General features: G+C 37.0%; 2 protein-coding genes across 2 annotated transcripts; one reads left to right on the plus strand and one right to left on the minus strand.

Moving 5' to 3' along the window:
• Positions 1–1662: 1662 nt before the first annotated feature.
• RBM11 (RNA binding motif protein 11) lies at positions 1663–13252 on the minus strand. Its single transcript, XM_058661760.1, has 5 exons — positions 13141–13252; positions 8385–8547; positions 6653–6725; positions 5652–5748; positions 1663–3008 (listed from the first exon to the last, which is right to left on the minus strand). The coding sequence occupies exons 1-5, from the start codon at positions 13234–13236 to the stop codon at positions 2724–2726; spliced, it is 714 nt and encodes a 237-aa protein (XP_058517743.1). The 5' UTR covers positions 13237–13252; the 3' UTR covers positions 1663–2723.
• Positions 13253–20381: 7129 nt separating this feature from the next.
• LIPI (lipase I) lies at positions 20382–67289 on the plus strand. The gene is made up of 10 exons (XM_004588654.3): positions 20382–20480; positions 31090–31140; positions 34123–34508; positions 36681–36789; positions 38685–38786; positions 42454–42543; positions 43468–43635; positions 45506–45610; positions 62094–62205; positions 67109–67289. The coding sequence occupies exons 1-10, from the start codon at positions 20435–20437 to the stop codon at positions 67287–67289; spliced, it is 1350 nt and encodes a 449-aa protein (XP_004588711.3). The 5' UTR covers positions 20382–20434.
• The last annotated feature ends 76890 nt before the right edge of the window (positions 67290–144179 follow it).

Genomic DNA, 144179 nt, shown 5'->3' on the forward strand with positions numbered 1-144179 from the left:
AGATAATCATATCCAGGATACCAAAACATGCAAAAGAGCATCTTGGACCATCATTGGAGAGACAGAGAAAGAGTTCCCCTCTGCTGATTCACTCCCCAAATGTCATCCCCAAGGTCTATCACTTCTCCCCTGGACTACTACAGATCCATATGCACAAACTTCTCAGGACCTTCTCCCAGACTTCTAGTATGCAAATCAAGACCAACATGTCCCACAATATAATCTGACGTGCCTCCAAAACCTGTTTCTGGATGCACTCAATAAAAATCTTAGAGTTACACAGACTCTATTTTCTTTCTCAATATTATTAGCTGGTGCAGTGGTGCAGCAAGCTAACTCTCTGCTGTAAGCGCCAGCATCCCATGTGGGTTCTGGTTGTGGTCCCCGCTGCTCCACTTCTGATCCAGCTCCCTGATTATGGCCTGGGAAAGCAGCAGAAGATGCCCCAAAGCCTTGGAACCATGCATCCACATGGGAGAAACAGAAGCAGCTCCTGGCCCCTTGGGTTCCGGTCAGTTCAATTCTGGCTATTTTAACCATTTGGGGTGTGAACCAGTAGATGAAGAGTTTCTCTCTCTCTCTTTCCAAATAATAATAAATAAATCTTTTAAAGCCTCAATGAGTAATCAGTATGAAGATAATTAGTTAGCTGACAGTTCTGCCTTCAAACTACATTCAGAACATGAAAGCTTCTTATACTTGCAGTTTTATTACTTACATCCAAGCAGCCACTTCCCTTGTCTGCAAAATTTCAATGATCTCACTACATGTTCAGCCTCACTACATGTTCCCATTCACAAAGCTCCCTAAGTGTATATACGTGTTAAAGTTTTCACAATGAAGTCTGATGTTGTCATTCTCTTAAAATGTCTTCTTTCCCTTAATCGATTCCATTAGTCACTCTGGTTTTCCTCATGGGAAACTGGCTTTTTTGATAACATCTGCTGATTCATCTGTTTACAGTGTTCTTGACCTCATACAGCCCCATGGATGACCTCTCCTAAGGCGGCTCTTCTATATATTTAGTTTTAATTTTACTTTAAAGTCAAAGAGACAGAGATTGGACCAGGTCAGAATTAACAGCCAGAAACCACATCAGAATCGCCAACCTTACAGGCCAACACCTGCTGCCTCTCATTGAGATGTTAGTTACACAACAGTAAACACTACTTTGCTTTTCTTCCTATATCCCAGGACCCTATATTGCTAAGGTGATGAAATTATACAGACTGGTCCCAGACCATTTTACTATGAGCTGAAATACCTTGAAATGAAAGGGAAAGAGCAGTACTGAAAACTGTTGAGAACAGCAGAGACTTAGCGCAAAAAGCTGTTGAACTTTCAGCTCTTCTCTGCTGCTCCAAGGCTTTACTTTCTTGAGAGATGGAGACTCACATTCACTCATATCACACTTTGTGCTTCCTGTCATCATTATGTTACAACAGTATGCTGAAATCATCTCTCTCTGTCTTTTCTTCTCTTTGTAAATCTGACTTTCCAATACAAATAAATACATCTTTAAAAAACACAAAAAACATTCTCCTCCAACTTAAATTCTTATACACAAAAGTTGCATAAAGTAGAATTTAACTTTCTATCATGATCAAATTAGAAGAAACTAATATTTGTTTCAATACAACTATGCTGTATTTTTATAAGAATTAAACTCATTTATTCCATTTGTTTAAAACGTCCCTTTAAATAATAAACACTTACAAAGTATTATGAAACATGAGAAGAAACACTTAACCATAGTTTTTCAACAGTACTTGGTTGTTAGCCTCATGACGCAATCAGCTTTAGTAAACATGATTTTCCTCATTTCAGTTTACAGTGAGTGTCAACAATAATTGTTAAATTTAGATGCATTTTGTTTATCTTTTAAAATAAACAAGCAGGAACTGAGAAATAATTTGGACAAATTATTAAATAATCACACATTAATGGAACAGCACTATTCCATTTACATATTCACTGTCAAGTTTTAAATCTTAAGTATATTTTGTTAAATTGTCCTTGCAGGACAAGTCAATATAAATATGACTCAGCTAATTTCAATGGTATACAATTATTAAGAAGAGACATATATGCCTGTCTATATAAAGCCATGTGAAAAGAGAATGATGTAAAAGCTAATCCTGTGCTAGTTATGTCTCCTGTGGTGTAATAGTTTGATGTCCCAGTTCAATGAAGAAAAAAGGCGAAAGGAAATGAAGGCTCAGAAACAACACACTTAAACTTAAAAATGAAGCATTTTTAGCAAAAGGAACAATCTGATTATTCTATCTCCATAAGAAACAACATGTGACTTTTAAATATATGCTTTTGTTTGGCAGAAAATCCACTGACCCACAGCTATTTTCAATAGATTTGTAGCTGAGTATTTTATATGACAATTTATGAAGGACAGTTCCATGTTTGCAAGTGTACTTTAAGCATCTTCTGGATAATAGTTCAGTAAATTTTTATCATCCACACTAAAAATGTTGCAAAGTATATTCCTTGTTGATAATAGGTCAAAAATCACATCAAATACAAAATGTAATCCATCACATTGTCTTCAGAAATCTTTAGACATTCAGGGAAAATGTTGAATAGTCTTTTGGATATGTCACATTGCTATTTATTTAAAAATAATGACAAAGACATCCATGAAATTGGTTATTTGGTAGAATATTGTGAGAACTAAGATGAGGGTTGATAAAGCTCATTTTATGGTAATACTAATATTTTTTCTTTTTCTTACACTTCCGGAACTTCTGGCTGAATTCACTTCCTCTATTTTCTGTGCTGCTGTCGCTATCACTCGTTTGCTTTTGCCTCTTTCGTTTATTCATCTGGTAAAGGTCAGAGTCACTTGGTTGCTGAGGGGTCCATTCGTAAGAGCTGGGGCCAGCCTCCAGGTCTGCGGCACGATCTGGACAGGGAGACACCGAGGCAGTACTAGGAAGCGGAGCTGTCATCTCACAGTAAGGAAGCGGAGGCACTGGGTTGTGCACATACCATTGCTGCGAAAAGAAGACATCCATCTACCAAAACAAATCCAAAAACAAACTCGACACATCACATAGGTTAGACAGCTACAAGTAAACCAGCATCTAATTTTGCACGGTAGTGATGTGGAAGTTTCCTTAAGTAGTTAACATAAAGATTCAACATAGTGAGCAGCTTAATCCAATATAGATTAGCCCTAGCAGAAATATTTGAAAAAATATATATCCATATCCATAGTTTGAAAAGTTCCATTAGCTATAAAACAACAGTAAAAGGAAGCATTAAACAGTCATTTTAATATGTAACCGATATGAAATTATAATATAATAATTATTTTTAAATTTTTCATTTACTTATTTTGTCTTCAAGTCTGGTATATATTTTAATATGTATAGCACATCACACTTTGGATGTTAAAAATTGGTTAAACATTAAATGAGAGTTGCAGCTGAGAATTATATAAATATGTCAAACTTGTTTTAAATTTACTTAAATAACTTCTAGCAACTGAACTGAAGATACGTTTTAAAAATTTTAATTTGAATGAACTAAAATTATGTAAGAATTAAAAACTCAACCTCGGGTCCGGCGGCGTGCCCTAACGGCTAAAGTCCTCGCCTTGAACGCCCCGGGATCCCACATGGGCGCCAGTTCTAATCCTGGCAGCTCCACTTCCCATCCAGCTCCCTGCTTGTGGCCTGGGAAAGCAGTTGAGGACAGCCCAATGCGTTGGGACCCTGCACCCACGTGGGAGACCCGGAAGGGGTTCCTGGTTCCCGGCTTCGGATTGGCGTGCACCGGCCCGTTGTGGCTCACTTGGGGCGTGAATCATCGGACGGAAGATCTTCCTCTCTGTCTCTCTTCCTCTGTGTATATCTGGCTGTAATAAAATGAATAAATCTTTCTTTTTCAAAAAAAACCCCTCAACCTCAAAAGTGTATACATGGTCCCATATCAGTACAACATTGTTATTGCCTGTTAAAGCGACAGGGGTACTTTCTTTTCCCAAAAATAAGCTCTTACATCAAATTTCTAACTATTCAAAGTAGACCAAAAGTTTAATTCCAGGAAAATTCCCTCTTTTCTACTGAAAAGTACAAAATGCTAGGAAGAAGTCAGTAACAAGTTTCAGGTCGAAAATGTCTATCTAAAAAATGTCTATCTAAAAATGTCTATCTAAAAAAAACTGTCTGCTTATTAGATTTTATTGTAATTCAAAATACCCAAAAGGTAAACTATTGTTTTACCAGGAAAATTGCTTAAAAACTGAAAACAGCATTAAAAATTTTAAAACTCTTATCTATAAAATGAAGAGCTGAAGCAAAAATAAAAAAGAAGAAAGTTCTTGCTTAACAAGAAACCTTATTATGACTTCATTCTCTGAAATAAGGCAACTTTCATATAAAATACAAGATAAATATATATACACACACACACATATATGTCTATATATATATATATATATATATATATAGACACATATACTCTCACAAATGAGCTGTATAATGGAGATTAGCATACTGGGAAGTGAAGATACATTGCATGTAACTCTATTCCCAATGAAACTGTTTAATATACCTTGACAGTAAAATCCCAGCTTTTACACCATTGTCTATACATACAATGCCATGATACACTTAAACAGCAGAAGGTTGTAATTGTGAGATTTGCCGAAGGACTATACTATAATTATAATATTAAGAGAAAACAGTGGAAGAGCAGGGTAAGAATGGAAGAGAGGAAGTGTGGAGAGGAATCCCTATATTGTATCATGGAAAATACTACAAATAAATAAATAAATAAAATTTCCTTAGGCAGGTACTATGATACACACATTCCTTTCCTGGTGGATGTTCTGAGTTCTGCCTACCGTATGCTTTCTGTCCAGGTTCCTGTTTAGTGTACCTTAGAACCCCCGAATTGAGTTCCTGGTTCCTGGCTTTGATCTAGCCAGGCTGTTGTGGCATTCGAGGAAGGAGCTGGCAGATGGAAGCTCTCCCCTTCTCTCTGGTGTGCTCTATTTTTCTTTCTCTTTCTCTGGTTGTCTCTCTTCCCCTATCTCTGGATCTCTCTCTCTCTTTCTCTCTCTTTGTCTCTCTCTGTCTGTCTCTGTCCCTCCCTCAGCTTTTTATATACACACGTATAAAATTTTAAAAATAAGTAAACTTGTTTTTGAATTGTTTTTTCAAACCACAACCAATTTTTGAGATTCTTTTTAAGTTCAATTGACAACTGGTGACACAATTTTGCCATTAGTTAAAATATATATATATTTGTTTTAAATAATTCATGTCCAATAGCAGTCCATTTTGGTTGATGGTAAAATGTAAAAAGATTTCAATAATATTGAATTATTAAATTCTAAAGCCATCTTTTAGAGCAGTCATTGAAATGAGAACTCTCAAGTATCACTTGCACTACAATGTAGAATCCCCACCATCTGCCCCGTTGCCACTGATGCACTGGCCGTCCGGTGAGGTATTGTGTCTTGGGAAGGAAGTGAGTGTGTAAAGCAGTGCACCACTGAAACACAGTGTTGGGGCATCATTCACGTTCGTGGTAGATGAAGATTTGAGTATCAGATGTTATAAATAGTGATGGTGTTCACCAGAGTTTGCACCACATTATGTACTAGATCAAAGGTATATCAAACTTACCATGTTTTGAAAGAAAACGGGCTCTTGAGGCACAGCAGCATTGCTGATCGGGAAGAATGGCACCGTAAAGGATGATCTGCCCAGCGTTTCTTCACTCCTTTACGCAAGTAAAAGAAGAAGCAACACAATCTTAAAACTCCTAAGTACAAGTATCATTTTCTCTGGAGAAAATAACCTTTCCTCTGTCCAAGTAGAGACAGTTTTTATTATATATAAAGAGTCTCTCCAAGAGCATTTATTTAAGATTAAATAACTTTGATGTAACATACAAACACATTACATTGATAAGATGCCAACATAACAATATTTGGATTATTTACCTAATTACTGGATACTGGAATCTTAATATTAACAGCCACATTTGATGGGGGAAATGTTAGACAGTACTGCATTTGTATTAAAATAATGAATACTAGCTATCAGTAGAGAAAAGTGAATCATTAAGAATCACTAAGGGGACACTGATCTTCTCTGGTTTACCAGACAGAATCCTTTGAAGTTAATATTGCTTCCAGAAATCAGGCTTTACAAATGTCTATAATATTCTGAAAATGCACAGAGGAGCTCTAAAAATAGTGAATAGTTTAACAGCCTAGTATCAGAAGGCTTAGTTTCAAGGCTAGCATGGCATCATCTCTGTGACCTTGAGAACTGATTAACATTTGCATCTGTATGGATGTACTCCAATGTAAGATATGGATAAAAGTATTTCTATAATCCATCACAGTAAGACCTTGTATGCTTAAGTGATTTGGTAGCTATGAAAAGCATATGAGAAACTATAAAGAACACAATGACTGTAAATCTCTCACACTTACTGCTGAAAATATTGAGGATGAACTTGAAACCCAGGTTTTTTCTGTCATTTTTCATGAGTTCAGAAAACAATGAATTCCTTAATCTTATCCAATATCTAAATAGTAAAGCTTTACAATAGCTCAGGATATATATCAATATATTAATTTGTTTTACCTTTATTAGAAAATGCATTTTTAAAGTACCTGTAGCTGTGTGAACTTATCTTAGCACAGTTCTCAAAACTTTGGTTAGCTGGTTCAGAAGAGCGTGAACTTCCTTTAAAAGACAAAAAAATAGGACATTTTGTGGTGAGATTTTTGGTATTATAACAGAAAACTAACTAACTAGGGCCCGGCGGCGTGGCCTAGCGGCTAAGGTCCTCGCCTTGAAAGCCCCGGGATCCCATATGGGTGCCGGTTCTGGTCCCGGCAGCTCCACTTCCCATCCAGCTCCCTGCTTGTGGCCTGGGAAAGCAGTTGAGGACGGCCCAATGCATTGGGACACTGCACCCGCGTGGGAGACCCGGAAGAGGTTCCAGGTTCCCGGCTTCGGATCGGCGCGCATCGGCCCGTTGCGGCTCACTTGGGGAGTGAATCATCGGATGGAAGATCTTCCTCTCTGTCTCTCCTCCTCTGTGTATATCTGGCTGTAATAAAATGAATAAATCTTTAAAAAAAAAAAAACTAACTAACTAAATGAAATCATTTAGGATATAGGATTGATTTAAAATTAACAAAAGATGCATGCATATTCGATTTCTCAACTAGTGCTTTCATATTGTTTCTATTTCTATAAATGAATTGATTATAATCAAATTTTATGCAAAATAGTGGACTATTATAAGAGTCCACAAGATTTATGATAATCTGGTCTATATGAATATGAGATACATGGAGTAGGCATGTTACCCATATGGCATAACGGTGGTGAAAACCTGTATTACTTGTCTATAGTGCAGGTCTGAATTCTCTACACTGCATGCGCAGAAACCAATTCCATTTTTAGAGGACGGATTAGAATATAGTATGTCCTGATTACTACCAGCCCATTTGAATTAACCAGTCAGTACCAGACAGCATGATGGAATCGGGTTTTTTTTTAGGCAAAGGAAAGCACTTTTTTTTTTTTTTGCAGAAAGCATTGTTTTTATTGTTCTCACATGTGCTTTGTTTTGTTGTAATATAGCACGAGTAATGATAAGTAAGTGAATGAAATATGTAAATAAGCCAGGACTGTTGAGGGTAGATGGCATAAGTATTACAAGGCACTAGAGGGACTGTTATCACTCTCCCCAGATGTTAAAGAGTCGGTTTCCCTATAACATGGTCAGGTCATGTGCTACAGATGATCAGGTCCTGCCATGTGTTCAGGAGCAGGTGTCTGAGACCACTCACGTCAGGCCATTCAGGCAACAGATGTTTTTACTGCTGCCTTTGGGTAACAGGTATAGGACTGCTTCCGCAGAAGATGGAATCATACATCTACCTTATTTTCCAGATACTAGACATTTCATATCATACATTAACAGACACAAACTATCAGCAGTCTTTTTATATAAACGCTAGAGTTGCAAATCCTAGATCATTTACATATGTTCAATTTATAGCAGCCAAGAGCAGCCATCAAAGCTACTTGCTGGCTGATACTAAAATACAACATTGTAAATTTTAATCTATAAGACATTATATAGTTGTAGAAAAGTATTTACAATATTAACTATGTAGTATTATGAAGTACATACATGAATTTATAATATGTCACACACCATTATAAAATTATGTAATAGTATGTATTCAGGGAAACTCTAACAGTGAATGACCACAGAATGATTTTTTTGTTGGGCGTTGGTATCTTATGGAAAGCAAAAATGCCCAACTTTTGAGAACAGCAGCAATCATTACACACCGTTGAAGATTCAGCATTGATAGTACCTACCAAATCGATACTGTACGTTAATTGGCCTTCCATATAAGCGAATTCCATTCAGCAATGCTATGGCATAAGACACTGATTCAGGGTGTTTAAAGCAGACAAATCCAAAAGACTTTGGCTTTCCTTCTCTGTCTTTGCATATAGTCACTTTGGTTAGTGGCCCAGCCTGTAAGAAACTTGAACATTATTTTCTCATAAAGCTAAAGATTTTTTTTTGTCTTACAGTCAGACAAATCAAGTGAATTCAACTTCATACCCAAAACAGTCCATTAGTAATAGTTTTATGAATTTTTGTCAATATGTATCTTCCTAGTAATAATCATCACACTTTCTTATACTTCATTGTATTTTCAGGTTCATCAAAGAAACATCTATGGTATTAAGAATGAAAGTCTAGGTGATCAATCAAAATTGTAAAAGGGAAGCCATGCTATACTATTATCAGGGTTAATCAAAATAATTTCAAGTACCTTTAAATCTGAGATTAAAATACTTCTCTGTCTCCAAATATGGTAGCATGTTTTTTTTTTTATTCATTGATTACATTGTATTATGTGATACAGTTTCGTTGGAACTGGGAATTACCCCACCCCTCCCCCGCCCTCCCCCCATGTGGAATATTCCAACTTGTTGCATATCCACTGATCAAGTACAGTTGAGGTTCCCTCTTTGCAAGCATAAACCAAACATAGAGCCCAACATCCCATAGTCCAATCTAGCTCCTCAGGTAGCATGTTTAATACAAAAATAAAATGGAATGATGAACCAATATTATTTATCCTTGAAAAACTCCTGGCAAAACTATATCATATTCCATTTAATTTTTTTGCCAGAAGATATAAAAACAACTTTATCAGAGAAGCTAAATCTATCATATATTTTGATGTAATAATCCTCTTTGGAAAATAATCTCAAAACAAAACTATTTTAATATGTTTAAGATTTCAAGCAGTTATGATTAAAAAGAGTGAAACATTTGACTTTAATTCGAATAAATGGATACAGTTCTTGGTGTACAATTACAATGGGTTAAAATATCATAATTTATCAATATTCAGCATGTATTGACAGAAAAGCCTAATACTGTAGAGAAGTGTTCATTTAACTGGGAAAAATATTACATCAGCAGCATAAGAGCAGAATCACTTACAAAGACCTAAACACAGCATGTAACAGTGTTTAAGTTGTAGAGGTGGATAAACGTTTTTAAACTAAAAAAAGAAATAATAATAACAGTCTCTATGCCTCTCCAGGGACTAACTCATCCATCTTTCTGACTTCAACAAGCAGATATTTCAGCTGGGTGTGCCAGTACTTCAAACTCAACATACTTGAAATGGAACAGTTATCTGTACCCTCTAAACCTGTACTCCAGGCTTAAAATTAAAATTACATTGATTGGGCCCGATGGCGTGGCCTAGCAGCTAAAAGTCCTCACCTTGAACGCCCCGGATCCCATATGGGCGCCGGTTCTAATCCTGGCAGCTCCACTTCCCATCCAGCTCCCTGCTTGTGGCCTGGGAAAGCAGTCAAGGACGGCCCAAGGCTTTGGGACCCTGCACCCACGTGGGAGACCCAGCTTCAGTTCCAGGTTCCAGGCATTGGATTGGTGCGCACCGGCCAGTTGTGGCTCACTTGGGGAGTGAAACATTGGATGGAAGATCTTCCTCTCTGTCTCTCCTCCTCTCTGTATATCCGGCTTTCCAATAATAACAAATGTTTAAAAAAAATTACATTGATTATAAATATGAGTTTCTCTCTTCAAACAGTATATCCACATTTGAAGGAAGCCAATAAAAGGCAGGTATAAAGGAACAATTATAAATTTTCTTTCATTGACAGGTGGGGTTGGGGGTGAGGGAGAGAAAGGCTGAAGCAGAATGAAAGGGAGAAAGAATGGGAAATGGAAGAGGAGGGAAAAGAGAGAGAAAAGGAGAGGAGAGGAGTAGAGAGAGCCTCCATTTGTTGGTTCACTGTCCAAATGCCTGTAAAAGGCAGGGGTCAGGCTGAGTTCCAGGAGTCAGGAATCAAACCGGACATGCCAGGTGGCTGCTAGGGTTCAAGCACTGGAACCATTCATTACTGCCTCCCAGGGTCTGTATTAATAGGAAGTGGGAATTGGAAGTAGAGCTGCAAACCCTGCTACTTCCCCTCAAACCCTACCACTGATATGAAGCATATTGATTTACAAAGGTAAATTACAGGGATAAATTATTTTAAATTGGTTATAAATCAGTTTGAATATCCCAAAATGGTAAAATTCAATGGGACCAGAATTGTGTCTCATTAGGTTAAGATGTGGCCTGCAACACAGGCATTCCATAGGAATGCTGATTCAGGTCTTGGCTGCTCCACTTCTGGACCAGCTCTCTTGCTAATGTATCTAGAAAAGAACTGGAAGGTGGCTCAAGTGCTTGGGCCCTTGTTTCTTACATGAGGGATCTATATGGAGTTCTAGGTGCCTAGGGTCGCAGCCATTTTGAAAGTGAACCTGTGGATGAAAGACCTCTGTCTCTTCCTGTCTCTCTCTGTAACTCTGCCTTTCAAATAGATGAACAATCTTTTTAAAATGACAAAATTCAGGAGGCCACTGGAAATGTGAAGCTCTCGTATTAGAGTTCTTGGGATTCAGTCCAGGCTGTACATCCAACTGCACCTTCCTGCTATTGTGCCCTTTGGGAGGCAGCAGGTGCCAGGTCCAAGTCTGCCGTGCCTGCACCCACACAGTAGACCTGGATTGAGTTCCTAGCTCCCATCTGCCACAGGGGCCAGCCCTGGCTGTTGTGGGAGTTTGGGGATATGAACCCGCTCATGGGAGATGTGTGGTCTCACTGCCTTGCAAATAAATACTAAATTTAAAAAGCCCATGTATATGTAAATATATAACTCAACAAGATTTGTTTACAGCAGCAATCATATTCACACAAAATGAAAAAAAAAAACTTTTGTGAGACAGCTGGGTTTTGCTAGTTTTAAACCTTTCTGTATGATACCTTACTTAAACAAATACTTCAACATGTAATTATTTCCTGATCCATTATATGTTATTTCCTTCCCTATTATATGTGATTTAAATTTTGTTTAGGTGGAGATTATAAGAAATGGGAAGGCAATACATAGGTAGGCTGTAGATCTACACAACTGATTGTATTTAACCTTTACTGACTACAAATATAGATTTGATATGAAACCACCAAATCAGCAGTATGACCTCTCTCCTTTTTTGGAGACCCAACATGAAAAGCCTTTTAGGAAAAAAAAAACTAAAAATTTTTACTTTGTTTACAGTAATAGGTTTCAACTGATGTTCAATTTTAAAAAAAGAACTTTAAGAGGTTTCTTTTTTTTCTTTTTTCATAAAAGTCAAGGTTAAAATGTTAGTATGTTAGAAGGATAAACATAAAGAGACTTAAACAATCTATTTTTAATAATAAAATGTCTTACATCCAGGAGAGGAAATATTACGTTCCTAGAGAATTCTCTCTATCAAATTGTATGCATTAGTCCAACTCATGTAATTCTTGTGTCGGTATGTGTTGGGAGGAATGTTACTAAAATTTCTAGAGGTCGTTTCAAAGCTAATGCAAAAACCTTTCCCTTTGGTACACAATCCTCTGGTACTCCAGAAAGTTAGAGCTGCAGCAAGCTCTACTGGAATTTTCCCTTATTCTGATCAGAGGAAATCAGAATCTTGATTCCCATTGATGTCTGTGTTATTATCAATGATACAAATTGAGCACCATTAATCTGTAAATCCAACATTCGCATTTCCAGAGTATTTCCAATTTCATATTTTTTGAATTGTGAAGCTCAATTTGTTAAGCAAAAGCACTCCTCCTCCCCTTTTGTAGAATCCGGGCTCAAAAACATCATAGGATCTCAAACATGTCAGATAAGGGAAACTCCACCTGCTCTTGTTGGTGGTGACAAAGGTGACAGGCTCAGAGTTCCTGGCTATTTCACTCAGACTGGCTCATGCATGCTCACCAGCAGCATATTTTCAATGTTAGTGCTCTCATTTGACATTGGAAGAAATTGGTCCAAAGTGACATTACTGACTTCAGAGCTCACAATCAAGCTAGAATTACGCACTCTTGATCGTCAACCAGGGTGATTAATGTTGATTCTCTTGTGAGGATGATCAGGAGTGTGTGCTGAATTTGTGTGTCCAGATCTGAATTTACTTTTTGCCCTGCAATTTTGGATCATTAACCTAAACCCTCCTTTTTTTGCGAGACCTGGGGGTATACAATAGGTAAGTGTGTCTACAGGACTCTGGGGGTCTAACCCTGCAACTAGGCGGTCTCCATATAAGTTTCCCCAGGCCTTTATGTATGAAACCGCCAGGGCCTTGGCCAAGGAATCCATTGCTCAGAGCCATGACAAATTGGCTGCCTCACCATCAAAAAACTCATTTATCAGGCTACAATAAAAATATGCCCCGATAAAAGGGCCTAGGCAATGACTAATGTATGAAACGCCTCCCGTTTTACGGAGGTGGGGAATACGGGTGCTTTTTACCTTGAAGGAAGACCATGTCAGAGCTGCTTTCTGTCTTGTCCCAGTGCAACTCGGGGGCCCAGGGCTGGGGGTTGGAGGCCCACCACCAGCGTTCCACAGCGGGGATGTGGTGAAGACAGGATGGGGGATCGCTCTAAGCTAAATCACAGCCAAGCACAGGAGGGGGCGGGTAGGAGTCGGTCTCCCGGTGGTGCAGGTGCGCCCCGCCCCTTCGGTGCCCACTTCCCGCGGACGGTACCTGGAGGAACAGCTCGTAAAGAATCTCTTCCCGCACTCGAGCCTCTAAATTGCCCACAAACACCGTCCTATCGGCCTCCTCCTGAGCAGGGAACATCGTCCGGTCAGGGCCCGGGGATGGATGAGGCGCCAAGACCCCGCCCCTCGGCCGGCGGAGGGGGCCGAGCCGGTGACGAGCGCGCCCTGGGCGGAGCGGCACGGCTGGGCACGCCTCCAGGGGCGCACGGCCGCTCACTCCTATGGCGGATCGGTGAGTCAGGGGAACGCGCCAAGCCTTGGACACTAATTGATTTTTAATTTATTTAACCAACGTTTTAAATCAAAACTGTACGGATAAGATTTAAGATACACTCGTGGCAACCTCACCAGAAAACCTCCTAGGCTGATGAGACAAGATTAGTTTTGTCTTCACAGCAAAGAAATAAATCATGAACATTTTATAATAGAATTATTGATAAAATACATTCTGGGGCCTGGCTACATTCTCGCGTTGCAACCGCCGGGATCCCATATTGGGGGGGCGATTCATTTCCCGGCTGCTCTACTGCTTGTGGCCTGGGGAAACAGTCAGGGACGACCCAAAGCCTTGGGATCCTGCATCCCAGCATGGGAGCCTAGAAAGAAACTCCAGGCTCCTGGCTTCGGATTGGCTCAGCTTCTGCTGTTGTGGCCACCTGGGTAGTGAACCAAAGGCCAGATCTGTCTCTTCTCTCTGTATATCTGCCTTTCCAATAAAAATAAATAAAAGTTTTTTAAAATCTGTAAAAATGAAATGATGTAGATTTAAGAGAGTAGTAGAAATAAAGTTTACACAGGAAGCTTTGACAATAACAGGAAGTTTTAGGTGGACTCCATAAGGCAGGCTAGGCCAAGGAATATCAGAAAAAGTGCAGCAGAGTTTTGTGACTGAAGCAAAAATGCCAGATTGTAACAGGATGTAACATTTTCCTGGCAATTAAGCTATGCATATTTGTACTGGAGTTAAACGTTGGTTTGGGGGACTGGCATGTGCAGCTTAGTCAGTAAAGCTGCTGCCTGAAACAATACATCCCATATGGGTACCTGTCCCTCAGCTCCTGCTAATGCGCTGAAAAAACCAACAGCTGGCCCCAGTGGGAGACCTGGACAAAGGCCCTGGCTTTGCCTTAGCCAAGCGCTGCATGCTCTCATCACCTGGGGGAGTGAAACAGCAGATGGAAGATCTCTTTCTAACTTTTTCTGTGAGACTGTCTCAAATAAATAGAGCTTTTAAAAAAAAAGTTCTTTCCTTTCTGGAGAGGATTTTTTGTTTTGATAAATCTTAAAATCAATAAAGATAATTAAATGAAACATCAAAGAAAACTTAGAATCTCAGTAATTTGATAGTAACTGTTAACTTAGTTTTCTATTGGAAATTTGAGATACTTGAAATACTCCTGTGTCATATGAGTACTAAGAACATCATGTGGCCTTCAGGTTGGTACACTGAGGATACTACTCAGCCACCAAAAAAATAAAAAATAAATAAATAAATATCCTGTCTTTCACAATAAAATGGACCAACTAGAAACCAGTATGCTTAGTGAAATAAGCTAATTTCAAAATTACAAATAAGATTTGTGCGGCTATCATAGAACACACCAAAAAGTGAAGGGGTGAAATGATCACTTGGGGATATGATTGTGTTTTAGGCTATGCTCCCACTTCAGTGGAAATTTGGTCCTGTGGTCTTTCTTTTGGTTGTTGACTCTCATGATTGGTGGAAAACCAAGCCTGTGACCAGCAAGTGGATTCTGTCTGTGCATGCATCACTGAGGAGAGGGAGAGCAGGAGACATGGGGGATGGGCAGCAGGCCACAAGGACAGTGTGACTGTCGTCCTGAAGGTTTAGCTATGCAATGCAAACAATCTGATCTTTTTATATTATTAAAAATGCAAAAAAGAAAATTAGTTTCAACTTGGTTGATGGACCAGAAAAGTACTGTTTTAGTCAAAAGGAACATGTGTTGGGAAGTCTAATTTCTGTTGAATTATGATATTACCTACTTTTATGACATTGAATAATTTCTCTTTGGAATTCTGGTTCTGTTTCTTCAGAATTGCTTGGGCTAAAAACAATTATTTCACTCAGCAGCTATTTTCTGGCTACTTATACTGTGATAGCCACAGCCATTAATCCTTGGGAAATAAAACTAAGTGTAAAACCCTACGTGGAAGAAAAGACAGAACATCTATACATACAAATAAGCAATTTGTCTGCGACCTCAGATGTTGTTTTTATTTGGTATGACCATGCAACTCCTTGTTCCTTTTCATTTCCAACCTCATTAGCGTAATTGCTGTAGCAGAACAAGGAGTTAAGGAAGCTAGAAAATTGTACACACACAAAAGTGTATGGTGATGCAATCAATGAATACATGCAAGTATCTCACATATGTAGAACTCTTGATACATTTGGTGTCATTTACCTCATCAGTCTAATGCAAACTAGCATATTTCCCACTAAACCATCCTTAAGAAACTGCTGAGCTGAGAAACTGTATCCTCAGGTTCATTGTAAAATATCAGTCCATATATATTACTGTGCTTGTGAAATACCTTTATTTTGTAAATAGTTACTTTTATATATGTATAATCATAATGCAATATTTAAAAGTTAATCATTCTTTTTCTAGGAATATGCATTATTATGGTCTCTTTTTGGTTGTGGATAAGTTTATGCTGATTGTAATTTTAAAGTATCCTTCAAAGTAATGAGTTCTGAAAGCTTATGCAGTTGGCTGTTTTGCTCAAACTTTGGCCTCAATACTTCATTTTCTAATGTGATTATAGTGTTTCTCCTAATGTATGCTGAATGCATGCATGATAATAAATTCAGAAGTAGCTAAAATGTTTAAACATTTATTGGAACGTATTTACCTGTAAGGTTTTATGAGTTATGTGGTCACCACACGATAAAAATAGGCTATTCTCTCCCTTCATGCCAGAATGTCTTATAAATTGTATGATCACCTAGGGCCTGGAACAAACACTTAGTGGCTAAAGTCCTCACCCTGCGTGTGCACTCTATATGGGTGCCGGTTTGCTCTACTTCCCATCCGGCTCCATGCTTGTGGCCTGGGAATGCAGTTGAGGACGGCCCAAAGCCTTGGGACCCTGAACCCAAAAGGGAGACCCAGAAGAGGCTCCTGGCTCCTGGTTTCAGATAAGCTTAGCTCCGTTCATTGTGCTGACTTGCGGAGTGAATCCATTGATGGAAGCTCATTTTCTTTGTCTCTCCTTTTCTCAGTATATTTGTTTTGCTAATAAAAAATAAATAAATCTTTAAAAAAACACATTGTATCAACACATTAAAATATCCCAATCTAAATCCTAACAGCATTCTTCTCAGAAACAGAAAAAATGATTCAAAAGTTCATCTGAAAACACAAGATACCACAAAGAGCAACAGCTATCCTAAAGAACAAAAATCAAACTTGAAGAATCGAAATGTAGATCATATGCATAATATCTGCATGAACACACATGCAAACGCACACACACACACACACACACACACACACACACACACACACTGAGAGCTGCTTCTCTCTCTGTTCAGCTGATACTTACTCCATATTGTTACTTATAAGGCAGCATACCTTGGAGTGCTTTCCTGAATTCCGCAGTCTACATGAGTTGGCTTCCTTACCTGCATGGTTCTCTAGCTCCTTATGTATATTTTTGTGAAGTCCTCCTCACTGAGAATTACAATAGGATAAATATATTTCAGGACCTAGCACACTCTTTGACTTGTCTGTATGTCTGTAATATTTAATGAGGTAATTGTAGGTACAACACAATTTGAGTAAATGCACATCTCTACATGGTATCCCCAATTCTATGCCTGTAATGTCATAGCTGCTTAGTAAACATTGGAACAATGAATAAACAAATGATGGATCTTGGACAGTTATTTTTAAAAGGCTGATGAATGCTTTTAAACAATTACCTCATTTTGCCACATTTTGACTTTCCTCATCATATTTTTCCTAAATAAACCCACTATTTCAGTATTATTTTAGACGTGTCCAATGTTTATTATAAACTATATTTAGAATGCAAGAAATTATCAAGAAAATAAAAATTAAAAATAAATCTACATCTATTATACAGAGATAAATATTTTGGAAGAAAGTCACCTAAACTTGAAATTACAGGTACAATATATTTTAGGATCTATTCTCAACCCTGACCTCCACCGGAACCAATGAGTATTGCAGTCCATCCCGGCTCTGCCCATCACACACTCGACCCTCACCTAAACCAGTGGGATGTGTGCTGGTTGGGTGCTGCGTTCCTAACAGGCACAGGCAGCCTCGCCTTGGCATTTTGTGTTGTGTACTGTGTTTATCGCAACCGAACCTGGCCAGACCCCCACACAGCTCCAGCGCTCAGACTTGCCAGTGGATGACGCGAACCGACTCAGCCAGGTCCGCCCTCAACCCGAGCCAGATGTATGCCAGTGGGACACTTTCCATAGCCTCTCCTGGGTTGTTTTCCTCCATGCTTCCTGCGCTTATTTGTAGGGTCAGTCCCAGCGGTTGCAACCACCAGCTGATGGGGTGACGGACTGAGTCGAGCACTGTGCTTGCTAATACATATAGGAAACTGATCTGGGAACACCTCAAAGTCTCTTTGGGGATCCCTTCAATCAAAATGGAGGAAACAGAACATTAACCAAGAAAAGATGGAAGATGGAGTAGATCAACCAACCACCTCAGCTATATGTTGACAGCGAACCACTGGGCAAGGGGAGACTCTGATGAACTATGTCAATCAGTGGACTCTGCACCTGCCTCATTGTACCTGGATTGCTGCTGATGGTATGTTGGAGCTTTTGAGAGAGCGGGATGATACTCTGCTGGCTCTGCCTTCAGACCAGAGGGGGTCTCCCTGAGAAGGTATTGAACTTGACTGGACAATGGGACGCTGGACTATATGTTTGTTATATGCTGGCAATGAGGGAATCCCAAATGAACTTGAGCTGTGGTTATGCAACAAGGTGGAGGAATCCACCATGGTGGGAGGGTTTGGGGAGGGGTGGGGAAAATCCCAGTACCTATGAAATACAATGTAATTAATGTATAAATTAATTTTAAAAATGCAATAAAAATATTTAAAAATATATATATATTTTAGGAAAACAACTATAATGTATATAGTATTATTTTTTGGCTTGCCCTTTCCTTACTAAAACTGTGATGGAGGCTACCTATACCAATGAATATCTATCTATGTAATTAAGTTTTATCTACATTATGTGTGTAATTAGCCTAATCATCCATTGTTTAACATCCATATTGATTTCATTTTCTGGATGTTATAAGAATGCTTGGAATAACATACTTGTATAGCTTTATGTATGTGTGAACTATGCCATAGCTAAGGCTTTTGCATGTGTAGAAAAGTACTTTCAATATTTCTGTAGAAAAATATATTAGATTTCTGTAGGAAAGCTTACATTGGTAATCGTTGAGTCATATCATAAGATTAGTAAACATTTTTTTCCATATTGTTAAAGATTGTGTTGAAATATGTTTTAATAAAAATGGCACACTTATGTTATTTTTAGCGTCTGGCGGTAGATTGGCAGAGATGAAGAACGCATGTGTGAGAGAGAAGTAGAGAAAGTCACACAGAGCCTAAATTTTCCATCTGTTGAGCCTCTCTTCAAATGTGGCAACAGCTGGGACTGGGCTGGTCCCAAGACAGGTACTGCGGATTCAAGGCAGGGCCTCGTGTGGGTTGCAGGGCTTAATGGCATGAGCCACCACCTGCCGCCTGTCATGGTGTGCAGTAGAAGGAGCTGGGATTATGATCACAGCCAGCACTTGAACCTAGGAACTGTCATGGGGATGGAGGTGTTCCAAGCTGCACCTTAGTCACTGCCCCCGAGGCTTGACGTATGTAATCTTTTATTATATGTATATTCAACCAAGACTAAATAAAAACATAAGTAAATAACATTTACTAAATTATTGGCATTTCTATAAAATTTTGTGATATCTATTTAGTGCAGTAGCAATTAAAACCTCATTTTTTTCATTTTGATAGTAAAATACATATTAAGGAAATATAATTTATGATTTTGAAACCATATATACATTATACTGTGAAATAGGATGTTCAAATTTTTCAATAAGAGCTCATTAAAACGGTTAAAATTAAAGTAATCTACAAGAACATAATGTCACAGAAAAAGCACAGATAAATTATATGTCAAATACCAAAGATTTATGATTTGATTTAGTAAGTATAAACTTAAGAACCTAGATTACTTGTGGTCTCTATGCAAATTATAACAATGACCCCCTCTTAAACGTGAAGTCTCATATAAAACCACAGATATCAAAGAAGGCAAAACAAAGATGTTTCACCATCAGTTACATTTTCATAATTTTAAGTCAGTATCTTGTTTTGTTTGTGGACATCTGAAATACCCCCAAGAATTGATATTAATTTCTGATGATCTATGATAGAAGTGAAACATTTCTGTTCTACCTGCATTTTGTAATGCTACTGAAACTTGACTCTTCTAAGAAAAACATCAATTTTTATACTTACAATCCATGTACTTGGCGCTATTTTAAAATTTTCCTTGCTTACTGAAATTGATTGCTGGAAGGGAAAAAAAAAAGAAGTAAGCATATCGATATGCTTTTAATAATTTTAAAAATGACATTAAGATTTTATTTCTATTGACAATTTCAGCCTTAGACTACAATTTTGAATCTCAAAATAGCCTCTGTGTTATGGATGCAAAGAGATATAAACATGAAAACCCCAAACCTTACCCTGGACAGCTGGATGCCATCGGATCCCATTATTGATTTGATGGTATATAAAGACAGTTTGTAATCAAAGTGAAACATTAACAACCACCTTTTTGACTCTTTCCATTTCTAGCATTTTTTAACGACATATCTTCTCCAAGCTTTCAACAAAGATATTTATGCTTCCTAACCACATCTGAAATTCTGAGGTTAGAAGGAATAAAGAGAGATATAATTAGCTTTTCCATTCCCTTAAATTCAACTCCTGCAACTGCAGGTTTGTGACTTATTCCTAAGTCTTCAACTTAAAAACCCTTCTAACAACCACAAGCCAAATGTTGAAACCACCTCACCTTTTTTGACAAAGAAGGAGGAGCAAAAGCCAGGCAGCTTTTATCCGGAAACTGCAAGACTCTTTCCAGCTTGCCCAAGAGGAAGCCCTGAGTTACAGAATTGCTTGTTGTAGTGAACCAGTGTCTGTTCCCTTCTACCAGATTCCAAATGAGAGTGTACGTTTTTCTCTGTTTGATGTGCTGGGTAAGATTTGGTAAGAGACTCATTAATGATTTACTTTTACAAATCTTGCATAATTCAGTTGGTATGGTTTAATGATATATAAAAAGCTGTAACATCGTGTAAGAAACAGATTCATGAAGTGTGTGTGTGTATGCATGTGTTTGGTCAATTGAAATTTTGTCTTTGTTTTTACTTTCCAGATAGTTAGTAAAGAGAAAATTAAAAAAAAAAAAAACAACAACACGTGACTTAAATAGAGATTAAATAGAAACACTCAAGAGAAAGAAAATTTAGAAAAATAAATTCATTCTATGTTTGGAAACCCTGACTTAAAGTGTTCTATTTCACTTTCATTTTTTCCAAATACGTTTTTCTTGAAGAAAATTCGTACATGGGTAAATGATCAACTGCAAATTCAAGAAAATTAGCACACACTACAAATTTTTTTCACATTTAGGATAACAAAAACACAAATGGCTTTATGGAAATAAGTAAACCCTTTTCCTGGTTTATAGTAATCAAGTTTACTAATTTTAGTAATATCATTCACTACTTGAGTAATAAAGGAGAACCACTTGTTCCTCTTTATTATACTAATAAAAGAAACAGTAGCAAGCTTAAAATTCAAGCTGAATAGTCATCTCTAGGGGGTTTGTGAATGTAGACTTTTTTATGTATTTCAAATTTTGACTTTTAAGACATTCTTTTTTGGGGGGCAGGTGTAAGATTCATTTACTTAAAAGACAAAGTACTGGAGAGTGAGATGGTGAGACACAGAGAGAAAGGATGTGAGAGAGATCTTCCATTCACTGCTCACCCCCCAAAACACCACTACGGTATGATGTGACCAGGTTGAAGCCGGTAGCCAAGGATGTCATTTGGGTTTGCCCTGCGGGTGACAAGAATTCAATTATTTGCACCATCACCCACTGCCTCCCAGACATGGTAGCCAAAAATGAGATTGTAATCACAGTGTAATTCAGGTTAAAACCACAAACTCCTATATGGGATGTAAGGTTTTCAAGTTGCAGGTTAACTCAGTGAGCCACAATGTCTGTTTCTGAAAACGTTCCTGAATGTACACTAGAGTAATCACAAAATGTCAAGTTGAAATGAAGGTTATATCTTCTGTTTTCATGTGAGTATTTGTGAAATCTCTGCAGAATGTGTTAGGACTCGTAAATTTAGTATCTCTTTTGGAGCCTCTCATTTCTTGATTGGGCCGGATTTGTCCCAATCCCTTCCCAAGCTGACTGAGGATGAAATTGTATCAAAGTGTATTAATGATAGCATGCGAGTATTTGTTTTTGCTCCTTGTATTTAAAGATGAGGAAAATGACTTTTGGAGATAAGAGGTGAATTTGTATCCCAGGCAGAAGTTATGTTTGAAAGGTGCCCCAGGTACTGCAGTCATTTCTGTCCATTTCGAGGGCACGGTTCATGTCCAAGCCGGTGGGCTGTTTTGAACTATCTGTTCTCATTTTAACAGCCATTAAAGCTATAAGGGAGAAACATGTGAGAGATAAAACTGGATTAAGAAGGGTTGTGCTTAATTTCCCCATAGTGTTTTTTGATAACGTCAATGCTTTTACTGCTTCTGTAAATTGAAACCTAACAAGACTTACAGCATTCTTGCCCAGTATACTTCTCTTTGGAGATAACTGTTGGCATCCTTATCTTCCTACATAGTTGGCAATGAAATCATGTATCAGGCCCTTACTGCTAAATTCGTAGTCAGGATGAATTTACCTGTCTAGTACAGACACTCAATCTGTTCTTTTTCCTACAGAATTAAACAACTACTTCTGATCTTTCTGTGCCAGATATATTCATCTTTTCTGATGGTAACATTACTTTGCCAGTTTTGTTTTTAACTAGGTGAAGTATATTTAAATTATATTTCCTGTTAATAAAACTATGAGAGGGATGTTTTACATCTTGAAAGCTAGGAAGATATTGAAATGCAGTATAGAAAACCAACAAATGGAAAAAAGATCTATTCTAATAACATTATACCCTCTAGCTATACCTAAGTTAGGTTCAGATCCTATCAATTCTATTAGAATAAATGTCTGTATGTGCACTATGAGGGCTTCAGAAAGTCTGTGGAACACATGCAACATATTTTATTCTAGGAAATATTAATATCATTCACTTGGAGCTCAGTGGACGTTTGCTTCAAATTATTTCGCATATATATATATATAATCCTCATAAATATTATTTTCTTTTATACTCTATAATGTAAACATTCAATGGTCTTTTTGTCTTCTGGCTAGTTCTATGGGGTTTTGATTTCTGTGGTATGAAATCAGCTTCATACTTAAATTATTTCCACCTTTTTTATGCTAAAATTCATTCCTTCATCTAAGGTTCAAGTTCATTGAATTTTACCCTTACATGAAATGTTCCAACATCACAAAAGGCAAATAATTTCCTAACATTGCTTATTTAAAAATTCTTGGGCATTGATTGCTTTTTATTGCTTTAGTTATGGTAAAAATATTGGTAACCATGTGTGTTTGGTTTCATGAAGATATTAATTCTTGATCCAGTATAATGAGACTCTTTTTTTAAAGATTTATTTATGTTTATTGCAAAGTCAGATATATAGAGATGAGGAGAGAGAGAGAGAGAAAGATCTTCCGTCTGATGATTCACTCCCCAAGTGAGTACAATGGCTGGTGCTGTGCTGATCCGGAGCCAGGAGTCAGGAACTTGCTGCAGGTCTCCCACACGGGTGCAGGATCCCAAAGCTTTGGGCTGTCCTCAACTGCTCTCCCAGGCCACAAGCAGGGAGTTGGATGGGAAGTGGAGCTGCCGGGAGTAGAACCGGCACCCATTGGGATCCCTGGTGCGTTGAAGGCGAGGACTTTAGCCGCTAGGCCACGCTGCTGGGTCCAATGAGATTCTGTTTAACTGATTTATATATATGCGAAATTTCAATCATGTTTCTTATTTTCTTCAAAACATCATTCATTTTTGTTGTATACTTTTATTCTTCAAGATGCTTCATTACGAACGATTTAGAACTGCATTGAAGCTATCAAATAGTCAGAATTTATTTCACAATATTAACTCATCCATTCTGAATCGTAGTATATCTCAGCGCTTGTTCAGTCTGCTCAATACCTCTGTAAATGTTTTCAGGTATTGGAAAGTGCTTATCTTTTATGGACTTTTTTCTTCTTATCTTTTTTACCATCTCCTCTCTTCTCCCTAGTGAATTTCCTCCTCCTGTTTTATCTTCCCCTCTTTTTGTTTTAAATATTTATTTTTACTTGAAAGGAGAGGACAGAAAGAAGGAGAGGACAAAGAAATATTTTTCATCTACTGTTTAATTCCCCAAATTGCCACAATAGCCAGAGCTGAGCTGATTTGAAGCCAGAAGCCAGGAACCTTCCACAGGGGTGCAGTAACCCGAGGACCTGCGCCATCCTCCACTGCTTTCCTAGGCCATAAACTTGGAGTTGGATCTGAAGTGAAGCAGTCAGATCACAAACCTGTGTGCATATGATGTTCTGGTGCTTGCAGGTGAGGATTAGCCAGTTGAGCGACCGTGTTGGCCCTTCTCTCCCCTTTTAAAAGTTTATCTTGTTTTTGAATAGGTTTTAAAATCCTAAAGTTGGTTTTTTTTTTCATTTTAGAGAGTTGGTTAACTTGAAAATTGCAGGAATATGATATAAGATGGCTTAAAAAACCACAGAAATTATTATGTCATGTAACTGAAAAGTTTGCATCAAATAATGCTATTTTTAAGTACTTAAAAGTGACTAGTTTCAGGATGTGCTTTGTAAAGAAAAGCTAGAGATCTCTAAAGGAGAAAGTTGTCCTCCCACCAAAGGTGAGGAGCCCAAAAGAATCCTTTAAGGATCTTTTTGAATCACATATCCTTCGGTAGTCCTATACTAGCAAGACTGGTTGAGAGTAGTCAGTTTGATCTGGGGTAGAAACGGCATATTGTTAAAAAATGCATATGTGTGTGTTTATACATTTATTTATTTTCACTTTATATTTGAAAGAGAAAGAGGGACAAATGGAGTGATATCCTTAGTCACTGCTTCACTCTCCAAATGTCTGCAACAGTTAAAGCCTGAAGCCAGGAGTCCAGAACTCAACATGGGTGTCACACACTAGCAGCAGGGGTACAAATAACTGAGACATCATCTACTGCCCCCCAGCATGCATGCTATCAGGAAGCTGAGTGTGAAGCGGACTTAACCACCTAACACACACGCCAGAAATACTGTACCTTTATGGTGACTTCAAAAAACAAAACAAAACAAAACAAAGCAAAACAAAACAAAACTTACTTAAGGTGGAGAGAAGTTCGTAAAAGGGAAGATTACGGGTCTTGAAAAGACATAAAATAAATTTTTAAAATATTGTATGATATTCATTTCCTGGTACTTTGAATACTTTCTTGTTATATTTTATGTTTATTTTGCTGATATGAAGCAAGTTGTTAATGTTTTCATATTTATATGAAAACCTCTGATTGGATTATTTTTCTGGTGCTTTCTTTGTTTTTAAGGTAGTTTTATACAAGATGCAAAATAATGTCTCCATTCTTATGATTGCATCGTATTGTATTTGTTTCTCAGTTGAAATGTTAAAAATAAAGCAGATACCTTACACTTTCTAATTTAATGAAGATATTTTAGCAAATTATGGATATCACTGGGGATTTCAGCATCCCCAAAAAGTGCCAATTTGTGTATTGACTGTTTGGCTTCTGATTCAGCTCCTTGCTAATGGTCTTGGAAAGCAGAAGATGAGCTTTGTATTTGGGTCTGTTTCATCATTATGGGAGACCTACTTGGAGCTCCTGTCTTCTGATTTTGGCCTGGCCCAGCGGTGGCCATTGCGGCCACCTGGGGAATTGACAAAGTGAGTGGAAGGTTTCTCTCCATCTCACCTTCTCTAACTCTGAATGTCAAAGTAAATAAATAATTTTTAAAAATACTGTTTATGCATTTTAGAATATTTTATTACTGTAAAGTGAACTGAGTTTGTGTATTTCTTTTTCATTAAAATTGTTATCTTTTTTAAAGGGCTAGGCCAGTACAAAACCAGTAGCCAGGAGCTACATTTCCCACATGAGTGGTAGGGGTCCATGCCCCCGGACTATCCTCTGACCCTTCTCCCAGCACACAAGTAGGGATCCAGTACAAGCCTTGAAGAGCTGAGGTGCTACAGCATGTTGGGCTAGTCTTTAATGCAGCTTAGTGGGATGGATCTGGATCTACAGAATAATCAGGGTGATGGACATATTAGGTTGACATGTGCTGGCTTGATTCCATGTTTTAAATCTTTGCATTCTTTGTCCATGGGAAGAGAGAGAGAGAGAGAGAGAGAGAGAGAGAGAGAGAGAGAGAGAGAGAGCACTCCTTCTAATTGCTAGGTGTTTATGAGTTTGGAACGGGGGGGGGGGTTACCTGATATTACTTCCAGGTCCCAGGAGAGAAGTATATCTTGGGGACGGGCTCATTTGACTGACAGAGAAGTGAAAAGGATTGCAATCAACTCCTGACCTTAAGATAGCCACTTACCTATTCCATTTCACTTCCCCGTCAGAAATTTCTGATCCTTAAACTGAACTGAGGTTTGTTGAAGGCTGCAGATTCCTGCCACTTTCTTTATCTACTTACAGCTGGTTAGGGACACAGCCTTGTATTCGTGTACAGAAATCTCTCCCTATCTCATCTAAAGGGTTCATCTCATGGGTTGGAGCATTTTGAGTTAGTACCAATGTCTCATTTTCCCACATGATGCAAATCATGCTGAGAAGTTGCTGGATTATTTTTGCCTTTTGAAGAGGTATGTGAGGTCTCTGATTGGCTCACTGGTGTAGGCAGACTTACCTTCCAAGTGCAACTGGGTAAATTCTTTCCTTTTTTTTCTAGAGCCTAAAACACAAGTTTACCTAACCTGCAAACATGTACATGTCAGGACTCACACACACACTGTCTGGTCCTTAAGATCACACATCACAATGTGTTAGAAACTAGCTGGACATGGAAATACTGGCCACCTACTATTAGTTCCCTGAGAACCAAATGCGCCTCCCAACTGAGTGGCTTCAGGGGCAGTCACTGGCAACAGCACACATATGTCTCATGGCCTTCCTAGCCTTGGGTTGATTATCCCGGTCACGCCAGTCATTGCCCAGACCACATTCAGCTCAGGCACCTAAGCCCCAAGGCTCTCCTCCAGCTGGGCCTAAGGACCCATGCTAATCCAGGCAGGGCTCTGAGGACCCCTACCCATGTGGCGCTTGGATTTCTTCCTGCCCACGGCACAGGCCATCTCTCCTGGGACAGGGAAAGAAAGGAAAGGGAAGGGGATGCAAAGAAAGTGAAGGAAATGCAAGGGAAGGGGATGGAAGGGGAGGAGAAAAGAAGGAAAAGAAGGGAAGGGAGAAAAGAGAGGGGAAGAGAACAGAAGGGAACAGATTTTATGCATTTCAAACATAAAATTTTCAGAACGTAAGGATCCTTTCTTTGATCCCTCCCACCTCCTTTTTTTTTCTGTTTTTTATTCTAAATTTTGTGACAGTATAATTTCAATTTACTTTATAACGACAATCTGAATACTCTGCTAAATATAGTGCTCAACAAGTAAATTAGAAATACCATTCATTGTTTTACAGAAATGTGGCCAAGAGCTATAGATGATTGTCAGGTTATAACATGTCAACATAACTCTCACACATTCAGTTTCTGCACTCCAAATCTTAGTTGCTCTAAATCAGAGAAAACATATGATATTTGCCCTTTTTTGCAGGGTCTGTCTTATGTCACCAGGAAAAATGGTCTCCAGTTCTTTTCCAATTTACCTAGGACCTGGCAATCACCATTCTATTTATTATCTCAAACTCTGATAGCATTATATCTATTATGTAAACAGAATCATGTGATATGTCTTTCAAATGCTCACAGAAAACACACCTTATGAATTCTGCATTTCAAATTTTTGCATAAAAATGAAAAGTTTTCACTCTACTTTTTATAACTTTAAAATTTACTTGATATGCATGACAGAGAGAGAGAGTAAGAGAAAAATCTTCCATCTACTGATTTGCTTCTCAAATGGCACAATAGCCACAGTTAGGGTAGGATGAAGCAAGGAACCTGAAATTCAATCTGGAGCTCTTAAGTGAGTACCAGGGCTGCAAATACTTGGGGCACCACATGCTCACATTAGCAGAAGGCAGGAATTGGAAGAAGAGCTGGAATTTAAACTTAGGAAGCCTGACCTAAGAAGTAGGCATCAAAGTCACATCATAATAGCTATACAAACCATTAATCCCTTTTAATTGTCTTTTTCCCCCAGACTTCTTATAGTTCAGTTTTGCCCTTCTGTGGCTGGTTTATTTTCATTTATCATAATGTTCTGAAGCCTTTCCAATGTTGTTGCATGTGTCAGAATGTTATTTTAAAACTTGAAGGATATTTCATTGTACACATTTTCTACAGATTTTTTTATCCATCCATATATTTAAATAATTTGCCCATTAAAAAAATTGGCTTCTGACTAAAACTCCCAAATTAGGGTATTTTACTGAGCAGTTAAATCAGTTGTGCCTGAGTTCCAACTAGGCTCTCAAATCTAGCTACTGTGTCTTCTGTTGGAGCAGCTGGTGTTGTTTACAGCAATTGGGGCCCTGCCTTCCACATAGAAGTGGTTAATTCCAGGTCACCAGCTTTGGCCTTGACCAACTTCAACCATATCAAGCATTTTGGGAGTGAATTGGTGGGTGATAATCTCATCTGCCTCTTTCTCTCTGTTTTGTATAATAGTAATCTTGTTTGTGCTTTCTTGTTCAGTTTCAGATCTTTATATATTGTGGATATTAACTTTATCAGATACATGAGTTGTAAATGTTTTTCCCCTTTATGTGGGTTGCATCTCTGCATGTGGATAGTATTCTTTGATGAACACATTTGAATATAATTTTTGAAGATTTTATTTATTTTTACTGGAAGAGTAGATTTACAGAGAGATGGAGATGCAGAGAGAAAGATCTTCTGTCTGCTGGCTCATTCCAGTTGGCTGCAATGGCTAGACCTGAACCTATACAAAGCCAGGAGCTGGGAGCTTCTTCTGGGTTCCCCCCATGAAAGCAGGATCCCAACATTTTGGGTCATCCTCTACTGCTTTCCCAGGCCACAAGCAGGGAGCAGGAAGGGAATAAGAGCGACCGAGACATGAGCTATCACCCATTTGGGAATCTCTGTGCTTGCAAAGTGAGAATTTAGCCACTGAGCCATTGGTTTGGGCCCCACATTTCAATATTTTGGTAAAATCCTGTTTCTATTATTTTCTCTCACTGCTTTTATTCTTGGGCATAATATAGAAATCATTACATTGTTGAATTTAATATGACACTTTTACCAAGTGTTTTCTTTAAATAAAGTGTTTTTATTTATTTAACTATATATTTCTTTGATTTCCTAAGTTTTTAACTTAAGATTATTGTTTTTGATATTGCTGTAGCATTTCTGTGCTTTTGATGACTTTTGCATAGCAAATCTTTCATTCATTGACTTTCAAAGTGTGAATGTTTTTGAAGTTAAGTAGTATCTCTGGAGAATAAAAGATGTGTTCCTTTCAATTAAGATGAAATAAACACTTTGTTAAGATATCCTATAATTTATTCATTTTACAAATCTATGTGTCCGTGTGTGTTTTCTTATTTAAAATGATTTCTAATTAACTTTTTTTCCCTGTCAGGCACTCTGTTTATCATGTTAATATATGCAAAAATTTTACTTCACAAAATTTGCTAGAACATGCAATAAACAAAGGGTAATGTCTTATGGCCCCCAATTTTTGAAATCTCCCTTGTGTTTCCATGCTGTGCATTTCTGTGATCTTGTTGAAGAGTTTTCATATGCATGAATTTGAAGAATCTTTCTCGCACAAATAAGTTTATCACTTAAAAATCACTTGTGAGCTATGGCATACTAATTGAATGCATGTATACACTGTGTATTGATCACCAGAGGGTAACTAATATTTCTCCTTCCTCGACATTGTTTGGTGGCCAGTGATTTGGAGTAGCTTCAAATAGAATGGCTATATGATCCAGAAATGCCACTTGAAATCATGGCAAGAATGAGATACTTGTTCCACCACATTTATTTCAGCATTGCTTGCAGCTGCCAAAATGTGGATCCACCAAGGTGTTTATCATTAGATGATTGGAGAAAGAAAATACAAATCCACCTTTGTAGCAAAACAGGTGGAAGCAGAAGAGATCATATTAGCTGATATAAACCCTCATATACGGAAAATAAAACAGCGGCAATAAATCTGGTCACAGAATGATAGTTATTTGAGATTGGAAGAGTTAGAAGAAGGGAGTTTAATAATAGGTACAAAGTTGCAAGCACATAGAAGTGCTTTGCATATGTGGAACAGTACAGTTCCTTAAAACTTAGTACACATATTTATGAAAAATCTATCTTTTGATTGTGGTCTTTAATTCACCTTGAAAGTCATTGCTGTTAGAGAAGCACTTACTTTACCAGCTCTGTATTAGTTTTCTGTGTGTCTCAAAGTTTTCTACATGTCTCATTTTCTTTATTATTTACCCGTTTCTTATTTAGTTCACTTGTTATAGCAACATTCTTTCAACTTCTCATTTCCTTTCTTAAGCAAATTAGATATTTTCTTTATGGTTAATATCCTAAAGTTATAACAATCTGACTTAAATGTATACTAACTTAGCTTTATAATTTCAAAAAGCTAAAAGTAGACTAAGTAATTTGTCAAGATATGGAATTCACTTACTTGCTCATTGGTGGTGAATGGATAAAGAAAATGGTGTATTTGCTTATATATCTAAATATTTTTACTTGGATACAAAAATGAATGGAATTCTAACATGCAGCAAAATGGATGAAGCTGCTGCAAGTCATTATTGCAAAGTGTATTAAGCCAGATGCTCGCAAATACTGCATGTTCTCTGTCTCATATAGAATTTTAAAAAGTTGTTCTTAATTTATAATAGTGATTTCTAGATGCTATGGACAGTGTTGGAGAAAGAGGGATGTTAAAGTTAATAGGTTAAAGTTTAGCAAAATAGAAACAATTTTAGGACATGAATATTAAAATTTATGTTATTCTACATTTTTTATTCTTTTAATCTGATATTAATATTGCCAAAGGCATCAATTATACAATGTCACAATAATGCTAAAATAGCATACACAACACAATAAAAATGTAAATTTTCCTTCTTGCTCTGTGTAACTTTAACTTTCAACTAAATCATTTTTTAAAAAGAATAACTTTTGATATTACATATATGTTTTGCAATAGTTAGACTTAAATCAGTATTTAACATGTTCCTGAGCTCACATTCAATATTTCTAAATAGGGAATTTCTATGGATCTTGTTTTCAACAGATCTAACATGACTTCACAGGGATGCTGTCAGAAGCCATATCATGTCACTTATAAGTGATGTGATTTAGAAAAAGAATGAAATTATTTGGTCCCAAACTTTTCCACTCACAATTTTCATAGATATCCTTTTATCTTTCTGATGTATTACTTAAGAAGAAAAATACAAAGTCATATTAACCTCATTGCTCTAATTACAACCTACATTTTCTACCTTCTATTTTTAGGATATGTTTCTCTTCCATCAAAATCCAAGCCAGTTTCTAGGAAATTCTTTGGTGAGTCTGATTAACTAATTTTTTTCGGCTAATAGTGAGTGTTCTCAGTTTGTAAACTATACTACACAATTATTTGCTTAAATACTGTGACTGTTACCATCTCCCCTAAAAAGCATTACTCTCCTTGGGGAAAAAATAGTGTTCAATTTTAATTTTAATTTATTGTTTTATTCTTCCTTTCATAATTTTGATTCCTTTGTTCATTTTCTGTTACAGGAAGAGCTTTTCATGTTTGTTATAGTATGCATATTAGAATTTTTAATTTACCAAAGTAAATTTATATTTTTATTTTCTAAATTATCTTATTTATTCTTTTCTCTACAAATTTTCTTTCACTGTGTCTCTGTTTCTACTTTTTAAAAAAATTGTTTATTTTATTGGGAAGGCAGATATATAGAGAGAAGGTGATACAGAGAGAAAGATCTTCCCTCTACTGGTTCACTTCCCAAATGCCCACAACGGCCAGGACTAAGTTGATCTGAAGCCAGGAGCCAAAAGATTCTTTCAAGTCTCCCATGTGGGTGCAGGGTCCCAAGGCTCTGGGCCATCCTCAAATGCTTTTCCGTGCCACAAAGCTGGAAGTGAAGTGGAGCAGCTGGGATAAGAACTGCTGTCCACATGTGATCCTGGCACAAGCCAGGCAAGGACTTTAACCACTAGGCAAGCATGCTGTGCTCTATCCCTACATTTGAGACAGAAATTTTCTTGCATTTTAAAGATGCTATTGAGTTTTCTTCAATCATTTCTGCATCTAATAAGAGATTTCTCTGGCAACAATTGAGGGTGATCATTTTTTTCCCCTTACTACTGGGACAGGGGTCTTTCGGATTTAACCCACGTAAGTCATTCTAGGACCAGGAGAAATTTGTCTTGGCTAAGAACGGACCAACTATTTGGACTGATTTTTGTGTTTGGTCCTTATTTTGGTTCCAGCTTTGGGAAAGAGGGGTGTGCATTGTTTCTTATGGTTTTCGCAGACTGCCCAGCAGGACTGCCCAGACTGCTCTGTGATTCCATTGATTCTGCCTCTCCATTTCCTCATCTCATGGTATTAAGGAACAAATGAAGTGCCAGGTGTTTAACTTGCCCAAGTAACCCTTTGGGGATTGAATACAAATCTTGCTTCTTCTTGGTCACCTTCCTCCTTTTTTCCTTCTTGCAAATAATAGCAACAATATCATTATATTTTCAAAACTAAATTTAGTATTACTATTATGAAAAGGAAATAAGATTTGATATTTGCTGTACTTTCCTTAGGATAGATCCTTAAAGGTGAATTCCTGGGAAAAAGTATGCCACCATTTTTTTATATAAATTTTTGATTTATAATAGTTGGTTTCTAAAGCAGTGTAATAATATCTTTTGATTTGCAAAATCCAGTTGAGTTTATGCTTATGATAAGAAAATTCAATTTTGAGAAGTCTTCAAAAAGAAAATTGAAACTAGCTTTGTGTCCTTCACAATTGTTATTGTTCCGGGTTAGTTGTTTCATTTGTTGTACCAGTTCTTTTTGTTTTTTTTTAATTTTTTTTATTCATTAATTACATTGCATTATGTGACACAGTTACATAGTTACTGGGATTCTCCCCACCCCTCCCCACACCCTGCCCTCATGGTGGATTACTCCACCTTGTTGCATAACCATAGGTCAAGTTCAGTTGAGATTCCCTCTTTGCAAGCCTATACTAAACATAGAGTCCAGCATCTTATAGACCAGTCAAGTTCCTCGGCTTCTTAGGGAGACCCTGTCTGGTATGAGGGCAGGACCAGCAGAGTACCATCCTGGTCACTTAAAATAGTGCAGGGCCTGGCACAATAGATTAGTGGCTAAAGTCCTCACCTTGAAAGCACCTGGATCCCATATGGGCGCTGGTTCTAGTCCCGGTGTCCCCACTTCCCATCCAGCTCCCTACTTGTGGCCTGGGAATGCAGTCGAGGACCACCCAGAGCTTTGGGATTCTGTACCTACGTGGGGGACCTGAAGAGGGTTCCTGGTTCCTATTGGCTCAGCTCCAGCCCGTTGCGGTCACTTTGGGAGTGAACCATCGGATGGAAGATCTTCCTCTCTGTCTCTCCTCCTCTCTGTATATCTGGCTTTCCAATAAATATAAATAAATCTTTAAAGAAAAAAAAAAGAAAGGATAGAGCAATAATTACTTAAGTGGCTATCGAATTAGATATACAGAGAGAAATCAGGCAAAATGACATGAATGAGAATGCCATCATCATGACATCTGAGCTGCTCAAATTTTTATGAAATTAGATGTAAACCTATGTAATCATAGGTATCATATGCACACATCATATGTACATCATATGTATCACACGTCGTACACATTACTTAATGTAAATGTTATTAAGAAAATGAAGAAAAGGAAGTGTATTAGCACCCCACCCTAAAACACATGTATACACTCAGTCTCAGGGGAGTATTATATATATTTTAATACTATCAGCATTCTTTTTATTTTTGTCATTGCCAATATTGACTGTTAGGCATTGTTCACCTTTTAAATATTTGAAATGGAAAAATGGTATTAATTGTTGTATATAATCATTTGATCACTAATCCTGCAAAATAATATTTTCAGCACTTCTTATCCATACATAAGTGCTTTTCTGTGAGACTTCTACTAAAATTCATAATTATCTTCTAATTTGTATCACTTTTCACTAACAATATTAGCGGCATTGGTTACATCTATGGCTATTATTGTTTTTTGTACAGATAGGAAATAAATTTGAACTTTTAACTCATTTTATTTATATTTTGTACTGCGTTTTTTCACTATTCCTAGTTAAGACAGTAACTTTATATAAACCATGAGTTATACTAAATGTGGTAGCTGCTCAGTGAATTATGCAGAAGTGTAACAAAGTGAAATCTTTCCTAGTAAGTTTCATTCTGTTCAGAGCAACAGCAACATGAATCAAATATCACCTCTCTACTTAGTCTGACCTTCTTCTTCTTTTTAATTGCAGATAGTAAAAGATCATGCCTTGAATTTTCCAAGCTAACTGTAAAGGATTCCTTTCAAGATCTGATTGTTCCCAGAATAAAGATAATTCTGATGCTATATACAAGAAACAATCTAAACTGTGCTGAGGCACTGTTTGAGCACAATAACTCACTTAATCTGAACTTCAACACCCAGAAGAAAACAGTCTGGCTTATTCATGGGTATAGGCCAATGGGCTCCACCCCATCGTGGCTTCGGAATTTTTTGAGGGTTTTGTTGAATGAAGAAGATATGAATGTCATTGTAGTAGACTGGAACCGGGGTGCAACAACATTTATTTATAATAGAGCGGTCAAAAACACAAGAAAAGTTGCAGAGAACTTGAGCGGACACATTCAGAATCTTTTGGTGAGTCTAGGAATTTTGTGAATTATACATAGTATGCACTCGTTAACATGTTGCTCAATACCATTAAGTAGTAATAGAATACATTTTTCCTGTTCTGCAGCATTGATTTCTGGAGCCATCTTCTTTGTCTTCTAGATTAGTATTTTAAAATCTAGATAACATACATTTGGTTTTATTTTTTAATATTTTTATTTATGTGTATTGGAAAGACAGATTTATATATATATATATATAGAGAGAGAGAGAGAAATATCTTTCATGTGCTAGTTCACTCCCCAAATGGCCACAATGGCTGGAGCTGAGCTGATATGAAACCAGGAGCCAGAGGCTTCTTCCAAATGTCCCGCATGAATGCAGGGCCCTAAGGCTTTTGCCTATCCTCTGCTATTTTCCCAGGGCACAACGGGAAGCTGGAAGTGGAGCAGCCTGGACAGAAACCAGCACTCATGTGGGATCCCAGTAGTTGAAGGCAGAGGATTAGCTAGTTGAACCATCACTCCAGGCCCTTCTTTGTTTTGTTTTCAAAAATTATTTTTAGTATTTAATTATTAAATTTTATTTGATAACATATGATACTTCATTTCTTTCTACTCTACCTATAGGGACCTCTGGATAAAGTAGTGAATGCTGTGTGAATAGAAGGAATAAACAATATAATCATAATCCTTAGCATTCATTTCTAAGGTATAGCTAATATCTTTGGAACTCAGTGTGACTGATAAATGAGGGAAAACAGCTTGATATAGCATAATTCTGCTAACTCTGAAAGCAGGTATCCATGCCTATCAGATCTGGTCAGGACTAAAGTGATTTAAGTAAGTTCAGCTCAGTTTAATATCACCTGTAGTTTGAATGTTTCTTTTTGAGTTAGTTAACCCTTTTAGAGATCCATGCCTGTCCTGAGAAAGGTGGTGGTGATGGGTACCTGAAGGAGGAGGCATGAATCGGGAGCAATACGAAGGAGCATCTTTGCACTGCGCCATGAACATCTAAGCTTTTGCTGAACCTGAAAAACCATGGCCAATCCAAGGATGTCACACGTGCAGTAACTACCAGTCGCTTCAGAGGGATTGAAAGTCAAATCTCTCTCCATCTGTGAAATTTGGAGAAATCCCTTTGCCCTGCTAGGCAGCATTATTTTATTTGTTGAGATAACCTAAATTTGTAACATTTATAAGAATACTGAATTAATATACAAGAGTTCGTCAAAAAGATTGTAGAAAATGAAACTAAAACGTTTATGTGAGTGCAAATCTATGTAGTTTCTCATAATGCAGTTTCCACACACTATTTGAGTATTGCTCATATCCTCAGATTTTTAACTTTTTGCGAAAGTATTAGCTTCATTTTCCATCAACTTTTTGAAGTACTGTTTTATGTAAATATGTGTGTATATTTATATATGTTTAACCAGTGTGTGATGTCTAGTAATCTCTAAATAAAATCTGTTTTCATTATTACACTTAAAAGGCCACATTTGGAAAAATTATGCCATCCCCCAAAAAAAGCAGGTTAAGCATTTTAGGTAACTATTTAGCCGTTTTTGCATAATTAATGAACTGTTTAGCCATTTTTGCATAATTAATTTTTCTTGATAATTGAGCTTTTTTTCAAACTAATAAGCAAGTGCTGCAAAATGTGGAATGTTCTGAATTAAGAAACTGAAATGCGGGAACTTCTGGTCTCCAAACAATAAGAAAAGATAAGGAAATGGAAAACAGATTGTCTGGGATGACCAACATATGTTGTGGATATATTGTGTCAGGGACAATTTTAGGAACTGCGATAGAAACAACTGAGTCATAGAGAAATTAAGAATATTAGGCACAAGGTTTATAAAGCACAGCTAAAGGTAGTTAGCACAAATTATCTAATAATGTTATTTATTAATGATATACAGTGCTTTCTTAATTCAATGAGTTATTTGAATATACTATTTTACGTAATTTAGGCTAAAGTTTAAAAAACGAAGTAAATATTAGCAAAAAACAGAGGAAAATGAGATGTTTCTTAGCAAAAGTGGAGCTATTTACAGTTGATTTCAAATTATAGTCTATACTTGTCTCCCAGAAATAGATTAAGCCATCAAATATTGATGTGTTGTAGATAAATACATGAGGATTATATGCGATTACCCAAATGAAAACCTTGATACTGAATTTCCAATTGCAGAAACATGGAGCATCGCTGCACAATTTTCATTTCATAGGTGTAAGCTTAGGGGCTCATATTAGTGGATTTGTTGGAAAGAAATTTCGTGGTCAGCTTGGAAGAATAACAGGTAACAACAAAACAAAACAAAAATAAAAAATCTTTTTTGAACTTACTTGTTCCAGAATGCTGTTAAGCACCAGAAATCACTGTATTTAAAATTTGATTGAGATAACATCGGAGCAAGAAAAATCATGCACATTTTTCTTGCATTAATTATAAAATATTAGCCATTGTCTCACTTATATTCCAAAGCTTTATGTTAGTTCTTTGCAAAACTTAAGGCTTCAAGATGAAAATGGGAGGGAATAGTATATTTCTGCAACTTCATATACATTTAGACACATTAATATGGTTGATCACGGTAAAGATTGTCCATTCATGTATTAGCATTAGCTGGTATAGTGCTAACTGTATCTACATATCTACATTCTTAATTTTCGCAAGCCTTGATAAATATCCATTCTTCTAAATGTTTTTCTGGAGTGCATAAAGGGAGAGTCATGGGTCAGCTCCTACTTTGAGGGTTTCTGGGTCCCATTCGGCCTCAGACTTTCATAATAAAATTGATGTAGCCTGAATACCCAGGGACTAACTAATGTTGGCAAGGATTTTTATTCCTGGAATGTTGATAATTTTAGATCTAGAAAGGTAATATTTCTCTCAAAGCAATTTACCTATTTAATGAACTATTATTAGTATCTATGTTTATGGGTAATTGGCAATATTTTTACTCACCAATAAAAGGTAATAGACTATAGTTAGATTTCAGGAAAGATGGAGAGAGAGGTGTTTACCTGTTTACATAGATTGGAGCTTACAATATCTTATACTTAACTCATTTAATCAGATCATGGTTAACATTATCCTCAGGGAAACATAAATGAGGGGATACAGGATCAGAACATAGCAGCTAAACCACGATTTACATAATCCCATTCTCCTTCAATAAATGCACTTATTCAGTGTAAAATAGTCCTACTTCATTCCAGTGTGTGTGTATTCATAGATAAGACTAGTTGGAAGGTCTTAAAAATCAAGAAATGATCAGAACTGCAAAGACTAGGAGATGTGGAAATTCTCAATTAGAATAAATTATATCAAAAGTGAATCTGGACATTCAAATCAGGGAAATACAGCTGAGTCAGACATTAGCAAAATTTTACTTTATTGATAAAATATCTTTTTAAAATTATTACTTCTCTACTGAGGCATTCTCTCAAGGAATTGAATTTTTAAATTTCATATCTCGCCCCACCCCCTGCTTTTTTTTTTACTATTCTTAAGAAAACTATTAACTTGTATTTTTAATCTCAAATTAAGATAACCCAGAAATAACACCGGTGTTCTTGATTGTTCCAACTTCATAAGGTGATCAGTTTTCCCCACCACTCCCCTACTCCTTATCTTCAAATATAATTCTGTTTCGTAAGAGTGTATGGAAATCTCTTGTGATAAATAAATAGTAAGAAAATAAAGAGAATATTTTTCTTCTGCATTACAGATTTCATTTTATAGCTAAAAGATATTCTAGACCAACACAGAAATGTAGGGTGAAATAGTAAGGTCAATCTGGTCATAAGAGGAGCAGATTATATTCCATAATTTCTGTTTTTCAGGAGAAATAGTTGTTACCAAAAATTAGGTTACTAACAGACTGCCCATTATTACTTTTTCAGTTAAAGTTATTTTTAACATCCCATAATATTTTCTTAAGGCACCTCTAGTAAATTTGGCTTCACTTGACAATGTTTGAATATAAGTAATAAGTATGTTGAAATAATAAATATACTTGATGTATCTAAGTTCATTTACTTTTCATTATATTTTGAACAAATTATGTTTTGAGCAAGTTTAAACCAGCACTATGAATATATCCTAGGTTTTTAGTTCAGTAACAATGCAACACCATAGTAATATGTAGTGATAATTGATTTTATTGGTAGTTTGTTTCTTGCATTTCAGGTCTTGACCCTGCTGGGCCAAAATTTTCTGGAAAACCGTCCTACACGAGGTTGCATCACACTGATGCGAAATTTGTGGACGTCATCCATTCTGATGCTAATGGTAACCGTGTGGGATATATTGCTTAATTATTTGAGAATGAAAAAGAGAAATTTAGCCCTGAGAAGGAGAAAATAACAAAATGGGAATAAAATGATTTTAAATCTGTGATCATAGATTGGTAACGTTTTACCAGCAGTGCAAGCATTGTCTGGCATTGGTGGTTTCCCATGCGATCGAAGGGTCTGCTCTTCACCGTCAGCTTGCCTCTCAGATTTTGCAAGGTGCAGTTTCATTGCACAAAATGGGAGCGTGCTAAGACAACTCATCCTGTTCACTTACTGCCAGGTTTATTGATCACATTGCATAGTGTTTTGATGTATCTAGCTTGTGGTGCAGCTTCGTTTTCTTTCAGTGCTGAATGTCAACTCCCATTGAAAACACTATTTCAATAGCAAAAAGAGGTTCCTACAAAAAATGCAGAAGTAATTTGTCATTGTAAATTATATTCTTAAAAAATGTCTAACATGTTAGTAGTTTAGATTACAGTACATTGAATGGATACATTTCATAAATGATGAGCCATTCTGAGGCCTTTCTCTTGGAGGTTGGTAAGATTAACATTTACGGAACACTGCATGTACTTCAGGCAGTGTTTTGTTTTGTGTAAATTAATTATTGCATTTCCCAAAGTGCACATGAGATTGATAATCATAATTGTTTGTCTTTTTATGTATGGAGTAACTAAGGGTCAGAGGGTCCATCAGTAAATGACCCAAAATATGAAACCCTGTATTTTGGTATCAGAGTTTTCGCTTCACCGCTATGTTGTCCTGAAGAACTGACAGTGTGCAGGAGTTGTGGAGAAGGACATGGGGATGGTAGGGCTTCTATCTTGTCTAAAACAGAGACAAAAGGAACGACAGTGAAACTGCAACTGAATCCCTGTTTCTTCTGGTTCCCTTTCTCTGAGTGATACAACTGCTCCCATGTTGTCCTTATTTCACCTTGTGTGACTCACGTCAGCTTCCTGTCTGTGCGCTGTAAATGTCATCCATGGCAGTATTTCAACTCTAAGACTCTCTGACAAGGGGCCGAAGTTTCCCGGAATATCTGTGCTGCTTATTCGGAATCTAGGCTTATCTTTTAGGAGTGAACACTGAATGATTTGCATTTAATATGTTACCCCCACCTGCTCGTTGCTGTTTTTATTTCCAGCCCTTACTGTAATACCCGTATCCACTGTCTGAACTCTTCCTCTGAAACTTCAACAATTACTTCTAATTCTCTTGAAATTAAGGAAATAGAAACAATAGTGCTTTTCAAAATATTTGAATCTATAAGACAAAATAAATTCTCATTAACATGCATGCAATTAAAGCTGCAGGAAAGAGTATAATTTTAAAAATTTAGTATAATTTAAAAAAATGGATGCCACTGAGTTTATGCAGGAGCAATAGGAACAATAGCATTTTCAGTATGATGAAAGGAAATAACTGCCAAAGCCATATCGCTGGCAGTTTCAAGAATCAAAATGGAACAAATATATTTTGCCTCAGACAAATTCATAAAAGGGAACAGTTATGAATAGAATGGTTGTTCTTCAGGCTCGAAAATCATTCTTACATTTTAGCTATTCAGGAAGGTAAACAGTAAAAATGGCAAAATATGAATGGACACTGCATGAAATATTATCTATAACATTCCATAGGCTTTAATTAGAGAATTAAAAAAAACTACCAAAATGCAGATATTTTCTGTTAAATTCATTGAAAGAAAAATGTAAAAGTGACTTTTCAGTACTTTATACATAAACTATTCCTGTTGAATCTCCAGAATATCCAAGAAAAGAAGAATGAGTGAGTATGCAATGCCAAACTGTTCCAGGACCAAATATTGAAATATTACAGTTGATATGGTCAACTAAAGTAGTAAAATATAACTGCACTAAAAATTTGAATTGTTTACTAGTCCTGCAACTGTGGACTATTATATGATGCAGTTTCACGTAAACACCTTCAAAAAATGAAAAAAAAATACAGGCCCGGTGTGGTAGCCTAGTGGTTAAAGCACTCACCTTTCACATGCAGAGATCCCATATGGGTGCTGGGATCTAATCCTGGCCAACCTGCTTCCCATGCAGCTCCCTGTTTGTGGCCTGGGAGAGCAGTCAAGGATGGCCCAAGGTCTTGGGACCCTGCACCTGCATGGGAGATTCAGAAGAGGCTCTGGGCTCCTGGCTTCGGATTGGCTTAACTCCAGCCTTTTGGCCACTGGTAAAGTGAATCAACAGATGGCAGACTTTCCTCTGTATCTCTCTGTGCCCTTCCTTGTTCATGTTGTGCCAACTAAGTAGATGGATAGCTGTATTTATTTATTTATTTGCTGCTGTCTTAATCAAATCACACCGGTGCTAACCCTAATCCTGGTGATTTCTTTTTCTTTTTTTTTTATAAGATTTATTTTATTTTTATTACAAAGTCAGATATACTGAGAGGAGGAGAGATAGAGAGGAAGTGGAGCAGCCGGGATTAGAACCAGCGGCCATATGGGATCAAGGCGAGGACCTTAGCCACTAGGCCACGCTGCCGAGCCCAATCCTGGTGATTTCTAATCAAGTTGTCCTAATTTGCTTTATCTATCCTAAATTGTGACCACTACTCTGCACCTTCTGTAATACACATGCCTAGAATCTGATATCCTTTACCTAGTTACATGTTACCATGCTGTGTTACATACTACAATTAGACCAAATTATCATCTTAATTCTTAATGTTTGGCCCAAATATTTATCTTTTTTTTTTTTTTTAACCAACTCTACTGCTGATTACTGTCAAGAATTCACTATGTTGTAGCAAATGTCTTGTGTCTCGGTATTTAACTCTTATGGCTCATTTTTGTTGAAGACCCACATTGCTAATTGATTTAAGATTTTAATCTTCACTGGATATATCTAAAATATACAAAACCTTCTGTGTTATGCATGCATTTTTCGTGCTACTCCGGCCCAGAATTCTAAGACAGAATGTTTTTTATTTATCCTTTTAATAGATCTAGCTCCAACAACTCATGGGCAATGTTATCCAATGTGAGAGTAAATGATCACCCAGGTCTGCAAGATCCTAATTGGCTTGGCTTCATTTCCTCTTTTTTTATATACACACGGTCTGTAGCCACTGTAGTTTCTTTGAATATACTGAGCACACCTATATAAATCCTTTTGGCTTACTGTTTCACATCCTTCAGTTCTTTGCCCAACTCCAACCTCATCAGTAGAAAATTCTCTAATCTGACTACAGTGAACTGAGTATGTTATTGGGAATCTCTGTTCTTTAATTTATCTACTTTCCCCATAGCACTGATTCTTACTTGCCATATTTCATGTTAACTTTTTTCATGTTTTTCTTTCTTTAGACGTTATCTTCCACTCAGAAAATAATTTTTTTGTGTAGTTTTTGTCTTGTTTTTTACTTATGCGATTTATGGCATAAAGTACTGTGGTCAAAAATAGATTGTTGATTTTTTTATATGTTAGATTGATTAAATGCATATTTCACAAATGATTACTATAATGGATTATTCCCAGAAAAACATAACTTAAAAGTCTAATTTTTTTAAATGTACAGTTATAGAGTCACTCTCAGTGGGTTTGATAACAGATTTTATTTTATGCAAATGTTGCTGGCCTGCTTCTGCACACTTAGTGAGCCTTGCGTTCTTCTATTCTCAGGTTTAGGCATTGGAGAGCCCTTGGGACATGTAGATTTTTATCCAAATGGAGGAAGAAAACAACCTGGCTGTCCTAAATCAATTTTTTCAGGTATAGAATCTGCTTTTTAGTGAAATACAGATGATTCAAGAGAAGCAAAAAAACATAATCTAGCTTTCGCCTCTTGACTTTGATTTAGTCACAATTGCCTGTGATCAAGAAGTTACTTACCCAGGGGGGATTGATTTTATATTGCTTAGCTTGTATGAGTAGACATTGCATAAGGTTCCTGATGAAGCCTGTAATGTTTTAGTATCAACCTTTTCTTTTGCTAGCATCATCTTTTAATTCCCTGTTTTAGAAGTCTAAATCATTGAGAGAACAGAAGTATTTAAAGTTCTAACACCAGTTTGATTTCGGTACCTCAGCTTGACTGTCACTACAGTACTGTACATATACATGCACTTGACAATGGCTGTCTTGTGAATAAACAAGTGATCATCAGTTTGGGGTGGATTTTGGCTCACATTGTAGTCATGGATAAAAATAGCTGGAGGTCACATTCCAGTTGGCTAAGTAATCACCTCTGTCCTAAAGTCACTGAAGTTAGACACCTCTAGTCAAACAAAAGATATATAATATTATGGAGAAGAAGAAAGAGATTTAGGATAGCTGTTTTCTTATTTATTCCTGACATTGATTGGACATATTGAGTGTATAAGATTCAAAAAGAAGTGCATACATTAGTTATGAAATATAAACTCTATGCTTGTAGGGTTTATTAGGCTGTTGAAATTAAGTATTATATTGTGTTACTATTTAAAAAATTAGAAATGTTATATAAAAAGCAGCTTTCAGGTTTGGCAATGCTATTTGTTTAGTGACTTTCTATGTAATTATATATTACAGTCAACCCTTTAATATTCATAAACAATATTTGATGGACCTTAATCTTTTGTTTTTCTTTAAATTACTCTACTTGATCTAAACTATCAGTTGTTGCTTCATTGTGTGGTTATTTTTGTAACCCAAAAGGAATTGATTTTATCAAGTGCAACCACCAAAGAGCAGTATACCTATTCATGGCAGCTTTGGAATCAAACTGCAATTTTGTTTCCTTTCCTTGTCAATCGTATCAAGATTTTAAAACCAGTTTATGTGTGGATTGTGACAAATTTAAGGAAACATCATGCCCTGTTCTAGGTAAAACTTCGATATCTTATTGTATGTACTTTTTGAAAATGAATAACAATTGTATTAATATTTTGTGCTGGAAGCTAAAATATGCTTACATGAACTTGTTGATATGTTGACATTTTAATAGAACTTTATCTGAGGAGATGTTACAGATACTTATTTACTAAATGTTTTAAGAACATGAAATTAGGGGCATATGGTTAAATGTCTTAAAATACTTTTATTTTCATTTTGTTTGACATGCAGAGAAGACAATGAGCAAGGCAGTTAGTGAGTGAGTGATTTATTCTCCAGATGCTGGTAACAGCCAGGGCTGGATCAGGCTGAAGTCAGGAACACCATCCAAGATATAGTTTGGGGAATAGGACCATTTTTATATATTTACTTTGGCAATCATCCATTGCCTCAGGATGCACATTAACACATAGAGAAGGAGTCAGAGCTTGAACAAGACACTCCAATATGTGGTGCTAGTACCCCAAGTTTAATTCAAAGTCTATGCCATCTACCCATCCCATCCATTTAAATGACTTTGTATGTTCTATTTACTGGGTAAAGTAGGTGGCATCATGATGACCCTTTTTACTGACATTTGAAATGATCTAACTGGCATTCCAGTTGTCTCCACTTGGAAACTGAGGCACTGAGCACCTTTGTCTTTTAATGGAGAATCTTAGTGAAGTATTAGTTGTAGATATCTATTTACTGTCAGTAGATAGACATGTAAGATTAAAGTATTGCAGCCTCTAATAACTTGCCTGCCAGTAGGAAGTATTAAAGATAAAAGAAGTTATGCTAAAACAGATTGCTAAGGGAAAAGTGTTTAGCTGAGTGGTTTGAAAGTCCATGTCCCACGTTGGAATGGCTGAGTTCAATTCTAAGCTTTGGCTCCTGATGCCATCTTCTTGATAATGTAGACCTTGGGAAATAGTGATGAACTTTATTCATTGGGCACCTACCACCCATCAGTGAGACCCCAATTAAATATTTGCATCCTAGTATTGGCCCTGCTCCAGCCATACCCAGTCAGGCCATTTGGGGGTGAACCAAACACTTAGGAGTTTTCTATAATTCTACAAACCCTTCTGCTTCTCAAATAGCAAAAACTGGAAGCAACCTAAGTAAGTTGTTTTTTGAGTGTTGTGCAAATAGGTCTTGAAAATACACACATCTGATTTGTCTATCATTAGAGTGTCATCCATATATATTTCCAAAGATAATAAGGCTCAAGAAATGAGTAATGATTATAAAGGCTGGAATGAAACCATATATATACATATATGGTTATATATATATAGTTATTCTTACTGAATTCATTCTAGAATAGGCATATGCTACACAAATTTATTGACATTATTTTTCAATGACTTCTACCTACAAGAGAGCAAATGAGATTCGTTTTCTTTGGATCTATGTTGAAGATTGATTTAATGGCCCTTTTGATTTTCCATACAATGAGGAAACATTTAACTCAATTGCCTACATAGGTTGCACATGTTTACACTTTATGCAATTAATTTACCTGCTAAATTTATTCAAAGTCGTGTTATAAATAAGGCTTGCATTTATGCCAGTACAAACTGTTGTAAGAAACTACATGGTGAATTCAAAGCTCTGATAGTACTTGAGCGAGTGGGTTTCCTGGTGAATCTTGAATTTGAGTTGTTACTCTTCTTAAAGTAAATCTGATGCTATTTGAAAAAATGCTTTATAAAAGTTTCAAAAATCTATGAGGATGATAAAAAATGAAAAAAGAAACAAACAATCCGTGAGGGTGATGATACACACAGATCCCTGAATTACTATGAGTGATTTGAAGTATTTTTATGTAATTTGATGGAAGCACACTTTTCAGTGTTGTTTTCTCAAATCTCAGGTTATCAAATGCAGCCATGGAAAGATATTTTCGAAGAAACAATGAATAGATGGCCTAACAGGAGCACTGTGTATTTGGATACTAGTGGCACAAATCCATTCTGTAGTAAGTCATTAATGTTTCAAAAATGAGCAAATTATTAGATTTTAAACAATCACTTTCACTTTATCCAAAATGTTCTTTACATCTATTTAAAAAAAAAGTCACCCACTTCAAGAAACTTTAGCACCAGTTAGACTTGATTAAATTAAAGACTTGATTATTTTGATACTTGGTAACAATTGCCCAAAGAAACAATCAAGGGTTATCTTCCCCAAATTTAAATAATTACATTTTAGAAACTAGTGTTTGTGAGATATTTGGCAGGCAAGTATTTTCACACATTTTGTAACATTACTTTTTAAAGAAATACACATAGTTTTTGTTTCTGTGATCACTCTCGCAACCAGCACCCAAATTCTGAAATATTAGTAGCTCAAGAATTCTTGCTATTAACCTCTCACCATTTTTTTCAATGTGTAAAGGATAGTATGTTGTCATTTACATGATATTTTTCAGATATATACCAAATGATATGACACCCAGATAATTTTTATAGTTTTTTAAAATATTAAGTATTATGAATGAGAAAGCATATAGTTGTCTTTTGGGGCTTTGCTTATTTCACTTAGCATAGTGATGTCCAACAGCACATATCTTGTTGTAATTGTTCATTCTTAAGGCTGAGTAATCTTTCACACTGATTATATATCACCTTTTCATCTATAATCAGGAGCTTATGGACTTCTACATTGATCCCAGATCCTAGCTATTGTGAATTGGGTTGCTAAACACAGGAAAACATAACTAACACCTTCATTTTCTGATTTCGTATCCTTCAAATGTGTTCCCATGAATGGGATGGCTGATCCAAATTGTTGGCTCATTTTTAATTTTCAGAGGAGTGTCAAGCTTGTTTTCCATAATGATTTTTACCAATTTTTACTCCTACCAACAAGTTTATTGATGTACCCTTTTCTCCGTTTCTCTACATTCTTGCCAACATCTATTATTTTTTTGATATTTTGAACAATAGACATTCAAATAGAAGAGAAGATGCCTCCTTATAATTTTCATTTGCTCATCACAGAAAGCTAATGATTCTGAGCATTATTTTCCTGTGTCAGTTGGTCATTTTTATTTCATACTTAGAAAAATACCTGTTCACATTCTTTTTTTTAATTAAATTTATTCATTAATTACATTGTGTTGTAATTACATAGAATCTGGGATTCTCCCCCCACCCTCCCCCCATGGTGGGTTCCTCCACCTTGTTGTGTTCACATACTTTTGTCATTTATTAATGGTCACTTATTACGATCATTCATAATCACATTCATGATTGTGTGTACTGACACTTTGTGGTTTTTTTTTGAGCTTACATATTTTGAAAATTGGCATCCATTTATTGGATAAATAGTTGGAAATATTTTCTCCCATTCCATCAATTAATTCTTCACTTTTAGTTGCCTCCTTTGCTGAACCGCAGCTTGTTAGCTTGAGTAATTCCATTGTCCATTTTTGCTTCATGTCTTACCTTTCTGAGATTTTACTCAAGAAGTAATGTCAAGGCCACTGTCTTACAGTGCTTTTCTCCTATTTTTTTCCTAGTAACTTGATGGTTTCAGATGTTAAGTTTAAATCCTTGCTCCATTGTGAATTGATTTTGCATGGGGTTTGTTTCAACTTCTACATCTAAAAATTCAAATTTACCAATACCATTTGTTGAAAATTCTTTCCCCCATGAAGTATTTTAGCTCATTATCAAAGATTGGTTGACTATAAATGCGTGGATTTATTTCTGGTGTTTCTATCCTGTTCCACTTGCCTACATGGTTATTTCTACACCAGTTCTAGATTGTTTTGATTACCTTTACAGTATGTGTTGAAATTTGGTGTTGTTATATTTCTAGCTTTGTGTTTATTGTGCAAAATTGCATTATTTTGAGTCTTTTGTGTTTCCATATGAGTTTTGAAATTATTCTTTATAGAAGAAATGGTCCAGTATTTGATCAGATTGCAATGAATCTGTAAATTGCTTTGGGCAGCATATTGTTGATAATGCTAAGCCTTCCAAACCATGAACTTGAAAACTTTAAATTTGTTTGTTTCATTCCTTAATGTTTTGTAATCTTTATTGTGAGACTTTTCACATCCTTCATTAAATTTATTTTAGCATATTTAAATTTGTTGCAGCTATTGTGAATGGGACTTATGGTATATGATCATTCTCAGCTAAAATATCATTGATATATAATTTTTGATGTATTTATTTATTTGCAAGTTACACTCAGACAGCCAGAAACAGAGAGAAAGAACTTAACATTTCCTTGGTTCACTGCCCAAAACACCAGAATGGCTAATGCTGGGTCAGGCTCAACCAGGAGTCAGGAGCTTCTTCCAGATGTCCCAAGTGGGTGCAGGCGCCCAAGCTCTTTGGCTTTCTTCTGTTACATTCTGGGGTGTATTAGCAGGGAGTTGGAAGAGAAGTGGAGCAGCTATATCTGGGATCAGCTCCCATATGGAATATTTGTGTCACAGGAGGCAGCTAAACATGTTATACTACAATGACATTTTTTTTTAAGAAAAAGAAATATCCCTTACAAAGAATCAAGACATCGATCAGCTGTGCTAATTTGATGTCCTCCTTTGCAGTCTGAGTGCCTTTGATTCATTTTTTTTTTTTTTGTCAATTGCTCTGGCCAAATATTCTAGAACTACATTGAATAATAATGATGAGTGGGCATCCTGTAATGATTTTATATCTTATTGGCAATAGTCCCAATACTTTTGCATTCAATTTGATCCTGCCTATTGGTTTCACATACTGCCTTGTGTTGAGGTGTTTTTTTTAATATCCAATTTTGTTATTTTTTAAATCAGGAAACAAGTTTAGAATTTATCAAATGCTTTCTCTGATTCTATTGGGTGACATCATTTTATCATGATTTTCGTTGTTGCTATGTGTTGTATTTATTGATTTACATATGTTGATACATCCCTATATTCTTGAGATAAACCCAGTTTGTCTAAATGAATGATTGTGGCATTTGATTCAATCTTCTAGTATTTTGCTAAAAAATTTGAGCCTATGATTATCGACAATATTGATTTGTAGCTTTCGTTTTCCATTGCACCTCTCTCTGATTTGTAAAAGGATAAATCTAACTTTATTGGGTGTGACTGGAAGGGTACTCTTCCTTTTGATATTTTGATTAGTTTGAGAAGAATTGGTATTAGTTCTTCTTAAAAGTTCAGTAGAATTCAGTTGTGAAACTGTCAAGTCCTGGAGTTTTCTTTGTTGGTCGACTCTTATTGATTAAATCTTAGTTTTTATTATTGCTGTATTTGGATTTTCTATGTGATTATTCCTCAATTTTGGTCACTTACATTTGTCCAGAATTCTAAGCATTTCTGCCAGCTTGCCATTTCATTTTGTTGACAAATTAGTGCAGTTAATTTAAATTATCTCACTGTTATTTTTGTTTAGTCTTCCAATGGTTTATCAATTTTTATTTTTTTCAAAAACAGCTCTTAATTACACTGATCACTTATTGTTTTAAAATTTTATTTTGTTTATTTCCTCTCTAATTTTAATTATTTCTTTCCTTTTAATTTTGGATTTGACTTATTCTTGTTTTTCCAGATTCATGATATGCATTTTTTGTTTCATTTAATACTTTCCCAATTTTTCATGGGATACTTGTTGCTATAAACTCTGCTCCTAACACTGTCTTGGCTATACTCCTTAAGATTTAATATGTTGTTTTCATTTGCATTCATTTCAAGACTGTTTCGCATCTCTTTTGATTTCATTTATAACCAAATGTTCTGTCAGGAACATTGTGCAGTCTCTGAATACTTGCATTTTTCTAGAGTTTATTTTGTTGTTAATATCCAACTGTATTCCATGGTGCTTAAAAAATGCATGTTTTAATTTCAAAATTTTTTAAACGTTTTGAGACTTACCTGTATGGTCTATACTATGGAATGCTTCATGTACTAATGTAAAGAAAGTATATTTTACAGCTGTGGGATAAATAGGTACCATTTGATCATTAGTGTTGATTAGCTTTATTGCATTTTTGTTGTTGTTGTCTTGTTGATCTGTCCACTAGTGCCAATGGAGTGCTGGAGTTGATCATCGTTATTGCACTGGAGCTTCTGTCTCACTTTAGACAGATTGGAACATCTGTTTAATTTGACAAAATGTCCTTGCATCTGGCATATATACATTTCCTGTTGAATTGATTCCTTAAACATTGAATAATAATTTCCTTTGCTTTAAAGTCTATTTTGAGGAGAATCAAGATGGCAGAATAGGGTAAGGACACATTTAAACAGATGGAAAAACATTTAATCAGGAAGAAGCAGAGAGGACATATTCCAGGAAATAGGAAAGGACAGAACAACAGCAGAGGGCTACCTAGAGACTGACAGACATGGGAAAGCAGTGAACACAACGGTGTGGTGTTGCAGTGACTGATACTCCAGCGGCATTCAGCTAACAACAATCTGAACTCCACCAGCAGCTGGAACTCCACCAGCAACCAGGTGGGAAGAGACTTTCACTGGAAGCTTGGGAGCTTGGGAGCTGAGCCCAAAGAACTGTCCGTCCTGCTGGTCCATTTGATTTGACCAGGAAAAGAGACAGAGCAGCAGATTCCAGACAAACAGTGCCAGAACAGGGTGGATTTCATTGCCGGTCAGCCCCTTAGAGCTGAATTGGGTGCCATTTTGCATAAGGAGGCAAAGGCAAGGGAAAGGACTGAGCATACACTGAGCTGGGAGTGAACTCATTTCTGACTCAGTGAACTGCAGCAATGTGGCATTCTACAGGTTCCACCCAAGACAGGTCTGGGTAGCCCTCAGACCTGAGAGCCAGCAGATCAAGAATTCTTGTAGTGATATGTCAGGCACCATTTTGTACACTGTGGCAATAGCTTTAGGACTGCAGGGAACAACAGTGAACTGCGCATGAGCTGAGCTCGCAAGAACTCACTGAGGTCCATGGATTGCACTGGTCCCGCAGGAAAATAATACCAACTGTGGCATCGTACGGGTCAAAATAGGTCCGTGTGGCACCCAGACCTAACGTCCAACAGTCTCCGACAAGATCAGTGCCACCAACAACCTAACTATATAGGACAACTTGTGTCTCTCTAATCCTGGGACATGCTCCAACTGGAAGTGGGAGAAAGGTTGCACAGACAACGGTGCAGCCTCAGCACGGTATCACAGGAGGTGGAGAGCAGTGAGACAGAAGCTGGGGCTGTGGAGATCATGGTGGAAATCTAACATAAGAACCCAAACCTGGAACTTGCTGGAGGTTGTGGCACAAGTGGCTGCAAGGAAAGAGTTGTGTACCAATGGCAATAAGTAAAATCAAACTGTAGACCTGTGGGTGACACAGCTTAGAAACCTGCCCCAAGGAGAAGACTGCTAACCAGGAGTGCAATGATCAAGAGCAAAAGAGACAAAAGCACAATGAATATTACTGAAAACTCCCCTGCAAAGGAGCAAAACCCTGTGCCAACCTCAGAGTTAACTGAGGAAGACATCGAGAAAATGGGGCACACAAAATTCAGAAAACTCATTTTAGAGTTTCTGATCAACAATGAGAAGCACATATAAGAGTTCAAAGAATTTAAGGAAGCAATGAAGCAAATCAAGGCTGATATGTCAGAAATTAAGAACACAGTAGAGCAAATTAAAAGTACAATGGAGAATCTCCAAAATAGAATGAAGCAAGCAGAAGAAAGAATCTCAGAATTGGAAGATATTTCCTGTTATCAGGGGGAAGCAAACAAAAAGCTGGAAGCAGAGCTGGATCAGGCCAAAAAAGTACTCAAGAATTGAAAGACACTATTAAGAGGTCAAATATAAGGAGGCCAAATATGAGAGTCCCAGAAGGTACAGAAAGAGAAGCTGAGTTTGCAAATGTATTTAATGAAATAATAAAGGAAAATTTCCCTAATCTGTATAAAGAATTGGGAAACAAGACCCAGGAGGGGCACAGAACTCCCAACAGGCTTGATCAAAAGCAATCTTCACCAAGACACATGATCTTCAAGTTCTCTTCAATTAAATATAAGGAAAAGATTCTTAAATGTGCACGTTAAAAAAAGCAGTTGACATATAAAAGAATGCCAATTAAACTCACAGGAGACCTCTCACAGGAAACTCCACAGGCAAGAAGAGAGTGGAGTGACATATTCCAGATTCTAAAAGAAAAAAATTGTTGGCCTAGGATAACATATCCAGCAAAGCTTTCTTTTGTCTTTGAAAATGAAATAAAATTCTTCCACAGTAAAGAAAAGTTAAAAGAATTTGCCTCTTTCAAACCTGCCCTATGAAGGATACTTCAAGATGTTCTCTTGACAGGGAAGAGGAATAACACCTACCAAAACCAAGGGCAAATGGGAAGAATATCCCAGTAAAATGACAATAGAAGACTCAACCAATGAACAACCCATTCCTAAAATGACAGGACCAAAGTACCATCCATACATGTTAAACTCTGAATGTAAATGGCTTAAGCTCAATCAAACGTCATAGATTACTAGACTGGATTAAAAAACAAAACCCATCTATTTATTGTCTAGAATAGACACACTTCACCAACAAAAATCAGTGGAAATTATATCACATGGGATTTGTTGTTTTCTGTTAGTTTCATCTCTTCAAAATACTTTCTTCTGATTAAATCATTCAATGACTCCTAGATCATACAGTGGCATCATTTTCTTCAAGAAGGTTCTTGATTTACATTTCTTCAGCTATATGTTATTTAGTGGCATGTTATTTAACTTCATAGTGTGTTAATTTCTTTCTTCTCCCTGATGTTGATTTTGTTTTGTGGCTTTTCATTTAAGGGGATATATAGTAGCTGTGTAATGGAGACTGTAATATCTAGTAACATGTCATTTAACTTCATGGCATTGTAAATTTCTATTTTTCTTTCTATTGTTGATTTTGTATTATGCCTTTTCATTTGAGGAGATGTACAGTAGCCGTGAAATGGAGACTAACATCCATTGGTGAGGACATAATGTAGTATGCATTTCTACTTCCAGACAAAGATGGACTTAAAATGAAACTGTTCACTATATCTTGACAATAGGATGCTGGACTCTCTGCCATTGTCCATGCCCGCTAAGATGGACATATGACTGTGTATGAAGAACTATATTTTAGTAATGATATAGAGGAACTAGGTGGGTAGGGAGGGAATTGGGGAAGGGATAAGGAAAATGCCAGGAGCCTATGGAATTGTATCATAAGATGATAATAATAATAATAAAATGTATAAAAAGTCTATTTTATCTTGTATCAGTATAACTATTCCTCCTGGCTTTTGGTTTTTCTTCGACCAGAATATATTTTTCCATCCTTTCTCTATAAATCCATGTGTATCTTTATTGGTAAAGAGTATTTCTTTTAGGTAGAGTATATAAGAGTCTTATATTTTTAAATACATTAAGTCAGTCTATATTTTTTATTGTAAGAATTTAATCTACCTATGCTCAGTGAAATTATTGCTAAGAAATTTCTTACACTTAAGTGTAACTTGTAGTTCTTGTCAGATGGTGACAAATTGTGTAAATTTTTGCTTGTACTATAAGCTCTTTATTGCATCGTCATATGTACAAGAACATTTGGTAAAGTGATCTGGTGTGCAAGGAATTTTTTTTCTCTTAAGACTTGTATTATACCTCTTTATTTTCTCCTTGTCTGTAGGTTTTACATTAGAAAAAACCCTACTGTCAATATGATGAGAATCCTGTTAAACATGGAACATTCTTCCATTACTTGGTGTCTTCTGTTATTTCTCTCTTAAGTGTTTTATAATTATATTGTAGATATCTTTCACCACCTTGGTTAAATTTATTCCAAATTATTCAAATGTTTTGTAACTTTTGTGAATGGTAATGACCTTACACATTGTTTCTCAATCAAGGCATTGTCTGTGTATACATAAAAGCTTGTATCCAGGAAAAGTGGACTGTGATGATCTTCAATACGCTATGAAATACAACCACCCAATAACATTATAACATTCTTGCATCTATCTGAGAATGTGGAAGTGCACAATTAAAATTTACATGATTTCAGGCCTGGCACAGTAGCCTAGTGGCTAAAGTCCTCTCCTTGCAAGCACCAGGATCCCATTTTGGGCATTGGTTCTAATCATGGCAGCCCAGCTTCCCACCCAGCTCCCTGCTTGTGGCCTAGAACAGTCAAGGATGGACCAGGGCCTTGGGACTCTGCACCCACATGGGACCCCCCAAGAAGAGGCTCCTGACTCCTGGCTTCAAATCAACTCTGCTCTGGCTGTTGAGGCTCCATGCCGAGTGAAGCTGTGCATGGATGATCTTCTTCTCTGTCTCTCCTCCTCTCTGCATATCTGACTTTACAATAAAAATCAATCTAAAAGTCTAAAAAAAAAAAAAAGAAGTTCTGATGTGTCTCTCTTGAGAACTTTTCGGTATTCTTTTGTGTTTCAATATGGAAGTTGAAGTATCAGGTGATCTTTTATGATCATGTCAATTTGGGATTATATATGCTTACTGTATTAAGATGTCTATGTTTTTCTTTAAGTTAAGGAAATTTTCTGCAATGATTTCAGTGAATATATTTTGTAAGCCATTCTTACGTCAATTTCATTAGGGATTCCTGAGATATTTGGGGTGTGTGTGTGTGTGTGTGTGGTGATTTTCTCCCATAGATTTGAGCATTGATTTTGGTTCTTCTCATTTTTTTGTTCTTTTTCTGATCTGATATTTTTATTTAAAAATCTGCATTCTAGATCAAATATTTTTTCATGTTCATCATTATGTCTATCACTAAGGGTTGGCACTGGATTATTAAATTTATCAATTGAATACTTATTTTTTAATCTTTCTGTTATTGCTTCTTTTCAATACCTCTTTGTAGAATTTCCAGTCCATGGCAAGTACTCATTTACTTATTTCATTTAACTCCTTTTCCATGTTTTTGATTAAATTTATGAACATTTCTTTGAATTCCTTTTTAAACATCTAGCTCATCTCCCCTTATTCACAGTCCCATAGTAATGTATTATTATTATTTTTGTTACGCCAGTTTTCCTCTTTCTTCATGTTTCTTGTGCATCAGTGTTGATGTTTGTGATCCATGGAGTTTCTTGTAACTCTCTGTCTACAACATGAGTTTATTTTTTTTATTTTTGAAGGTTTTTTTCCCCCTGGTAATGTAACTCTAGGTCTTTGAGGAATGTACATTTGAGCCTCAGAGGTGTGTGCTGGGTGAGATCAGGGACTGTGGTCTGCTGTTTTTGTGTAAGGCAAGATTTCAGAGTGACACCACAGATGGTGTGGTGACCTGTCTCAGGCTATAGTCAGTGAGGATTGGGATGTTTGGGCTGGCTAGTTTGCAGGACACCTCACCCAAGCAGTTGAGCTCACCAACAAAGCCCCCACCTACTCCTCAAAATACCTCCCAAATATTCCACAAGATCTGTCTTGCATGGAGCTCAATGTCCTTGCATTCATACCAGGCAGTTGTTCTGGAACAGTTACAACATAAACCGTTTTGGTCCCATGGCTTATACCCCAAATTCAGTTGCAGAGTACCAACGTACCACTATGCACCCTGCAGGGTAAACCATTCCTGGCCCCAGTGTGCTTCAACTGCAAAAAGCTGCCCATTCCCCCATTTTAGTTATGGCCCCACAGCAGACAGAATAGTGCTTTGTGGAGCGAGGCAACATGAACTCCCTTCCTGAAGAAAAGTAATTACTCAATTCCCATCAGCTCTCTATGACAGATTAAAGTCAGCACGGAGTTCTTCCCAAGCCAAAGCCATCACTGGCAGAGCTGCAAGCAACAGCCTCTCAACCATTCTTGGCAAGATGGTATTTCCAGCCAGGAACTGGCCTTAATGATGCAAAAGGGATTGTATGCTGACACCAAATGGTGGTTCTGTCCTCTCGTATTGTTGTCTCACTGAATCTCAATAGTCTTCTGTCAGTTCGTCACTGAAATTTATTCTAAATCAATCCTCTGGAAATGGGTCCTTCCTCATTTTCTGGTATTGTTCTGTGGCCAGCGTCAGTGGCGGGGCTTCTTGCAATTCAGGCATCTTGGATTTCCAGCTATATGTTGATCACTCTTTAATTTTAGCAATATAATGCAAGCATCAAGTGAAGGAACCCTTTGCTGAATCTTAGGTCCTAAATATGTTCTCTTATTTTTTTCCAGGCATTTTATAGTGTTATGTGTTGTATTTGTGTGTGAATTCCATTTTGGTTCATTGTTACATAAGATAATTGCGTTAATTTTGTTTCAAGTTTTTTTCTCAAGGAAATTTAATTTCTCCATCCTTTGCTGAAGAACTTTGGCAACTTATCAACAGTTAAACATGTTGAATCTCTACCTGTTTGGCCTATATTCCATTCTCTATTTAATTAGGTTTATTTATATGCTAAGCCATTTCCCAATATCACACAATATTGATTATATAACTATATAGTGGGTCTTAATACTATTTAGAGTAATATTTTTCTTTTAAAAACATTTTATTATTTTAGATATGTTTGTGCAGATCTATGTCCATATAAGTTTAAATTGTATATAATTATCCATGACTACTAACACTTGTTTGGGATTTTGATGAGCATTAAATTAACTCTAGATAAATTTGAGTTAGAACCAATATCTACAGTGTTGAGTTTTCTAATTGATATTTATGGTAGATCTTTCTGTTTTCTTTGATTTCTGTCATCAGTATAATGTAACTTTCAGTATATACTGCTATATTTGCTGCATGAATACTAAATCCTTTTTTTAATTAAAATGCATTATGTAACACAGTTTTATAGGTACTGGGATTCCCCCCACCCCTTCCCCAAACCCTCCCCCCATGGTGGATTTCTCCACCTTGCTGTATTGCCACAGTTCAAGTTCAGTTGAGATTCTTTCATTGCAAGCATATAACAAGCATAAAGTCCAGTATCTCATTGTCCAGATAAGTTAAATGGCTTCTTGGGGAGACCATCTCTGGTCTGAAGGTAGAGCCGGCCGTGTATCATCCCAATCAATTAAAAGCCCCAACATAACATTAGCAACAATTTATAACATTATGGAATTAGTGGACATAGTATTGAGTAACCAATATGTTAAAAAAAATGCAAGTTCTTTAACACATCCTGTGACTTATTCATTGACATTTGGGTTCACACCTTCTCTAGCAATGATCATCAGGATCGCTCTGGAAACCCCTCAAAACAAACAAATAACCAACCAAACAAACAAACAAAAAATCTAGAATAGATAGAGAACAATAAGGAAAGCCTAAAATCAGACAGGAAGCAGTCAGCATGGACTTTTATATCTTACTAGGTAGGATACAAAGATTAGTTACTCCTCACTAGGGCATTGAAGATTTCCCTGCATACCCCTCCTATAACTGTTGTGCACCTAAACTGTTGACATATGTCTTGTTAGAGTTATAAGCCAGTCTAGACTTACCGAAAAAAAAAGAAGCCAGGTTCAGCAAAAGTACACTTCGACACTATAAAATGCTAAATACTACACTGAAAATAAACACGAGCCAACTGAATAGTAATCTATAGCCATTTTAAGGTGTATAGAACCCAGTTGTATATAAACTAAATTCTTTTTTTAAACTGATGCCAGGGGCCTGGCGTGGTACCTTAGTGGCTAAAGTCCTCTTCTTGCACATTCTGGGATCCCATGTGGGTTCCAGTTCTAATCCTGGCACCCCACTTCCCATCCAGGTCCCTGACTGTGGCCTGGGAAAGCAGTGGAGGATGGCCCAAAGCCTTAGGACCCTGCACCCATGTTGGAGACCTGGAAGAAACTCCCAGCTCCTGGCTTTGCATCAGCTCAGCTCTAGCCAGGCAGCTTCGGGAGTGAATCAACAGAAGAGGATCTTCCTCTCTGTCTCTCCTCCTCTCCATATATCTGACTTTGCAATTAAAATGAATAATTCTTTAAAAAAAACAACTGATGCCAAAGTTGATTGTAAAAACTTAGATTTACCATGTTCATTATAAACATATAGGAATAGTATTGAGTCATTTTTAATCAGCTTGTTTTCTGAAATCTAAATGACCTATTTTTTCTAAGATGTTAAAATTACACTGGAATATCCTATGTAAACTGATTTCATATATAAGTATAAATGCTTTTCTTAATTTTGTTCTAATCTTTACATGTGTTTTCCAGTTTACTGCTTTATTATAATGGCTAGAGCACCAGGATTAAGTTAGAGAGTGATGGGAGCAGTCTTTTACTTTCCAGTTAATACTGGAAAGTAACCTATAGGCTGTACAACCTCATTAGTGAATTGGTTGATTTTCTCTGTACTACTGTATTTTCTGGAGTGGCTCGTACAATAGTGATGTTAATTCATGTTCAAATATTTGCTATAATTTTTCAGTGAAACTGTTTAGGTCTGAAGAGTACTGTTTGAGAATGTTTTTATGATGAAGAAGGATGCATCAAGAATTGACCAGCAGGACTTAGACGGTCTCAGCTTTATTGCTAGTATCCATAGCATCATAGTCAGGATTCAGTTATGCCCTCTTGTTTGCATCAGATCTGATCATGACATTGACCTTGACTGCATCAATGTGATAAGGCTTCTCCATTGCCCACTCAATCTTTTGATTATTTGTCATGGCATCCACAATGAAAACAAATATATTATTGTGTCTTCCATATTCTTCATGGAAGATTCCGTGCTCAACGGGGCACTTCATGACGGCAATGTAATTGGGATTTTCTTCTAGGGTGCTCCTTTAACAATTATTGGATAGTCATTAGAATGAACCACAGGGCCTTACAGTGTCCCAAAATGAGTAATACATGATTCTTCTCTTCTTCCTCTTCCTTCTTCATGGCTATGAACACCATTCAGCGTTACTTCATTGCACTTTGCGGTCTTCGCTTTTGTTTCCTCTTTAGAAGCAAACAAAGCCACTTCACCTTTATGTACTACCTTAATACAAAAGACTTTCTGGAGAATTAAAATTAAAAATTTAAGTTTTGTAAATAGTCTTAGGGATACTTAGAATCTCCATCTCATCTTGGTTGAAATTTTGTAATTTGTGATTTTCAAGAAATTTATTTGCTTTGTCAAAGCTGAATTAGAAGAATTAAAATTCCTTTTTTAATGCTTTCTAAGTATGGACTAATATGTTCTACTTAATCAGTTAGGAGATGTTTGTGTCTTTTTAAGTTTTATATGTAAATATAGACAAAATTGTTCCGCAACTTTATTAGTTTTTATTCCAAGGACTCATTGCTTAATTGACTTTCTTTTTACTGTTTTCCTTCAGCAAATTTTAATGACTTTTGTCCTTTTCCATTTATTATTTTCTTTTCTTCTTCAATCTTTGGGTACTTTATTTATTATTTATTTATTTATTTATTTATTTATTTATTAGTTTTTTTTTTAAAGATTTATTCATTTTATTACAGCCAGATATACAGAGAGGAGGAGAGACAGAGAGGAAGATCTTCCATCCCATGATTCACTCCCCAAGTGAGCCACAACGGGCCGATGCGCGCCGGTCTGATGCCGGGAACCTGGAACCTCTTCCGGGTCTCCCACGCGGGTGCAGTGTCCCAAAGCATTGGGCCGTCCTCAACTGCTTTCCCAGGCCACAAGCAGGGAGCTGGATGGGAAGTGGAGCCGCCGGGATTAGAAGCGGCACCCATATGGGATCCCGGGGCTTTCAAGGCGAGGACTTTAGCCGCTAGACCACGCCTCCGGGCCCTATTTATTAATTTTTAAAATAATGATTACGTGGTTGATCAGGTTGGGAAGAATCAAGGTTTAGGGAAAATCGGTTGAACTCATTGCTTCCAAATTTGCTATTTCTTCTTGTTGTTCCTGAGGGAAGGGGCGACACAAAGCAGGGAACCATTCATGACTTTGCACATGTCCCAGTACCCAGGGATGAGGAACTGCCACATCATATCAACCCAGAGTCTCAATGTGTACATACTCCGAGGGTTCTGTCCAAGCTATTTTGTTGTGTTTTTCTTTTGGCTGTTTTTAACAATCAATATTTAGTCTTGATAATACCATTACAATAAATATTCAGTCACATTTCACAACTTCTGTTTTTGTTATTGTTGTTGTTGTTATTTCTTGTCTCTTCCCCCTCCCCTATTCTTTAATTGGGGTGTAGTTCCTTTCTTGTAAATATGTATCTTCCCAATGACTTTTCAGCAGTAATCACTCTCAGGCCTTTTTCTCTTCTGAAAATGTCATCTTCCCCTTACTTAAACATGAAAATATAATTCAGGATACATTGCTAAATTAGAAGTTATTTTTGTTCAGCACATTGAAAATATTCTTTTGTTTTATGATTATTTTTTCATTGTTTACCACTGTAATTCTTTCCTTTTTGAAGTGTTTACCTCTCAGAAATATTGACTTATTTTGCTGTAGTTTTGTTTTCCGGGGTCATTGTCTTTTTCTGTGTAGATTAAAAATTATCGAATAAAACCTGTGCTATTTAATCATAAAGACTTGTGTCTTCCTATATTACACAAAGTTCTCACAAACCAACACTTCGATGTCTTCCTTTCAGAAAAAGTTGTTCCTGAGACAAATAGCCATAATTCTGGAGAATTTTTCTGTATATTTTGGAGATTCTTCACCAAGTGACTAGTCCAACTTTAATTTTATTTAGTTTCAGTTAACTTTATTTTTTATTATTTATTTATTCATTTATTACAAAGGCAGATACACAGTGTGGAGGAGAGACAGAGAGGACGATCTTCTATCTGATGATTCACTCCCCAAGTGACCATAATGGCCAGAGCTGAGCCGGTCCAAAGCCAGGAGCCAGGAGCTGCTTATAGGATGCCATGTGGGTGCAGGGTCCCAAGGCTTTGGGCTGTCTTCCACTGCTTTCCCAGGTCACAAGCAAGGAGCTGAATGGGAAGTGGGGCTGTCAGAATTAAAATTGATGCCCATATGGGATTTTGGCGCATGCAAGGGAGGACTTTAGCCACTAGACCATGGTGCTGGGACCAGTTAACTTTTTTTTTTTAGTATATCTGCTGCCGAATTAAGCACAACTTTTTTTTTCTTAATCTAAAATTCACATAGAACAAGAACAAGTTGGAGGAATTTTTCTCATTCCCCATTCAGTGATTAGTCAGAGAGCTAAAGTCCCTGACTTTGTACAGGAACTTTTAGTCTGTCACTTCGACTGTCACTTGGCATCATGTTTCTTGTTTCTGAGCAGACACTGGCACTTTATCCTCTGTTTCCATGTTATAGCTAGTTTTCAAATTCCTAGTAGGATAGGATCTTATTGTGTAGTATCACAGTATGTCATGCAGCCAAAAACCATCTAAGCAAGTTCACATGCCCATTTTATGTACAACATAGACTAAAGTATTTCATCTGAACCTAGGCAGTCTTTTCAAAATAAGAAATGTTCTTTGGGGCCAGCTCAACAGGCTCATCCTCCACCTGCAACTGCTGGCATCCCACATGGGCACAATTCTAGTCTTGGTTACTCCACTTCCTGTCTAGCTCTCTGTTTATGGCCTGGAAAAGCAGCAGATGATGTCAGCTCTGGCTGTTACAGCTAAGTGGGGAGTGAATCAGAAGATAGAAGATCACTTGAGCTCTCAATAAATAAGCCTTTCAAATAAAAATAAATACAACTTAGAAAAAGAAGTGTTCCTTTATATCTCTTGTGTAAAATTGATGAAGTCAAAATTTAAATCTATTACCTTAGTTGAGGCAGTAATGAATATGGACTACAGGCATTACATCACTCTTGACTATTTCATGACAGCATTTATCAGCATGAAACATTTTATCTATTTCTCTTGGAAAATGTCATGCATTCTGCTTTCTGTTCTGTAATGTATGTATTCGTAAAAACTCTCTCACACACATTGTCTTCTACAGGAGTGTGCAAATAACTTGGGATAATGCAGAGTTGAGACTTCCCATATACCCTAACTGTATGAATACCAGCATGAATTCTGTATCCTTGTCTCTGAAATCTGTACTGCATCAAGTTTTATTGAGGACTTTTTAAGTGAGAATTACTTTTATGTATTCAATGTAATTTTATTTAAGTCTCCAATGGTTCTTGAGCAGCCAGTATAATGGAGGATTATTTTTTTCAAACAAATTAAGTTGGGATTATTAACCCAATAATTAAGGAATCTTACTATAATTATGTTAGGTTATTAAAAAACAAAAAAAATCACTTGATTAAGTCTAATTCTAAAACTTTCTGATTTGAGAATAGTTAATATTTAAAATCTATTTGGTCAAATCTTCACAAAGTCCGTATCTGGCATTTTTTCATTTGTTTTTAGGTCTACTCAAAACATGACAAAAAGGAAATACAACATAGTGCCGATTGACCAAATGAATGATTCTAAGTAACACTATTTGCGTATGTAATATAAACCTGGACTACATAATATGTGTGTTTGTTTCATGTAATAAAAAATGTTTAAAATTAATATGAACTCTATTTTCTATTTTTATTTTGTAGCCTATTATTTTGTTCTTAGTATAGTTTCTCTGGATAACACTATGAATGCTGGTAATCTTTCACTTAAATTATTAAACCATCTTGGAGTGGCTGAAGAGTCAAAGCTCTATGAGTAAGTCAAGTTCAATGTATTTTCTTTCATGAATTAAATGTCTGTTTTCCTGAGAATACAGTCCAGTGAATAATCCAAATAATGCAGATCAGATATCCAAAAATATAAAAATGTTAAATATTAATAGGACTTCATATGCTTAATATAATTTATTTTACAGAGAAAAATGCAAAGAATAAAAGAGATTATGTAATTTTTGTTATATCATTAGCTCACAACAAAACTGAAATTAGTAGAAAAACAAAACATTTTCTTTCCTTTTCATCATTTCATTGCTAGTTCAGTATTATTCCCACCCATTTAATTTGTTACTTTTCATGTTTTCCAAACCATTGTATTCACAATAGTGTAAATACACATTTATTAATTTTGCCAATAACAAGGTGATATAATTTTGGCATTTGATCAAACCACCCTCAGGCATAAAATCCTCAAATACTTTGGGTGAATTGTGATTTTTTTCAATCTTTCATCTAATTTTTATGTGTTATGTACAAGTATGTATTAATTAAAATGTATATATTGATTGATTTGAAACACAGAGAGAAGTGAAGAGTTAGAAAGTGCAGTTACAGGTGGTGCACAACACCCCAAAGTGGTTTTGCTTTTTAATCTGTGTAGTTGAGAGAGATGCAGATATAAAGGAGGAAAAAGAAGAGAGAGCTAACTAATAGGATCAGTTTTATTCTCTGGTACCAATGTTCACAGTAATTATGGCAAGCCTGGAGCTAGAGCCATCATCTTGAAGCTCAGTTCTGGTCTCCTAGGTGAGGGATAGGGACCCAGTTGCTTGAGCATCTTTGTTGCCTGTCAGAGTTCACGTTAGCAAGAAGCTAGAATGAGAAACTAGAACTCAGAATTGAACTCTGAAGTGGGATGGAGTTGTGGTAACTGGTACTTTCAATCATTGGACCATTCTCTTTTCTCTGTTTTACTTATTTTTAATGGTATCTACTCTTTTGAAAAGCTTTCTTAGCTTTTGAATTTCTTGAATGCATATTTTTTGTGTTTAATAGATTCTAAAACTAAGAAATTAATTTGCTCTTAAGTGAAAATGATATGAAGAAATGTTACTGTTGATATCATGGTTACCAAACAGTTATGTTAGACTGCTAGAAAGTCAGTAAGTACTGGAGTTGCTTTCACAAGGCTTACAGGAACATGAATAGAATATAAACTTTTTTTGTTATGGATAGCCTTACCACAACTCAATTTAAATTCTAAATTATTAATGGCATTGAAATTTCAAAAGGCACAGTTGGTATCTCAATCTTTACAACTGTCATGGTGCCTGAATTGATTAGATCTTACATGTGCTGGACCTGCTTAGAAAACTTATTAGAAAACTTATTAGAAAACTTATTCAACCAATATATGTCATCCAGGGACAAAATTCCTTCCCATTTATTTATTTGTGTATTAATATTCAAGCAATGGTAGTATTACTTCACTCTACAGTTAAAGTATTAATGCTGAAGTATTAGCAGTGCTTAGAAAAATTGAAACAATATGAAAATCCATAGCTAATAGTAAATACTGCTTGGTTAGCAGATACAAGTTTTTAAAGCTTGGAATCTAGAGGTAATTATTTTTAAACATATAAGGTCGAAAAAATGTTGAGGATCTCTACACTTGGCAAGAATACCATCACTCATAGATCATCATGTTCACCTTTAGAAATGATATCCTGTGTTAAAAAAATCATACTCAGTTGTTTTAAACTTCATAGATAAATATTTTAATATTAGATCATATAAGTTTAATTTTCTTAAAGTCCATACAGGTATCACAGTAAAAATTTAGTGGTTGGAAATGAAAATTGAAGAAAAGCAAGTATTCGTGTTCTTTCTCTTCTTTGTTTCGTTAGAGTTATTTCAGTTCACTGGAAAAGGGGGAGGAAAGGAAAGAGGTGCATATACCTTATTATTAATACATGTTCACTTGATTTTTATTTATTATTGTCAGAAATGTACTGTATTAGGTTTGAATAAATCTAACAATATAAATAAGAAAGAAGCAGAAAGGAGAGAGAAACACTCCATCTGTTAATTCATGACCCTCATATCCACAATGGTTGCAATTCACCCAACCTGTAGTCATGAGCCAGAAACTTGCTCTGCAAGAACCAAAGCACTTGGACCATCTTCTGTTGCCTTCCCAGGTTTGTTAGCAGAGGACTGGATCGGAAGTGGAACAGTCGATACACAAACCTGAACCCTACTATTGCACTGACACCAATCTCTCTCCTTTCCTAAAGAATAAGCAGAATTTCAATAGAAGCCTTTTACTTTCATCAAGCCCTCTTGCCTATTTTTTGAAAATTATGAGAAACTGTTATTGTAGCAAGTAATACTATTCTCCTATAATTTGTGACTTTAAGTCACTAAAAATTGTGCATATATCTTATTATTAATACACAGTTGACTTTTATCCATTATTTTCAGAAATGTACTTGATTAGATTTGAATAAATCTAACAACGTATCTCACCAAATTTATTCAGGTGTTTTACAAAATAATGGTAATCCAAAGTGAAATAGATAGGGTGATTATTCTCAAGGATGTCAGAGACAAATGAGGGAGACTCATGCATAACCACAGTTGTGATAAATGTGTCCACTTATTGGGTTGCCAGAGCCCAGAGGGGGAAAAAAGCAGTGTTTGAAAGTAAGTCAATATAATCAGAAAACAAGAAGATACTTTCAAAGGCATGGGTATCAGAACCTACTTCAGTTTAGGAATGGTGTATTTAATATAGGTCCTAGAGCCATTGTTTCAGATTGTTCAGGAGGCAAAGAAACTACGAGCTTTGGTTTCTTTGTAAACCTTATATCCTCTGTAGAACATTATGAAATAATGGGTCATTCAATTCAAATGCTACTTCCTCATCTTTTCAATTCTTTCCAATTTTTAAGTTTTGCTAATAACAAAGAGTGCTGGCCGGCATATTTTACACATATAGTTCCACGAAGATAACATCCTTCGTTTCTTTTTTCCTTTCAAAGTTTACAATGAAGAAACATAAAATATGGAAGTGAATACACACATGTTATAATCTATCCGCCTAAACCAGTTGAAAGTATTTATTTTTTTTTTAGTCAAAATATTTGTTAATGAATGGGCTGGCACTATGGTACAGTAGGCTAAACTTTCTCCTCAGGTGCCAGTATTTCATAGGTTCACTGGTTTCAGTCCCAACTGCTGCACTTATGATCCAGTTCCCTATTTGTCACCTTGGAAAACAGCAGGGGATAGCCTAAGTGCTTGGGCCTCTGTACCCACATGTGCCTCCCGGAGGCAGCTCCTGGATCCTGGCTTCATATTGGACCAACTCCAGTCATTGCAGCTATTTGGGGAGTGAAACAGTGGATAGAAGACTTTCTCTCTCTCTCTCTTTCTCTCTCTCTCTCTCTCTCCCCCGAGTTCTTGAAGGAACCTGGTGAAGCTCCTGGCTTTGTCCTGGCCCAGCTGTCACACTCTGGCAATTTTGGAAGTGATCTCTGTCTCTCCCCCTCTTTGCAAGTCTGTCTTTCACTTAAATGATAAATAAAAAATAATAAGTAAAATAATAATACGTATTTTAAAATGTTTCATTTTCCGTTTGCTCTTTTTTTGATGAAAGGAGAATTTGGGGGTTGATTACTTATTTATATTTGAGCTGTTGAGTTTTAGGCAGCTGTGAGATATGCACATTGATTGATGAGTAGCAGTGGATGTATTTATATCAAACTGATTTTATCAGCCTCAATCAGAGGTAAAGATTTGGTTGCCTTGAGCAAACTGTTTGAAAGCTCGGTTTAAATTTGTGGGTGAAAATCAGTTACATATTTTCATCTGGCATGCTGACCTTGAAATATTCCTGAGAAATGACAAAAAGTTCTTAGGATGACAATTATAAAATGACAATTATAAAATAAAAGACAATTGCTCAATGACACTGTCATCTGTGAGCAGAGATGGACTCTTAGAGGGATGATGATGTCGTTTGGGTTTAGCTGCTGAGAGGACCCAGAGCAGGGACAGGTTAGAGATGGCGGGGAGAGTTGGGGCCCACTGGTCTTGCCCCAATTTCTGTGTGTGGTTGCCATCTGTACTCAGGCAAGTCCTCTCCATTCTTTCCTACCTTCTCTCCTGTACCTTTCACTCCTTTGCCATAGCCCTCCATCCGTTTTCGTGTTTCCTTCCCACCCCCCATGCCCTGCCTTCTTTTTATCCTTTACGCTAAGTTTTATATACATGAAGAAAGTGTAGCAGGGTATGTACAGTTGCCCATATTGCAATAAAAGACTGCAGACTCACAGCGGTGGGGAATGAATGGAATACAGAACTGGTTCATGGCTTTGTTTCTATTTTGGCTGAGTACTTCCTGAAAGGACCTTTGGGATAGTTCAATATGGCCAAGTACAGAAAGCTTTGCTACAACTCTATGTACATGATCTGGCCCCTGGAATTTATACTGCTAAAATAGTGCCTATAATTTTTGCTTTGGAAATTCAGTCTTTCATAAGTTACTCAAATAATTAGAAAATTCTCTATGAAGTAGTGCAAGAAAAGGAGCTATCTCATCTCTGAGGAAATCAAAATTATTAAAGAACATGAAAAAAAATAAATATAAGACTGTTTTTCTCATTTTACATAGATATTCAACCTAAATGCCTATTCTCAAAAGACATGGTATCTCATTTTTTTTTCCCCCAGGAAGAATTTTCAAAAAGTTTCCATGTGGAGACACACACATTTTTATCACTATAATTATTATTATATTGCAATTTACAATCTAAGTTATGATAACAAATATTATGCTTGCCTTTTTCCCCTCTTTGGTTGTTTTCTGTATCCCAAGAACATCACATTGATTTGAGCAATTTTTACCATGTAAATATATGAACCATTTTTTTTTTTAGGAAAAGCCAACCATTTCATGAATTTCAAGAAGTCAAGATTCTTGTGCAATTTTTCAGAGATGTTGTAAATATCTCCAGCATTGTTTTGACATATTTCCAGAATTCAAAATTACAGTGTTCCTCATGCAAATACAGGATTCGGAGTCTCATGTTAAAATCACTGACATATCCAGAACGGTAAGAAAATGAAACTTTAATTTCAACACGTTACCTTTCAAACCCCAGAAAATTGCTATGTAGAGTAACTACTTCAGAACTTTTGCTTACTTGTATTTCAGAATCCATTTCCATCAAAATTGGAATATCAGAAAAGCAAAGAAACATTTTCAAATTTTTGGCTTGCATGGACTTTATATTCAAATCACATAATCCAAGCAAAGAAAAATGATGTCATCATTTCATATGAAAGCAAAATGATCAAAATAGTAAGACAAATGCCAGTCCTGCAAACTTATCAATAATGTGCTCAATCAATAAGGTACAGGGCAAATATATAGGCAATGCATATCGAAAAATATAGATGCAACAAATCCTCCAAAACTTATGGAAAGGCATATTATGAATTTTTTTGTACCATAATAAACATATATTCCACTACCAACTTTCACAGATGTTCTCAGATATCCTTAACTGTTGCCAGATGCTTGAAAATTCTTTCATGCACTCTTTAGATGAGAATCAATGGCTGAAAATCTTACAGTGAAATATGTGGATATAGATATAAATATATGTATATAGATGGTAAAACTCATTGTGACTTTTAATGACTTCTTTTTCTAGTTTCATTACTTTTTAGCTAGAAAAAGAAAAAGGTTCACTTTTCAAGCTCTTTACATAAGGTGCTATGAGTGACTACATATACAATTCCAAGAACATAAGGGAAAGAGGGCCTGGCGCGATAGCCTAGCAGTTAAAGTCCTCGCCTTGAACGTGCTAAAATCCCATATTGGCGCTGGTTCTAATCCCGGTAGCCCCACTTCCCATACAGCTCCCTGCCTGTGGCCTGGGAAAGCAGTTGAGAACAGCCCTAAGCCGTGGGACCCTGCACCTGCGTGGGAGACCTGGAAGATCTCCTGGCTCCTGGATTCAGTTTGGCTCAGCTCCAGCCATTGCGGCCGCTTGTGGTGGGGATTGTGAACCATCAGACGGAAGATCTTCCTCTCTGCCTCTCCTCCTCTCTGTATTTCTGCCTTTCCAATTAAAAAAAAAGAATATAAGGGAAGGAATAAGGATCTTGGATATAAACTATAGCGTCCTGAAGAAAAATGGTTTTATCAACACCTGCCTTGATTGGTCAATTAAAACGCAGATTACTCCATTTAATGATAATGTTATAGGAACTCAGGCACTGTGGTATTATGGGTATCATTTCAAGTCCTGGCTACTCCATTTCTGTTCTATCTCCCTGCTAACGTTCCTGGGAAAGCAACAGAATTTGGCACAGGTGTTCATGTCCTGTTTCCATATGGGAGACCTGGAAAAACTCCTGGTCCCTGGATTTGGCCTGGTCCAGCCCAGGACATTGTGGCCATTTTAAGAAGTGAAGCAGTGAATGGACGATCTCTCTTTCTCTCTCTGTCTCTGTTTATTTCTCTCTGTCCCTCCACCTCTCTTTTTGTAACTTTGCTTTTAAAAAAGTTGAAAAATATTTTAATAATAGTAATAATGTGACACCATCCCGTGTAACAAATTTTGAAGATAATAGAATCAGGCAGTTCTTTTCCTTAGTTCGTCTTTTCACAATCACACATATTTCTCACTGTCCTTGTGCTCTTTATGTGAGTACACATGTTTGCCATAGAACAACTTGTAATACCAAAAATAAAATACCTGGGAAATGCTAAGAACACTAAGAATTCCTCACAAGTTGATACGTTTTTGAATATGTGAATTGTGTTAACAACCTATACCAGCTGAGAGTGAGCAGAAATAGATTAGTGTATGGCCAGAAATCTCTCCCTCATTGACTACCATGGTTTCCCTTTATGTTCATGCACGCATCTATTTGGCTTGTAAACTATATTCCAACATTTTTTTAATATAAGAGTAAAAAATTTTGAAATGTAAAATGGGCATAATAGATGAAACTGTTCTGTATTATATAATCTATATTCACTAGGAAGAAAGGGAGCAAGATTTTGAAATAAAAGATATTTCATAATGCTCACTATTAGGAAATTCATTCAGTGAGAAGCAATAAGTAGGATGCCATTATAATCACATCCTGGGGAATCATCTTATCGTTTTTTACTTTTCATCAAATATTGATGAATTCTTCAAGAAGTTTCAAGATGTGCAGGATATTTCAGAAGAAAATCAGTATCATCATTTCAGTATCATCATTTCCTAGGAAAGCACACAGCAATCAGGACCCTTGTCTTTATGGTCTATTAATGTAAAATTTTCAGTCTCTAAATGATCTCTGTATCTGTCAGATTAAGAGGCAATTTCCACTAAACATAGAATAGAAATTATGTTTCTTGTCCTGTAAGCTTGAACTCTAAGGAGGCCAGAGATATTGCACTTTTATGTCGCCATGAATATGAGGGTTCTTCAAAAAATTGGTGGAAAATGTGCATTTTTTTATCCTTTAGTCATTTTAACGTTGTATATGTTAATTCATTTTTCAACAACCTTTTTGAAGCCCATTCACAGACTAAGCTATCAAATGAGAACGAGTGTTTTTGAGACAAGTGTAAGTGCACTTTGGTATGTTGTTGGAGCCATTACTTAGCACAAAAGAATATATCTAAGTAGTTGTAGAAACAACACAGGATTATATTGAGATAAAAGGTACTTTAATTCTAATTTCATTGTTAGAATTATTTGCTTTAAGTTATCTGTGTAGTTGTATGAATAAAGTTGTATAAAATATTAATGTTTAAAAATAAAAATTCTGTCTTTAGTGTGCCTGAAAGTTGTTATAATTCCAGGTAGTAATTATTTAGTTATACACAATAATTTCCACATTTTATATCAATAGTTTCTGCATTTTAAAATCAAGAAAACCATAGCATATTTATTTCACTGTTATGAATGCATTATAATTATTATATAAACATCCAGTAATTAATACAAATTTCAACAAGGTATGACTGCAAGTAATTACAAGTGTGTATAATTGTACTTAACAATCCATTTTGTTTCCTCATAAAATGGTTTGTTTTCTTTTTATCTTCGTCTTTTAATTCATTGTACATATTTTGAGTGACACAGGAGATTATATGTTTAATTTGTGGTGGGCACTGAATGTTTCTATTCTTTCCTTTTCTGATTGGTTCATCATTTCAATTTCTTATTCCTTTTATTCTGAAATACACAGCTCAAGCAACAGACTTACCAAATCAGAAATTATTTAATTCAGATTTATCTATTTTGCTGAAATAATTAATCAAAAATACCTTATCCCTTATACTTCCCACTGTGCCAACTGCATAAGCAGAATCCTCACCTGTAACAGTCATTGCACATGTAAGGAGCCTCTGAGCATTAGTAACTAAGAAATGCAGGAAAATAAATATGCACTCATGGGAAATTCCTATCATAGTGGGGACTTTATCTTCTGGGTTATTTGCGCTCAAATTAACTTTTCATTTTAGGCAACTAGTGAACTGGTGTAGAAAGATAAAGTTTAGTTTTCCAATATTTATATCCTAAAATTATCTAACATCTCTCTCTCTCTCTCTCTCTCTCTCTCTCTCTCTCTCTCTCTATCTATCATCTATCTATCTATCTATCTATCTATCTATCTATCATCTATCTATCTATCTAAAATTTAAGTTAGAAGTGTTTATGTCAAATACTGACTTTTTAAAAGATTTGTGCACTTGTGGTTGGTATTGTGGAGTAACAGTTAAGTTGCCGCCTGCAATGCCAGCATCCTCAACTGAACAATTTCCGATTTCAACTCCTTGCTAATGTGTTTTAAAAATCGGCGAAATATAAACTGAGTGTTTGCACCACTGCATCCCGTTGGGAAATGCAGAAAGTTTCATGACCCAGGCTTTGAACTGACCCACCCCCCTGCCAATGTAGACAATTGAGGAATAAGCCAGTGGATTAAAGATCTTACTGTATCTCTCATGCTCTCTCTCCCTCTGTCTCTCTCTATTTCTCTTTCCCCCTCTCTCTCTTTCCCTCACTCTCTCCCCCTGAAACTCTTCCTTTAGAATAAAAACAAAATAAAATCTTAAAGTGACAATAGTAATAAATATTTATACACCTAAGAGATATTCTTAAGCTTTCTTTTTAAATTAGTAAATGCTTCCCAGAGGAATCATAGTAAATACATTTATCATCCACTACATCCCAAGTATTATTGCAATCCTTACCACAATATCATGAAATAGTTTCTTTCACTTCATTTGTAAGGAAAGAAATTCAAGTGATAAATAAAATTTCTAAAGTTTTGCAAATAAAATGTGTATTTGCAATTATTTGAAACTAAACCTCTCTTGGAAGTTTAAAAATTGCTTTGTTGTTCAATTATTATTATTATTACAAAATCAAAAAATCCACTAATTGTTATAGTTAACTATTATTATAGAACATTTAGGAAAATTAATTTACATATACTCCAAAGACTGAGCAGTAGTTATTAATAGTTTGTCAACTGCTGGTAGCAGTTGAATAATGCACTTAATTATTCACATCGTGTTAGAAACAGTCTGTTATCATAACTTTTAATCAAAGTAAAAAAAAAGAATCACTTATTTTGAACCTTGTTAATAGCATTAAACTTCCCTTTTCACATAGAGAGTACCTAGATTTCTGCTGCATCGTAAGCAGCATTTTAAACATTTCCCCCAACTACAAGTTTAAAATTCTATTACAATCCATTTTGTGAAATATTTAACTTATTTTTCCTTTTGTTGTTTGATCCTTTCCTGTTTACTTGCTTCCAATAGTGCATTTCTGTGCCTATTTGCATTTTAAGCAGTTCTGTTAGTATATATTCTAGAAGCTACATCAAACATGAGAAGCATTTTCTAATCTTCCACCACCTTCTGATGTTCACACACTGATATTTACTATTGATGAGCCCACAATCACTGCCTTCATGTATGCCTCTAAGTTTATTATAGATAAAGTGAAAGATGAAACAAACACAGATGTGTCTATTCTTATACTCATGGCACAATCTTCTTATTCATGTTTTGCACAGATAAATGCCACATACAAGTCATTCATATATTGAGTCAGAAAAGCAAGAAATAAAATGAGGTTACTTGGATACACTCAGTAGCAAAAGTAATTATCAGTATTGGATATATCATTAGTGAAATATCAAGAGTGGATAGATTACCAAATATCAGTATTGGATAGATAATTGCCATAATAATCTGGTTGTTTTCCTATCTGGATATGTTCATACAGATTTTTGCATGATTAATGAGAATTAGTACTGCTAACTTATTTTGAACGTTTGTTATAAAAACATGATGTGTACTGGTCCAGCTAACACTGTGCATGAACTCAGCAAGTAATTGTTCCCCTGTAACAAATTGACAGGGTTCATCCCAGAGCTGCTGTTCCAGGGTCTTTCAATAGAATACAATACAGGAAGTAGAACCTGAGAGTAATGTGCCCTGCAGAGGTGACCGGGAAAAAAATCAGACTAAAGATTCTTTTATAAAAGTAAACTTACAATACATAAATTTTATTCACAATCAATGAATTTTTTTAACTCATGTTGGTGTTCAGCTTATAAAATTTCGTAAAGATTTTTGTTTAAGAATCTATATTGGGGTGCCCGGCGGCGTGGCCTAGCGGCTAAAGTCCTCGCTTTGAACACACTGGGATCCCATATGGGCGCCGGTTCTAATCCCAGCAGCTCCACTTCCCATCCAGCTCCCTGCTTGTGGCCTGGGAAAGCAGTCGAGGACGGCCCAATGCATTTGGGACCCTGCACCCAAGTGGGAGACCCGGAAGAGGTTCCTGGCTCCTGGCTTCGGATCGGCGCGCATCGGCCCGTTGCGGCTCACTTGGGGAGTGAATCATCGGATGGAAGATCTTCCTCTCTGTCTCTCCTCCTCTCTGTATATCTGACTGTAATAAAACAAATAAATCTTAAAAAAAAAAAAAAAGAATCTATATTGGGCCAAATGTGGTGGCCTGGCAGCTAAAGTCCTCACCTTGAATGCGCTAGGATCCCATATGGGTGCTGGTTTTAATCCTGGCGGTCCTGCTTCCCATCCAGCTCCCTGCCTGTGGCCTGGGAAAGCAGTGGAGGATGGCCCAAAACCTTGGGATCCTGCACCCATGTGGGAAACCTGGAGGAAGCTCCTGGCTCCTGGCTTCAGATTGGGTCACCTCCGGCTGTTGGCGGTCACTTGGGGAGTAAATCATCGGATAGGAGACCTTCTTCTCTGTCTCGCCTCTTCTCTGTATATCTGACTTTCCAATAAAAATAAATAAATCTTTTAAAAAATAATCAGAACAATAGCCAGGAGCCCTGAGCTGTCCGCAGGAACAGAACAGCAAACTTACTTCGGGACTAGGGAGGGGAACTTTCTCGGGTCCTCGTTTGGTTCCTACTTTGGGTCCCCAACCTCTCTGGCAATGACCATCAGGATCGCTCTGGAAACCCCTCAAAACAAACACACAAGCAAACAAAAACTCAAGAATAGAGAACAACAAGGAAAGCTTAGAATTAGGAAATGGCCAGAATGGATTCACTTATACCTTACTAGGTGGGACACAAGGATTAGTTACTCCTCACTAGGGTACTGAGGATTTCTCTGCATACCTCTCCTAAATCTGTTCTGCACCTAAACTGTTGACATATGTCCTGTTGGAGTTTTAAGCCAGTCTAGACTTCCCGAAAAAAAAAAGCCAGGTTCAGCAAAATTATGCTTCAACGCTGTAAAATGCTAAATACTATAATGAAAATAGACAAGAGACAGCTGAATAGTAATCTATAGCGATTTTAAGGTGTATAGAACCCGGTTGTATATAAACTAAAATTGAAATGTCAATGAAGGAGTCGCAGGATGTGTTAAAGAACTTTCATTTTTTTTTCAACATGCTGGTTACTCAATGTTATGCCAATTAATGCCATAACGTTATAAATTGTTGCTAATGTTATGTTGGGGCTTTTAATTGATCGGGATGATACTCTGCTGGCTCTACTTTCAGACCAGAGATGGTCTCCCCAACAAGCTGTTGAACTTATCTGGACAATAAGATGCTGGACTCTATGCTTGGTACATGCTTGCAATGAAAGAATCTCATGTGAACTTGAACTGTGGCAATGCAACAAGGTGGAGGAACCCACCATGGGGGGAGGGTTTGGAGAGGGATAGGGGGAATCCCAGTACCTATAAAACTGTGTCACATAATGCAATGTAATTAATCATAATCATAATAATTTAAAAATTTTAAAAAAATCTGTATTATTTAGAATCCTATAGCCACTACCATAAACAGGTATTGGAACATTTTCATCCGTCATGAAAAGTCCCTGGTGCTACTTCTTGGTTTTAATCCAACTTGCCACTTGCATCCGATAGTAACTATTGTGTTTGTGTTTGTTTTTCCTAAACATATGTTTTTTTTTTTAATGGATTGAGTTACATGGTATGTGGCTACGTAGGTATGGTTTCTTTCACTGAGCCATATTACTTAAAATTCATCCATGTTGCTCAATTGACTGCATTCCATTATACAATGATAGTTTTTTCATCTATTCATCAGTTGGTGAACTTATATTTGCTTGCAGTTTTATTGTCTATGAAGGAAGCTCTCATAAGTACTTTCATACAAATTTTTATTGAACCTAAGTTTTCATTCTTTTTGGTTAGACAGATAGAAGTAGTAAGATTAGCGTATATGGTGAGCATGCAGTTATCTGATAAGAAACTGTCAAACTGGTTTCCAAAGTATGTATACATTTGCATTTCAGCTAGCAATCTGTGTGAGTTCATTGCTATCCTGCATCCAGACACATCCTTCATCAACATTTGCTTGCTTGATTTTCAGGTTAGTTTTTTTTTTGTAGGTTTGTAGAGGTGTGTAGTAGGTTTGCAGAGGTTATCTCACTGGGATTTTAACTTGTATTTCTTAAATGACAAATGATATGAATTACTGCTAGCATGAATTGTGTGTTTACACCTCCTAATTCAACGGAAATATTGATAGGATTGAATTTACATTAACCACTTTGTGTCTTGCTGCTTTGCTTTTTGTTTACCCCATCCATTCTTTGTCCCAATTTTCCTTATCATTTGTTTTCTTTTGGATAAAGTGAATAATTTTATGAGTGCACATTATCTCCTTTGTGGATGTGTTAATTCTCTTTTTAATTCCTTTATTGTTTATTTGGAGATATATATTCTAATTTTTGATTTACTGCAATGTAACTTAAATGTGAACTTTAGCACTTCACATATACCATGGAACATGAGAAACATGCAGTAGTATAGTTCTACTTCTCCCATTCCAGCTTTGCTATTACTTTAGCATAGATTTTGCTTGTGTGCATGCTCACAATTCCATTATATGTCGTATCTCTTTGTTTAGACAGTAAGTTGAAAGATTAGTCACTTACGAAAATACTGTGTGTTTATCTGGTGTTACTACTCATGGTGCTCCCCACACCACTGCCAAGGCGCATGTTTTCATCTGGTGTGATTTACCCTCTGACTGAAGGGCTACTTAGTAGTAGTTTATGTCTTCTGGTGCTGAACTATTTTCACTTCTGTGTGTCTGAAAGAGTCTTAATGTCACCTTCATTTTTAAAGGTTTTTTTTTTTTTCAGAAATAAATATCTAGCTTGGAAATGTTTTGTTTCAATACTTTAAAGATATGGCTGTAATGTCTTTCAACACGATTTATCCTATTGCAGAATCTGATGCTATACTTTGCTTCTCTGATGATAACACACATTTTTTCCTCTACCTGATTTTGGTGATTTTCTTTTTGTCACTGATTTTTTTGTTGTTGTTGAAAACATGCCTTGTAATCTCCTTTACACTTCTTGTATTCTCACTAGGATGGATGTGCGGTGGAAGACAATACATCTACATCTTTCGTGTGTTGAAAGTGAAAAATGGTTAAAATTCTTGTATGAGTATAAATGGGTTTTTGTTTTTGAAATTTATTGATCCTCATGGATCTCTGGGTTTATGGTTTTTATCAGACTTCTAATTTTAAACTATTTCTTGAGGATTTTGTGTTTGTTTATGCTTCATCTCTCTGCCTTTCAGGATTCTGATTTCAGAATCCTGTGTAAATTTGACACATATCTCATTGATGCTCTGTTCATTTTTAATTCTACTTTCAGCATTTCGTTTTGGATATTTTCTCTTACTGTATCTTTAAACTCATTACCTTTTTTCCTTCTATCATTCCTAATGTGTGATTTTTTCTTATATATTACTTTTACTTTTTTTTAATGATACAGTTCCATAGGCTCTGACAGTTCACATATTCTTCCCCAACCTCCTTTTTACCCGCCCCCAATGATTTCCCCTCTAGTATTGCAATGGGTAATCATTCATTAATGACAGTGCTAAGTTCATCCTCTCTTGAAATGTTTCCCAACATTGTAGGCATGAGCAATGTCAGAGAGTTCAGCATCCTACTGTCAGGCTTTATTCAACAGTTTTACTGGGAGTCCATCTTTCGTCTGGATGCAGAGATGCCTACTGCACTGTCTCCACATCTGGGCATGTCAGTCTCCACTATGCTTCTATTATACATCCCTTAAATACAGAGCCAGAAAACACAATTCACAACAGGGATAAAAACAGAAAATTCACATCAACATCCTACAGAATGACCATTGTGTCACTAAAGTGATGAAAAAGAAAATCAAATTGATGCTATTGCATGACCCATGAAGCACTGAAGAAATGGCAATAGAAATGAAAATATAAATGCTCATAAGATGTAGCCAAAACAGTTTTGAAAGGAACATTTACAAAACTCAGGTACTTACAAACAGCCAAATTATCTTATCTGAGTGCTCTATGATGAATCACAAGAACCTGCTGAAAAAGACACAAATGAATAGGAAGTGCAGAAAGGTAAAAGTCACAGCAAAAATAATTGCATTTGAAACAAAAGCACTACAAATTGAAACAAGAGTCATTCCTTAAGAAGATGAGCAAAACAACTCCTAAGCCATATTAACAGTACATCACAAGAAGACAATCCCTTAAAATTAGAGAAAAGAGATTCAACTTTCTACTCTTTACATGGGTCATAGCACTGTTGGAATGGGTAAAAGTAGATTCTAATTTTTTGTTGACTGGGTATATTTAGAGTATACCTTTTTTGGAGTCTACCCTCATTGTTTAGTAGAGAGGCATTCTGTTGATTATATTTTTTTAATTCTTTGTACTCTGGTCTCCATTATATCTTTCATTTGTGGGGTTACACATGTATTTTTATTCTCCTTTATTATTATCTTTTGTTTTGTATTTTCAAATGGAGTTGTCTTATAATAGAGTGAGCATATATCTGTTCTTTTGGGTTTGGCTCATTTCACTTAGCGTGATGGTCTCCAGTTGGGCCCATTTGGACTTAAATAATATAATTTCATCCTTTTTGAGAACTGAAGTATTTTATAGAGTAGATGTACCACAGTTTCTTTATCCAGTCCTCTTTCAATGGGCATTTGTGTTGTTTCCATGTTTTTGTGATTGCTTGTGCTACAATGAATACAGAGGTTCAAGCTGCTTTCTTATGTATGTGTGTTAAATCTTTTGATATATTCCTAGGAGTGGGATGGTTGGATCAGAGGGTGGGTGGGTGAATTTTCATTGTTTGTATTCTCCACATTGAGTGCCATACTGGCTGTACAAGCCTGCCCATCCCACTAGCACTGGAGTAGGGTTCCTTTTTCCCGCATCCTCGTCAGCAGATGTTGTTGGTGGTTTTCTGTATGTGGGGCATTCTCACTGGAGTTAACTGAAACATCAGTGTTGTTTTTAGTTGAATTTTCCTTATTGCTAGGGAACTTGAGCATTTTTTTTTTCATGTCTGTTAGCCATTTGGATTTGTTGCTTTAAAAAGTGTCTGTTCATTTCCTTCACCATTTCTTAGCTGGTTTATTTGTTTTGTTTTTATGCTCCAACTGTTCCCATCCCAAAGTTCTCTGCATTCTCAATTACACCTGTCTTTCCTGGTCCACTATCTTGTCATCAGGACCCTAATGTATTATTGACCTTATGCAATGTGTTTTACATGCTAGACAAAATCATTTGAACATTTTGTTGATCTTTACTTTTCTTTCATCTCTCATGTCTCTAATTGAATTTTTGAACTCATGAATTGCAAGTATGATAACTGTTGTAATGCATATGTGCATTAATTCATGCATTTGTGTACATTTAGTTTGGTTTCGATTACTTGTAGTATAGTTTTAATTTTTGCCTCAAATGAGTTTTTTTTCCTATTTATTTGCCTTTCAGTTATATTAGTCAGTTTTTGATTTCTGTAACACAACACCATAAGTAAACTAACTTTATAAAGGAGATATATCTTGAAGAAAAAGAATTAATTACCAAAATTATTTGGCAATTCGGATGAGATCCAAGAAGCTTTGCATACTGTTACGTTGGGCACAATATATTTTCTGGCATTCTTGTGAACATATGTGAGACATATTTGCAGGATATTTTCATTTATAAATAGGTGCTTGAGAACAGATATCCAGTGTGGCAGTTAGTCACCTGCATCTTGCACTGGAGTGCTTGCACTTGACTCCTGATTTGATCCCTGATTCCAGCTTATTACTAATGCAACCCCAAGAGGCAGTAGTGATGACTCTAGCAATTCCATGTTTGTTACTCACAGTGGGGAATCTGGGTTGAGTCTCAGGCTTACAACCTTTGGCCAGTCCAGTCGTGGGTACAGTCATTTGGAAAGTGAACCAAGCAATAGGAAAAAAGTGTATTCCTTTCAGGGTCTGTGTACAAGCCTGGAGAATTGCTCATTCTAGGTTTCATCATCCTCATTCCTTAAGCAAGATTTCTTTGTGTGCTACACTTGGTGGCCTGTTAATCATTGACTCAATCAATCTGATGGGTGGAAATAGATTTTTTTTCTTGTCCTGCATTAGTATGTGAACTCTTAACCTAAGTAAAGTTTTTTTTTTTTTTTTAAGAGCATTAGGTGGGTAGTTGTGATAATGTTTAGCAAAAGCCTTAGGGAGCTTTTGAAATGAAGAAACATATGAATTTCTTATAATTTGCTGCATTAATATGGATCTTTAAAATGTAGATTGTATTTAAATTTCACGGAAACTTTTTTCAACAGTTGTCTTCCATTGTCTTATTAAATTTTGCATTTTTAATTTTATGAACGAATGTGTTCATTTCTGTGAATTTGTGGTAAATAAAAAGCATCAGATATTTAATGTTCACTGTGCCCTTTGAGATTAAAAAAGATAATCCATACTTTTCTTTTCATGGTAGTTGCACTATTATATTAAATATTTTATTCTAAATTATTGTATTTTTGTTCTTGATACCTAGAACAAAGGCTATCAGCAAAATAGAATAAAAATCAAAATTAATGTCGTAATGTGTAAAGGGAAAATAAATTTTCCATACATGTTCTGAAAAAATTTGTAGGCAATATGACCATGGTAAACTGTTTCATAACACATATAAAGAATTATTACATGAATATTTAAATATTTATTATTGTGTTACCAATAATTATATTTCAGAAGAAATATAATTGTGAGCTTTACTGTATTTTGAAAAAGAAACAAAAACACAATATTATGAGCATGTGAACAGGGCAATTAACGAATGAGATAAGTTATCCATTTCCAGGGCTTATGACATACATCACTTACCAAGAATAGATAAACCGGGTAGAGCAAGGAAATTCAATTCACTGGGGGAATATTCAGTGATAAGGAATGTAGACAGATAGATAAGCAATTAGAATATGTTTAGGGGAAAATCAGTTGTTCACCTATTTCTTAATAATGAAGAAAGATGACGTCTGGTTTTAAATTTTGTATTCTAAATATAAGCACCTATTTTCTACTCTTTAATAATTTAATCAAAAATCACTCTGACTACGTGTAAAAAGCTTATAATATTGAGGTATTATCAGTCTAAATTAACTGCTATAGCACCAAAATAAATCCCAAACAGCCTCTTTTTTTTATGTCAAGTGGAAAATAGTGTAGCATTCCGTCACTGTCTTCATGTAATTGTTTTCAAACATTAACAGAGGTATAAACAAAAGTGATTCTGCATGTCTTTACAGAAGTTTTCAATGGTGTTTAGACAAAGCTCATAAAGCTTAGCTAAGGCATACACAATCTTTCTGAGAGATAGATTATTCTAGGTTTTATAGTTTTTATTTTATTAAGTAAACAAGAATTGATTAAATCATTTGGCAAGATTTGTCAGTACCCAGCTATACATCCCACACAATGTCAGTTTTCCAATGAGACAGGAAATACAGTAGAATTTCTTATTCCAGTAGGCAAATAGCCAATGACATGGAAGGTTTGTTCGTACTCTCTGAACTTGGAGATTTATACAGCTAGTGATAGGTATATCAGATGAATTAAAGAAGGAAGTAAACTTTTATGTCCACTAATAGTTATATTTCTGTTTTCTGTTTCACAGACCACCAATTTGCAGCTATAATTTTGTGCTTACAGAAAGAAAAGAAATGTTTCTGGAGCCAGATGTGTGTGTCATAAAGAAAATATAAAATACTTTCTTCTATCAAAAGTAATAACTTAGCAGTGAATTAAAGAATCTTCAAATGGGAGCAGTTCAGTGTTTCAGAATGCACCATTAAACTGTGATTCAGATATTTCTCTGTCTTGACCAAATTCTTTAAAGCAAAAATATAGATAATAAAATACATGACATAAAGCATTCTGAATTCATTTTAAAATTTTTATTTCTGCTTACTGTGTCTGCTTATTACTTCCAATATTTAGCGCTGAGTATTTGCTTCAACTTATTAGTAATAATTACAACTTCAAAAGCAGAGAATCCCACTGCTTCAGTACATGGCCTAACTGGTACCGTTCCATATAAAACTGCAGTAGTAAAAGATGTGAGTGAATTGCTTCATTTCTAAATTTGTCACTTGGAAATACCATTTTAATTTATGTGAATTTTGTAAACATGAATATACTTTCTGCTCAATGATATTCATGGCATTTTAAATAATGCTTTGTCAATAAGATTTTGCTTCTTTATAGCACAATAAACAGCTCAAGGGTCTGGCAAGATTAGGTCCTAGATTGATTATTTACTAACAGTGTGGTCTTGAGTAAGTTTATTCACCTCAACATGCCTGAGTCACCTCAAGAATTTTGTTAAGGCTGAGTCAATAAGACTTTAAACAGTTTGTCTCCATTACACTAACACTTATGATGATGTTAGTTATGGTAATATATGTCACTGTGTTCCTGGAACATATTAATTCTTTTTAAAATGACTAGAAATGTGATATCCACTGAAACAAAGATTTTCTTATTCATACAAGATTGTACAGAGTCAGAATTGAAACCTATGAAATTAGAACCCATGTTCTTAATCATGTGTTTCTCCAAATTTCAATATGAGTCAGATGACAAGTATGTTAGTAAAATGGTTCACATTCAAAAATAACCATGGAGAGGTCTTTGCCTGTTAAATCCTGATTTTCTTGGCTTTGTCTCTGTCGTTTTCAGGTCTGATTCCTCCCAAGATTTATTCTCTGTAAGTTTCTAAATCACTTTGTCAGCTGCAGCCAGGCTCTGGGCTCTTCATTGTCTAAAATGGTCATTTTGTTGGCTGGTCTAACGAAGTGTCATCTTTTCGTAGTTTGAAGATGGCAGCCTCCTTGTTGCATCTTCACCTGCTCTTTCTGTTGTCCTTGAGCATCTCTGCAATCTCTTCTGACTCCAAATTTTTGCCTGTGTTCAGATCACCAGCCTGACTAGAAGAAGGTCCATGCTTATCATTTATCTTTAAAGATCCTTTCTCCAAATACACATTCCAAGCTATTAGGGACTAGGGTTTCAACTTGTGACTTAAGAGGTAAGTCAACAGGCAGCCCATAACTTGTGCTGTGAACCCATTATTCCCAGTAGAATTCTTAGCCAAATAATCCACTGGAAGGTTATGGATTCTTTTCTTTTCTTTTCTTTTTTTCTTTTCTTTTCTTCTCTTCTCTTTTCCTTTTGTTTTCTTTTCTTTTTTTTCTTTTTTTCTTTTTTTTTTGTGCCCACCTGGGAAACACTAATATGTGAAAGCTCCTGAGAGCTTAGATTTAGATTTCAGGTAGAAATAAACGCTTTACTCTTTCTGTAGCCATTTTATCAGACTGACTTCATGTCTATTGTGTGACGACCATTCCTGAAATAAGCTCCTTGAGTTTCTACACAGCTCTGCACACTGCCGGCCTTCCACTGCAGTCCATCGTGACGCCTTCTCACCGCTGCCACATGAGCATCTGCTCACAGGCTTCTCGTATTCTTAAGAGAAACACAAACATCTACTGTGATTTCATGTTTCCAATGCACTCCATTAGATTGCCTATTATCACGTTAGTTTTTGAGCCTCAACTTGAGATTGATGATATTTAAAATTAAAGTGTACTGTAACTCTGGTATCAGAGGTAGAAATTTTCCTGAAATATTCTGATTGCTTAGGGCTTCTGGATAACATAAAAACAGCAACTGACTTGTCCCATAGTGTGATGGACACCATTATCCAGTTAATGAATCATCCCTGCTACAGGTGACACAGTATTCTATTCATAACTCAAATATATAAGCTCAAGGTTTTCCTATTGCAACAGCCTCTCTAGCATTCTAACTCCTTCCTTCTTTTCGCAGGATCAAGATTGATATGGGCCAGGAAGCTTCCAGAGCTTTCCATGGTAATAAAATAAATAGATTTTTCGTATTCCCTAAGTTCAGTCTCTTACCAACATTTTCAATTGTCGCTGTTGTCTAAGTGTGTGGGAACTATTTCAGAAAAAATGTAATAAGAACAGAAGTGAATGTTTGTGGGGACAATAGTTAAGTAGCTATTCTGTGGTAGGTTATGTCTGAAGTCAGAGGAAGAACAAGCAGTCATTGTGAACAGAGGATATTCTGCCAGACTGCCTCCTAGAGCTGATGTTCTGGATCAGACACAGAAGGTGCGAGGATAAGGAGCTTCAATTGTTACGGGTGCCTGCTTGGCACAGATCAGGTTCTGACTGGACATTGCATTGTGAAGTTTCTTCAACAAGATCTTCTGATCACAATTAGGCTAATGTTTATAACCTGAGATAATACATTTATGTAATTTATAAGTACATTACTTATTTTATTAAGATCTATTTTGGTGAGGTACTTTGGTTTTGAATCCTTACTGAATTTTATCTTGTTTTTTTAAAAACCACAAAGAAAATGAATCGTAATTTTGCTAACCAAAATGATCAGCTGAAATGGCATGTAGACACAACACAGATCCCTTGATTTCACTTTTTTTCTAAAACATGACACTTCAAATTAATAGATTGTAATATTCAGATTGGCTAAAATACCACCACCATTCACTGCATAATGTTTGAGATATGTGTCTTATCAACATAGGCAAAACATGGCTGTATAAACTTATTTATAACAAAATTTACAATAAAAAATTTACAATAAATATAATCTGGGCCATCATTGTATATATTCTTATGTATTAATTTCACATTGTTGCAATAATGGCATGCACATATTCAACACTTAATATGTGCCAATGTGAATTTTAATTCTTTTACTTGCAGTATTTTGTTTTTCTTTATACATGCAGTATAAATTATATATTTTTGTACAGCTGAAAATGCAGGGAAGACATTTTTGCTGTGTTTTAATTGTTACCTATTAAGCGAATACAGATCTTTCTGTGAATATTTGTAAATAAATAAATGGATAAATGAATGAACAGGAAGTCAAATCTCATGGAAAGAAACATACAACAGTATTGGGAGGTTGGCTCTGAAAATCTATGATGCCAATGGTAAGTGCCTGCCAAGAGACATGGAGCTTGCTAACGGTTGTGACCATCTTGGCAAGTGTGCAGACACACGTGTGGTTTGTATGGCATGTGCTATTTGGTATATATGGATGAAAACATTGCTGAAAATGACCAAATCCTTGAGACCTAGCCCAAGACAAATATAACCTGCGTTCCCAGGTGGCATACATAACATTGTCTCATTGTCGGAGAACATCACAGAATGGTTTCTGTAGTTATGAAATGTAGGACTTTAAAACACAGATAACATTTTCATTCATAATTTTTCTCACTGTGAACATGTGGTGCTTGAAAAAAAAGAGAAAATCTTTGAGGTGAACAGCAGATTGAACAGATGGTGTTGATGGATTTGGATTTTGGAATCATGGAATCAGTTTCTGGAATGTGAAGTTCTTGGCTCAAGGTAGAATCGTATCTCCCAGGGACTTGGGAAAACGTGTCTGCGTGCTAGCTAGCAGTCTGCATGAAGGCTGGCAGCCATGATTAAAGTGCCTTAGATAGAATACAATATTGCAGAGCAGTTTGAAAATTCACTGGGACCTTGTTGAAACACCTTCCAGGTTTCCCCTGTGGTTTTCATCAGCACCTTTCCATTCCCAGCTCGCTTGTGGCCTTTTCCTGACCTTTTCCTTGTATAATTTGTTTAATTTCTTTCAATCCCCAGCACACACTCTGTTTCCTAGAAAAGTCCTTTCATGTCTTGATGTAGCATGGTGGATTGTGCAATTCTTCATTTTGCTATTTGTATCCATCAATAGAATGTGAGCTTTTTACTGACAGATTTTTTTTTTGTACTTGGTATTTCCAGGGTCTCAATGAATGTATAAGTCTGCTTCAGGGTATCCATAAATATCTATTCAGGAAATGTGTTGATACGTGTAAAAAAGTGCAAAATTAAATAAGTGAAGCAGTAAGTTTTTTTTTTTTTTTTCAGCTCAGTGGATGGAAGAGTGGGCAGAGATCAGTGGGTACAGGCTATTGAGAAGAACAAAGCGTTACAATCCGTTCAGGTCAGAGATCAGGGTGCCTTCACAGTAAAGCAAATCTAAAATTACTAAAGTTAGGCCCCTTTCCAAGTGTATATCAAAGTAAGATTTTGTTATTAGATTATTTTAGTCAGAGCAAAGATCACATTTAATACTAATTTGTAGAAGTGAATGTTTAAAAGTGATATCACACATATTGATAAAATAGTAAGGCACTTGCTACTACCTGGACTTAATGTAATACGTTAATTGTAAGGAATAATTGTCAATAATTGTTTAAGAAAAAAACAACATTTGAAGACAAGCAACCATCATTCACTGCCTATATATTTTCTGAAATCACTGGACTTTTTGCCGTATCAACCTGTCATGTTTTTCAAAAATATTTTTTTAACTCTCATATATGTTAGTGTTGTGTTATCCTTCAAATTTTGATACATGGAAATGTTATAGAAAATACTTTCAACAGTGAATTCAAAATGAATGTAGAGCTGGAAAGTTGGTTTAGGCTTTCCAAGGAGTATTTATTTATCTGAAAGTCAGAATTACACAAAGAAAGGCAGATACAGAGATCTTCAATACACTGATTTGTTCCCCAGATGGCCACACAAGCCAGGATTGGATCAGACACACTTGGGAAAACTGGAGCTTCATCTGGGCCTCCCACATAGGCCCTAGGAGCCCAAACACTTGGGAAATCTATTGCTTTTCCTAGGTCACTAGGCAGTGCCGTATCAGAAGTGAAGCAGTAGAGACAGGAACCAGTGCCCACCTGCTATGCTGGCATGCAGATGACGGGTTAATTAGCTATATCACAATTCAGACCAAGATGGATTTTTGTTGTTGTCTTTTTTAAAAAATAGAACTTTATGTAAGTGGGGCAGAGAAAGTAAGAATAATAGAAATAAACTGATAAAATTTATTAGCTATACATTTTGTTTGAAGGATCAGAAATGCATTCTCAAAACTACATGACAAAATTCACAAGATAATTTGGCTATAAAAGACAAGATGTAGTTTCTATTAAATGATGAATTACTGAAGAAAGAGTCTACTATTTCTGTCTAATTTTCCTGTACCAAAAGCAACATTTCATCTATGTTTATGGATTGGGATGTAGATTGGGATGAAGATGCAGCAACTAAAGTAAAAAAATTATTCGGCAACCAGTTAAGAGCAATAATAATACAAACCAGCAGCACTTATCTTTCCAGGAGATTAGAGAATACAAAGTCCAGATCTGAAGATCTCCCCAGAACACTAGAAATACCAAAAGCTTCTAAGCTCTGGGAAGAATGGAAATAGTCAATGCAAATAGAATGTTGACACAGATAATATAGCCAGGACTAGGGGAAGAAGTTGACGTACCATTCTGTGATTCCATTTTAACTTGCCATGCAAATAAATATAGTCATTTTTCTTCTGGGTAGCAACTACTTTCTGAGATCAATATACTGTTCGTTCTCCCTATTTATTTACATTTTTGTTGTAAAAACTATGTATTTTATTATTTCATGATACAGTTTTATAGACTCTGGGATTTCCTTTTCTGCCTTCCAAATTCTGTTACCCTCCCCCACTGATTTTCACTATATTATTACAATAGTCCTTCAGGAACAGTCATAAGCCCATCGTTTGGCTATTTTAACATCTCAATATTTTAGTCTCTATTGCAGTTATTATACATTCCTTTTAAATGAAAATCCATAAAACAAAATCAACAACAGGAAGAAAAAATAGAAAATTTACAAGAACATGAAGTTAAATAACATGCTTTTGAATGGCCAATGTGTCGCTGAAAAAATGAAAAGGAAAATGAAAAACCTTCTTGAAGAAGATGATGCTATTGAGCAACTTATTCAGTGAGGAAATCAAGAAGAAAACAAACTTTATCAATGAATGAAAACAAAAACAAAAATATCAAACAGCTTGAGATGTAGCAAAGAAACATTGGAAGGGCTATTGATCTTGTATTTGCACAAATATTACCTCATATCAGAGAGAACACTTCATAGTCATCAGGAACTCACCAGCTCTGTTCAGTTAATACAGAAGAAACATTCACAGCCAATGTCAACTTATTTCCTATTGTGCGTTCCTTGAGTAATGGGTCCAATATTGTCAAATCTCTCTGTAGCCATTCCAATGGGTACTTCACTTTAAATCTTTTCTCTGAACTTGCACATGTGTCTCACTTGAGTGACTGGGGGACAAGAACAAGCAGGCACAAGACAGACTTGAAAAAGTACTTCTTATCCTTGATCTAAGAGGCATCCCCAAAGCACCAAACCAGGCTTCTAGGAGGGTAAGACATGAGGTGGAGGAAAACCTAACTGCTATAGGGAGAGGCTATCACTGCCCAGAATGATCATAGACAATGATGAGCAGAGAGAGCCAAGTCTTGCAACATCATGCCTCTTACCAACAAAATTCTGAGCTTAATAATGTATCTAACCTGTTTTGGTATGTAGTAAAAGGTAAGAAATACAGTTTCTGGGAAAAGAATACAGCTAGGAAACAGATGATGGCAAGTGAAAAGATACAACTAGGAAACAGATAATGGCAAGTGAAAAAATACAGCTAGGAAACAGATAATGGCAAGTGAAAAAATACAGCTAGAAAACAGATAATGGCAAGTGCTTCTAGAGGGATGTACTGTATAATGTGTAAATTGAGCATATATTTATAGCAATTCTTTCATAAAATGTGCATTGAATGTGGTTATATGCATGATATTATGTTGTAAAAAAAAACATGCAAGATATGACCAGCTTCCTGAACTCACATAGTTTAGTGTTTGGAGTAAATAGAAACATAATTTAAAATTGATAAGGTCACAAAAAACATAAGTTAACAAATATAACTTGTGGTAATAGAAAATTGGTTTACTAGAGATATTCAGAGAAGATTTTCTAATCAGACAATATGAATATCAGGCAGAGGAATAAAGACTGGGGTATTTGAGTAAGAAATCTACAGGGTTGTATTCCAAGAAGAGATACAGCAAATGCGAGGACAGGGAGTAGAAAAATGATACTGGAGGACAAGGAATACAGTCAGAGGGGCTGCAGTCAGAGTGATCCAGAGACAGAGCTGGAGCAGAGGAGGTTGGTGACATTGGAAGAAATTTAGATATTTGCTATTAAGATTTACTTCTCAAAAAATCTTTAGTGTTGATTTCATTCACACACCCAAGGAAGACAAAGGCCACATATCACATAAGATAAAACTCCACATTACAAACAGATGAAATGTTTTGCAATTCATGAGATAAATCTAGGATCACTCATATCAGAAGCTAACAAAGGAAAAAACTGGTTTCTATTGTGCTACAAAATTTGTAATGAATACAGAAAACTAAACGATCGTTTCATTTTGCTCCACAATGAAAAAAATTTAAGTTAAATTTGTATAACTATGCAAGTACTGTTGTACAAGCTGGGAGGCTTGATAAAAATACTAACATTTTTTTTACAGTTGTAGAAACTGGAAGCCTCAGCTTTGGGTCTATAGTTTGTGCCTTCCAGAGGCTCATAGAGAAACTTTTCCATGTTCTTCTACTAGATTTTGTTGCTTTTCAGAATATATACATCGCTTGCTTTACAGAAGCACCATCCTAATTTCTATGCCAATACATCAGACAGATCATTTACCCATATCATGTGGGGTTTATTGCTGTCCTGCAGGAAAAGTTTGGCATACACAGTCAATACATGTGATACACATATCATACACACCAACAAATTGAATAATTAAAATCCTATAATAACACATATCATACACACCAACAAATTGAATAATTAAAATCCTATAATAATCTAAAGAGATGCAGGGAAAGCATTTGATAAAATCCAATACCATTTCCTGCTGAAAATTCTAAACAATATAGACATAGAAGAAATTTTCTACAACACAATGAAAGCAATGTATTAAAAACCTAATGGCAGTATCATATTGAATGGGGAAATACTGGTGCTTTTCTACTAAGATCTGGAACTAGACAAGGGTGTCTACTGTCAATACTTCCATTTAACATAGTATTGCAGTCCTAGCTAGAGCTGCTAGACAAGAAAAAGAAAATAAATTTTCAAATCAGAAATGAATAATTAAAATTATCCCTGTTCACAGATGACATAATTTTTCAAATAAGAGTTTCAAAAACTCAATCATGAGGCTAGTGGAACTCATAAAAGAGTTTGACAGGGCACAAAATAATTGAACAAAAGTCAATGGCCTTGGTATACACAAATAACTCCATGACTGAGGAAACTTGTAAGAACTGTCCTATTCAAAATAGCAGAGAATAATCATAAATACCTTGGATTAACCCCAACCAAAGTCTTGGATGGCCTTTATGCTATAAATTATAGAACATTTAAAAAGAAATAGAAGACAGTAAGAGATTGAGAAATTTATCATGCTCCATGTTACCAAAATTAATACATAGATTCAATACGATCCCAATCAAAACCTAAAGAACATTCTTCTCAAAAATCAAAAAGATGATAGGAAAATTCTTTGGGAGACACAAGAGAGCACAAATAACAAAAGGTATCCTGAAGAATGCAGATAAAGCTAGAGGAATCACAATTCCAGGCACCAAGATGTACTATAGGCCAGTGGCCCTCAAAACAATCTGGTACTGGTACAGAAACAGAGAAGATAAATGCAACAAAATAGAAACTTTGGAAATGAGCCCAAACATATCTGGCCAACTAATCTTTGGCAAGAGAATTTAAAATTACTCAGGGAAAAAGTTGGTCTCTTTAGCAAATGCTATTGCGACAATTGGACAGCAGCCTGAGAAGTAAGAAACAAACCCCCTTGACCGTCATCTTCATCTTATACAAAATTCAGCTCCAAATGGATCAAATATATAAATCTGTATCTACAAACCATCAAAGTATAAGAGGATAAGAAGAAAGTACTCTACAAAATACAGGCATTGATAAAGAGTCTTAGAAAATCATTGCAGGCAGTCAAAGCCAAAATAAACAAATGGGATTACATCAAACTAAGAAGCTTCTGTACAGCAAAGGAAATTATCAACTAAGCAAAGAAGCAACCTACAGAATGGGGAAAAAAATCTTTGAAAACTACCCAAAGCTATAGGTGACTAATATTCAGAGCTTAGAAAGAACTTCAGGACCTCAACAACAACAACAAAACCCCACAAACAACTCTTTTAAGAAATGGGTGAAGGAAATGAACAGATGTTTTCCCAAGGACCCTATTCAAATGGCTAATAGACATGAGGAAATGCTCAAGGCTCCCTAGTTGTTAGGGACAGACGTCCACATTGTGATGCCACCTAACTTCAATAGCAATGGTGTACATTCAGAAATCTACCAACAATGCCTGTGGGTATGAACACGGGGTAAAAGGTACTCTATTGTTGGTGAGCGTGTAGTCAGTGCAGTCACTGTGGAAGTCAATATGGAGAGTTCTCAGACAATGAAGGACCCAACCATCCCACTCCGGGGACTATCTCCAAAGAAAGAGAAATGTACAAAGAGAATGTGACCTGCAGTCCTATATTTATTGTAGCACAATCCGCAATAGTGAAGACATAGAAATAACCCAGATGCGCATCAAAAGAGCAGTAAAAAAAGAGGTTGTAGTATATCTGCTCTATGGAGTAGTACTCAGTTATTAAAAAGAATGAAATGCTACCATTTCTTACAAAATGGTCCCAACTCGAGACCATTAGGCTTAGTGAAATAAGCCAATCCCAAAAGTACAAATATCATATGTTCTCTCTGATATAAGACAACATTCATGCTAAATATAAAACAAATAGATATGTAGGTCAACAAATACTTTCATAGATAACTGTGTAATAGAGAGTAGCATACTGGAAATGAAATCACATCTTAATAGGCATCTCTATTCCTAAATGAAAGAACTCCTAGTGAGACAATAAAATACACTTTGACAAGTTGATGCTACGTTTTCTACCTCTACCCACTGAACACCTAAAATTCTATTGTGCACTTTAGTGACAGAATGTTAAACCTTAGGCTGTTACTTATGGACTATACTGTCATAGTATACACAGAATCCATTTTACTACATGTAGCTTATCTTCTACAAACTGAAACTTTCATCCTTTCTAATGTTATCATTATTTTTAGACAATAATGTCATCTATTATGAGATACAGTCAAGCCAGTGGTTCTTAATACAAATATAATGTAGTGCAATTGTTTGATGCAAAAGAATGATAGAAATGAATTATTACCTATATGACTAGTGAGAAAGCATTGAAAATCAACAATGGAAAAAGAAATGTACTTCATTTTATAGGTTAACTATAGCATGTGTGGTATATTGCTTTATGTAACACTGACTTTTTACTATTATTAAGGCATCAGTTAGTAAACTGAGAAATCAAATTTCAAAAATCATAAAACTCAATCAATTAAAACTTTCTCTTAGTTTCTCATTCTCTGTGCTTCATCATGACACATGGCTATCTGTAAAAATGCACATTCAAAAATCTTGGATTGCATTTGTGAATAACTTCAAGGAATATAAAATTGAATCCTACTTGCAAGCCAGTAACTTAGTTTACCAGTCCTCCGCATGTTGGCAGAAGATAATATTTTTGATTCATAGAATAAAGAATCTATCACTTATACCAATTGCATAGCCAGAATTTTCAACTCTCATAGTGCCAACTGCACAGGCTGCACAGATACTAATGGACATGTGCGTTACACTGCAGGAGAGCCACTGGAGCTTCAAGAACTAAAAGTTTACAAACAGCAGCTCACGTGGCTGTACTTTCCACAGGAGGACAAATTCTTTGTTATATTGGACAGTAAATAAAATGTTCTTTCGTACAGAAGGAGGCACCGATTTTACATAGATTGCCCCTGACTTCAGATGGCCAGTTTGCTATTTTTTGGTTTGTGATGTTGCAAAATCAATATGTTTTCAACAGAAATTATGCTTGCAAATTTGAATTTTAATCATTTCCTGAGTAAATGGCAGGCAGTGTAATGTTCCCTTGTGATGCCTGGGTGGTGGCAGTGAGCCCTGTGATTGTGAGGCCACGCATTTGATGTAGTGTACCATATTGCTAAGCTTTGATTTGCAGAAGTTGGGAGTACCACGTGCACCCTCAGTTTAAAATGTTTCCAAATCTTGATGGCATTGCAAGGATGTCAGGTCATAAGTCAATGAGCATCTTTACACCAAATTATATCCTACACAAACACCACAGTAAACAAGAACAAAGATCAGATTTAGTGCCTATGGCTATAAAATAAACAGAAATGTATGATTCTCCATAATGTGTCTCCAAAAGTTCCAATTGTTAAGAATAAACCTTTAAGTTCGTATTAGCTACTGAAATAGTATTAAACATTATAAGCCTAGGATACTATAAATTCAATTTTCTTTGATCCTGCTTTTAAAATGCAGTAATTGTAATAACAGCATTATTAACTTTACAGGAAAAATAAGGGACCAACACTGCAGCACAACAGGTTTAACTGTCACTTATGACAGTAGCACCCATGTAACTGCCAGTTTTAGTGCCAGCTGCTCTGCACCCAGTCCAACTCCCTTCTAATACACCTGGGAAAGCAGCAAATTATTACAAGTATTTGAGATCCCGCCACCCACATGGGATAACCAGACTGGGTTCTAGGCTTTTGGCTTCATCCTAACTCAGACTACAGTGTTACAGGAATCTGGAGTGTACACCAGCATATGGAAGTTTATCTGTGTGTTTGTGTGTTTGTGTGTGTGTGTGTGTGCTTGAGATTCTACCTCTGTCATTCCACCTTTCAAATAAATAGAACATTTCAGAAAAAAAGAAATAATGTTATAGGGTAACATGATGCTACAAGCTATTTCTAATGTACCATGATTGTAGTGATAAGTTTCAATCATAATAGACCAAAAGTTATCAGATTAGAATAAATGTGATAAAAAATTACATTTTGAAACTCAAAATTGGTATAGTGGGAAAAAAGACAGTGTCATCTCTTAATAACACACTGGTAAGAGATTGGTAAGCAATGTAGTCCACTGGTGTCCTTGCATCTGATCCCAAAAGGCTGAAGTTCCAGGGAATGGAACTGGTTTTAATCATTTTATCTAGATAGTATGCACTCTGTCTACTTTCTGTAGTTTTATCAAATTGAGTATACTAAGAAGTGTGGAATGCATACACAGTTTTCCTATTGTAGCTCTGAAATATCAACAGGTTCATACGTGAGAAACTGTATGAATGTTCAACGTTTTCTAAGATTTCATTTTTCTTTTTCATAATATTTATTTATTTATTTATTTACTTACTTACTTACTTATTCAACAGTGACATCATAAGAATGGTGCCAACGAAACTACTCACTTAAGGGGAAGAGGACTACACTTGCATTTCATCGGCCACTCCTTGTGTATGGGTTGTCCCTAAGAAACTGGGAACTTGGATTGTAAGATGTTAGACAGGTAATAAGCAGGACAGGATTTCTGGTGAAGTGGGAAAAATATACAGAATCTGATTTCCCTCCTGTTTTTCAAACAGTCAAAATATCAATTTCTCCTGGTTTCTAGAAATGAGCACCGTTTAATTAAACTTTCCATAAACTTTTTTGAAATATACTTGTTTTCAATAAGACAATCCCAGCTTCCAAACAGTGCTGAGGACACAGAAGTAAATCCTATGTGTTATTCAGTCTATAATGGTGGATAAAATTATCCTCTTCTAGTCAATTTCATTGGTTCTAAAGCTAAGTGCCTTTTCTTTTAGGCTTCCAGGAAAAATACGGATATATACTGAAAAATTTAGTATAATCCTATATGAAAGATTTATAATTTTGGTTTGTCTACATCAATTATCTACTACCTTGGTTTGCGAGCACTTCAAACCCAGAGGGGATGTAATATGTATTGTTTAATTAGAGATACTTCTTGTCATATGGGCAGGTTCTCTGCTGCTATGACACAGTGTTGTGGACTCAGTCATCTACTAAGAAAAGAATGCATGCGTGCTTTCATGGGGATCAAGGTGTTGGGGATGAAGGCAAGGAGGAAGAGAAGCCTCCTTCATCCCCTCCAGAGACAACTAACTGAATCCATCAATAAAGACCTTCATCCATCCTAAGCCTAATCACATTAAAAACATTCTGCCACATAACACCTTATAATGTCAGTTAAATTCCAGCATGAATCTTTTTGGGACATCTTCAAACCATTGTACTAATTGTTCATTCTAGTTGCGGAATTCACAGTCACAGAAAAATAGATGAAGACCTCATTGTTAAATTCTTTGAAGTATGCCTGTCACATTTTAATCTATGCCTAGCTTCAGATATTAATCTTTTCTTCCAAGTAAGGAAGTAAGTTGCATATGTTCAGAAACAATCTAAATAACAATATATAAAAATGTTTCAATCCCCTGAACTATATCGGCCAAGCTGTTCTTTATCCAAAGATGCAATATAAAGGTGTGTCAGACATTTATTTCTTTTTAACGCTAATGTCATGTAGGATGTACGGAAAAATAAAATCAACTTTTACCAATAAGACATACAACACTTTGTCACAAGAGGGCACTGTTTTAACACAAATTGTTTCTTAATCTGAGCCATCTCTTCGTTTTTGCTTTCCTTTTTTTAGGCTCTTTGATCCACACAATGTAGCAGGAATAAAACAAAACAAAGCAGTCAACCTGATTTTATTTTTATTCTATGTGTTTCTTCTATTTATTACTTCCAATTCAAAGTATTAATCTATAAGAAGTATGTTATCTAAATAACCATGTATATGAGTGCTTTTAAATTTCAGGGTCACTATTTGCACTATATGTTTCCAAATTGTGACAGAATCACATTCAAGTAATGTCGGATCCATCCCAGATTCTAATCAAGGCAAAGTTAATCCCAAAGAAAGCTGCATGTAGATGATAAACTAGGGTGAATTAGTGTCACAAGATTCTGTTTCTAAATTTCAACCTCACTACAGTCATAGCAACACCTGTGACTTGTAGAGGTTAGTAACTCATGGATGGTAATACGTGTTTACATGTCAGAGCTTCTCTTGAGCTCCAAAGCAACTTATACTTAGAGCAGTCTCACAGCAGAGGCAACAGCACCTCTTGCTGGCAGGTGATTGCCCTCGGCTGAGTAGAGGCACCTGTTCAAAAGTAATGTTTTCATCCCAGGAGCAGCTCACAGTCTGTAGCTGTATGATCTCCACCTGGCAACAATTGGCATTTTTGTGCTTACTGAATTGGAAATGGCACAGGTGGTGCCTGGCTACCTGTGGTTTCACGAGCCCCTCAGGTGATTTCTGAAACCATCTTAACCATATGAATTACTAGCAATTGCTGGCAGAAATCAGCAACATTTTAAATCCCTTGTGTGATTTATAGGCACTATCTGTGTTTCAGCTTATTACTTTCTCGAATCCACAGCTGGGTCCATTCTGCCCCATCTGAAAGTTACACTTGCTTCCCTGCATCCAAAATTATTCCAACAGAAGGTGGAAGGACTATGGAGCAGGCATTGAAGACTTCTGTTTCATATCAGACAACTTTATTCTAAATGTAATCATGGGGCACATTCCTCATTTCCAGTGCATGCTTCTGTCCTCTACAACTCTCTCCCTTGAAATGTCCTCAAGCTTCTGGTAAGTAAAGCTTCTTCCTCATTTACATGCATGTTTCTGAGCTTGTGTTTTGGTAATTAACTTGCAGTATAGTGTATTCTTACCATCTTGATTGTTCAGGATAAATCTGTTTCCTTTGACTTCTGAGTTTTTGAATTATAAGCCTTAACACCCTGTTTCTTCCTGAGATTGTATGTCAGTTTTCTTCTTTCTTGTTTTGCTCCACTTGCTGGTTGAATTTCTGTCTGAATTTTTAAAACATTGACTGTTTTACATGTCCTCTTGATTTAGTACATGATAGATTTTTTTTTGTCTTGCTCTCCAGTGCCTATCGTTTTTGCTTTAAATTGGTTTGAAATAGATTTCATTCCGTTTACTTGCCAATAGTAGGGTTACTCTGTCAGACCCTAATGCATGGCTGTCTCCTAGCACATGTCTTGTTCCATGTGTCCACATGAAGAGCTCAGCTCTTCTCTCTGCCTCACTCACTGAGTAAGCCAATGAATTCCTATCCTCCTGTACAGAAGCAGCCCAATCAATTGCAGGGTTGCTGTAAGCTGCTCAATTAGCCTGTACTATGCATTGAATTACAATAAAATAGGATGGAGTCCTGCTGAGTTTTCATTTCTGACAGAAATTTGATGAGCTCTGGGTGAACCTCCTCTTTTTCAACTTAGGGAAATAACATTTATTATAGCAACAGCAAACAGAACAAAGTTTTAGATGTCTCTGCACTTTTGTAACAGTTAAGTGCTTTTCAAAAGGCTTTGGGGATTGTCTTAGGACTTCAAGGAACATATTTATCCAGAGAAAGAAAAATTCACAACTGTTTATATCCTGTTTCAATTTAATCATGCATTTCAAATACATATATGAAAGCTGAAGTGCTTATAACCATTTTTCAAAATTAGAGTAAGGCTGGGATATACTAAAAGGACAGAAACATAATTGTTTTATTTGGCTATAGATGACAGTGTCTGCGACAGAGAAGAAAGCAGTAAGTTTTTTAAATAGTCGTTGAGATTTAAAGCCCAGGTTAAGACTTATAGCGATTTGGAGTTGTGCTATGAGGGAAGTTGTTCTGCTTTGGGATTCTTGAGATTAGGTGATAGGTAAAGAAAAAAAGTCCTAGAAGAAATCAAGGATTGCTTGATACGGATGGCTGGCACCTGTTCCCACTTGAGACTAAACATAAGGTTTGGTGGGAAAAATGTTTTAGACATCTGATTGGAGAATCAAAGAACTGTGGTAAAAAGCATGAACCTGAAATTGTGCCCTACTTACTGGCTCATGTAGCAGCAAAAGAAAGGAATGTGAGAGGAAGGAAACATTAGCCTCTTTGTGACATGAGGATGATGGGCGTTCTCCTGAGGATTGAAGTACTTGGACCATCATCTGCTACATCCTAGAAACCAAGGAGGAGATGGGTAAGAGGCAAAGTGATGGAGTGATTAGGAATTGAACCAGCAATCTGATATGAGGTGTGATCATATTCTGCTATATTGTAAGATCTTTTCCTTCAAGACAAACTACATTTAAAATGTGCCCTTCAGTTAATAACATGATTTACTCCTTTATTCTGTTAATACAGGGAATTGTACTGATAACTTTAAAACTTGAATTTCTTATTTCACCCAGTGCATCTAAAATGTCAACATTTTGACATATATTCACTATATTTCTTGAAGTGAGACTATCTATCACAGTATACCTTTTTAAGACATTGTAAGTGCATGATTTAGTATTCCTAGTTATAGGAGTGATGCTGTGCCACAGATCTGTGAAACTTATGCTTATAACTACTGTGGACCTTTTGTATGACAATTCTGTGGTTACTTTTAAAATTAACAACCTTTTCCTTCTCTGCTTCATGTGCATTAGTTTTGACAATAATAGTTTTATACAACACCAAAATCACAAGTAACAAAAGCAAAAGTAGGTATTTGGAGTAACAGCAAATCCGAAAGCTTCTGTACACCAGAGTAGAAAATGAAATAGCCATGAGGAAGGGCAACCTACAAAACCAGAAAGGCTATAGGTGGCTACTATGTAAAACAACTAAGGAACTCCTTCAGCTCAATATCAAAAAAATTAAATAACCAAATTAACAAAGTTGGCAGCTAGGCATCTTACATCATCTGCAAGATTATATGAAACTCTGTTGTTTTCCTTCGTAGAAACTGTTATTTTCCTTAAGGAGTGACTCTTTGACATTATTCATCTTTTTGTACCTAAATGTCAAACGTTCGCTGTTCTATGGTTTGCAGTAGTTGAACTCTGTTTTTTTCCAGTCTTCCAGCTGTTGCTTTCTGCTGGAACTCTATTGATTCTCTATAATACACATGCAGTTTTTGGACCCGTCCATCATCTCAATGGCATTATGTGCAAACTTGGGATCTTTTTCTGTGATGCCCAATTGGATTCTTCTATCAGACTGGAATTTTATAATTCTTATTCCTTGTATTGGTAAACATTGTGGCTTTACTCACAAATATCCAATTATACATAGACTGAGAAGTGTCAACAGATTTGGAACTGCATCTATGCAAGCTGAAATGAGAAACTTTTTGCTTCTCTCAATGGTGAATATTCTGACCTCGAGTACATAGTCTATTCTTTGTTCCCAGTTTCTGTTTTCAGTACCATCTTATGTGTTTCTAAAATGAAGATTTTGGAGGGTTTTTTTTTTTTGGTTCTGCATTTGGATTAGGTAAATGTCACCAGTACATTTTGTGTATGTAGCTTACTCTTTGCATGATTTTCAAAATATCTTGCTACTTGTTGAAATTTTTTGTTGTTGGTTTTGTTTTGAAATTCAGAATCTCTGGACGAGAACAAAGCTCATATTCCTAATTTCCCTTATAGTTAAATGTACTTATTAAACCCTAGTTCAGATAATCAAACCAATCCATGTGCTTGAAAGTAAGAAAAGTGATGAAGATGCTGTTTCTATGTATATCTGAGTTGATTCAAGGAGAGGAAAAGAGGAACCGCATTTCATTGTTGACTTCCCTTCAATTATTGCTTTTCTGAGGGTAAATTTTTAGTTTTATGACTTACAAATTTAAGATGCAATAGTAATACATGATTCTGTTGATATTCTGCTTTGTCTTTTTATTAAATGCTAACTTTCCTTTGTTCTTGGCCACATTACCTATATGTCAAGTTAAGTCTCATACACAATTTGCATCTGGCTTTGTTTTCCAGCTTAAACTGGATTTTGAAAGACTAAAAACAGTTTTGAAAGAATTTTTTTTGATTATTAGAAATGATAACAAAGAACATTAGGATTTTTTGTACCTTGTAACATTGTGCTAATAAAACACCAAAATCCACAGATCTCATTTATAAAATTTAGAAAATTTATATTGTTTCTCAAAACAGTCAATGCCATATTTCTGCATCACAATGGACTTAAAGTAATACATAATAACACAGAGATAATTAAAGGGGAAATGGATATAAGGCAGAAATACATAAGCCCTGTGCAGGAGTCTAGGTAGACACAGTTGTATGCTTAAAGGCTTCTTTCTTTCTGCCATGACATTCACAAACCAGTAGTGGGATTCTTGTGAACTGCTAATTCATGCGAGTTTCATAGACATTTAATTAACCTCAACAGTTTAGGTTTCCAGTAAATTGCATGGATTCTCATCTTTAACCTTTCCATTATGTTCCCTAACTGCAAATTTCGTAGATTCTTAATACCAAGACAACTTTTGTAATTTGTTGGGAGGTTTCACACACACACACACACACACACACACACACACACACACATATACAGTGCTAATAATATACTGTAGGTTAACAGAATTTTGTAATCATGCTATCATTGGTTTATACTTTTCAATGAACTCATTATTTCCATTTATTACTAGCTTCATTAAGACAAATGTAGTTAGTAAGTCTTCACAATATTTCCTGAGCGGTCAAAAAAGCACATCAAGTAAATTCCAAAATCAATTTGTTTGTCTAGTTCTTTTTTACCTCCTAAGGATAACTAATTAAGGTAGATTATGAGAACTCGTTGGTTAGTAAGATTGTAAAAGTTAAAATGGATTATTGCATTTCCCTCTCTATCTGTGTTGACCATATGATTCTTAAAATTGGTGAATGTTTTTGATTTTTAAAACCTGCTAATGTGTTTTATTCAATACGAAAGTTCCCTGATTTGTGGGCTTAAAATTTGAGTAGCCCATGGGCCCAGCACAGTAACCTAGCAGTTAAAGTCCTTACCTTGCACGTACTGGGATCCCATTTGGGCACTAGTTTTAATCCCAATGGCCCTGCTTGCCATCCAGCTCCCTGCTTGTGGCCTAGGAGAGCAGTCCAGAATGGCCCAAAGCCTTACCACCCTGTACCCATGTGGGAGACCTGGAAGAGGTTCTGGCCTCTTGGCTTTGGATTAGCTCTGCTCCAACCATTGCGGCCACTTAGGGAGTGAATCAGTGGGCAGAAGGTCTTCCTCTCTGTGTCTCCTCCTCTCTGTACATCTGACTTTCCAATAAAAATAAAATAAATCTTTAAAAAAATCGAGTAACACTTTCTTTTGTTCAGTATGGTTTCTGAAATGTTCAGGTCTCCAGAGTTATCAACACATGTAAGATATTAGAAATAGCACAACTTTTATGGAAGACAGTGTGGGCATTCTTAGAAATCTGAAAATAGACTTACCACATGATCCAGGTATCCCACACCTGAGAATTTATTCAAATTAAAGCAATGCATATGGTTGAGTTATCAACACCCCATGTTTGTAGATGCTAAATTCACCATAGCTAACATTGACATTAACAGAAATATCCCTCAGCTGGTGATTGGGTAAAGAAAATGCAGTATACATATACAACGTAATACCATTCAGGCATAAAAAAAATAATGGAATATTATCTGTTGTAACTAAAATGATGCAATCGGATGCCATTATGCTCAGTGAAATAAGCCAGTACCAAAAAGACAAATATGTTTTCGCTGGTCTGTGACAACTAATACGAAATACAAAAACTAGTATCTATATGAGTGAGATTGACATTATGGATTTGATTATTGTTTATTTCCTCTGGATTTTTAATTTAAAAAGATTTACTTGATGTGTGTTGATATTTTTACCTATTGGAATGTTAAGCTTGCTATTGTGAAATAAAATGAAAGCATGTCATTGTAAAAATTAGCCAAAAAAGAAAAGGCCCACCTCTGCAGTGGGAGTCAGGCCCGGGCATAGGGGTTCTGGCAGGGCCCAGGAAGCATGGCATGGGGCCTTATGAGCCTGGGGGGAGGAAATCCAGTAGGGTCCAAGTCTGGCCCTTGTGGGGATTTGGGGATTTGAGACTGCACAGGGTCTGGCGGATGGCACAGGGGTGGGGAGTGGAGCGTGCATGGACCTGAGGGCTTAAGTCCAAGATTTGTGGGCTGACTATAGAGTAACACTCTCAGAACTGGACCTTCTCATTAGAAAAAACAGAGCAGTGAACAGCATGCTCAGATGCACATGAGGACAAGGCAGCCCCATGTGGCCTGCGGTGGAAGATATCATAGCAGAGGAAGGAGAGCAGAACAAAGCGGACATCTACTGCAGCCAAAGGATGACAGCAAATATCTGTGCAAATGAAGACTCTAATAGGAACCACATTAGCCAATGGACTTTGGAAGGATTTTATTATCCTTGGATTGACAAGATCGACAACATTTCAAACTATTGAAACCACTTAAGCAGAACTCTGGGAACATGCTCCACCTTGAGGACTGTGAGCTGGTATGGGGTAACCATTCCCCACACCTGGGTACTGGGGCAGTTGGGAGGGCGGGTGCGGCTTCTCTACTTGTCTCCCAACTCCCCTAGAAACAGGATGAAGAAAAAAATTTGGAAACAATGATTTTAACCACTTTCTCTAACCTTCGATTCTTCCCAAGCTGATCAACCATGTAAAAATAATAATAATTATATAAATAAATTAATTAAATTTAGTAATAAAAATGAAAAAAGAAGTTTGGATTAATAAAGTGGGCATTTTCTATAAATTTTAAAATTAAGCATATCTTATGAATAAAATTAAATATAAATAAAACTCATAGAACTTTCAGAGCAAATTTTAAACTTTATAAAATAAATTCTCTGTAATAGAAGTTAAATGTCTGAATTTATAAACTGTGGAATACAAATGGAAATGCTGTAAATATTAGGAAATCATTATTATCCAAAGCTATCATTTTTTAAAGAAAATTTTTCTGCAAGTCTATATAAATTAAAAGCATGTGAGATTAGTAAAGAACTTGCTAATACATAAGTAAGCAGTGATTTCAGTGCATGGAAGAAAATCTGCTCAGTATGTGTATTTTTCACTTGCAATATCTTGCTGTTGATGGGCTTCCAGAAATGTGTCAGGGTGCAGGGCACAGAGTGTGAGCTGTGTGCAAGAGACAAGGAATGGGGTGGACATGAAAGCAAGGAACAATTAGAAAGAGTCTCTTAAGAAGAATCATTTTTATTAAATTAACATATAGATGACAATTTCCACATGTGACTTTACCAGGTAATATTTTCTGAATGTACCACGATTGTGGATGTAGGCATAGATGTTGTTTCAGATGTCTGTGTAGAACATGACAATGAGATAAGCAGAAAAGGCTATTTGTTGGACTATGGATAGTAACTGATCATGGATAAATTATTTCTATTTATGTTAAAAGCAGTAAGTTTGATTTTTAGGATGTGGAATGACTTCCTGAATATATTTCTACAATTTTTTTGGAGTGTGCAAAGACACAACTCCAAGCAGCTAAGTTAAAACCTACAGAATATTTAAGTTTTGCATCCATCCCTACAAACTGATGAGTGTTTACCCTAAAAATATTACATGGTAAAATTGTTTGAAACCTACAGGTGGCAATATAGCTCACTCTAGTTCTTCCTTGTTAATGGATATATTTTGTATCTTCATTCATGTTGCAGGTAAAGCAACACTCAGGAGACCTTCCTTTGAGACCCTGGGCCATGAGAATAACTGTGGCCCATAACTAATTAGTCTACCCGCAGGGAGTTGGGTAAATTAAATTGGACATAATTTCCCAATTGGAATACCTTGGAATTAAAAACCAAAAAAATCTAATAATAGTCTTTGTAAAAGTATGAAAATTTAGAAAAAATAATATTTTAAAGTTTAATTTTATAAAATATGAGGTATAAATTTAGGCCCTAATTGTACTGTTTGATAATGTGTAGATTGTATAGTGGATATACTGACAGACAGCAGATACTTATCGAAATAGTTTATGAAAAGTCTTTGGGCAAGTTAGGGTTCCAGGGAAGGCTGTAAAGTATTTGAGGCTTGCAATGAATTCCTTTCTTTCCCTCAGAGGTAACCTACATATTAAAGGACATATGGGCTCTTGGTAGACATTCCTGAATTTGCTGGTGAAAAATGTGCTATGCATTATGTGAACTGAATTTCCTGTTAGTCTCATGGGCAACAACTGAAACCCTCCCTACCAGCTACTTTGTCTCTAAACTCTACTTTACCTAGAAAGATCAGGTAATAGAGCTACTTAAGATGGCCAAACATGTTTGAGTATGCTCATCTAAGTTCTGTGATTCTCTCTGTAGCATTCATTTAATGTTATAAATATAGTGATAAGCAAAACTATGTCGAACTTTTCAAAAATTTTAGATGAATCTTAAGTGAGATCACTGGTGTATAGAAAAAAAGATCATTCAAATGCACAAAGTATTATTACACATATTCAGCAGTATTTTCTATCCATTGAATAGTCTGAGTTTTGGAAATGAAAGCCTGGAAAAAACAACAGATATGCAACTGTTGAAGAGTCACGCATGCCAAACATACTCTGAAGCTATTCACATTAACATTTAGCAACAGATAAGGAAGCCCTTACATTTGATAATAATCTGTAATCATTGCTTTTTGATTCATGAATTAATTCTTTTTTCCATGCTGTCTTGATAGCTCCTGGTCTGATTGCTGTTGGCACTAGAGAAAAACAATGATATACGTTGACAAGGACTTTACTAACCAGCTTTAGTGTTTCCACGTTGGGTGAACCCTCTACCTGAAGCTCAGGATGAAAAAGGTGACATAACCCAACAAACTGGTTAGGAATGTAGCGTAAGATATTCTATGACACTAGATGGAAAGACCTGGAACCAAATATGCACACATGAAAATTCAAGAAATCTGTTCAATAGGACCCAGTGAGGATACTGACTCAAATGTCCGCGGCTTTCTATGATCTTGCAGTTGTTTTATGGTTCATGACTATTTTACTTTTAATGGTTTTCTGTTCATTTTCCCATGATGTTTTTTAGTATTTACTAATAATGTAATAATGAGAATGCTGGTGAACTGCCTAGTGAGATATTCCTAAAATAAGGACTATTTTTTGAATTCTGACATCCTGAAATGGTGCTTTAGAATCACTGGTGACAAAAACAGAACTGCTGGTTATGGGGATGGAGATTGTGGTGGAAGTTAAGATGCCTCTCGAGGAGCCTGAAACCCATATCCAAGAGCCTGGATTTAACAGAAGTCCAACCCCAGAGTTTTGAGACTTCACATGGTAGGAAACTAGAGATAATATGAGTGCCTCTGGGCCTGCAACCTAATTGAAAGATCTGTATGGGGCTCCAGTCTGGTACAACTGTGAACACTGTGAGAATGTGGAAAGTAAATCCATATAAGGGAAATTTTTTTTATCTCTTTCTTTCTATAGATCTCTTCCCGACAAGCAAATAAATGAATTTATTTTTAAGAGGTTGGTATGCATGAGAAGTTCCTGTCATTAGCACAAATAAATAATGGAAGCTAAACCAGAATGTTTCTACTTTTGAATTAGGAAATTTTGAATAGTAACTGATATGTGTAATGTCATATAATGACAAGCTTTAATTTGCTTGAACAGTGTTTGTACTAGAGTAGGTACTCTTAGGGTCTTTGATTTCTACGTTAAATGAAAGATCAACGCTTGTGCTATATTTGGTAACTCTACTTTCTTTTAAAAATATATCTGGAAGTTAGTAAAAATAAACACACCTGGTAAGGTTACAACTAAGCTGGTATTACTAGAAATACTTTAAGGCAGTAGTGAGGATTTAGCAACTAAAAGCAGCTGGAATTTTTTTTTTTGGCAGAAGCATATATTCTGCTGATCCACTTAGTAAAATTAATTTAAAAAATCAAGTAGTTGACTGGAAATTTTACTGGGACTCCTACTAAGAGAGAAAATATGAAGAAAACCTGATGTTCTGTAATAATTTGCTCTTCATTTGCTCCATATTACCTTTCAATATTGTATAAAGGCTGCTTCTAGCCACTAGGTTATACATGATTTGTGGTCTTGTGCAGTATGTTTTCCTGCATTAACCACTAACACAGGTTTGCTAAATTCCTTTCACAACCTCTCACACTCACACTTGGTTTCTTACCATTATTTCAAGACCCATTTAGTTGATGAGATTTCCTTCCCATACTGCCAAACCCATTCCATCCCCTGATTTATATATAAATAAAAGTATTTGAAAGCACATTTTGAAAAAAAAGTGAGTATATATATATATATAAATTTAGAATATCCTTCTAGATTTCCCCTAGTATTTCCAATATGAATTAATACTTATTAATCTAAGTAGATTTGACACTTCATGTATTATTGATGTGTTTCACATTGAATTAGTAATTAGCTTCTTATAGGCAAGGGTCAGGATTTATTTGTTTTTATGTATTTAATGCTTGGTCCATGCATTGGAGGGAATAATAGTAACTTGGATAAGTAATACATGGTACAATTGAGAGGTTAAGGAACTTGATATCTCTTTAAATATGCGTAATACTGGAAAAATACAGTCATTGGAAAAGAAGATAGTTCATATTTTTTAGATGTAGCAAAGTTCTGAGAGATAAATTGGCAGATATAACTTAGGGAATGGAGTAGATAAACTAGGCTAATAATTAGCATTAGTGATTCCAGGACAGTCAGGAAAGTATGTTAATGGATGAAGAATTGTCATATGAAAACCAAATGCATGAATAGAGAGCTAAACGAGAGTTTTTTGACTTACAGATTAAAGACACAAAAAGTTACAGAAGCAGCGCTAGATGCCACAGGTTTCAAATAAAGTATTTTTGAACCAGGAAGGAAAAGTTTGGACTGTGACACTGAATAAGTAGACAGCTATGTTGCAATGTAGTTTAAGAATTCAGTGAAGACATAGATGTTTTTGTTATCCCATGTTCAGTTCACAGAAAAAAATTTAATATCTTTTTTTTTAAAGATTTATTATTTCCATTGGAAAGTCAGATATACAGAGGGGAGGAGTCACAAGAGAGGAAGATTTCCATCCGATAATTCACTCCCCAAGGGGCTGCAACGGCCAGAGCTGAGCCGATTCGAAGCTAGGAGCCAGGAGCTTCTTCCAGGTTTCCAACATGGGTACAGCATCCCAAGGCTTTGGGCCGTTCTCCACTGCTTTCTCAGGCCACAAGCAGGGAGCTGGATGCGAAGCAGGGCCACCGGGATACAAACTGGCTCTTAAATGGGATTTCGGTGTGTGCAAAGTGAGAACTTTACCTCTAGGCTACTGTGATGGGCCAAATGTTTAACATGTTAAAAAAATGTTTCTTTGGTCATCAGTACAGAAACCAATATCATGATCCCTTTAAAACTTAAAACTACAACTACCTTGTAGTTTAATAGATTATACTCTGTCTGGAATACCAGCATCCGCTATGTGCACTAGTTTAGGTCCTTGCTGCTCTACTTCCAATCTAGCTCCCTGCTGATGTGCCTGTGAAAGCAGATTAACTTGGCTACAGAAAAAAAAAAGAAATCCTGAAATTTATAACAAAGCTTGTAAAACTTGCGGACGTAATATTGAATAAGAAATGATAAGCACAGGGAGCTGAACATTACATTTCCCTTCATATGTGGAAACTAAAATATCGGAATCTGAACACATGATAATCATTTCCAGAGGCTTGGAGGAATAAGAAGGAAACAGGTATTTTGAGTAGATTGTATCCGTTCAGAGCTAGATTGAAGCACTTCCAATCATTACCTAAAGTAGCTGGGTGATGTTCACAGTTCATAGAGATCTATTATATATTTTGTGACCAATTAAAGGGGCACAAAAGCCCCCATCGTACAATAACAGCAAAGAAGGGGAAACCAAATATACTGAAATGGTCAGTTTACATTATAGAGATATGTATCAAAATGTCAAAATGTGGCCCATAAATATCAATAATTATCAATAATAAATTAAATTGCCTTTGATGTAAGTTTCTATATATATAAGATTTTTAAATAATCAAAATCAAAAAGAAAATTGAATGCTAATACTAGGAAAGCTATTGGGAGTCATTGCTTAGTGGGTATAAGGATTCTATTTTACAAGACAAGGAGTTTTGCGATGGATGGGTTGATGGTTGCATAGCCATATGAACTTATATAATTCAACCTAATTTACACTTTAAGAAATAGTCAAGTATGTGTTGTGTCTATTGTATCACAATCAAAAAATGGAAAAAACTGCATTTAGAAACATAAGCCATTTCAGCAGATTGTTGCACCACTAAGCTGTGGATGGACACTAATTAAAATATTTATTTTTATTTGAAATGTGGCTTAGGGTGAGAGGGGTGTCACTATCTGCTGGTTAACTCCTCGTATTGCTCCAACAGCAAGAGCTGAGCCAGTCTGAAGCCAGGAGCCAGAAGCTTCCTTTGGGTCTCTATAACATGGGTGCAAGGGCCCAGCATCATGGGCCAGCCTCTGCTGCTTTCTCAGGCTACAAAAAGGGAGCCGTTATTGGAAGATGAGCAACCAGGATAGAGCAAGTACCTACGTGGGATGACGAGCAGAGGCTTGGGCTACTACTCCATTGCAGCAGCCTCAGGATAAACATTTTGGATAGCTCTGCCTAGAGGTTAATAGTATTCTCCAAGGTGTGGACAACTGATGTATTCTAACCAAGTGATGTGGATATAGTTGTGTCAACCAGTAATTACCCATGCTATAAAATGCTAACAGTAGCTTGCATTTAATAGACTTTATATGTTACCATGTAAAAGGCAAATCATGAACAGTGTTACTTCCTACCACTTTTGCCCTATGCCACCTGCCTCTCCTGTCTCTGCTAACTGCAGGGAATCTCTTTTCTAAAACACTCTTCAATTATCCTCTTTCCTGTATCAAAATTTTTTTAAGACTCAGGTTTTTCAAGAACATATCCAGACGAGCCTCATCGGTTTCCAATCACTGCCTCAACAGTGTCCTTAGAGAATTTCTCTTCCTCTTCTCAGTTTAACACAGCTTTCAAATACCTTTCCAGTAAAATGGAGTTATTTCTATGGTTTTATATTTCTTCCGGTGGCCTTACGAGCATTTATCCATATTGACATTGATTTCTATCAGGCAAAGGAGTACATAAGATGAAGGAAATGGTAGATGATGGGTAATGTTTATCAAGTGCCAAGGTGCTTCTTTAAATGTTCTACAAGCTTAACGTAGTGTAATGCACATTATTCATGAGAGCTCCAGATTGTTGTAACTGTAAAGCTGAGACAAATCCCTCAAGTAGCACAGCCACTACGATGAGCTAGAGTCACTGCCTGGTCCTTGCTGTAGCATCGGCTCTCGGTGACGTCAGTTAATATCAGGGTGATCTTAAGATTTCCACTCTATGTGACTCAATTTCTTTTTGTAAAAAAGACAGATCAATGTGTGTCACAGATTGATAATAGGGAAATTCTATTAATATAGGATTTAGAGGACCTGAAAGATAGTAAGTTCTTATTTTCTTGCTTATTTATGAATGCATTTGGTTAGTATTGAGTTTGACTCCATGAATAACAGAATTGTTAATGATGAATTTTATGTTTGATAATTTTATGTTTTAATGCATATTTAATACATCCAAGTAATAATAAACAGTTATTTGATTGTTACCTAGTCGTTTGTTTAGTTTTTGAGTGTTTTTCTTCTCCACTTTTCACTTTGTTGGCCATTTTTTAAAGATTAATTTATTACTCTGAAAGGGTGACGCAGGGAAATGGATGGAGTGCGAAACAGGTGGGGACAGGAGGAAGCAGAGGGAGAGAGAGAAAGAGCATGCTTACTTGCAGCTTCACTTAATACGAGGCCACAAGGCTGTATCAGACTGGGACAGGACAGCAAGGAGCCTGGACCTCCAGGCATGTCTCCCAGGTATCCAACAGGTGCCTGAAACCCAGTTATTTTGACCATTAACTGCTGCCTGGGAGATGCTTTATCAGGAATCCTAATTGGAAGATGAGCCTGGTGTTCAAGCCAGGCACTCTGCTGATGGAACTCAGTGTCCCAAGTGATGACTTAACCTACTTTGCAACATTTAGCCAAATGCTTTAAATGTTTGCAATAATGTGTTCCTTTCTGAAAGTTGATGGAGGAATTATTGTGGGCATGCTGTATTCATATTTTCTTAGTAAATGCTATATCTCACCAAGCAGGAAAAAGATTTTGTTACTGTTGATATACTCTTTTAATATTCACTTTCATCCCCTGTGTGGTAGTTCTGATTTAATGGGTGTTAATAAAGCTTGCTACTTATAAGCTTTCATAATTACAAAATGTGTGTTTTCCTTTATTTCCTTTCAATGTTTCCTGTGTCATGATCATGACATTTGAAGTCTTACAAAATGTTTTTTGAGGGTTTGCTGGGAAAGTAACCTAGATAGTAATTTGTGAAGTTTGTAGAATCTTCAAAACATAACAGAAAATTGAATGCATGGCAGAATAATAAGCATCTCTCTTTCATATGTGTGTGTGTGTGTGTGTGTGTGTGTGTGTGTGTGTGTGTATCTGTGTGCGTAGGTGTATATAAAAGTCTACTCTATAACTTTGCACCCAGAGGGCAATCAGCAACACATTATTAATGTGCACACCAAGAAAAACAAAAATCAACTCTGTTAACTCTAACAGAGTTAATCTTGCAAAAAGCTAAAAAATCTTTGTTAGATTTGCAAACTCAGAGTAGGTATGCAAATTATATAAACTGATGGCATTTTCTGGCATGCTTGCTTGAACAATATGTGTCCCCAAAAAACACTGTGACACACCTTTACAAAGTGCTCCAGCTTAGCTAATACCATTCAGAGAGTCCCTGTGAGATGAAGGGCTGCTTTGTGGGCAGCAGAATGATAAGCAAATATTTATTACGCAAAAACTGCATTGGAGTAGAATTTATTGGAAAATGTTAAATTTAATAGAGATGGAGAGATGAAAGAAAAAACTAGGTCAATTTTTTTCATATGTGGTTTCCCACATTTGGTCTAGAATTCTAAGAAGAGTCTCAAAGTCTTTGTTAGTGATGTTGAAGCAAGTAAAACATTGTTCCTTTGTGATTCCAAGAACAAAGACACTTGATTTTTTTGGACATCCACAAAGCAACGTTCATAAGTAATCGCTAGCTTTTTCCTCTGTAACATGCATAGGTAGATTTTATTATGGTAAAACTTCTTGAATAAAGGCCGTTTGTTATGTATCTCAGAATTACAGAGTTTGAATGCTTAAGTAAAGTTGTGTTTCTGAATGAGAAAACAAAATTTTTACAGTCATGAAAAAGCAGATTTTGCATTTCCAAATTAATCGGGGGTGGTGTTTTGCCATGGTTAAGATGCCACCAGCAAAGCAGCCTTCCAAGTTACAGTCTGGCTTAGGTTTTGGCTGCTCTGCTTCTGATTCAGTTCCCTGCCTATGCACCTGAGAAAGCAGCAGAAGATGGCCCAAATACTTGGGTCCCTACACTCATATAGAAGATACAGTTGATGTTCTGGGACTTCGACCTGGTTTAGCCTCAGCAGTTGTAGGAATTTGGGGAGTAGATGGAAGATCTCTCTCTCTCTCTCTCTCTCTCTCTCTCTCTCTCTCTATCTATCTCTTTGACTTTCAAATACAGAAGACTCAAAACTAATGATGATGCAATCAGAAATTTGAGCAGTGTTTAGTCTTCAATATATTATGTAATTAGGGAAATAATCAGGACAAAAGTAATTAGTTTCAGTGAAATGTAGAGAAAGTTGGTAGAAATTATTTCTAAGAATGTATAAAGTGTATCTATTTTCTATTCTAAAAAATGTATAGGGTATATCTATAATGTTAAGAAAACCAGTCAATATGACCCAAATTTATCATTGTGAATTTCATTTTGGAGATGGTAAATCATATTGCCATAAATGAGTTGAAGAGCCAAATAGAAACATTTCATTGAAAAATCTTCTATGGATGGTGGTAGAGCACATGCTGCTGATTTTGAAATAGTTCTGGAGAGGGTTTGAGATGCCAAAACCCTGAAGCCAGGCACTTATCCCAGATTTAATAAAGAAGTAAATAGTGAATTCCAAAAAATGCTATATCAATGAGTCTTTTATTGATCCTGGACACAATGTCAGGAAGGTCCATTAAATGGGTGTTCAGAGAGCACTTAGACTAAAAAGCTGGCAACAGAGATTGACTAAGAGCGACTGTTCCAAATTTACCTCTTTTATGTTGTTAGCTCTTAGAGAAAGGTAAGCCTCAGATACGGGCAATGTAGATAGTTTCAGGCTAAAGCTCTTTGTGAGCATGTAGTTCCGGCTCTCAAGCTTCCCATAAAGCTGATTCCTCGGGAAGCCAGCTTTGATCCAGAAATACATGTTGCCTGGCAAATACAAACAAAATCATGAGTGATGCTTTAGGTTGCTCCTGCTCAGTTTGTCAGTGGATCATGTCAATGTGCCCTCGTCAGCTAACACTGAAGCTTCTTATGGCATACACTAGCATAGAGACAAGTTTCTTAACATTCTCTGCTGGTTAATGCTAACAGGTTTATTGTGTTATTCTACCAAATAGATTAATCTCAAAGTATCTAACAAATATTTTGCAAATTATGAGACTATGAGCTCTTCATTACTTAATTATTAACTAGTAAGACCATACACATTTTTAGAAATCATAGAAGATACCTTTATTGCCTACTAAGAAATCATTATTTATTATTCTGATAAAGCTGCCATTCATACAGGTTTTGAACATTGATGTTCTTCAGTGGGTCCTTCTCAGCTCTTGGATGAATGCTGACCAATACTTTTCAGTTCTATCAGACCCAAAGCCTGTATTCGGAACAAATTATTGCAATTTCCCTCTTCTGTTCTATTATTAAGTAAACCATAATGTATGCATTTAAATCAGTAAATCAACAATAACACAACTAACACAAATTTGGCATAAATCAAAATCAATTTGCCATCTAAAATGTATAGTCACAAAATAGCATTTACACATATTTCAAACAAGGGTTACCATTGTGGCACAGCAGGTTTGGCTGCTGACTGCAGCTCTACTTAGAGAACTGCCGCTTCATTTTCAATCTAGATCCCTGATGATGTGCCTGGGAAAGCAGCAGAAAATGACCCAGGTCTTTGGGCAACTGCCCCCATGTGGGAGAGCCAGATGGAGTCACTGACTCTTGGCTTTAACATGGCCTACTCCCAGCTGTTGCAAGCATTTGCAGAATGAACCATTTGTGTGTGTGTGTGTGTGTGTGTGTGTGTGTGTGTGTGTGTCGTTTCCTCTCTCTATGTAACGCTCCCACTCAAAAAATGTAAAATAAAACTTAAAAAATCAACATACAATATAAAATAATAAAAAGTTTATGTTTATATATAGGTGTTTATATGTATGTATTTCTTTTTTTTAAAAAAAGATTTTATTATTATTATTGGAAAGCCGGATATACAGAGAGGAGGAGAGACAGAGAGGAAGATATTCCATCCAATGTTTCACTCCCCAAGTGAGCCGCAATGGGCCGGTGCACACCAATCCGATGCCGGAACCAGGAACCTCTTTCCAGGTCTCCCACGCGGGTGCAGGGTCCCAAAGCCTTGGGCCGTCCTCGACTGCTTTCCCAGGCCACAAGCAGGGAGCTGAATGGGAAGTGGAGCTGCCGGGATTAGAACCAGCACCCATATGGGATCCTGGGGCGCGTTCAAGGCGAGGACTTTGGCCACTAGGCCACGCTGCCGGGCCCTATATATATGTATTTCTTACACAGATTATGAAATAAATCTACCCCAATATGAAGAAACATATGAGACTCACTGGATATTTACATAAATGTCATTCCCATATTGATTTGGTGGATCCTGATTGGCAAATGTGATGTGTGTATTCTGCCTTTTGCTCGTCTCATTATATTATACTCTAACCTTGTTTTTGCCTAAGGAGGAGAAATGACCTATACTGATTGTATCAAAAAGGCCTCCTACTTTTTGACTTCTGGGTGTGATTGGGTAGAAAATCAGCAAATGAAAGATTTCTCTTTCTATGTTTCTTTATGTCTCCATCTCTCTGTGTAACTTTGCCTTTCAAATAAATAGCTCTTTCAAAAATAGATAATTCACATTTATTACCTAATGGAGATGGTTATGCCTATTGTAAAATAATCAGCATCTTTGTGTTTTTCCACTTTGTAAGTCCCTTCCAAAAGTTGCAAATGCCCTACATATCAGGATATGTTGTCAGATGAAGCTGTGAGCCTTGGAAAGAAAGGACAACAGAATCATAGGGGATTGAATTCTGTTGCATTAACCAGCTCATAATATCATCCACTTATGTGCAATTTACGGCAAGTAGTTCCTGTTTTCTGTCCCCAGTTAGATGACTATTCTGTTGTCATTGAAATTTATTTTATTTATTTGAAGGAGACAAAGACAGAAATAAAAGCAAAGAACAGAGATGTAGAGTGGTCTCCCATTGCTGATTCACTTCCTATATAAATTCTTGCAATAACTAGAATGGGGCTGAGCCAAAACTGCGAGCCAGGAATTTAATCCTGAAGGGATCCATTTTCTTAAGCTGATCTGGTGCCTCTCAAGCTGTACAGCAGTTGGAAGCTGGAATAGAAACTGCCAGGCCTGCTGATGTAGGGTGTTGACTTTTTAATGGCTTTAAACAATCATGTATTAATATAAAGAAAACAGATTTTATGCATTCCATAAGTGCAGTTCTAAGAACCACCCTTCCCTCCCATGCTGTCTCCGCAATCTCTTTCCTACCTCTCCTTCTCTTCAGCAACTTTTTCAAAGACATAATTTGAATCAGTTCTATATTCCAAGGCTTAATTTGAAATCAATCATAGTATTCAACAAGTAAGAAGTAGAAAAACCACATTTACACAGTAACGTAAACAAAGGCTAAAAATGACAGCCATATCTTCAACTGGCCCTTCAATTCAAAGGACTTGGTTTTTTTTTTTTTTTTTGCATTCTGTATTAAGTGACAAATTGATACTTTACATTGGCTTATTTTTTGTTTGTTTTTAAGCAGTTATTTATTTTTATTGCTAAGTCAGATATACAGAGAGGAAGAGAGACAGAGAGGAAGATCTTCCGCCCAATTCTTCACTTGCCGAAGCTGAGCTGATCTGAAACCAGAGGTCAGGAGCTCCTCCAGGTCTTCTTTGTGGGAGCAGAGTCCCAAGGCTTTTCGCCCTCCTTGACTGCTTTCCCAGGCCATAAGCAGGGAGCTGGATGGGAAGCGCAGCTGCTGGGATTAGAACTGGTGCCCATATGGGATCCTGGCACATTTAAGGCTAGAACTTTAGCTGCTAGGCCACTGTGCTGGGCCCAGCACTGGCTCGTTTTACTAAGCACAAAGGTTTCCAGTTGCATCCATGTCATTGTAAAGGACAAGGCTTTATTCTTTTCTTGTGTGACTGAGTAATTCTTCATAGTATACATATCCCATATTTTCTTTGTACAATCAGCAGTGAATGGACATCTGGGTTGATTATATAATCTTATCTGTGAAGCTACAATGAATTGAACTTTAGTGAGACCGAGGGCACAAATAATTTTCATGTCTTGACTCCATTTCATTTGGGTGAATTTCAGGAGTGAGATGGCTGAGTCACAAGACAGATCAATTTTTAAATCTCTCAGATATTTCCACATTATCTTCCATAATGGTTGCACTAGTTTACACTCCTACTAATTTTGTTAGATTGTATTTTTCCCACATCCTCATCAGACAATTACTATTATTACTTTTGGGTAATAAGCATTCTAATTGTTGTGAAGTGGAACCTCATTTTGGTTTTAAGTTGCGTTTGACTGCTGCTGGTGATCCAGATGATTTTCTTATGAATGTGTTGTGCATTTGCATTTCATCTTTTTGAAAACTGCCTGTTCATGTTCCTTCTTTACTTCTTTATTATTATTATTATTTATTTTATTGTTTTATGGCACAGTTTAATGGGCACTGGGTTTCACTACTCCCTCCCTAAGCTCTCTCTCCTCCCGTCTTACAAGGGTGTCTTTCATGAATTTTTACAAGTCCATCATGCTGCCACTGAGGAGTCTCCCAATAGTGTGTGAGATTATCAGTAATTTCATTGTGAGTCCATCTTTGTATTGCCTGCAGGAGGACTTACTTCTCTCTGCTTCCACCTATGAACATATTAATTTCTGCTACCTTTCCATAATGAATCCTCTTTAGCGCAGTCCAACCAGGGGGAGAAAAAAAAATAGTGAGCCTTCATCCACATGAAGCTAACGAGTGTATAACAAAGATACCAATGGGATGCTAGGGTGGTGAAAACTATTTTTTGATTTGGGGTTATTAGCTTTCCTGAGTTCTTCATGAGTCCTAGACATTACTCTTTTTTCAGTTGCGTAGTTTCCAAATAATTTGTCCTGTTCTGTCAGTTGTTTAATTTGTTAAGTGGCATTCTAACCACTATATATGACTACCAACTTGTAACATTTTTGAAACTGATTTTTCTCTTATTTGAAAAATCTGGTCAGTGCTCCCCATACCACCACCATTTGACTGCAACAGTCAAGTCATCCTTGTCATCTGTGCCTATCTTACTCCACCTAACATGACAATCTCTGTTTTTTTCCTTGTTAGAAACAGGAGTACTTCAATCCTTTTTATGGCGGAATCAATATGTTATGCATTTGGGTCATATTTTCAATATCTTTCATCTATTGGCATGTAGATTGATTTTGTATCTTATCTATTGTGAACAGTGCTAAATTAAATATTGCATATCTTTCCCACAGACTTCTTTAATTATATACCCAATGGTGGAGTTGGCAGATCATACAGATTTAATTTTGTAAACAAATTAGTTACTAAAAAATAAAAAATAAATATTATTTTACATCAATAATTTGGTAGCCTAGGTGAAACACATATATTCCTTTAAAACACCAATTCAGAAAAATGAAAGAAATTTTTTTTGTATCCTAAGGTGTGTTTTTAAAAATTAAATTTTAAAAATTATTCCTGAGAAGCATATTTTAACACAGCAGCTTAAATTCTCGGGGCGGCTGAACCCCGTATTGGAATATAGTGGATCAAATTCTACCTCTGCTTTCAGTGCAACTTACTGCTAATACACACGCGGGGAGGCAGGAGATACTGGCTTAAGAACTTGGTTCCCTGCCACCCACATGGAGGCCCCATTGGGTTTGTGACTCCTGGCTTCAGCCTAGATGTCAGCTGTTAACAAACATTAGTAGAATGAGCCAAGTAATGAAGTCTCTCTTCTCTTTTTCAATCACTAACTCAGTCATTCATTGTTCCGTATTTCAAATACATGAAAACTTACAAATGTGAATAAGTAAAAATCTTCACTCTGGAAGTAACAGAAGGCCTAAGGGACTTATTTGTGACTTGTAATTACCACAATACCATGCCCTTCTGTTTTCAAAATTTAATGAGTACAAAAATATGAAAAATATTCTTTAAGCCTTGCGTGGTAGCCTAGAGGCTAAAGACCTCGCCTTTCATATGCCAGGATCCCATATGGGCGCTGGTTCTTATTCTGGCAGCCCCACTTCCCATCTAGCACCCTGTTTGTGGCCTAGGAAAGCAGTGGAGGATGACCCAAAGCCTAGGGACCCTGGAACAACGTAAGAGACCAGGAGGAGGCTCCAGGCTCCTGGCTTCAGATCGGCACAGCTCTGGCAGTTGCGGCCACTTTGGGAGTGAATCAATGGACAGAAGATCTTCCTCTCTGTCTCTCCTCATCTCTGTATATCTGCTTTTCCAATAAAAAAAAAGAATCAATAATAAAAGTGAAAAATAAACGTCTTGACATAAAGTATGTCAATCCTGAAAACAAGCAAAATAAAATAAATATCATTAGAATTTCTTTTTTGTATTTTTCCTTGTGTGTTCTAGTCTTGCCATTTCTACTTTTGAATGTTTTCATGGTAACGCTCTTTTGCTTATAACATAGGACTCTGAGTATTTCTGTGAATTCAGTGTGGTGCTTGTAATTCATTCAGTTTTTGCTTACCATGCAAATACTTTCTTTGTTTCTAAAGGACAGCTTGACTAGGTAAAGAATTTTTGACTGACAACATTTCCTTTCAGAAGTTTGAATATTTTATTTCATTTTCTCCTGGACTGTAAACTTTCATCAAGTGATTTAGTACATTTCCTTCACTGCTACTAGAATTCTTTCTATGCAATATAGTTGCCAATTTTTTAAAAAGATTTTTTAATTTTTATTACAAAGTCAGATATACAGAGATGAGGAGAGACAGAGAGGAAGCTCTTCCACCTGATGATTCACTCCCCAAGTGACTGCAACGGCCGGTGCTGCACTGATCCAGAGCCGGGAATCAGGAACCAGGAACCTCTGCCGGGTCTCCCACGTGGGTGCAGGCTCCCAAGGCATTGGGCCATCCTCGACTGCTTTCCCAGGCCACAAGCAGGGAGCTGGATGGGAAGCGGAGCTGCTGGGATTAGAACCGGCACCCATATGGGATACTGGTGCGTGCAAGGCGAGGACTTTAGCCGCTAGACCACGCTGCTGGGCCCGTCAATTTTTTAATATTAGACTTTAGATAGGATCCTTTTTTGGTCAGATTTACTGGGGATCTTTTGATGTTTCTTGACCTGCAAACTATATATTCCTGAAAACTGTAAATCTCTCAGGAGCTATTTCATCTTACAGGTTTTCTATGTCTTTTCTCTTCTTCTTCTAAAATACCCAAATTTGTGAATTCTTGCTTAACAGTGACCCTTGAATCATGAAGGAGTTCTTTATTGTTTTTACTTTTTTGTCTGTCTCCAAGCTCACAAATTCTGTCTTCCTCTTAGTTAATACTGCTATTGAAGCTCACATTTGTACTTTCAATTTCATGTTGAGTTCATTAACTATACAATTTTCATTGAATCTTTTTATGATCTTTATCTGTTGAATTTCTCATTCATATTATGAACTATCAAAATTTTATCAGCTTGTCTGTATTCTCTTATCAAATTTTGACAAAATCATTATTTCAAGTATTTTATCATTTCCATTTCTTCTTGGTTCCTTACTACAGAGTAAGTGTCCCTTTGGAAGGACAATGTTATGTTATTTTTTTTCACAATTCTTCTGTTCCTACGTTGGCTGTTATTCTTGATAGGTCAGTTCTTACTACCCACCTTCCTGAGTGGCTTTTATAGGAAAACATTTTTCTCCTGGTAGTGTGTCCTACAGTGTGGGTTGAACGGCTGCACTGGTTCTGCTTCCAGGTGGATGTCTGTGTTGTATTTGGACCTGTCATCGGTGTTGTGAGATGCCTGCATGTGTCTCAATGCCCTAGCCTCCAGAGTTTATGGGACTGCAGCACCTGTTGGTTGGAGTGTAACTCCACCCTGAGCTTCTTCATGGGCCTCCTGGATGCTTTGTAAGATCGAGACTCTGCAGCTATTGGGAGTAACTGTCACAGAGTCCTGGTGAGTGGGGTCTCAGGAGTACTCTGCAGCAGGGAGGGACATAGTCTAGGTTCTTTTCTCTCTAGGACATTACAGTGTGTGTTAACTAGAGTCACCACCAGCAAGGGTCTCATGGTTATTTAGCAGTAAATGACTCAGATGTCTGCTGTGTTTGGGGACTTCTGTCAGCCTCCTACTTAACCTTGACGACCGAGTGAAGTCTTTCGGTTCAGTGTTGAAGTTAATAGATGGAAAGGCATGTTGCGTGTTTAATTTTATTCTTCATGAGGTCTTTTTGTATCTCCTTTCCTTATAAGATGTAGTTCAGGGCCTAGCAGCTAAAGTGCTAGCCTTGCACACACCAGAATCCCATATGGGCACCGGTTTGTGTCTCAGCGGCCCCACTTCCCACCCAGCTCCCTGCTTGTCACCTGGGAAAGCAGTTGAGTACTGCCCACACGGGAGTTGGGAGGAAGCAGTTGGGAGCCTGCACCCACATGGGAAACCTGGAGGAAGCTCCTGGCTTCAGATCGTCTCAGCCCAGACTCTTTGGGTCACTTGGGAAGTGAATCAGCACACAAGTGATCTTCCTGTTTCTCCTCTCTGTACATCTGAATTTCCAACAAAAATAAATAAATCTTAAAAAGATGTCATTCAAAGTCCTACTTTCTTCCTCTTAATTTTGTCTTCAAATCAAAATCATTTTAACTAAGCAACCACCGGGCCCAGCGGCGTAGCCTAGCGGCCAAAGTCCTCACTTTGAATGCCCCGGGATCCCATATGGGTGCCGGTTCTAATCCCAGCAGCTCCACTCCCCATCCAGCTCCCTGCTTGTGGCCTGGGAAAGCAGTCGAGGACAGCCCAAAGATTTGGGACCCTGCACCCGCGTGGGAGACCTGGAAGAGGTTCCAGGTTCCCGGCATCGGATCGGCGTGCACCGGCCCGTTGCGGCTCACTTGGGGAGTGAAACATCGGATGGAAGATCTTCCTCTCTGTCTCTCCTCCTCTCTGTATATCCGGCTTTCCAATAATAATAATAAATCTTAAAAAAAAAAAAACTAAGCAACCACCTTAGTACATATTTTCGAAAGTGATTGGTAATCTTTATAAATTATTACACACAGTTAATATAATACAGATGTGTATATTTCTTTGGAGATTGAAATGCACACATTTTCTATACACACGTATGCACAATTTTTCTATACACACATATGTGAGAGTGCTTTAAATATTCGGATGTATCCTGCCTCAGGGTGCCTGAGGCGGATTCCCAGCTTCTTCTAGTAATTCTGACTTATTGCCAATAGAGTCCTTGGGAGACAAATGTAGTGGATCAAGGCATTGAGTTCCTGCCATCCACACTGGACACCTGAATTACATTCTCAGCTTCTGGCCCCGCCCTGGACTAGCACAGGCTCTATTGCTGTGGGCAGTTGGAGAGTGAATTGGAATTTTGGAGTTCGCTCTCTTTCTCCCCTCCTGACCCCATTCCTGTCTCTCTTCCTCTCAAATAAGTAAATAAATACATAATTTACAATGGTTAATTTATTTTGGCTTAACATGTTTGCGATGCATACATATATATGAGATTCAAGTGGTGTGAAATTATCACTTGAGTATGTTGGTGAGCATCCTAAAATGTAAAATTCTGGATTGACATATATAGTCATATATGTATACATATATGTATAATATATGATATTTTTAATATATAAAGTATATTTATATGTTTAATAGATATAATATATAAATATATGTATATATATTTTACACACACAGAATAATTTCCATCAGGATTATGGTAAAGAATATAATTCAAATTTGGTAAATACATATCAATTATGGGGTCTTATTCGGGATAAGAATTCTATTTTAAGACTTATTTAATCATTTGAAAGTCAGAGTTACACAGAGAGATACTCTGCCTATTGGTTTGCTTTCCAGATGGTTTTCAACAGCCAGGGCTTGACCAGACTAAGGTCAGGGGCAAGGAGCTTTATAACTTAATAACAAGGATCTGTATAACTTAACACTAGATTTTGTAAGCAAATGCATCTTGCATGAAAAAAATATTCAAATTAGAGTATATTTATTAGATCATTTTTACATTTCTTGACCATTTATGAGCAACTCTGAATGAATGAAAAGCCAAAAGTGAATGTTTTTTTTTTTCTGTTATTTGAGGGAGTATTTCAAAAGTTTGTTATAATTGTTGGACTCACTCTAAGATAGTCCTGAAAATTTCTTTAATGAAATAGGATACAAATTGACACATTATAGGAAACCTGAAGTTTAAATTAGGATCTCCATAGCAATTTTTCATGCATTTTTTACACTTACTATATCTTCAAAGCATGAATTTCATTAATGTAAAATAGGTTAAGGAATATTTATACCGAGTGATAGTTTAAGTGTTGAATAATGTTATCTGAATGTTTTGGTGTCTGTATTTATTAAAATATTATAAAATGTCTAGAACTGAAGACAGCTTCAAATTCTAGATGGAATATGATTTTCCTAAGCTGTAATTTGTCATTGAAACTCAAATAAGTTGAATACTCATATTTTGCTATAACAACATATTATTTATCTCTTTCTATCCATAAGATCATCACATAAAATCTAAATATCAATTGTTATTTATTGTCACCTCACATATAATTCAAACAAGATGCACGAGAGTAAGTTTTTAACAGTTTATTAATTCCCAGGAAGACGTCACAACTCACCATACATAAAATCACTGCAAAATTTTTACCTCTTTGCCTTTTTGCCAGCACCAACATTGGCCTTTTTTTGTTTATGATGCAGTTCCATAGGTTTAGGGATTTTCCCTCGTTCTTCCCTTCATCCTATTCTTGTGCTTCTTTCACTATTTCATGAGTTCTTTATTTTCTCATACAGGCCAGGTCTTGTAAGTCTGTGTTAGGGGTCATTTTTCTTAGCATAATCCAAGGTATCATATATTATTCCAAAGCCCATTATTTTCCCACTACAAAATGAGTTCTGCATCCAAAGATGGCATCACAAGTGGCCTTTTACATTTTGGCTATCTTTTCTCTCTTTGCCATTGTCATGTTCTTAGGTGGAAAACAGTGGTGAACATTTGTTTCCTCTCAAAATGTTGGTTAGTCTTTAGCTTCCTTATCTGTATAGTTGTTATATCATTCATGATGGCAGTTAAACCCCATGAAAACAGGGAGGAAGAAACAATGCAATGCAAATAAGTGTACAGTTATATGAGTGTTTTGTCCTATGAACATACTCATAGCCAATACCCAAATTAAGAATATAGCATCAGTTCATGTACACATTATGGAATCTCAGGAGGAAAATGGATCAAGAGCTGGTTCTATTCAGTGCATCGTAAGTAGATAACCGAGGTAATGATATTTGTTAACTTTCTTTCCCAGAGCTAACTGTATAATACCAGATTGACAAGTACTGGAAGAGGTAAAGTCCCAGCAAATGGCTTTGTGAGATTATCAGACTCTTTTAAAGAATTTATTCTTTCCTGTTATTGCTAGTCCTTCTCAAAGATGAACATGTAGGAAAACTAGTAAGTATATTTGACTTAATCAAACATCTAGCTGTCACATTTCTTAAGACACACTGGTCCTCAAATAACTCTTAGTTTTATTCTTTTACAAGCTGTCTGTTTCTCTTCCCTTTCAACACCAGACTTCCTCTGTTTTCTCTTTTTAAAGAGACACCTACAATAAAGAAAAAAAATTACATATTCAACGCAGCTGCAAATTTTCCACTGCTGTAGGGAAAAACATTTTGTCTGTTTGCATGAAAGAAAAAAATATGAACTCAGATAGCACAGAAGGTAGAAATCACATTTAGATATTTATCATGGAAATATCTTTATAATCCATCTGCTACAATCCCACGGAGAAAAACAGAAGTAACTGGGAAGGTTCTCCTCATTGTATAGATTTAGGCTCATAAGGTATACATCAAAGATTTATTGGTGCCTCTCTCACTTCCCCACCTCCTGCCACATAACTACTATTCAGCATTTGAATTTAAACTTGGTTTTCTAACCACAATGTTGATGTGAGGACATAGAGATACTCTGCTTACAGTTTTGTTGATATGAATACAGTGTATTCACATGCACTTATGATTTTTAAAAGAATGCAATACTGGAAAAACCTAAATGCTGCAATTGACAAATGCTAACATTTGAAAAATGGCAGAAAAAAAGCATGTTTAAAAACAGTCCCTGTGTAAAAATTATCACTGTCCTTACTATGCTAGAAATATTTTTATTTAAATGTAATCCTATGGAGCAGGAGAAAAAATATAAATGTAAGCATAATTTTAACCCACTTGTATGATCCTAAATATACAAATATTAAGACAGCCAAAAAACGTTCTACTGGGAACTAGCTACATACCAACTTTTCTTGTTGTCAAAATTCTTGTTTTAGCTACCATGAAGGCAGTAAGTCATGAATGAGCTCTTAACTAATTTTAATAAAGTTAACTGTGAGGAAGACCAACCTTGGATGCTTGATGGGACCAGTAGGCTTCAGGTTTACCAGCTGAGATATTGCCCTGAAGTATGACTAGGCAAATCATTAGTGGTTTTTAACAACGGATTTGTATGAACAGTGACTTGCAAGACCAATGGGTGGGTGCCCTGTTTCACTTGGTAATTAGGTTAGAGAAACATTTTTATAAGCAATTGATTCTCTAACTAAAGGCCAATGTGGGATGAAAAACAGCACTGAAGTCACCCAGATACACCCATCATGTCTGCCAGAGGCAGTGGTGGCCAAGTGTGATTTTCTCAGAATCAACAGTGAGCTCTTCTTACTATACGTCACTCAGTAAATGAGTGCTGGAGAGAGGACAACGTGGTTACACTTGAAGAACAAAGGTTTTAGAAAACCTTCAATTGAATCAAAAGTGTTGTCCTGTATCCCAGAGAGAGGGCTACAAAAGACAAAGTAAGCAGTAACAAGGCCAGATAACTTCACTGCTCTTTGTCTTATGAAAGTGAAATTGTCAGCAACACATATCAATAATTAATTAGGGGCATTTTAGAGACTAAGGCTTCTAATAGACACTTCAATAGCTAAAGTCCCTCTCTAGAACCAACCCCCCATGACCTGGACAGATTTTAGACATAATGAATTATTCATTTATTCCACAAATAGATATTAAATTCAAGGCATGGACCTAAACTATGCAGGGAATTAAAAGAAATAACATGAAGGGCACTCAGACACCAGAATCCTAAGACAAACAAGGCACCCCATGCTATAAACCTGGTTTCTTGTTACAACATGGACTGCGTCTCTTGTTCTTTTTATAGACCTATCATTTGCTTCACTTTCTGCCCTAATCATGGCTCACTCCCTTAGAAGTGGGTTTTCATCACCATTTTATCTTTCCAAATGTATGTTTAGTTAATATGACAATGGAATATGGTTTAGATCATGAATTTGATTTTAATAGTAGCTACAGTGCTTTGGTTCAACGTCCTTTTAAGGATGGAATGGGGAAGTCAAACTCTTTTGAAGTTTTTCTATCATGTATCTGAGCCTTAATGGTTCAATGTATACCTCAATTGAATTTTTACAGACATCTTTCTGTGAAAGGTTTATTTTTTTATGATTTCACAAATATGTGAATTTTTAAAATTATTATTTATGTTTTTGACAATCTTTACATAATTAGAATAGAAAGGTTCAAGCACTACAGGAAGATGAGCAAGACAATTAGTTCCATACTGTTTCCTTAAAATGTCTGATGTAAAAGGGGATTTTAAGGGAGAAGCCCCACCCAGTCTCCCACCTGCCCCAGGTCCCAGATGTGGGGCATGCTCCGAGGGTCTAGCTCAAGTAGTTTTGATAGTTCAGCAGTTCTGAATTGCTGCCACTCTCACCACTCCAAGCACGATGAGGTCGTTGAAGAATCCACTGATTGACATAGTCCATCATAGAGTCTCCATTGGCTCAGTTTTTCACTGCCAACATATAGCTGAGGTGGTTGATTGACTTGTTCTGTCCTCTGTCTTTTCATGGTTAGGGTTCTGAGTCCAAAAGCTAGATAGGGGGATCCACAAAGAAACTTTGAGGTGTTCCCAGACTAGATTCTTGTATGTACTAGCAAGCACAGGGCCCGGCACAGTCCATTGCCCCGATCAGCTGGTGGTTGCAATTACTGGGTTGGTTCTGTTTTTAGCCCTGACTTCCACTGGAACCAATGGGTACTGCAGTCCAGCCTGGTTCTGCCCAGCACATACTCAGCCCTCACACAAACTAATGTGAGCTCAGCCTAGTCAGAGCAATCCACAATAACCCCCACCAGGCATGCCCCCTACCCTGGTTTGCCAGTATGTGTAGCAGACTAATCCAGCCTGTCCCAAATCCCTTTCTGTTCTCATACATGTCAATGGGTATTAAAACCTTGTTCTATCTAACCAGCTCAACTATCCAGCCTTCACACATGTTGTTGGGTGTCTCTCTAGCCACCCCAGCCTCTGTCCTGGTTTTCGTGCCCTCCTGTGGTAATGGTAACCCAAGAGGGAGAGGAGCCCGTTATTTCCCTCCAAGACCACTCCCACTCCTGATTATGCACTCTCCAGGTGGTTCTGTGGTTTAACTTGACAGAATTAGCCCCAGTGCCAGCTTCTACCAGCTGATGCTGCGGCTAAGCCCCAACAACCCTCACCCACTCTAATTGTAGATTGCACCAGTAAGATCAATCAGCCTAGCCTGGCTTTTCCCTGATCTAGTCCACATGAGACCCACAGGTGCTGTAGCCCTGCCTGGTCTGGTCTGTCCCCATCCCAGCTCAGACTCTCCAGTGGGAGTAGCTGTCCAGCAAGGGAGCCACCCTTATTCCCCTGCCGGTTCTGCCCTCCCTCCCTGGTTCTGTGCTGGTTGGGTGCTGCAGTCACATCTGGCACAGGCAACCTTACCTTGGCATTCTGTGTTGTGTACGGCTTTTGTCACAACCGAACCTGGCCTGACCCACACTCTGTTCTGGCATTCGGATGTGCCAGTGGATGATGTGAACTGATTCAGCCTGGTCTGCCCTAGACCCTTGCCAAATGAATGCCAGTGGGACACTTTCCATGACCTCTTCTGTGCTGTTTTCTTTCATGCTTCTTGCACTTACCAGCAGGATCTGTGTCCTGCCAGAGGAGTTGCCCAGGCTCCTCCATCAGAACCCCTCCAGTGTCAGATTTCATGCATACCAGTGGGTCCATGAGCCAGCACTACTTAGTTCACCTCCTATCCTAGCAGGAACAGTGGCTTTCCCTGACTGGCCTTCAATCCAAGCTGGTTCTTGCTGTTGGATGTTTCAGCCCAGCCACGGATCATCCATATCCACATATAGCTCACATATGGCTCAGTAGGGATTGAGACGTAACCTAGTCCATCCCACATCTACCCTGGTCTTCCAGAACACCAGAAGGTGTTGCAGTCTGGCCCAGCCTGGTGCATCTTGTCCCAGTCCACACTTGTGCCAAGGGAGACTACAACTGTATCCTGATCTGAACGCAGCCCCCATTCCAGCTCATGTGCCCCTTAGTGGGAACCTCCACTCAGCTAGGTTGTTCCCTTAGCTCCCCAACTGGGCCTGTTCCCAGCCAGTGTTCAGCATGCCAATGGTTGCTGTGACTCAGCTTGGCACAGCCCATCACCTGTCGCGACCCCTGCCTTAGACACTGTGGCTTAGCGTCCATGGTTCACACAGACCAATAGGTGCAAGAACCTAGCTGGCATGTCTTGTGCTCCATTCTGATTTTTACTTTTGCTTGTGAGCTAAGGTGTGCTCAGTTCTGCCAGGAGCACCCGTTCCATTGCCATTTCATACATTGATTAGCCGTTGGAGCTACATTGCCCAGCTTTTCCGACCCCCCAGATCTGGACCACATGTTCACCAGCAGCAGCTATGACTTTCCAGGGGAGCTTCCCAAGTTTCTTCACTTGATCCCCTCCCAGACCTAGTTCTCATACATGCCGTTGGGTTTTAGGCCAGTGCCTGGTGTAGTCTGGCCTTCCTTTTGGCCTTGCATGAGCTGGTGAGCATTGCAGCCCAGCCCACCCCACACCCCACTCAGGATGCACATTTACCTGCTGCCGCCTTGACCAGTCCAGACTGTTGTGAGTTCTTTAATCTGTGATTGATGGCAGGCTCCTTGGTCACACCTAGTTTAGCACATCACCACTCTTGAACTAACCCTTAGGGCTAGAATTTCCATAGGGCCCACACATCCCCCACAGAATCTTCCCTCGAATATGGTTCTCTAGCGTACTTGTTAATGTCATGGCCCTGCCTAATGTGACCGGTCCCCGCTGGGTCAGTTCTGTTTCCAGCCCTGTTTTCCACACAAACCAATGATATTGTGGTCTAGCTCAATCCTACCCACTTCATACTCGGTCCTCATTCAAACCAGTGGGAGCTGCAGCCCAGCTGGGGTGACTCCCCATAACCCCACCAGGCCTGCTCCCTTCCCTAGTTTCCGTGCATGCGAGTACGTACTGCAGGCTTGTTCAGTCTGTCCCACCTCCCATTAAGCTCTAGTACTTGTCAAAGGGCACTGAAGCCTACTTCGACCCAACCAGCCTACTATCTAGCCCACACACAGACTGGCAGGTGCCTTTCTGTCTAGCCACCCCTGCCCCTGTCCTGGTTTTCATGCTCTCCAGTGGGAGTGATTACCCATGAGGGAGGTGCCCACTATCTCCCTACTAGGCCATTCCAACTTCTGGGTTGTGCACTCTCCAGGTGGTTCTGGCATTTAACTTCATAGAATTTGCCCCCGGTGCCAGTCTCTGCCACCTGACAATGTGGCAAAGCCCAACCAATCCTTACTCACTCTAATTTTGTTTACACCATTCGGAACAGTCAGCCCAATCAGGCCCCTCCCCGATCTAGCTCACATGAGGCCCACAGGTGTTCCCCTCACCAGTTTCAGCCTTTGCCTTCAATGCTGTGGCATAGTATCCCTGCCTCCTGCAGACCAGTTGGTGTAAGAGCCAGGGTTGGAATGGCATGTGCTACATCCTGATTTCTATTCTTTTTATTTTAAGTTGAAATTTGTTTGGTCCTGCTCAATCTGCCCCCTTCCAGTTGCAGCTCAGCCCACTCCACATCCTGTGTTAGGATGCTCCTTCAGGTGATGCTGCCTTGACCTGCCCAGAATGCTGTTGGTTCCTTTACCCATAAGTGATGGTAGGTGCCATGGTCACTCCTAGCTTAGCCCCTTGCCACCCCAGCTTGCGAGCTAACCTGCGGGACTTGTATTTCCACAGGTTTAGGCCCACACTTCCCCCATAGAGTTTGCCCCCAGACCAAATTCTCTCGTGTGCTGGTAAGTGTCTTGACCCTGCCGAATGTGACCAGTCCATATTCCACCACCCAGTCAAGTAATGGTGTCCAGCTAAACAGGTCCCCATCCATAGCTTTGGTGTGGACTGGTGTGTGGCAGTCAGTGATGCTCTATGCTAATAGCCCATCTCAGGATTCCTAATTTTCCTGGTGATCCAGATGGCTCAAATAGATCTTATGGACACTCCTCACCAAACCATCAGATCTCAGTCCCATGCTTACCCGAAAGTTTCAGGACCCTGTAACTGGGAATCACCCAGAATTCATCTCTCACGTACACTAAAGCTGGCCTTATTCATAGGAGTCTCTAAGCAGCAATTTCATATTCTAAAAATCCCAGAGCTCACCGCTGGGTGGCCAGCAGGCAGCACCTGGCACCATTTGGTGCACTGGCCACCCAAAGCCAAGGACTCAGTCACTGCCTTTCAGCAGTGGCCTGCTGAGTCCCCAGCCTTGGATCTGGCCCAGCATGGGCACCCCCCACAGTCACCACACTGTGGGGGGCTGTCATCCATCCCCAACCCCAAGGTCCCAATCCTCCCAGACTCATCCTGCCATGCTTTTGGCGACAGGGCTGAGCTAGGACTTTAATCCCATTCGCAAGGTTCCCTTGTGGCGCACTCACCCTGAGGGAAGGTTCTTCTTGGGCCTGGGAAATGCCAAGGGCTAAGTCATTGCCTTTCGGCAGTGGCTTTGACCTGTTTAGTCCCCAGTCTTGGATCCGACCCAGCAGGTGCACCCCCTACAGTCGCCACTCTGTGGGTGACTGCCGTCTGCCCCCAACCCCAAGGCCCTGAATCCTGAAAGGTTTATTTTTTAACTCAACAACAAAAAATCCATTCCTTACTGATTGTCAGCATCAGTATATACTCCATATGGAAGGCTTGGTTACCTTCATGAAATTTCTACCATCAGATATACCAGATTCTATATTTCTAGGACAGTTGCAATAATTTTCAGAACGAATCCTTTAATTTAAGTTCACAGAGCTTCAAAAATCCATCATTGTCTTCCACTGTTTAGAAAATATTTAGTCACAATTTGATTTTATTTTTCTATCTATACTTACAGAGTATCAAAATTCTCGTACACTAAAAATTCATGACTTCTTTAAAATGGAAGTGATAATTTAAGAAATGTTATAGAAGACAAAATGCTGAAGTTATTGTTCCTTTCAAGTGTTCATAGTGGATATATATTTTTTCCTGTTTGGTAGTTTATTAGCATTAAATATAGTCACTCAAGCTAGTTGGTTTCATTTGATGATATCTCATGAAATGGCGTCAGGTAGTGAAAGGGCATTTACCATCATTTTTAATTTACCAATAAACACCAATCACCAATTTGACGCAAATCCTCAACCCTGGACAATTTCTTCAGTTGTCGGAAGTAATGCTAATATTTAAGAAACAAAGAGAGGGCCTGGCAGCGTAACCTAGCGGCTAAAGTCCTTGCCTTCAATGCTCCGGATCCCATATCGGCGCCGGTTCTAATCCCAGCAGCTCCACTTCCCATCCAGCTCTCTGCTTGTGGCCTGGGAAAGCAGTCAAGGACGGCTCAAAGTTTTGGGACCCTGCTCCCGCATGGGAGACCTGGAAGAGGTCCCAGGTTCCTGGCTTCAGATCAGCACAGCACCAGCCCGTTACAGTCACTTGGGGAGTGAATCATCAGATGGAAGATCTTCCTCTCTGTCTGTCCTCCTCTCTGTATATCTGGCTTTGTAATAAAAATGAACAAATCTTTAACAACAACAAAAAAAGAAACAAAGAGAAATTGTTTTGACAAGCGATCATCCAAAGTCATAATTCCATGACATCTGAACTGCATAATATCAAAGCTAGTTTAATCCCAAAGTTTTAGATATTTCTGACCTTTGAATAAGGAACATTCTTTCTTTTTTTTTTAAGATCTATTTATTTTTATTGGAGAGGCAGGTATACAGAAAGAAGGAGATATAGAAAGCTCTTCCATCCACTGTTCAATTCCCCAAGTGGCTGCAATGGAGGGGATGAGCTGATCCAAAGCAAGGAGCCAGGAACCTCCTCCCAGTCTCCCATGCAGGTGCAGTGTCCCAAGGCTTAGGGCCATCTTCACTTGCTTTCCCAGGCCACAAGCAGTGAGCTGGATGGAAAGTGGGCATCTGGAACACTAATTGGTGCGTCTAAGGGATCCTGGCACTTGCAAGGTAAGAATTTTAGCCAATGGTTTATGGGGCTAGGCTCAGAGGGAACATTATTTCTAAGAGACTTAAAAAGACATCTAAAACACAGATAGCAAATTAAGTTTCCAGGGATGTCTTATAAATTATGTGTCCCAATGGAAGTTCCTCCAGAAGAAGATCAAGTATTTTCAAACCCTAGATAGTGTCCACCAAGTTGTATTCAAGTTATACTTGAATAATATGTCGTTCAAGTACACAAATAACCCCAAGTAACTGTCTATCACTAGCATTTGTACATAAAAATTCATGCATGGAAATAATAATTTTATTGGTCTTGTGGATAATTAGCATTTTACAGGAGCAGTGGTGCCTTTATTACAATGTTATATCCCATAATCCAATGCCCAATGGCCTATTTTACTACCATCTGCCATTTTTAAATGGGAAAAGTATTTATTTTGCATTTATGAATTTACTTTTATTATTATTATTTTGCACAAAATTATTTTGTACAAATGGAGATTTTCCCTCCACACCCCATTCTTCCCTTGTGCTCTCCCACTCCTCCGTTTCCTCCACATCATTATAGTCCTTCAACAATAGTCACAAGTCCAACATTCTGTTATTTAAGTGTATCATTGCGATGTAGGGAAAAACAATAGTGGAAATTCTAGCATCATAATGTCAAGGTATATTTAACAGTTTCATTACAAATTCTTCCTTTCATTCAGGAATATAGATGCATACTGCCATGTGTCTTCACTTTCCAGTAAGCTAGTCATCATTATAAAATTTATCCATGAGAACCATACTTATATACATGCTTACTGATATATTTGCTTTGTATTTTGCATGGATGCTGACTTATATTAGTGAGAACATACGATATTTTTTCTCTACAAAATGCAGGCATTAAAAAAGACTTCTTAGAAAAGTCACCTAAAGCACAGGCAGTCAAAATAAACAAATGTCACTAAATTAAACAAAGACGCATCCGTGCAGCAATCAACAAATTTTACGAGGTAACCAACAGAATGGGGGGAAAAAATCTTTGCACACTACTCAACACATAAGGAACTAACATCCTGGATTTACAAAAACTTCAAAACTCAACAATAGGACCAGGTGCTGCGGCCATTGGGGGAGTGAACCAGCAGATGGAAGACCTTTATTTCTGTCTCTTACTCTTTGTAGATCTGACTTTCCAATAAAAGTAAATAAATCTTTAAGAAAATCTAAAACAAAAACATCTTAACAACAGCAAAATAAACAACTCTATAAAGAAATGTGTGGGGCCCAGCAAAATAGCCTAATGGCTAAATCCTTGCCTTGAATGTCTGGGATCCAATATGGGTGCCGGCTCATATTCTTGCTGCTCTGCTTCCCATCCAGCCTTCTGCTTGTGGCCTGAAAAAGCATGGCCCAAAACCTTGGGATCCTGTACTTCTCTCTGTAAACTTACCATTCCAATTGAAAAAAAAAAAAAGAAATTGGTGAAGGAAATGAGCATTTTTCAAAAGAATAAATTCAAATAGCTAATAGTCATATAAAAAATGTTCAGTCTTTCTAGCTATTAGGGAAATACAAATTAAAACAACATGGAAGTTCTACTAACTCCACTGAGATTGGGCTACATTCAGAAATCTGCTGACAACACTTGATAGTTTGAATGTGGAGGAGAAGTTACCCTATTCCAATGTTGCTGTGAGTTTAGGCTAGTGCTGTCACTATGGAAATCTGTAGGAAATGTTCTTAGAGAATTGAAAATTGTTCTACTATTTTAACAGTTCTTTTCTCTTTGTAGCAAATTTAGCTTAGAGATTTTTATGCCTTGTTTCATATACATAGCAGTTTAACTAGATATTTGATTTATTCATGTTTATTAGTTGTCAAAAATGGTGCCCAAATAAAGCAGTAGTTCAGGAAGTGACTAATAAAAATTTATTCTTGTAAACCTGGAAAATTATCTTAAACCATATGCTTAATACCTCCTTGGATAGTTATAACTGCAATTCAATTATTTCTCCTTAGTAGAAAACAACCATGCAGATAATACACAGAAGTGAATGTATGCTTGAATAGTCAGGGTATTCTTCAAATATTGCTCCATATAGAACTGCTGATTTTTCCAAGGACTGAAGAACCCTAAATCTGTCTTTAGTTTTCAACACAGGCTGATAGGAATATCATATTATAAAGATCCAAAGGCCTATTTGATCATTAATGATGTAATTTTACCACTCCCAGATTAAGGACTTGTGTCACACTAATTTGTTACAGTATTTTAAAGTGCAAATTGCATGTTTTGGCTTGAATGATTACAGAAAAATATGAGCACTCAATTCACACTGATTTTACACAATTAGCTCCAATATGTTCCTAGCAAAAAGGTTTAAATTTGCAGATCCCATGTACAAATTGGGGTGTTAACAAGCTGTATTTTTATTCTCACTTTTAAGTGATTTATTTTTAATTAGAATACAACCCTACCCTAGTTTATGAGGAAATAAAAAGGAATCACAATTAAAAACAGGTTTCAATAAAGAGATCATTTTTGCTGCTCATCATACTCAAGATATCTGTGCTGTCAGAGTAAGGACTGAATTTCATAAACATTCATTAAATTGCCAGCTATCCCAAAGAGTGTCCTTAAATTAAAATTCTTATATAACTAGTTTCTATGTATTAGCAAATGAAACACATTCTAATTATTAACACAGATCTATGTCATATCTGTTTATAAGATAATTATTCTGAAAAAAAAATCACAATGAATTATTAAATCAATTTTACTGGGCCTCAGATTTACCATTGAAGAAATAAAACACCCTAATGAAAATTTCCCAGAATTAAGTAAATTTTGGTCTATTTTATATGCCCTTACATTTTCAAGTGTTATTTCCAGTGAAAAGAGAATGCCAGGTAATAAAGCTCTTCTTTACCTCTAATTTTCTTCTTAGTTTCCATATGTGTACACAGAATCTTGTCTCAATTCCTATTTGGACTGATGTCTCCTTAGAGACTTCGGAGTTAGAAAGTGTTCGCACATTTTATATCCTATAATGCCTCAGGGGTCACAAATCTTTCAACAAACTTCTCATCTATCATTGTATCTTAGAATCAACAACTGCCATCTATTTGGACTTTGAATTTTAAAAGGTACCTCAAAAAGTTAAAGGGAAAATGCAATTAAATGTATGAATTATTTTGCTGCCAAACAATTCAGAAACCTACAGAAAATTTATCATATTATTCATTTTACATGTATCATGAACAACATTTGCATGGAAATAAATTACAGTTTAAAATCTATTTTTCCATTAATTTTTAAAAGTGTCTTAACGTAAGAGAAATGGTACTAATATTTGTTAGCTGAATGGTTCAGAAATTTCGTTGCCACTATTAATTTTAATTATCACACTTAATGTTTCAATCAATGTTGTTTTATTGTAAAAATATGGGCCCAGGCGCTTTGCAACATTTTCTAATTTGCTGTAACATTGTGACTTGCAAGAAGAAGAAACTACAGTGGTATTCAAAGCACTGTAATTCCAAGTTCAAAGGCTTTATTGTGTTCCTGCTGAATATAAAAGAAACTGGACTCCTGATCAAACTAAGAAAGAAATCAGAAAATGAGTGATTCTTAAACTGTAAGGATGAAATATTTTGCAAAATTTCAACTCAAGACTAAACTTATAAGTACTTGCATTAAACAATAAAGGCTAATAATTGTAACATAGGGTTGCAATGAATATCTGATCATGACTATTACAGGCTCCCACCACTCCTATTTCAGCTGCTGACAGAAGGCAGAACTTCACCTACTTGGAGAAGTGAGATCAGAAGCTTAGGGCAGTGCATCAGAACTCAGAGCTCAGAGTTCAGAGATGAGCCTACCATGCTGAAACCCAACAGCTGATAAAACACCAAGGGTTTTTGCCCCTGGCTATTGTAGGTACCCATTACCTGCTTTTGTCAATGTCCTCCAACCTCGGAGGATAGACTGTTCTCAGAATCAGTGTACTGATTCAATCTTAAAATCCTCCCCAAATTCAAGTCTGTCTCAGTTCTTGAATTGATTTGCTACTCTGTTTGAGCATAATTCCTGAGGCTATGGTAGTGTCAGAATCCTTGTGTTCTATCGACAAATGCCACACTAAAGATCATTATTGGAGTGTAGTGTAGCTTGGGGTAGGACCAAAAGTTATTCTGCAACCTGCTGCTGATCCAGGATCACCGCGTGATATGCATTTCTCAGCTGCTAGTGAGGTTTGTGGGAGTAAAAGACTGCTGAGAACCTGATTGGACACTGAAGCAAGTCTAAAACCTCCATCTGCATATATCGGCCTGGCGACTGGGACTCTTTAGGATCTGCTCGGTGCTGATCTTTATCAGTCTTGTACTGAATCCCCAAAGAGTCCCGTGATTCTTTTTTTTTTTTTTTAATTATTTATTATTTAACTTCAGTAATTACATTGTATTATGTGACACAGTTACATAGATACTTGGGTTCTCCCCACCCCTCCCCAAACCCTCCCACCATGGTGGATTCCTCCACCTTATTGCATAACCACAGCTCAAGTTCAGTTGAGATTTCCCCATTGCAAGCGTATACCAAACATAGAGTCCAGCATCTTATTGTCCCGTCAAGTTCAACGGTTTCTTAGGTATACCCTCTCTGGTCTGATGACAGAGCCAGCAGAGTATCATCCCAGTCAATTGAAAGCTCCAACATACCATCAGCAAAAATTTACATCATTATGGAATTAATTGACATAGTAATGAGTAACCAATATGTTAAAAGTAAATGCGGGTTCCCAGCCACCTTCTGTGACCACCTCACCTATACTTCAATTTTAGTTTATACACAACATATAACATTCAAAACATAACATGTTATACATAACATCATATCATCTTAAATTAAGGCAAACATGTGGTATTTAACCTTTTGGGATTGGCTCATTTCCCTTAGCATTATGGTTTCCAGTTTGGCCCATTTGGCCACAAAGAACTGCATTTTGTTTTTTTTAATAGCTGAGTAGTATTCCATGGAGTAGATGAACCATAGCTTTCTTATCCAATCCTCTTTTGATGGGCATTTTGGTTGTTTCCATGTTTTTGCAATTACTGATTGTGCTGCTATGAGCATAGGAGTGCATGTTGGTTTCTCATAGAACAAGTGTTCTGGATATATTCCTAGGAGTGCTATTGCTGGATCATACGGTATGTTGAATTTGAATTGTTTGAATATTCTCCATACTGATTTCCATAGAGGCTGTACCAGCCTGCAGCCCCACCAGCAGTGGAGTAGGGTTCCCTTTTCCCCGCAACCTCGCCAACAAGTGTCGTTGGTGCTTTTATTCATGTGGGCCAGTCTTACTGGCGTTAGGTGGTACCTCCTTGATGTTTTAATTTGGATTTCCCTTATTGCCAGGGAACTTGAGCATTTTTTCATATGTTTATTTGCCATTTGGGTTTGTTCCTTTGTGAAGTGTCTGCCCATTTCCCGTGCCCATTTCTTGAGTGGGTTGTTTGTTTTGACATTTTGGTTGTTTTGTAGCTCTTTGTATATTCTGGATATTAGCCCTCTATCACCTATGTCGTGTGCGAAGATCTTCTCCCATTCTGTGGGTTGCCTTTTTACTTTGTTGATTGTTTCTCTAGCTGTACAGAAGCTTCTTAGTTTGATGAGGTCCCATTTGTTTATTTTGGTCTTGATTTCTACTGCATCTGGAGTCTTTTTTAGGAAGTGAGGGCCTACCCCTAAGTGTTCCAGTGTGTTTCCAACATTTTCTTCCAAAAGTTTGAAGGTTTCTGGATGTAGGTTTAGATCTGTTATCCATTTAGATCTGATCTTAGTGTATGGTGAGAGATGTGGATCTATTTTTTTGTTTCTGCAGGCTATCAACCAGTTGTCCCAGCAGCATTTATTGAACAGACCTTCCCATTTGCCTGGGTTGTCGTTTGTCTTTTTGTCAAAGATTATTTGGCTGTATCTGTGTGGGTTTCCTTCTGGCGTTTCTATTCTGCTCCATTGATCTTCCTCTCTATCTTTGTGCCAGTACCACGCTGTTTTGATAACCACTGCCCTATAGTATGTCCAGAGGTCCGGAACTGTGATTCCCCCTGCTAACTTCCTGTTCTTCAGGATAGTTCTAGCTATCCGTGGTTTTTTGTGCTTCCAGATGAACCTTTGGATCATTGTTTCCAGTTCCATGAAGAATATTTTGGGCAATTTGATTGGGATTGCGTTGAATGTATATATTGCTTTTGGCAGTATAGACATTTTAATGATATTGATTTTACCTATCCAGGAGCATGGGATATTACTCCATCTTTTGAGGTCTTGTTCAATTTCTTTTTTAAGCAGATTGTAGTTTTCTTCAAATAAGTCTTCTACATTTTTGGTTAGATTTATTCCCAGATATTTCATACTTTTCTCTGTTATTTTGAATGGTATCTTGCTGGTTAAGTCTTTTTCCATCTTGGGGCTGTTCGCATACACTATGGCTGTTGATTTTTGTTCATTAATTTTGTACCCTGCCACTCTACCAAACTCTCGTACAAGTTCTAGCAGTCTCTGTATTGAGTCTCTTGGCTCTTCTACATAAAGAATCATATCATCTGCGTATAGTGAGAGCTTGACTTCTTCGTTTCCCATTTGGATTCCTCTGATTTCTTTTTCTTGTCTTATGGCCTCAGCGAGTACCTCTAGGACTATGTTGAATAGTAGTGGAGAAAGTGGACATCCCTGTCTTGTTCCAGATCTCAGTGGGAAGGGTTCCAGCTTTTCTCCATTCAGTATGATGCTGGCGTTGGGTTTTTCATATATTGCTTTAATTATGTTGTGGATTTTTCCATCTATGCCTACCTTGGTTAGGGTTTTTAGTAGGAAGTGATGTTGGATTTTGTCGAAAGCTTTTTCCGCATCTATTGATACTATCATGTGATTCTTGTTTTTCAGTTTTTGGATGTGGTGTATCACATTTATAGATTTTCGAATGTTGAACCATCCCTGCATTCCAGGGATGAATCCTACTTGATCTGGATGAATGATCTGTCTGATGTGTTTTTGAATTCTGTTGGCTAGGATTTTGTTGAGAATCTTAGCATCAATGTTCATCAAAGAGATAGGTCTGTAGTTTTCCTTCTCTGTTAGTTCTCTGTCTGGTTTTGGGATTAAGGTAATGTTGGCTTCATAGAATGAGTTTGGAAGGGTTGCCTCTTTTTCTATTGTTTTGAAGAGTTTGTAGAGGATTGGGGTCAGTTCTGTTCGGAATGCTTTGTAGAATTCTGGAGTGAAGCCATCTGGGCCTGGGCTTTTCCTTGTTGGGAGGTCTTTAATCACTGATTCAATCTCTACTTCAGTTATGGGTTTGTTCAGGTCGTTTGTTGCCTCTGGGCTAAGTTTTGGCAAGTGGTAGAAGTCTAAGAACTTTTCCATTTCTTGGTGATCTTCTGATTTGTTGGAGTACAGTGCTTTGTAGTAATTTCTGATTATGGCCTTAATGGATGCGGTGTCTGTTGTTATGTTGCCTTTTTCATCTTTGATGCTGTTAATTCTTGCCTTCTCTTGTTTTTTCTTTGTCAGTCGGGCCAGTGGAGTGTCTATCTTGTTTATCTTCTCAAAAAAGCAGCTTTTTGATTCATTGATTTTGTGTATGGTTTTTTTTATTTCTATCTGGTTGATTTCCTCCCTTGTTTTGATGATTTCTTGTTTCCTATTGTGTGTGGGGCTCTTCTGCTGTTGTTTTTCCAGTTCCTGGAGGTGTGTGGTTAGTTCCTGTATTTGGCGCCTCTCTTGGGCCTTGACATGAGCTCCAATTGCGATGAGTTTACCCCGTAGCACTGCTTTGGCAGTGTCCCACAAATTTTGGAATGTTGTGTCAGAGTTTTCATTGGTTTCCATAAATTTTTTGATCTCATCTTTAATTTCTTCTCTGATCCATTGTTCGTTTAGTAGCATATTGTTCAGCCTCCAAGAGTTTCTGTATTTCCTGGGGCATTTTGAATTGCTGATTTCCAGCTTCATTCCGTAGTGGTCTGAGAGGGTACATGGTATGATTCCTATCTTTTTGAAGTTATTTAGGTTTGCTTTGTGTCCTATCATGTGGTCGATCCTGGAGAAGGTGCCATGCACTGCTGAAAAAAATGTATAATCTGTGGCCTTAGGGTAAAAAATTCTATAAATGTCAACCAAGTCCAGTTGTTCTATTGTTTGTATGAGTTCTGTTGTTTCTTTGTTGAGTTTTTGTTTTGTTGATCTGTCTATAGTTGTTAGTGGGGTGTTAAGATCACCCACTATTATTGTGTGCATATCTATGTCTCCCCTTAAGTCCGTGAGTAATTGCTTCACGTAGCTAGGTGCGTTTGAATTTGGTGCATATATGTTCACAATGGTAATTACTTCCTGATGGATCAGTCCCTTCACCAATATATAATGTCCTTCCCTGTCCTTTTTGATGTGTGTCAGATTGAAGTCCACATCATCTGAAATTAAGACAGCTACCCCAGCCTTTTTTTCTCGTCCATTGGCATGAAATATCTGTTTCCAACCTTTCACTTTCAGCTTCTTTGAATCTCTTCTGGTTAGATGTGTCTCTTGTAGGCAACAGATAGTTGGGTGCTGTTTGATAATCCATTCTGTTAATCTATGCCTTTTGATTGGTGAGTTCAGGCCATTTGTGTTGAGAGTTAAAATTGAGAGGTTGTGATTTTGCCCTGCCATACTTGTTTTTGTGGGTGTTGATATCTGTGTTATTGCCCTTCCTTGTGTGGACTTTAGTGGGGAGACCTTCCTGTTTGCCATCTTTGCTTATGATTCACCTCCTTTTTTTCTGGAATTAGTGCATTTCTAAGGAGATTTTGTAGAGCTGGTTTTGTGCTGGCATATTCTTCTAATTTCTCTTTGCTGTGGAAGTATTTGATTTCGTTCTCAAATACGAATGAGATCTTTGCTGGGTACAATAGTCTTGGTTGACAGTTGTTCTGATTCAGGATTTGGAAGATCTTTGTCCATTCTCTTCTTGCTTGTAAGGTCTCTTCAGAAAAGTCAGCTGTGATCCTGATTGGTTTTCCCCGGTATGTGATCTTTTCTCTGCTTCGTACTTGTCTCAGGATTCTTTCTTTGTCTTCGTTGGAGTGGAACTTGAGCACCATATGTCTGGGTGAAGATCGCTTTGGGTCATATCTGCTGGGAGTCCTCTGACCGTCCTGGATTTGAGCTGGATTCATGTTCCAAGTGTTTTGAAAGTTTTCCTGTATAATTTCGTCGAGCACCATTTGCATTCCTGATTCTTTTTCCGCTCCTTCAGGAAGGCCAATAATCCTAATATTTGATTTTCTGAGGTTGTCTTTCATTTCTTGTATGGTCTTATTGGCTTTGTTCAGACTTGTCTCCAGCTGTTTCATGAACTGGGTGTGTTCGTTTTGTGTGTCTTCCGTTTCAGAGATCCTCTCTTCTGCTGTATTTGTTCTGTTGGTTAGGCTCTCAATTTTGTGCTCTAAGTCAAGGATTTTACTTTTCATTTGTTGTATTTCTGAGGCTATGTGGTTCTTGAATTCCTTGAAGTCCTCCCAATTCTTCTCATTGTCTCTGACATATTTTAACATTATTTTTTTGAATTCCTTGTCTGGTAGATCTTCTATGTCTTCATCTCGCATCTCCGAAATAGACATTGGCTTTCGATCCTTTATTGGTAGGGTGTTGGCACTCTCATCTGGATCATTACCTTTTCTGGTATTTCTTCCCATTGTGTTAGTGTTTCTTTTTTGAGAGACCTAGGCACCAGTGTGCTGAGGGGTCTCCAAGCACTATCCTGTAGAGATCGGAGTCTGCAGGCGTGGAGTAGCAGGGTGTGGGAATTTTCAAGGCACTTTTGGTGCGTCTCCAGAACACTGGACCTCAGGGCGCCTCTTCCAGGGCCCAGAGGATTCAAAGCGCACTCTCAGCTCGTCCCCTACAGGTATGCTACCACAGGGCGTGGGGGAGTGAAGGCACTCTCTGTGCGTGCACCCTGTTTACTGGATCACAGGGCTCGGAGCAAGGAGTCCCGTGATTCTTTGCTGTCTGTCCCAGGTTGAAGAAAGGGTAATAGAGGTGACTCCTAAGCTATTCAGGCTTGCTCTAGGCAGATCACATGTGGGTCACATTGTCATCAGGCCCAGTGAAATATGGGAAGTACACATCAGGGACTGCATGTGGCTAGTGGGACGACTGCTAGCTAACCACAGGTGTGTTTGCTGGGCACGGATCCTGCTGATACTCAGATAAATACACAGTCTTTATCTGCAGGCATTCTCAGCCTTTCCAAACACACGTAAGAGTATTTCAAAGTAACTATTTTAGAGAAACTCAATGAAAATCAAGATAACACAAAGAAGCAATTTAATATTCAAACAGAGAAATGTAATAGATGGCAGTAATTAAATGAAATCAAGCAGAAATCCTTCAACTGAATTGTACATTAAAAGAAGTTAAAAATCTTGCAAACATATACCAAGCATGGAGTCCAGCTACTTATTGTCCAGATGGGTTGAACAGTTTCTTGGGGAGACCATTTCTGGTCCGAAGTCAGAGCTGGTATAATATCATCACAGTCAATTAAGAGTCCCAATATAACATCAACAGCAATTTGCAATATTATGGAATTGACATGGATTTGAACTATAATGCTGCATCAAGGTGGAGGAATCCACCAGGGGGGAGGGGAGGGGGAAGGGTGGGGGGATTCCCAGAGCCTATGAAACTGTCACATAATGCAAAATATTAATAAAAAAAGAAGTTAAAAATCTGCTAAAAACATCAATAGCAGGATAGGTAAATAGAATGATTTAGTGAGCTTGAAGACAAGCTGTTCCAAAATACATAGCTAGAGGACTAAAAGGATCAGCATTAATGAAGAGTGTTTATAATAAGTAGTGGGTAGCATAGGAAGTAAAAATATTTAAGTTAGTGACATTCAAGAGTGCTTGAGGAAGCATATCCAGAGAAATTATGACACAGAAATAAATTTCAAGATATAACTATTCTTGCACAGGAAGGTCAAAGATCAATAGTCAGATTTAACCCAACTAGGATTACCCCAATGCAGATTACATTTTCTAAGTTAAAAAGAAGAATCTGAAAGCTGCAACAAAAAAGAAGCAAATGGCACGTAAAGGCAGGTGATTTCTTGGCTATAGACTTCTCAGCAGAAATCGTACAGACAAGTTGGGAGGGGTATAACTTTTATAATACTGCCGTCAAAGAATATTGTATCCTGTTAACCTCTCCTTCAAATAGAAGGCAGAATAGACATGTCCAGGCAAAGCATAACTGAAAATGTATCGCCATCAAACCTGTGTTATAATGAAGTGGAAACCTGCCAGCATGTGAACCAAACCCAGCTCACAGGAACAGCAAAGTCAGATAAAAAGAACAATGAGCCAGCATCCCAAGTGGGCATTAGTTAGTGTTCCAGCTGCTCCACTTCTAAATCAGCTGCCTGCTAATAGCCTGGGAAAGCAGAGGAGAATGGCTCAGCTCCTTGGGTGCCTGCATCCATGTAGGAGACTCAGAGGATGATCTTGACTGTTGGTCTCAGATTTGCTAGCTCCGAGCATTTCGGACACTTGGCAAGTGAACTAGTTAATGTCTGTAAATCTTTATCTGGACAATAAGATGCTGGACTCTATGCTTGGCATATGCTTGCAATGAAGGAATCTTGACTGGATTTGAACTGTAATACTGAAACAAGGTGGAGGAATCCACCATGGGGGTAGGGTACGGTAAGGAGTTAGGGGAATCCCAGAACCTATGAAATTGTGTCACAAAATGAAATGTAATTAAGTTTAAAAATAAATCTTTTTAAAAAAAAATTAAATCAAGTTGAAAAGTATGAAGGATAAGAAAGGATATAAGGAAAACTTTCCTGTAACAATTTAGGGAAACGCCTGGGATTGCAGTAGCCCCAAGAGCTAACCACTGTGTTTTTGCTTGTATTTCCCCACTTGCTCACTTGCCCTGCCCAGTGCTGAATGTGGCTCATGCAACTGCTGTATAAGATCTTGAAAGAACAGACCCTCAAAGCCCAGCCTTTTTAGAATGATCCATGCTGGTGCACTGTAGAATAAACATAGGTTGTACCTTTCTATCGATGAGTGTCTATTGAGTCGCTGGTGGTCGATTCCCACCAACAGTAAGAGAGTCTGAACGGAGCTGTTCAAGCACTAACAAGTAAGAATAAGACATCAGAAGATAGAGAAGTTATTGGTAAGAGTGACTGTTACCAGGAAATGGTGCAAAGGAAGGAAGCAGCCTTGGTTCTTTTCTCTCCTGAAAGAATTTCTGTGTGGACAAAGTCAGGCACAAAGGCAAGACTGACTGAAGTTAGAAAACCTGTCACAGTATGAGGGCTGAGGGCCTCCAGAAGAGGCAGACACAAAAATTGGGCTAATGTGAAATTTTGTAAGCACATTTTCTTGAGGACAAAAATAGGACCACCTACTAACAATCAGAAGGTGGGGATAAAATAATTAGCCACAGTATTCAGTTTTTGTTTGTTTTTGACAGACAAGCCAAAGGGGGAGTCAGCTACGATGCAAGAAGTTCTGGAACTCACTAAAGCACACTCTCCCCCGGCAAAACTCAAACATTTGGATGGCGCTAAAACTATCCATTTAAAATTAAACAACCGGGTGGGGAGAACCCAAGTATCTATGTAATTGTGTCACATAATACAATGTAATTACTGAAGTTAAATAATAAATATATAAAAAAAAAGAAAAAAAAATAAAATTAAATTAAACAACCACTCACATAAGGCAGTTTGTACATATGTATATGCTCTGTGATATTAATACCAGTTCAGGCTTAGCTGGGTCTTTAAAATTTTTATATAATAACTTCGGTTAAAACTAAGATTATGAACAAAAGTTATGTTACATCTCAAATAGAACTTAATATATTAAATATGTGATTAAATCCAATTTTGATGAGAAAGAAAAGTTCCCCAATTATGTGTTAAGATAACACAGAGGTTCCATCTTTCATTATACCCTGAACATGTATCTGGATTTGCCTAGCAACACTATGAAGTGGAACCTCAGGATGTCAACTCTGGTTTTGTCAATTTCATCTAATTGTTATAAAAGATTGAAGGAAAAATGGAGTGGTTATCAAATGGAAAATTTGAACATTATCCATTAAATTTTTGCTTTGTGTTATCAACTCTTGAAAAATAGGTGCCTACAGCACAAATGACATTTATTTTACTACACTATAATATATTCCAGGCTTTTACATTGAGCTACAGAATTCTCCCATCCCTTTAATTATGCTAACAGCCTTTAGTTGCCCAGTCTTGCTTACCACATCCACTAATTCACAACTCTATTATATTTCCCCAGAGATGCATTTCCGTAGTTCTGCCTGGTTATCAATTTTATTTCTGCTCCATTTCTTTGATTGCCATCCAATATTTTTTGGCTTTATCAGGGATTTTCACGTTAATGTTTGTCGCTTCCCTTTCTTCTAGCTTTTCATAATTTATTGCCATTGCATCTGCCTGGGCTTTTAGTTCCTTTACAGATTTGTTTTTAAGATTTCAAACTTTTTTCTTTTATTTTTAACTCAAGCTACTTGCAAAGCCTGTACCCTTTTGATTTTCACTTGCTTTATCGTCACATCCGTGTGTTTTGTTTTCATTTAAAAATACCAGAAAGCAAAATGTCTCAGTAGACTGGTGAGCAGAATAGTTTATTTATAAGTCATACTTTTGTGAGATATCTGCCTAAAAGCTATCTTAAATTTCTGAAAAATAAATTTAGCTATCTAGCAGACTGCGATTTTTTTCTAATTTGTGCAACTTTGGTACAGTATTTTATTCCTGTGTGAAATAATGATTTATTAGTCATATATACATGTTAATATATCAAATAAACATTATTATTTTATTGTCATTACTAGCCATGAAAAAGCATAAGCCAAAAAATTTACCTTTATTTTGTCAGAGATCTGTTTTCCTTCTGAAAATGAAGGAGAGCTGTCCAGAAAATAAAATTTCTGGTAGGGAGAAAGTGGTAATTTGTCAAATTTGTTGTTTGCCATAGTATAGATGTTTCTACTATGGTCATTTTCAACTTACCAGTAGTTTGACACCTGGCTCACAGAAGTTTTTAACAAATAATAATTGCTTTTATAATCTGATGCA

The sequence above is a fragment of the Ochotona princeps genome, chromosome 3, assembly GCF_030435755.1.
Source record: "Ochotona princeps isolate mOchPri1 chromosome 3, mOchPri1.hap1, whole genome shotgun sequence".
Lineage (NCBI taxonomy): Eukaryota > Metazoa > Chordata > Mammalia > Lagomorpha > Ochotonidae > Ochotona > Ochotona princeps.

Coding starts and splice junctions, on each gene's coding strand:
- RBM11 (XM_058661760.1), bottom strand. CDS start 13,236: ATGTTCCCTGCTCAGGAGGAGGCCGATAGGACGGTGTTTGTGGGCAAT. Junction 8,548..13,140: donor TTTACGAGCTGTTCCTCCAG/GTACCGTCCGCG, acceptor AGTTTCTTACAG/GCTGGGCCACTAACCAAAGT. Junction 6,726..8,384: donor TAACGTACAGTATCGATTTG/GTAGGTACTATC, acceptor TGTCTTTTAAAG/GAAGTTCACGCTCTTCTGAA.
- LIPI (XM_004588654.3), top strand. CDS start 20,435: ATGAGAGTGTACGTTTTTCTCTGTTTGATGTGCTGGGTAAGATTTG. Junction 31,141..34,122: donor AGTTTCTAGGAAATTCTTTG/GTGAGTCTGATT, acceptor TTTTAATTGCAG/ATAGTAAAAGATCATGCCTT. Junction 43,636..45,505: donor AACATCATGCCCTGTTCTAG/GTAAAACTTCGA, acceptor CTCAAATCTCAG/GTTATCAAATGCAGCCATGG.